This window comes from Myzus persicae, unplaced genomic scaffold, assembly GCF_001856785.1.
Source record: "Myzus persicae strain clone G006 unplaced genomic scaffold, MPER_G0061.0, whole genome shotgun sequence".
NCBI lineage: Eukaryota > Metazoa > Arthropoda > Insecta > Hemiptera > Aphididae > Myzus > Myzus persicae.
The window spans coordinates 365,560-506,244 of record NW_019100493.1 but is presented as its reverse complement, the minus strand read 5'-3'; the positions used below and the strand labels follow the sequence as shown (position 1 = coordinate 506,244).

General features: G+C 29.1%; 3 protein-coding genes across 6 annotated transcripts; 2 read left to right on the top strand and 1 right to left on the bottom strand.

Annotated features, from left to right (window-relative positions):
• Positions 1–54,923: 54,923 nt before the first annotated feature.
• LOC111027834 (protein kibra) lies at positions 54,924–79,778 on the bottom strand. 2 transcript variants are annotated; one of them, XM_022306291.1, is made up of 17 exons: positions 79,238–79,778; positions 72,856–72,965; positions 72,662–72,756; positions 60,680–60,788; positions 60,333–60,492; positions 59,182–59,455; positions 58,040–58,353; positions 57,672–57,938; positions 57,320–57,592; positions 57,161–57,247; positions 56,913–57,105; positions 56,639–56,834; positions 56,367–56,557; positions 55,939–56,085; positions 55,462–55,857; positions 55,268–55,389; positions 54,924–55,151 (listed from the first exon to the last, which is right to left on the bottom strand). In XM_022306291.1, the coding sequence occupies exons 1-17, from the start codon at positions 79,363–79,365 to the stop codon at positions 55,019–55,021; spliced, it is 3,195 nt and encodes a 1,064-aa protein (XP_022161983.1). In that variant the 5' UTR covers positions 79,366–79,778; the 3' UTR covers positions 54,924–55,018. The 2 variants fall into 2 exon arrangements, with proteins under 2 accessions (XP_022161983.1, XP_022161991.1); XM_022306299.1 differs by lacking the exons at positions 72,662–72,756; positions 72,856–72,965; positions 79,238–79,778 and adding an exon at positions 63,527–63,987.
• A 12,560-nt stretch (positions 79,779–92,338) lies between these two features.
• On the top strand, positions 92,339–105,223 carry LOC111027895 (SH3 domain-containing RING finger protein 3). 3 transcript variants are annotated; one of them, XM_022306394.1, is made up of 17 exons: positions 92,339–92,584; positions 92,850–93,200; positions 94,270–94,331; positions 94,451–94,565; positions 95,654–95,755; positions 96,024–96,160; positions 96,219–96,605; positions 97,613–97,694; positions 98,615–98,730; positions 100,617–100,784; positions 100,853–100,947; positions 101,133–101,318; positions 101,388–101,521; positions 101,590–101,765; positions 101,891–101,989; positions 104,163–104,300; positions 104,734–105,223. In XM_022306394.1, the coding sequence occupies exons 2-17, from the start codon at positions 92,886–92,888 to the stop codon at positions 104,900–104,902; spliced, it is 2,481 nt and encodes an 826-aa protein (XP_022162086.1). In that variant the 5' UTR covers positions 92,339–92,584; positions 92,850–92,885; the 3' UTR covers positions 104,903–105,223. The 3 variants fall into 3 exon arrangements, with proteins under 3 accessions (XP_022162086.1, XP_022162100.1, XP_022162091.1); XM_022306399.1 differs by lacking the exon at positions 92,339–92,584 and adding an exon at positions 92,596–92,748; XM_022306408.1 differs by lacking the exon at positions 101,891–101,989.
• Positions 105,224–109,716: 4,493 nt separating this feature from the next.
• Positions 109,717–139,790, top strand: LOC111027960 (vitellogenin receptor). Its single transcript, XM_022306481.1, has 30 exons — positions 109,717–109,723; positions 109,780–109,965; positions 122,957–123,073; positions 123,155–123,288; positions 123,374–123,514; positions 123,611–123,719; positions 123,787–123,942; positions 129,352–129,471; positions 129,542–129,664; positions 129,841–130,056; positions 130,163–130,334; positions 130,419–130,620; positions 130,846–131,043; positions 131,105–131,390; positions 131,457–131,718; positions 131,833–132,032; positions 132,146–132,295; positions 132,360–132,487; positions 132,565–132,895; positions 132,979–133,200; positions 133,269–133,808; positions 133,919–134,161; positions 134,247–134,399; positions 136,429–136,660; positions 136,727–136,967; positions 137,044–137,227; positions 137,877–137,989; positions 138,083–138,246; positions 138,322–138,421; positions 139,465–139,790. Exons 1-30 carry the CDS (start codon positions 109,717–109,719, stop codon positions 139,615–139,617), a joined length of 5,583 nt encoding a protein of 1,860 aa, XP_022162173.1. The 3' UTR covers positions 139,618–139,790.
• The last annotated feature ends 895 nt before the right edge of the window (positions 139,791–140,685 follow it).

The window sequence follows — 140,685 nt, the reverse complement described above, 5'->3', positions numbered from 1 at the left end:
GGAGTGGCCAAGCCCTAAGTGATCCTAACACACACTAGGACTCGATTCTACATTTATATACAATATATAATTTATACATAAAAGTTCCTGTTGGCTGGTATCACTGCCGTATACGAATTTTAATTCCAAAATTATTGAGTATTGTATTATGTACTTTATTTTGTGTAGGTAACCAAAAATAATTGTGTAAAACCTCACAAACTTGTCATGTAAAAACGATTTTCCTGTGTCCGTTTCATGGTAACGTTACCCCGGCGGCCAGCACTCCCTATGGCCTATAAATTATTCTAATCCAGTTTTAACTCGTAAATACAGTATTTTTTACTTAATTTTGTACAACTAGAAAAAAATGGTGTGCACTCTCAAAAACACGATAAAAATCCCATTTTAAAATACGCGTGCTCTGTAGTGAACTTTCCGGGGGTAAGACAAATTAACTATGTGTCTCCGGGTACCGAAAATTAATAAAAGCAATAGTAGTACGCATTTATTTTGTTAGCGAAAATAGATTATGATCTATCTTATTATTTATTTATTCCAAAGAGTCGGTCCCGATATACAAAGCAGTAATTATTATAACAATCTACGCTTAATTTAATAACACCCAAGTATAATTATTATAAGAATAAATAATAAAAAGTGATTATTACAACAGTATTTTGATATTTGTAAGACAATTACATTTGTGTGGATTACTGTTTAACATTGATGAACGAATATCACATAAAAAAATAATAAATAATAATATTGAAAAGTAGTGACGATAAGTGTCGTAAGTGACGATATAGCAACTACAATAGTCGATGACTCTCCAGCCTGTCTTATTCATACTATCATACAATTTAAATATAACATAGTTTCAGTTTAAAAACAATAATACAAAATTATGTACTTACATTTATTACCGAACCAGCAATACGCCGTCGACGTATAATAATAATACATCGTTTCAATACTCAATCGAACGATACATACATACAACTTTATAGGTAGGTACTAGTGTCAACAAAAATGAATATTTACAAGTTCTATGGGATGATGGGATTTGTTACAATTTGTGCATTACCTTTTTTTTTAATCCCAAGTCCAACTCGAACATTTTGGTTTAAGTATAAGGAGTGCAGTACTGCAGTTCGACAATACCCTTTTTAAAACCGATTAAAAAATGTGCTTTTAGAGTGGTATTGTAATTTTTTTCAACGAACTTGGAAGTTTGATTTTTTCACCTAACTTTGAGAATACTTTTAATTATATTTGCTATATTATATAGAAATATAGGTATTTTATTTTAATGGCAAAAATTGTTGCGAACAGATATTACCTTCATCGGTTCTTTCTGTATACTTACAAACATAGCTAAGGCATTCTTTTATCAAGAACCGCTCATTATTTCAAAAAGTATTAATGTTTTTGAAAATAATTTTTTTACATGATTTCTAGTGAAAAAGAAAAACATTTTTAAAAAATATTTCAAAAAAATAGTTCGTGATAAAAAAAATTACCTGGTATAATATTATTAATATTTGATTTAAAATCAAAATTTACAAATTTCCACGTCATCCTCGGTTAAAATATTTTGAATAAAATTAGCTCAGTTACTATTTACATGTTATTTTTATGGCCGCCTTCAGTCATGCACACCTCACACTACCTATAATAACATCGTCGGACTGACGTATATTATATATTATAGGTAGGTACGATGCACAATGGCGTCAATGCCCCGACGTGAAAAATGATTACACAATATCATAACCCTACATCGCGAGCACATAACGTACGACGACGTTGACGTATTTTTTTTTTTCCATCAAATTTCCTCCAGTCGAACTTTATTCTCCACGAAGGGGTCAATGGTAGAAGTAAACATAATATTATATTATATAATATACATATAGGTAATACGTATACTATATATAATCGCACATATCACAATATAATATTGTATACACTTTTTTTCTTCTATTTGTTCGCATAAAAATATGTTTTTCGCGATTGTCCGGCAGTTCAAATACGACACATAATAAAATATAATAGTATACTATTCGCCAGTGCGTGTACACGTCAAATTATGTGAGTTTTGTCCACACACACACACACACACACACACACACACACACACACACACACACACACACATGCGCAGACGACGATTCGAAGAAAATACGATATTGGTAGGTATATACTATATATACATCGTATATAATATAATACGACATGATGATGGACTTCATATATATTATAATAATATACACACACACACACACACACATGCGCAGACGACGATTCGAAGAAAATACGATATTGGTAGGAATATACTATATATACATCGTATATAATATAATACGACATGATGATGGACTTCATATATATTATAATAATATACATACAATTGAATGTATACAACGAGAGCTATATATTATGTTCTTGGCGTGTATATGTATGCATTATTATAAAATTCATCTGTATACAACTGCAGCTGCAAGTTGCAGTAGCCAGTAGCTATACTCAATAATGTACGTTTCTCTCGTGTGTGGCGTGCACAATTGTAAAAGCTCATGTTTAGAGTGGTGCCATTTCGTATAGGTATTATTATTATTATATTATGTTTTTATTGTTATTGACTTGCAGAGGTGGTTTGAAAATGAAATGTTTTTTAAGAACGTGATTCACTTTACACTTTATAAGGGGGGGGGGCACAAGTGAATTTTTATTTAAGTTCAAACAATTTATTCCTCCTCCTCTTTTTACAGAAATCTGCTTATATATATGTATATTTTAATGATATATTATGATCTGTAAGGATAAGATAAGGTTCGAAAAAATTAATTTAAATTATATACTACCTGAGCTGTACGCGATATTAAATAAATTACACTCTTTCTGCAATAAATATGTATGTATAAACAGCCATACAAGGTGATCGGCGGTTCACTATTATATTAATTGCAATAACTTTTGACACAAGTCCATTTTGTTGCATTCATATCAAAACATTTGTACCAGAAAATCTAATGTTATATAATAATATGCTACTATAATATATTGTATATTAGACTTAAGTAGTATATATTTGCCGATCCTAGGACCTCCTCCTCCTCCAACTCTTCCGCCGCCACCGCCACCAGGGTTAGGTTAGAAGGAGGAAGAGGAGGTCGTCCTAGGATTGGCAAAAATATATACTTTTTGATTTCGCATAATAATTAAAAGCAGAATACTTTTTAAACAAATTGTGTGTATTGTGAATTCTCCTAAAATCATTAGTAGGGTACAGATTGTTTTATCTATCAAATTATTTTAGCTTGAGTCTTGAATTTATTTTTTCAGTGTGCGCTTTATTCGTGATAACTAATGTTTCGTTAAAATATATATTTTGTAATATGTACACTTAAGCGGTTTTGCTCCATCATTAGGCGACGTGTCGTGTAAAGTAAATATATATTATTGCGATACCTGCAGTGTCGAATACATTTTAAAATTAATAGTAGTATTGTGTGTCGAGTGTTTGTATTATAAATAATCATATTATATTATAGATATTGACTCAGCTAGACATTGTACAATAATAATATTATAATAACATAGTGCCAAATGATGAACATACGACCCACGCATGGTCGTGGTGGGGAGTGGTAGCTAAAAATCGATTTAGAAGTTGATCCCACCAGTATGATTTATTAGATCTGTTTGTATACATTTATGCTGTAGGTGATCATAATACCTGATCATAATATAATATGTTGGTAATTGTTACGACAGACTTTATCATCCAACCGTCATAGTTTTGCTTAAACGGACTATAATATTGTTATGGCAGCGGTTTGTATTCTTAAATTATTTTTCAATTCGATCGCCTGAATGTGATGATGAAAATATAATATTGAACATCGATCTTCGCTGAAAATACAAGTATGGCAACTCCGTTTATGACATATATTATTGCACACCTGCTGTTTGATTGAGACGTCGATTAATCATTGTACCTACCTACACTTTACTCAATACCAATAACACCATGTTAATTGACAAGCTAAGTCGGCTACAATTTTTAGTAAGATAATATAGATTATAGATAATAATATAGATAATATAGCTACATATTTCTATGGACGGAGTCATGAACATCTCGCCTGTTTAAGCAATTTGAAGCAAGTCGTATAGGCGATTATGAGTATTTGACGGAAATGCTCGATGTGCGCATGCGTGAGGTGAACCACAATCTCGTATTTAACTGTTAGCTTATATATCGTAGAACATTGAACTGTTATCAAATTTAAAGACAAGAATATTCTCCAGAGCCCCCATTTACACTTTTTTTTTGATATTTTACATTTTTAGCTAGTCATGATACTTTTAAATTGTACATTTTTGATAATTTGCAAATGCTCATAACTCGCTTCAAAATTGAAATATTGTTAAAATATAATTAATACACAATTTGATAAGATTAAATTTTGCATTTAAGTGTTTATTTTCATCATATTGTTATTGTAAATTGCAATAAATTGCACGTAATCGTCTATTTCTTTAAAAGAAACACTGCTGTAAGGTATTTTACCTATACAAAGACGACCAAATGCACACTATCGTTACTGGATTTGAGAATTGCCTAAGTGTACATCATGTTCATCTCCTAAATCTATAATTTAATAAAAAAAATATATTGAACACCGATCTTTGCCGAAAATAAAAGTTTGCCATCCGCCGATATGTATTATTGGTGCACACCGGCTGTTTGATTGAGACGTCGATTAATCATACTCTTTACTGAATACTATGTAAATTCGTTAACATAAATACATAAACAGGGCGAATAACAAAGCATACTCACCCCTATTTTTTCTTTACGATTTAATAATGGATTAATTCAAATTATGATTTTTAAAAAAATTTCCAATTCATAAGATTTTTTGAACTACTTAATGAGTGTCTAGCGGTGATATGAACTTTTTTGTTAAACGAGAACCGTTTGTTTACTGTAAATTATTTAACAGATAATTCTCTGAAAATGTCAACATATGAAAATTAAAATTCGAACGAGTAGTTTTTGTGTTATTTAATAAATTGTATATGCTAAGGATATAATATTGTCACGAAAATTGGTTTGGAAGATATGAGGGCAATGGTAATTAAAGAAAAAAAAATAGTTTATATTAATTTATCAATACTGATCATTTATAAAAAATGATCCAAGCATAGTAAATACTTGATCCGATGATACGTCTATTTTATCCTGCCTACTGTAAAATCATTTTTAAGGACTACCTGTTATCCTTAATATAAAAAAATGTTAATAAGTGAAAACTATTTATTCGAATTTTAAACTAGATCAGCATCTTCAAAAACATTGCTCACCAAATAATTGACAGTAAAAAAAAGGCGGGGTGTTCTCAGTTGAAAAACAGAAGATTTTATTTCTCTGTTACACTTTGTAGCACAAACAAATCTTAAGAATATGAAAATATGGTTTTTAGGGTAGGTGTATTTGAAAAATCCAAAAAATCAGAATTTGAACAAATTAATTATAAAAATGAAAAAGAGGCCAGAGGGTGAGCATGTTTGGTGAATCACCCTGTATAAATTGTATAATATTTTGTCTTGACGTACGCACACACAAACTGCTTTTTGATTTTTGACTTTCGATTGTCGTCTAAACGTGAGTGAGATGCCAATAAAATATTGTAACATATAATATCTGCGGCGACACAAGTTGCGGCGACAGTCTCCAATTGTTTCATAACTCATATTGTTTGAATTTGTTATGGTTGTTCGTCTCATACATTTCAAGTTTATAATAATTGATGTACCATTCCTTACATAAATAATATCATATTTTGTTTAAGCAATTACGCGGTACTTAAATATTATTTAACTAATGCACGTGCGATGCATATGATGTTATGCAAGTACCTAAAACTAACTGATGGGCTGTTAATATGTTCCCAATTAAATTTATTTGGATGACGAAGCACGAATAATATTATAATAATGTTACTAATTCATCAAAATATGTAATAATGTTGTTTATTCATGATTATTATTAAAATTGTATAGTTACTTAATAACATACAAATACTCATTATAATATTGTTGTTATAATAATTTAGTGAGTATGTGGTAGGGGCGGTTCTATACCTAAATTATATCAAATAATTGTTATTAATAATAAATAGGTAGTTCATGTTTTGATGAATATTAAGGTTACTACGAATTTAAACATTCGTTTAAAACACAGGGCTAATGTGAAGGGTACCCACCCATCAACCCCCTCATATAACCACCACTGATGTGTTATGTACTATGACTCATGTTTATGATATGTGGGTACAGCATAGGGTTGGAAAATTTTAGGGATTTTCATATGATGGAAATTCCAGGATATACTCGGGAATATCCAGGTTTATCGACAAATTAACGAGAATCAATTAATATCAAATTTTATTAATCATTACGTTAATAATGAAGTATTTCAATTTTCAATATCGAATATTCAATTTGTTTGATCCACAAGTGCCTATTTATTGTTAAATTATAAGAGAAAAACAAATTTAACTCTAAATTTCTTTTAATTAATCAAAACTGAATAATACAACACTCATAAAAATAAAAATAATTATGTGCATTGTGTGTTTGTGGGCGTTTTCATTGGAATCAAATAATCGTAGGTATTAATGGTAAAAAAAAATATATATATTTATACATAAATAATTAAATTAAAATTGAATAATGTTAAATCAACTGGCTGAAAGTGAAAATGTGTGTATATATATACCCTGCGGCGGCCTGCACTAGAAATGCGCACACTTGTGAGTAGATATTTATTTTAATTATTTAATATGTCTACTTTAATTAGTTATGTAGGCAGTAGGCGAAATACTAAGAACCACATTGGCTATAGGTAATTTTAAAATCAAAACCCTTTGCAGCGATAGCGGTGTTCTATAAAGATGTATTTTTATTAAATATTTGGTAGTTATAGTAATATTTATGTGGGTAGTTTACTGCGTTGTGCACCTATATAATCCAATCATCCACAAAATTGGAAATTATATTGAATTTCGTTATAGAGCTATTATTTATATCAAAATATTCAACAATGCTATTAAACATCGTTGTACATGAATAAATGAGCTGATGTATCGTGCATGCCATCTTGTAATTTAAAGTTAAAATGTAACAAAAATTCGAAGTTAATTGATGATAAATGCAGGTAAATGTTGACATATAGGTCACTTATACCTCAGAATAATAGTTATTTTGTGATAGTGTTGTAGCTGCATCATAATATTGTACAAATTAAACAGGATCATCATTCATTAATCATAATACCGGTGAAAAATTGATTATTTAAGCTATTCAAAATATTGAAACAATTCACATTTAAGTAGATTGGCCTACCAATAAAGTATTTACTGATTAATATATTTTATTTCGGTTTGGATACCATGTTGCTCTATATTATAATAATAATATAATTTTTAAAAACATTAAGTATATGCTTACCACTTATTAGAAACGACAGAAAATAACATAAAAATGTGAAATATACTTTTAAATTGTTTGTATCCGGTGGAATTTCCGGGAGTGCCAAGCTAACCCAAGTCAGCGTATACTTGGGTGCAAGCAGGAGTACCGTCTACGATCTACCTAGGTATATCTAGAGAGAATTAATAATATTAAGGTTCTCTAGGTATACCTAAACGCATCTGATATTAGTCTGATAACATTTTGAATACCGTGTTAAGCTCCATGTTAATCCTAATTCCCAAACAATAAAACCAGTATTTGTTTATTCCTAGATGAGATTATAACATTTTTTTTTTTTTAATGCATGCATCTGTGCAATTTGTATTTGATAGTACAATACCTAAGCATAAGTGATTTGACAACAATTTAACCCCCCCCCCTACAATCCGACGTAATGAAAAATGACCCGATAATAATTTGACTTTGAAAAATACTGCAGTCAGGATGTGACGAAGTAGAACGAGTCTTTGGTTGAGAGGTAGTCCGTCCATACATGGTATGTGTTTTTCCCTGCCGCTTATAATAATAATAATTAGTTAAAATAAAATAATTATGAACTTTTGGACATGAGCGATCGCCATATAATATTATTCAAAATGAAAATGATATACACAAGCTCTTATACACGGCCACTTGTATACTTGTATATTTTATACCACACACGTGTGCACGCGTTCTAAACTTCTAACGTATACATAATAATATGTATATATTATAATATTAGGTATACATTTGACCCTTATTATACTTTTGCACCCAAAAGTTATACTTGACATTTTGTTCTGAGCGTATAATTGAAAATTATGGATAATTCGATAATAACTATACGACGTAGTATTCATAATAAAATACCTAATACGTACAATATTATATACTACATAGGAGTATACGTGTTATCTATACGTACAACAATGTATACATATAAGCATATTGATACACCCCCAAGTAGTATTGCACCCCATCAATCATAATTTAAAAAGTTGTTGTCCACGAGCCCAACATATTATAATAACCATAATGGTCTCTCCACAGTTTGTATATATTTTACGTATGGTAGTGTCATATACGAGTATAATATAATATAGTGATGATTGTACATGCTCCATTCCAACACGCATTACATTTTCCTATATTTACCATTCGCTGCCATTTAGGAATATGACTCAGGTTTATTTTGATTATTGTTTATTTTCGTTTAAACGATTTTTCGACTTACGATTGTGCGATGGGTTTGCGTAAACGCCGTAAACAAACACGAAATAATCTTGACAAAAAAAATAGTATAACATTATCGTGATGTTATGATTGACAGCTATACGCCCTAAAAATTTATAAAATATTAGTTCAAGTTATACCCTAGAAATTAAAAATATATGCATTTAAAATAATATGCTGCTTTAAAATAAAATAATGTTATTATAAGCAATATTCTATTTTTAATTAAATGATTAATTTTTTTGTATAATATTATACTATAAATGTATACTATAATACAATTAATGGCAATAGTTTACATGTGTGGTATAAAAATAATAAAAATTAAAAAATAATAAGTTAAACAAAAACATTAATCAAATGATAAACATTTTAATTTTTACCCAATGTCATTGCGTCGAACAATTAATGACTTTGATAAGTTATCAAACAGCATTAAGAGTCGATTGCCCATTGACAAATTTTTGTAGCCCGAAGAAGAACGTTCCACATTAACATATGTAATATATGCATATTTATAATAAAACAAATCGTTGCTTGTCAAATATTCTTGGATAACGATTCTAACGTAGATACATCAAAGGATAATACTTTAAAATATTTTGTAAGAATATGAAAACCATTATTTTTTTCAAAAACATCTTCACATTTTTTTGTTAATTATAGCAGTGCCATTTTTACTAGTAACTTCACATATTTTACTCCGCGCAGTTCCTATTAGTTTGATTGAGTCTGCTAGGTAGTAAAACATCATTCTAGCTTTCTAAAGATGTTATGGTATTCCGTAAAAATCCAGTTTGAACGAATAAAAGTTAAATTTGTTCTGACTTGATCTTTAGAAATGAATTTTTGAACTTGATACATTGAAACCGTGTCTACGGGGTTCAATTTCTGTATTATATTTCGAATAACTAGTATATATATATATTCACAATAATACATTGAAGCAGAAATCTATGTACACCTTCTTGTTAATACAGGCGTTGGAGGCAATGGAATACCTGAAACATCAGTTTATAACAAATAAATACGACCTGGTGCTTTTAAAAATATTTTTTTTGTGTTTGAGACAAATTCGTACATTTTTGAAAACTGATCACGAATTTTTTCTGCCCCCCCCCCCCCGGCTAAGCCCATGGGCCACACAAGTGACTCGGACCATTCCTGGATGAAAAGCTTGTAAGCAATGTAAGCAATTAGCTACCTCTTCGGTAGTAAACATACACTTAGATTTAATCTACAATTTTTAGGAGAGTTATATGATTCCAGATTTCAAATTATATTTATGGCTGAATTCCGTTACAATACGCCTAATTGAGCTTGAGACAGAAAAGCTATAGTTGATATTGGTTCTTCCGTATTATTATTTTATCTACGTCATTAATTACTAACGATATAAAATAAGTACGATGGTAAGAAGGAACAGTAATAACAATAATAGTACTTACTCGAGATAGCGATGTTTGACAATTAAAATAATAACAAATAAAATAAGGTCAATTGCAATAAAATACACATTGTGTATTAATAAGTATACTAACTGTTTATCATTTTTTGGTATTCTTATATCTTCTATCATTTAAATTTGCTGGCATAATATTGTTTAGTCTGTCAGTCCTGAGTAAGTCAGTAAAATGAAAAGGATTATTTTATTGGACTCAATATACTTATTCATTTATAGACATAATTTGGTGTAAATTCGGGTCCACAAGACTCAACTGTAATACATTATTATTTTATGACCTAATAAGAATTTGATTAATTTTTCATTCAATTGGTTCTTATTTATATGCCGTATACTCGAAGTTAAGATTAGAATCAATGTTATATTGTTATTACTAATTGATTAAAAATACTTTAATACATTACGCTGTAGTATATAATAGTCAGAATAAGTATTTGGGTCGTTTCCATCTTAAACTAATAATATATTTATTTTGTATCCTTGTAATATTTATTTTTTTTACCCGATATATTAAAATGTCGCAAAGAAATAAAAAAATCCCCATGGGGCTAAATAATAGGAAAAGTGCAGTTACTTCTGCTGGAGTGCTCCTCCTGTATCCTGCGACCTGCAGTATATATTCGATTTCCCGCACTATTTCTTTTTTAAACAACCAATCCATCTGGATAAGAATTTTCTCAAGAAACATCTTAAGCCCAGAAAAATCAATATTTCTCAATTTAATATTATTGGTATATTTTGTGGTTTTGGAAAATAAGGGTTGTATATCCGAGATGAATTTCAATTAGAACGCGCTCCGGTGCCTTAGACGGAGCTCCGTCTTATACATACACGTTCACATCTATTCGAAATAAAAGTAACTCCAGATCAAGCATGGACAAGTTAGTGATACATTTATAATCAGGCCAAGTAATTATGTTAAAAAAAAACTTACTTGTTGTGTACTTAAGACGTGGACAGCCACGCCGATTTGAGTGTGTTATCCAATGCGCCAAGTCTTTTTTTAAAAACAATTGATAATTAGTCACCTTAAGAAGTATAGTTACATACTTACACAGTTAGATTATAAGTTTGTCTATTAAAACTTAAAACAGAATCTAAGTTATCTAAAGGTTAAAAAAAAAGTTATGTACCTACTACAAAAAAACATTTTAATTTATATAATATAATAACAAAGTCAAAATTAAATTATAATAAATATGATGCAATGATAAAATATTTTAAATTTGTATGATATCATCGAATTAATATTAATATTAAATATATGTTATTTTGAACTTTCAGAATTTGACAAATGTTGTACATAATTTTAAGAAAATAGTTTACTAAGCAAAAACACTTTCGAATAACGTTATGATATTTTAAAAAATAACTAGTTACGTTTCTAAATATTTACAACAAAAATACAACTAGTTAAGGTTACCGAATCAAACAAGCTAATACGGGAAGTAATTAGTTAAGTTAAAAGTTATTAACTGAAAGTAACTTCTAACTAATTAATGCCGAGCATTTCTCCAGATGATATTTTTTAGTATAATATTTGATCCTATCTCCATGGTATCTATAAACAGTCAGTTGTTTTCTGTGCGCCTTAATAACAGTGGATATGAAGTTCATATATAGTGCCTCATACACATACAATATAAGGTATATATTGCAAGCTATTTTTGTACGATTCTGGGCTTCAACAAATAACTATTAAGGAGTGATGAGGGGGAGATGGCTTTATATTATATAAATAAATAGGCTGCCACTGTACTTGGAAATTTAATATTTTGTTTGTAAAAAAATAACTATCTCCCCCCAGAACAAATTCCTAATCACGCCACTGTAACTATTTACTAGGAAATTCAAGTAAGTACACATTTTACATTTTATCATTGATATATGTATAATTTTGAAACAGTGGCCTTCGAATAACGATAGGTAGATACTGAGTAGAACTCGATTGAAACCGGTACCTTGCTTGGATGTCTTAATTTCTTCAACACTTTTCTGAAAGCCCTCCTCGAGAAAACCACACTAACAAATCAGGAAGTTTAATTTTCAGAGAACTTAACAATTATAGTCTTAATTTGACCTTTCGATGCAGTCATCCATAAATGTGTTCACAGAAATATAAAATAATAAATTAGAAAAAAAACACTATTACAATACAGATGGATTGTTAGCTTATCGGAGAATCTAATATTATAAAATATTTAGTTGTTGAGATTAAAAACGAACTATTTATATTGGTATTATTGTAGTGTAATAATATGTAAATGGCTATTCTTAAATGTAAAATTAAAGTCATCATTTATAAATACATTTTAGCCTTTAGGTAAACTTCTTAATTATTATTTGCTTTTATAAACAAATAACCGTTTCCGAGTAAATATATGGTAGAAAAAGATTTAGTAAGTTTAATTTAATTAGTCCCTGAAGAATTCGTAAATCATTTTCGAAAAGAAATGTAAAGTTATTTTATGAATTATTTCAATACTAATTATTTGGAATAATTTTACAAAAATATATTTTGCAAATTTGCATTCATTTAAATAATTATTGAATCAAATAGCGTTTTTAAAACGAATACATTTTTAGTTCTATCGTAATACTATAATTATATTTAATTTTGAACACAATTGCATGATATTGTTTGTGCGTTTACATTACCATTATAATTACCATCAAACTTTTTTCCAGGCACAAGGTATTTTTTTATTTAATCGTTCACAGATGAAATCAAACGAATAGTAATATTTAATAAATTATTGCATTTTATCAAGGGGACCGCTCAGCAGAGTATATTGGTCTGATATTATATTATATAATATGGCAAGCATGCTCACTTTGATAATGAATTTATTAAAATATTCTAATTTTTCTAAATTCTAAATAATAAACTTATAAAAATCATATTTTTAAATTCTCAAGATTTTTTGTTCTACTAAAGGATTTTTCTATTATAAATCGTTAAATCGTAATGAATCTAATTCAAAATTTGATTTAGTAGTTTCTTAGTTACTAAAAGTTTTTACTAAGGATAATTTATCCTTACAAATAGTTTTACTTAAATGTACACAAGATTACCTAATCTACTGTTTGGACCATTTTTACAAATTATAAAGTTTGATAGATTAATATTATAATTACTAATATTTTCAAATCATTGGTCTCTTCCAAACCCAATATCATGGACCTATAACATATTATCCTTATACATATAGAGGGTTATTATTTAAAAAAGAGAAGTTTATGTCTCCACGGGACACTCCTTAAGTAATACTAAATACCTCAAATATTTAAAAATATTATAATATTTAGGTTTATTTGAAAGTTCCAAAATCAGTTTTTGAATAACAGCATTATTAAAGAAAAAAGCTTGAATCATCATACATATATTATATAGGCATCGGTATAATTAAATTATGCGTTTATAATAAGTGATTTGAATGTATTTTTTTTCTTTGATAAATATTAAAAGAGGTAATAATATAGTGTCATCATTTATATTTTTATCAAAATTTAAAATTAAAAAAAATTAAAATAACTTATTTAATCTTTTTAGTTACTTAAAGAATAGCGAGGTACTTATAAAAAAAAATGTGTACTTGTAAATATTTTTAAATGTTTTAGAATTTTTAGTACGTAACAATAAGACATACTTACCATAATAATGGCCATACAGAGGTGTTCTTTGCATTTCATTTCAAATATAGTGAATATTGGTAATACACTTTTTGTAGGCGCTTGTACCATAATAATCATTAACTATTGATAAAGTGTATTATGCAATTCCTTTTATTACATCGTAGGTACCTATTATGAAACATTTAAGTGTATTTTCATTAAATATGATAGTATTATTAGTTATTACCAAGCACAAACGCGGTGGAAAAACGAGAAACTTTTTATTCGATTTGTGCAAAGAAAAACGATGGTTGAATAATCTCGAATAGAATATATTATACGAATGTTCAAACAACCTGTTTTATTCTATTCGGTATCACTGCAGTTATTATATTGAAAATAAATCCGAACTCTTTGTGAATATTTGTACTGCGTAAAAATGCATAAAAGAAAAAAAATCAAACAACCTCAGACAGCATACCTAGTATTATATGTACAGTTTCATGTTTTCTACTCATATTATTATTTTTACTTGCAGATTACAATTTAATAATATTACTTACAAACACATAAGTTATGATATTCATTGAAAACTTGAAAAATATATTTTAATTTTATCACCACACGCGTGCGATATTTACAATGTATAGTAATGTAAGTACTGGTACTAAGTATTAGTATTTCACCATATTTTATAGTTATAAAACTATAAAATATGGTGAAAATCTACTGCAGGAATGCAAGTATAGAGTGGAGCTGGCTGCTCAGCTGCAGGTCATTGGACGAAACCCAAATGCAACTTTACAATAGACAGACAGGGCTGAAAGCAGTTAAAGCTATTTAAAATAGTGACTAAGACACTGAATTTTATCACAAAACTAACCTATGCAATCATATTTCCTAGCAAATATTTTTCTTTGAATCTCTAAATATAATCTAATTGATTCTTACTTAACATTATTCTTGTAAAAATTACAAAAACTAATGATTATACGAGTAATAAATTCGAATATTTATTCTCATGGACTTTTGTTCGAAACATGGAACAAAAGACAAGTCGGAACAAAATTTCTTAAACAGTATAAAATTAGGCTCGTTTATTTATGAACACATACTAACAAATAATAATTTTGTATTTTTGTTACATATTTTTTAATTTTACAATAGACACAATAAATGGAGGAATACATAAGAGGGCTTGGTTGGCTTGAACGAAGAAACTACTCAATAATAGTAGGTACTTCATGACGTTGGCAGTAGTGGTTAGTCAACTAGCAACAACGTTTTTAACACCGGTCAGGGTCACCTGGAATTATTCGGGAAGAGAGGTTTTGGATGAGGTGGTTTCGGTGATTTTCTATCAACAATTAATAATGAATTATAATGAATTATTAAAAAAATAGATCACTCTTAATATCCAAATTTGCCTAGTCTAGGCAAATTGACCTGATCTATTTTTTTAATAACTGGCTAAAAGCTACTTCATTTCAAAAAATTTACTTTTAATTTTAAAAAATGAGGGTATTACTTCCAGCCCTGTAGACACCCCTATACGACCGGATCGAGAGTTCTAACTTGTACAGGAAAGGCTACTTCGCATCTACAGTCGTCGGATATGGTGTTCGTTTATAATGTCAAAAATATCAGCTTGAACAATTTCTTCTGCAACCACTATTGGCTATCGTGCCGGTCAACTTAATACATTACACCTCGTTTATATGTACGTGAGATCGGCCGAAATCTCGCAGATAATACTTCGGCCGACTAGGCTTAACAAATGATTTTTACATCCTTAACGGCCGTCGTTACCTGTTCAGCATAAAACGTCTAACAACATATTATTACTATTCAAAATATAATATGGCCTAATTACCGCGTATATGTGATATATAAGTTAGTACGTTAATTTATTAATTTTATTCACAATAATGGGTTTGAGTTCAGTTTAACATGTAGGTACGTTTCAACTGATTTACATTAGTACCTATGTTATAATAATAGGTTGACATTGATATATCATGCTGATAGATATTGTGAAAAAAGATTATGTTTAGAAAGAGAAGGAGAGGTCTTGCAGAGGTGGATTGAGAAGATATTGTAAATAGATCGGTACAAAGTCGTCGTGAAAATATCCTAGTCTATAAAAAATGGTTTTAAAAAATGTATGAATTGAACCAAACCGTTAATGTAAAATGTTTACACAGGTAAATTTGGAGCAAATGGACTGTCGGAAAAAACATACCTTTTATATTTTGGCTCAAATAGGCGATAGCCGTCTTTGTAATCAACGATTATTTTTACTTTGTTTTCTCATCTGAAGACCTGATAAAATGTTCCTATGGCCTCCATTAAGTGACCCCTAGCTGGTGTACACTATATTTACTATACTGTGCATACTATATAGGTACACTTATATCCAGAATTATATAATAATTAGTAGTTAGTTGAGTCCAACAATTAAAATGCTCTCAAGTTTCTTCTTTTTTACTTTCTATTTCTTTATCGAAAATCTTATTTATGACTTATGAGTGATTAAATAAATTTTACAATAATTTTTTTTAATAATTTTAAATAGTTTATTACATACGACGCACTCTATCGGGAAAACTCCCAAATTTCCGGTGGGCCAATCCTACGCTGAAGAGTCTTCCTATCGCTGGTTCGTCTGCTAGACAGTTAGTCGGAAAGTGTGTGGAATCAAAAATTGTGCGTTTTACGAGCTTCAGACGTGCGTGATGGGTACTTATATGAAATCGCAGATGAGTGAGAGGTAAGTAGACTCAATATTTTTAGAAGTGATGAGGTTTTTCAGAAAAGTTAATAGTTACGATAGCGGATAGAGAAGTGGCGACGGTCACATAGTGAGGACTAGGTTCAATATATTTTTAAGTACCTACATAGTGGAATACATATATATTATATTCTACCAACGACACGAGTCACAAATAATAATGGCATGCAGCCTTTCTCTCCGGAATATTTACATGCATAATAATATATGTATATGCCTACGGTTGGTCGAGAAAAAAAACTGGACTCCAGCCAAGCGGCAATAACTAACTATATCTGGACGTTAAGTAGATACGTACTTTGGATGTCGCTGCTCGTATATATATTACATTATACTAGATAGCTAGAACCGAGCTGGTTAATTGGTAAAAATCATAATGGCCGCAAATTTATTGATCGACATTATTGTGTTATTTTTACTAATTTTCTCTAGTGAATTTACACTTTATTATTTAATAATATCTATTAATATTGTCACCGCTGCTGCTGTACAGGTGTCTCATTTAAAAGTGAATACGGTGCATCATTATATATCAAAACTATACAATCTTTATCTTTAAACTTTAAAAAAGGTAAACTATTGTTTATATAGTCGCTGTATACACGTCCAAAATTCTGTTTTTAGATCTTCGATGGCAAAAATATTGATTCTTTCCAAAAGTAAAAAAAGAAATAGTTTAAAAATGATGTAAAAAAGATTTAGTATTTTCAAAAACGTCAAAATTTAATAATTTTTTCCATAATAAAGAGTGCAGTTTAATATTCTACAACCATTCGTTGTATCTCGGATTACCATAATGATATTATATACTTAGATAATATTATATTGTCCACCATCCAGGATCGTATACATCGGATGACCTATTTAACGTGGGACACTTAGTATTTCAAAAATTATTAACATAAAGATTTTTTCGCATAATTTCAAGTCATCGATGAACGATATTTTTCAAAAATAAGTCATACTTTTTACTATTTTTTATCGTTATAATCTTATAATATTATTGTTTCTCGTCTACACTTTGAATACTTATAAGTTATTTCTATTACAACTAATAAACTGGTACTTGTCCGAAATGGTTATCGGATGCATTTGATGAATTAATACTCCGAATAATATTCCGCTTCGAAAAAATATGAAATTAAAAATGTATTTTGTCATTGAGTTATAGTAAAGAAACTTTAAAAACATATTTACAAAAACGTTAGTGTTTCCTGAAATGATAATGAGCGTCTGACATTAAACGAATCATCAGCTAATCCACCGTTCATTCTATATGTATATTTTACTATCGCATATTTTGTGTTATTAGACATGCGCGTGTACAGCAGACCGATGATCTATGAGTTATTACAATATGTTCGTGTTACCGCCACTTAATGGTTATATTATTATGAGGCTCATCTGAACTGCACGCAGCGGCATACACACGACACATTATTTGACATCGTATTCCAACCGTTCTTTTGACGTCTCGTAATCACTGCAGTGGCAAACGTGCGCAGTAAATTACATTATGGAAATAAAACATAAAACATAATAATAATAATAATAATAATAATATTGTACGATGCATTGCTCCGCGGTAGGTATATTAACGTAAAAATGCGCACGTGTTCGGTGATTATGGAGAAGAACTGTCCGCCATCTATTACAAGCCAGCCGGGCTTAACTGCAACACTAATGCGGTCGATCGTTTTAATTTACCATCGTATATTAACTATAAATACTGTATGATATAACGATATTATCCTGTAGCGAGCTGGTATAAAAAAAGCACGTCTCACGCATACACGCACTATTAAAAAATACGTAGACACACATGTACATTGTACACTTATTATTATATACTATAGCTCGGACGTATAGGAATAGGTACTTTGCGAGACAGGACGCAGAAGCAGGACTATATACAGCATGTTAATTAATTGAAAAGTCAGTATCTCTAATTCGAAATAATTTATAACGTAGATAACCCAGGACATTTTTTTTTAAATGTAATATATGACTATAATGGCCTCCATTTTACCATCGTCTAAATAAAAAATCAAACAAAAATAGCTATTTGTAGTGTAATTTATTTATAATATGGATAACAAATAATTTTGAAATCGATTGAATTTCAAATGAACGAAAGCAACTCGTATTTTCAAAAATACAGCATGATAATGTAAAGTTGCATGTTTAGATAAGTAGACGAGTAGATAGATTATGCATCAACGTTTTCGGAAAAATGTTCACTAAATAATTTACAGTAGCCCCCTTGTCTCTTATGGAAAAAATAACAGAAGTGTAGATACCTTAATATATCAACAGGACACTCCCTATAATGGGTACAAAAACTTTCAACAACTTGAAAATATTATTTGTATTTAAATGTTGCAAACATCAGCAATTATTGAACAATTTTTCATTATTGAAGAAAAACAGGCGGCTAGGGCGATTGGTGAATTATCATAAACATATGTATTTGTTATTCAATTTTACATTATTTTCTATACAGATCATTATAACGATGTAATAATGTAATATCGCCGATACAGTATAAATATTAAATTATATAACTGTGTAATACATTCATAGTACCTACTTGAATGCTCTAAAATATAGGCTCAACAGTTAGACTTAGAATATTTGCATAATGTAGTGGGTACGAAAAATTTCAAGAATTTTAAAATATCACATGGTATAAGTGTATTTAAAAATGTCAAAAATCAGATTTTGAATAATATTGCATTATTGGAGAAAAACAGTTGATGGCTAGCATGATTGGTGATCACCCTGTATACTTAATAACTGTTGAGTGTTCTATCTTACATATTATATTGCTGCACCGATCATTAACGATATAATACAGGTAATATTACATGCCCGTTAAACATAAATTTCATAGGTATTGTAATTTCATATTGATTGCATTTAGATGCACACGATAATATCGACTTAATAGTTATTTGCCTAATGGATTAGATCGTATCTCGTATAAATAATACCTACTTATAGAATAGCAATTAAAACGAACGGTCGGTCGGTTAATGTAAAAAATAATAAACTGAGATTTAAACGAAACAGACTTCACGGTATCCAACTAGACGTTTTTTTTTTTAATAAACCACTATCTGCGTTTCGATAATAATATAAGGCATAATATAGTATTATTATTATAATATATATACCTACATACTATAGGGAGGTACAAACAATTTCAAGAATTTGATGATATTATTATTATTTAAGTGTATTTAAAAATTCCAAAGATCATATTTTGAACTACTGCGTTATATTGAAGAAAAAAAGAGGATATAAGCATATTTGGCGAATCACATTGTATATACACGGCGTAACAGCAGAAACACCAGACAAATAAATATAAAAAAACTTCTAATCAATATTTGAACAATTTTACCTAGAAAAAATTATAGTTTATAAAGACACCTGCGTTACAAGTACGGTATAAAATGTTTTATTTTTTAATATTCAAAATAAAATATTTAATTTAATGGAAAAGTCCAAAATAAATTTGTAAATCTAATTTGTAGACAAATTTTGATGGTAAAAAGCTTATTTATTACAATGTTTTAAAACATCAATGGTTTTTTGGAGTAAACGTAGATATGTTGGTAATATCTTTTTCAAAATATTCTTTTTGGGAATTTACTGACATAAACATATTGTTTTAATAACTGGTCAATATAATTGTAATGATATAGTGTATTTATTGTCATTAGATGTGCACGATAATATCGTCTAAATAATTAATTACCTAATGGATTAGATCGTATCTTGTAAATATTACGAAACTATAACTGTTCAGTCGGCCGATGTAAGAAAATAAAAAACTAAATTAAATCGAGATTTAAACAAAAACAGACTTCAAGACATTTAGACATCCAACTGGCAACTTCACGATTTTAATAAACAACTATCTACGTTTCGATCATATTATAATATTATTATTCACAATAGGATCCGTCATAATAATAATAACAACATTATTCGATTCCGGAGAGCGTTGACAAAATATAATATTATAATATAACGAGTCGGATTTCCTGTGATTACGATTATGATAAAATAAACGCTTAAAGATATCGCAATAATAATAATCTAATGACGTCTCTCGTCGTTAAAATTAATTTTTAATAGTCAAACTTTTCGAAGTACTCGATAAACTTTTCGTACGGTTTTAATTAATAAACAATCACGAAGTATAATATTATATAAATATATGAGTACACAAAGAGTCGAAGATGTATAAATAATAATAGCACTCCTCTTGAGCACTCCTTATTTATTATTAATAAACAATATGAAGATGATTGCAAAAATTCATTTTTATTTTTATTGTTGTTTTTTTTTCAACTTTTTACAATCGTTGTGCAAATCCAAATCAAAGAGATGAAGTCCATACAAACTATAACGGAAGTCTTCCCAGATTTCACTGCAGGCTGTTTCCCTTTCGTCGATAGTTTTTTTATTTTATGAAATCACGATTTCTTTACAGTGTAATATACTAACATCGCATTTCACGAATCGATTAATGGAATATTTCATATTGTTTAATTGAATCAAAAATTATATTGTTATAATTACATGATATCAACAGCTAACTATAATTTACGCAGCTTTACTATAGCTGGTTATAAGCAGTGATGAATATTTAGAGTCAGACAATATAGGAAATTGCTTAGGGTGGCACATTTTTAAGGGTACCCATTTTGAATCAATATTTTAATAAAAATACTAGTTTTTTCAGAATTTGTTAAATAATAATCACATTCTTTAAATATTTAAAAATGTATATATTTTAGTCATACATTTTCATAAACTAGAACATGATTTTATTTTATAAAATATGTTTGCCAAATGTTCCGATTTAGTAATATGTAATACTATATTTACCATTGTTTTTATTTATTCAACACGAAAAATATTATTTGTATTGGTTAAAATAAAAAAAGTTAAAATATTAAAACCAAATTTACCAAATCCACTTAGCCACTGCGAATCTTTTAATACAATTAGGGTGAAACACCAGGGAATCATAATAACAGTTTACAATGGTCAATGATAATATAAGAGTGAAAATAAGCTGGTCAAAAAATTATGAGTAAAATATTATAATAATTATTCGTAGTCAAATATTTTTGGAAAATCTGGTGCTTTATACATAGATAATAAAAATTTCAGCGTCGTTAGATTTTTTTTATCATCTAGTCGTGACTGAAATTCAATGTTTCATTAATTGTCGCTATCGCTATAGTTTTTAGTAGGGTAATCCTCTCACCACTGCAACTTCATCAGACAAAATATACGCCTAAAAGTCGCTCCATGATGTCTACTTTAGTTTAAAAAAGCCCCGCATGAAAATTGGCCTTTTTTAAGTTTTAAATGATGTAACTAACCCGACTTTGTTTTATTTATTTAAATAGATAAACAAAATATTTTTCAGGATGATACGAAAATGCAGAGTTAAGAGTTAGACTTAATTGGAATATTAAAAATAATATAAGTTGATTTTAAGTTACTAAAATGCAAAGAAGTTAAAGTTAAAGTTAATTAAATTAAAACTGCGTACTAGTAAATTAATTTTTTTAAATTATTAACTCATTGATGCTTTGTAAATAAGAACTTCGACCTTGTGGCTCAACAATAATAATAATACAGCCTTTATTCTGGACCACCAATACAATACTACAATATAATAATATATTTTTTCGTAAATCCGAGTACATATTTTTTTACAAAAACGTATCTAACCAGAGGAATATAAATATTGCAGATACTCCTGTATGAATCAACAACACACAGTTCATACGCTTGCCATAATGGTTTGGTCTTGTCAGTTTAGGTATATTGTATTATAAGAGCTTTTTTTTTTATTATTAAATAACCATTATAACTTACATAAGACACAAACTAAGTTAGTTAACATGATTTTATTTATCTACCTCTTGTAAGCTAAGAACATGAGTAGGAGACATAATATATTATATTATTCCTTATTGAAAAACATTTTATGTTATTTAAAAAGAACAAATATTTACAAATGACATGAAATATAAGAAATTAATAAAAAGTATACAATTGAAAAATAGATTATTATAAGAATGTAGAAAAATTTTAAAATTAAAACATATGAAGGACTCAAGCTAATTGTGAAAGTAACCAATTAATTAAACATATACAATTTTTTAACATTATTTTTAGAATATTTTACATTTTTTTTTTATAGATATAGTATAGAGTTAAAATACACATTTCAAGTGATTGATCAAAAAATTTACAAGATTATTTAAATTAAATGTTATAACGTGTTAATTTCTCTTTTTCCCATAAAAAATTTACAATCCTTAATTTTTAATGGACTCAACAAAAAATGACAATTTTTGAAGCCATTCATCAATAAGTTACCTCGTATTATATTTCAAATTTAACAAGACATTCAAAGATACGCCTTGTTAAATTTGATGAGACAGAAAACCTTTTATCACAAATATCACATCTAAACGGCCTTCCCCGGTATGTTTCCTGAGATATATGTTTTAATTTTATTCGCGAATATTTTCTTTATCACAGAAATCCTACATTAGATATCACATTTATATGATGTTTTCTCAACATTTGTTCTCGTATCCTTTTCGAGAATAAAATATTTTTTTATAATTTGGATTACCTTCAGTGTGAATCAATAAGTGGGATTTCAATTGTAGTTTGCTATAATATGATTCATTACATATGTCACAAATTAATGACTTTTCTCTTTTAGTGGTATGAATCTTTCATTCTTTCCATGCCCTGTGAAAAGTGCTTTTTAGTTCAATAATTTCTTTTTCCTTAAGTTTGATTTGATATCCGAATTTATGGGGGCAATGAATTCTGAACTATGGTTTTCGTAACTAATAGTTAATACAAATACACTATCTTCAATAACATGTATTTCAATTTTTATCTCAGTATCTTTGGTTTTTACTATGTCTTGAGTCTTACACATAGTTCTAAAACATAAAATAATTTTATAAATTAATATTATATACAATTTGAGGATTATTTTATTTTATTTGTATTATAAATGTATATACATATTTTGGATTAAACAGACCTGTAAAGATTTCATGTAAATGTCGTTAGAGTTGGTGGGAGGAAAGCTCCCCCGGCTTATATTGACATCAAAAGGTTTGGAATTCTCTGGAAGTGTCCCTGGAGGAGTTGGAAGTTTGAAAATGATGTGCAAGGATATACTTTTTGTTGCCTACACACATTTATATTAAATTTAATCATGTATTCAACAATGAGTTTAATTAGTTCTGAGCAAAGAATATAAAATTGTGTTTTCATTAATGGCAGACAACATTTTAGCATACCTACTATTACACTGCGAAAAATTGAGATCAATAACTAGAATTATAAAAGTTACAGATTAAAATATAATGTGACGATACAATAATTAGGTATTGTTGTAATTGTGTAAAGCATTTAATGATAAACTTAATGATTAATGATAATTTTTTTACTAATTTAAATTAAATAAACTGTAATCCTTAAAAAAAAAAATTATTTGATACCTAATAATAGTACATATTAATAAATGTCATAATATTACGCTTTATGATGTAATTACAATTCTTACCCTATTTGTAATATACCATTATCATTATAGCCTGATTTTTCTTCTTGATTTTTCTATTGAACATCATCGCACTGCTAGAACTAAAATAAAATAATACAAAATATTATAAACTCCTAGATTTAGAAAATAAAATTCTTTGCAAATGTTGCTTAAAATTACATATATTTGTAATTTAACACTAATAGGTTATTTACTCACTTGGAATTTATCACCGAATCATCAATAATATTTATCGATGGTTCCAAACTGAACTATGAAGTACATTCTTTGTGTTTTTTTTTTTTGATTACCGTGAACACGAATCGTTTATGTTATGAACCTTTTATGTGAAATCAGTTTTTTGGTAGCAGTAGAGGTTGCAGGCTGTACAATGTACACCGAACATTTAGTAAAACATCTTGTTCGCACAAACCATTAAAAATTTTAAATTATGCATCTGCCACATTTTATTTAAAATAACTTAAATAAACAAATATAACACACAAGTTGTTATAATACCTAAATATTAAATTATATAATTATGTAATTTTTAATAATATTATTCGGCGGATTGTCTCTGCTCTAGTGTTATACAAGATTGTGTACAATTAACAGTGTGTAAATAAAATATATAATTATATGGAACACATAAAAATGAGTTATTTTTATACATACACTCGCAGATGTGACAAAGACATCCAGGCAGCTCTGGATCCTTCACCGCAGGCCCTAATTATTAAAAAATAAATACCCCCAGTGGATTGGTTAGTTATCAATAGATATCATGTATTTATCACATATTTATTTAATATATATCTTTGTAGTCTATCTAGTATCTAAATAATATCTGATTACACTTTAGGTTACACTTACCTACCTTAATATTACCAAAGAATTAGATCTCCTATATAACATTTAATTAAATAATATTTATTTACACGCGGACACATGGTACACAAATTGGGCGAGTACCTCCTCATATGTATTATTATTACATGACAAAATAAGTTAGATGATAATAATACACGAATAATGGAATTAATTGAATTATTTATTTTCATTTATTGTTCCAATCGCATAATATGCCATGTGGTATAACAACTCAAATTATATACGTCATTGTGTAATACTATAAAATATAAAATACAATATATTATACATATTATTTTATTTACCCAAACACATCGATTACTTTTACTGTTGTATATTAGTTTTTAAAAAACATATACTTACATCATCTACAATAAATATTATGGTCTTGTTATGCTGGGTCACTGTGATTCACGCAGCCCCTTTTTCACAATCACTGCCATTATCGCGGCAATGTTTAAATACATATCGTCAAATGTTTAACATTGTCGAATGCATCGTCGCTCCAGAAAATCATACCAAATTAAGTATTACTTCTTAGTCAACATAGTATAATAAATATTATTGTCTAATCGAGATTTATCTCAGAACCAAACTATACTCCCATACAAAGCTGTGATCATACCTGAAATTTTGTCATATGGTATACAAATTTGGAGCCCTGCCAAAGCACATAACATCCGCCCAATCCAAACATTCCAAAATATATAGTCGCACTGGTGCCCCATTGTATTTAACTAACACAACATTACACAGAGATCTACGAACGATGATGACTGTAATAATGACCTAGCTAAACTCCATTACAAACTTTGATCAATATTTCATTCCAAATATTGATCTCCGACATTAACCCTTTGATAAAAAAAATCTTCTAATTCTAATTATACTCTTCGCCAGCTATTGGCGGAGGCTAAGATTCAACTCGAATTTTATTATTTTTAATAAATAAATAATTAAATGAGTTATACCAATGGCCAATGAGTAACTATTACGTTCACGCCACACACGACTCTTTCAAAATATCATCATGAACATCATAGTAGTACAGAATATTTTGTCTTAAACCACATTTAAAAAAAATAAAATTCTATTAGCCTAATTTAATCGTAAATATCGTTATTTGCTAATGGATAGGCATACACTAATGCCTTATATGCTTATGCCTCATATAGATATATTAGATAGCCATATAGGTACGTTAATAATTATTCCTTAATTTATGTCTTTGATGGTAACCGGTTAGGTTAGGTAACACATTCATTTAAAAATATGTACAACTGCATTGTTAGTTTAAACAATATTGATTAATTTTGTTGAATCATCTATGTTACTGTTTTAGGTGTATTATATAATACCTTACATTTTATTTTTATATCACAGGTACAGCAATTCTCGGTTTTATGATTTGAGGTATTTAAAGTGATATTTATATTAAAAATGCAATAGTTTCTGTGTTTTAAAATGTATTTTTAATTTGTAATTATATGTCTCATAAAAATTAACCATAATTATAAACAGATTAAAAACAATAAAAATCCTACCAAAAATTAAATAAAATAATCAATAGGAAAACATTTTTTGGCATTTTTGCTGCATTTTCAAGATATCGCTGAAATTCGAAATAAATACGAAATAAAATGGCTTGAATACCGTATAATTAATAACTATCATACTATACAGTACACGTTAATATTCGTATTTGTAAATTAAAGGTCCGTTTTTAAAACAGACTTAATAAAAAAATAGCACCAGTGCGCCAACAATTTTGAATTCTTACCTATGTTTCTGCAGTGTAAACGCACATTAGAAGATTGCTAAGAAAAATAAAAACTAATAAAACATAATGTATTGAGAAATTAGAAAACTAGACTTGAATATTATTTATTAAAAAATATATACAAATATAATATGATAAATATAAAAACGGATGTTGAGGTCTGTCTATCTGTAATTAATAGACTCAAAACTACTGAACTGTTTAAAAAAAATTATATCATTAGATTCATTGAGACTTGGAGGGTGAACCCTAAAGGTAATCTCATACATGAATTATTTTTCAGCTCAAGAAAAAAGATTATAAAATATTATATCTATCCTTGTAAAATTAAAAAAAATATTTTGCATACATTTTTTTACAATAAATTCGTAAAAAAATTGTTATTCTATTGAACGACCAAAATCCAAGTATTGAATGACTGCAGTTGTAGGTATTTACGGAAAAAATAGTGGTATCATATACATCCATTAACTAAGTAATTTATCTCGTTTTAATAAATGTGTGTTAATGGTATAAGGTGGGCAACTTAATAGAAGCGATTAACTCAAGTTAAGTTAAATGAAGTGAACACTATACCGTTAAGTTAGAAGTTATAATAGTCAACAATTAACAAATAATAAATTTGACTCACTAAAACTATGCGTTCAAAGTTCGTATGGAAAACGATATTAACTCAACTCAGTAAAACATTTTTCCTAATCAATTTTTTTTAAGCTTGGTATACTATACCACCTACGTGGATCACATAAATATCATTTTATGCCCATCTATACTATTTATAATATAATTTCTTATTTTCATAAAGAAACATAACAGAAATTATAGTATTAGATTATTTGTTTTTTTAAATCTTGCTTATTGTAATCATTGTAAAACCATTAAAAACCAAAAATGTCAAAAACATTTTTCATTTGAACTTGATTATTATTAACTGAAAAATCTAAGTTATTTCAATAGTCATATTAACTGGCTATATGACCTTAAGTTTATAAGAAAACTAACGAACTAGTTAAGTTTAAAAAATATAACTTTTCAACTAGGTAGGTAGTCCGCCTTTGCTATACTATATTATGCGTTTATGACTAAAAATTCCGACCAAAAATATTTTTTAGACATGGATTGATAGAACGATTTTTAAGTCAACATTTTGAACACATTTATTTCACAAAAATGTATTGCTTTTTAAAATGTAGTTTTTTGACCTTTACAGTCATAATTTATTTATAAGTACCTACCTATTGTTATATTATACTTTTCGTAATCGACAATCGTTTTTGAACGTTTGATTTCTGTTTAATGATGTATTTTTTGACATTTAAATGTCATTTTTCACAGATTTTACAATTCATTTCATGAAACACGAGTACACGACAATAAACTTAAATGGGGATACGAATACGAATGCGATATAATACAATTATAATTAGGGCCCGGATGTTGGTGACTTTTGCATCTATTTTTGTAACATCATAGACGATGTTTTTCAAGCTTAGAATGTGTTTCAATAGCATACAAATCCATATAATATTATATAATCTTTGATTTTAATTTTGTGCATTTTTTATGTCATAAATGTATATTTTTTCGGGCATTTTTATTGGTTTTTAATTGCATCAACAATCCCTAATTAAAAAAAATAATATGAACAAAACAGGTATGTAGCACACATTTTATTTTGATTAACAATATTATTAGTGTACTCGGAGTCTTTTGACGGACTCGTTTCGTGTTTTTATTAAAAAAAATCAATCGATTTTGTTAATGTGCGTATGTATTGTGTATGATATTAAATAATCGATTTACTTATTTACGCGCACATTGATTAATTTCAGAGTGCTTTAAAACGACGTTTGGTTCCAACCCCGAAGTCGTTGACGTATTTTGGAAAAAGTAATAAGTAGGTACTCGAGTATTTGATCTATGTCAATACGGCGGCACTAAAGAAGTCTATACAGAACTCGATTCGAGTGCCTCTAAATTTTCGTATTTCGTCGAGAAATTTCATAGACGGGATGTAGGCACTTAGGTACAAGTTACAACGCATACAATAATATATTGACTGAAAGTGGGCCGGCGGGACGAGGAGACGGAAGAAAGTGGTAGGTACTTACTCTCCTTCTGCCATTAAATCGTAAAATGTTAATCTTATGTGTATCGCATGACTCGAATGCATATTATTATTATTATTATTATCATTATTGTGGAATCGAGTCACGAATCACGATTACATCTTTCTCCGGCATCCTTACGACGAGATTGCATCACATTATTTGCCATTGATTTTTTATTTTTAATACAAGTTTAGACAAAGTCAAAGGGGTTTTGAAATAAAGTTGAACGATGTAAGGTTTTATAATTTTGACGATATTGTAGTCAAACGATACATATATATATATCGTGTATGTATATGTATATAAAAAAATACCAATTACCAATAAATTTAAATTGGTAGCTATTTATATGTGATAATAGTCTAGGGCATGTGTTGATGCCCTGAAAAACTTAAAAAAATACATTGGCCCAAAAATGCCCTAAAATTGTTTTTATGTTTATTACCCTTAAATACTTTAGAAACGCTCATAAAACTACTAAAGTTAATAAAATGATATATTGATTTTAAAATTAAAAATTATTACGATAATTTAAAAAGTATAAACATTTAGGTAAAGTTGTTATTTTTTTTTTTTTGATTTATGGGAAATGAAAAATTAAATTAGTTGTATAGATCCCGTGTGTTATTGAAACACATTTTAAGAAAGGAAAGCAGCGTTATTTGATGTTCCAAATAAAAGTTAGGAAAAGCTCAACTCTGCAAGCATGATATATATTCCCGGTCTCTAATCATATTTAATACATTTGTATTTAACTATAATTCCATATATACTTACAATTTAAAAATAATTTGGTACGTTGAATATGCTTTGTATATAGAAACCTAAATAAATTAAATATCTTATTTTGTAAATAAAGTATCTATATTTTGGGGCTGATTTTTAATTGTTGCATGCTAGTATAAATCTATATTAACAACTCGTATTAATATGATACGTATTTTTTAATGATGGCTAGTATGAATTTACTTTTAATAGAATCGTTATAACATTTTTTTTTAATACAAAAATAATATCTTAATGTTAATAATATCAACAATCGTAACTAACTACTGGCAACTAACGAATTGGCGGAAAAGGCAGAGGTATAAATTGATCTAAACTTGTGTTTATAGAAACCTAAAAATGTAGTATGCTACTAGACATTTTTCTTCTGCTAGGAAATTGAGGAGCCACAGATATGTTTGTATTGTTGTTTTGCGTTTCTATGGCAATAAGCAAATCTTTAATTAAGATTGGTTAGGAAAAGTAGATTATAAGAGCTAAATTTCTGTGGCAACAAATTAAGCGTTACCCAAAAATGGTTAGAGTAAGAAAATCCAAATATTTGTACCCATCCTTAAAACGTGTTAAAAAAAAGTTGTATCAAGCCCAAAAACATAGGTACCTATGATAAAAAGATGCAAACGTCATCAATATCCCCAGTTAGTAAAACCCCCTCCTTTTTTATCTTTAGATTCCACCCACAAGTTTTTCAATCATATTTTAATTTAAAATATCAGTTATCAGAGTCTGTGCTGCTGATACAATTTTCGCCCCCCCCCCCCCCCCCAGAAAAATGTTCTAGTTGGGCTTATACCTATTATAGCCATTGTTATAATATACCTCTAGTAATAACTAAAATAGCAGCAATAAATTGAATACGACTGTCAAGTCAATCACAGTTAATATAATAATAGGTATATACATTTTACTTATAATAATTTAACACCATTAGTCTGTTGATTATTTTTTCATTCCATTATGAGGATATTAAACTTCATCGCAGAACTACGAATTAAAAGTTTTTGAATTTCAGCTAGATGGGCTCAGCGCGATTGCTATATTTCTTTAAATATACCGACTTGTCGTATTTCTTGATAATTTGACCAATTATACCGTAAAAGTTTGAATTTTATTTAATGAATATCGAACGTTATTTCTTAGTAAACATGTAGTAAGTTAAACGCTTCAACGAAGGTACGCCGGATAAACAATTATTACAGCAATAATATCTTATAAAACTGTTAGGTAAACACCATGAAAATGTATTTTAGCATTTTGTATTATTGTGCTACTGTTGATGTACATTATACCATAATATTCGGCTTGCCGTTTGGAAATTATTATTAAACAAAACTATAATTTAATTATTTCGCAGTGAATATCGTATAATATGAATGCGCTCCCCAACGCGTAATAATAATGTCCACATTCCGTTAACGATGATTTCAAGGAGTACGTCGTACGTAATATATTATAGTGTATTATATTAACATAGGTAGGTACACAACTACACTGGCGTTGGCCAGATTTTAACAGCAAATTAAAGGGTACCTATAATACCTATACACCACACTCGACAGCATACGATATTGTTAAATAATATAACCGGCACGATCTAACGACTTACTTAACCCTAACTGTTCGACCTGACTAATGGTACACACACACACCACACACACACACACACACACACACACACACACACACACACACACAAACACACATTCATGCACCAAGGGTAGAGGTTAAGGCAGAGGTAATGACACGGACTACGATTATTTATCCGACATAGTTGTCGACGTGATTACAGGAGAACCCGTCGTAAAACCCGTCATTCGTCTGCCTGTTTATTATACATTATATTATTTATATTATATAGAATGCTGCAAGTTACAAGCAGGTGATCTACCTAAATAATCAACGAAACGACTTACCCTCGAAATGGACCACTCAGTATCAGAGTGTATAATAGAATGATCTGACGGATTTAATGATTTTTATTCTAATCAATATTTAAGCATTTTTTTTTTTTAATAATAATTTATAGACTCATACATAATACAACAATTTTTAATTTTGAACACCGAAACTAGAAACTTTGATTTTATCAAATGTTTCTTTAGAAAAATTAAAAACTGCTAATTTTTAAGTCTGATTTTTAGACAAATTTCAATGGTAAGAACGTATATTTAAGTCATGTAGTTTAATAAATTTTATTTTTTTAAACATCAACATCTTTTGGGATAAATTAATTTGAAAAGTAGTCATACCTCACACATTTTCCAAAATATTCTTCTGGGAAATTTCTCGGCATAAGTATAATATTTCTTAAATTATTTACTATCCATATAATTTTCGTTATTTTTATCATAATCATTAACTAGCACCTTTCAATTTTTTATTCAGGTCTTTCTGTTAAACCCTGTATATAGTGTTCTGCCAATTTATATTTCATGTACCGATTTAGTAAGATATTAAAAGTACACTTGTCGTTATAGCTAGACTCCGTGTAAATGTAATTCCAACCTTCGAGAGCATAGTATACATAATAACGTGCACAGTTCGCTAGAAACGTCTCGTACGCGATATACGACGCATTGCATCGTGATGATCGACATCGCAGATGTGTGTTAAGTACGTGCTGCAGGACGATAAGAGGCTTTTATTTATTTGCCACTGACGGTTTCAGTGCCAATTATACAGGAGTACAGGACGATCCACAGAGCACGCTCAACCCTTCCATACTGTAAATAATAATTTATTCAAATTCTGAAATTCGGTATTTTTAAATAGGTCGGTAAACCATTTTCAAATAAGAATATACTATTCCCTTTTATCTAATGTCGGTAATATTGTTAATTTAATGATTTCATTGATTTCCGTTAAATGTCGATGCACTTAAATTTAAATTCAAACGAATGTGTTGAGGATAATAATTTATAATCCTGTTTAATGGTTTTACATATTCTACATAATTTTTGATATTTATTTATATATTGTGTAGTACCTATTTAGTCTATAATTGTCCATTCATCGTGTCCGCGTATCATGTAAACCTATTAGTTTTAAAATATTTTACAAGGAATTTAAAAATTCAGAAAACAATAATTCAAATTGTGATCTATTGTATAGGTAGTGTAAATCATAACGTTAGAAAAGAGTCATCTACAATAAACTATTTATAATAATACATTTACAGAATAAAGAGTGGTTCTCTGCTATATTGAAATGGACATTTTTTTTTGCCGCAGAATGGAGTTTAAAAAATCTAAGTGCATATTTTTAAAGATATTATGGTGTTTAAGTAAACCCAAAAATTCCACGAATCAGAAATTGAACAGACGTACGATCAAAGAAAAAATGGAGTTGCAAAGCATGCTCGGCGATTCACCTTAATGTAAAATTATAATATAGTAAGTGTAGAGCCGTTTCGTTATTATATAATGTTATATTATTTACCACACATAAAAGTACGTCGGTAGTATTATTTCAGTAGTACGGCGTTATTAAGTCCAAACGATGTTTGTTTATGGTAAGTGCGGTAACACACAACCATTATATTATTGTGATGGACACGGCGTATCTATATCCACACTGCAGAACTGAATATAGTTGGTGGGAGGAGGGGATATTTTATTTGATGTTAAAAAAATAACAACATATTTACACAAAGCTGTGTAATAATATCATAATGCATAAAAATCAAAATTCTAATGATTAGTTTTCGAGTTAACTTTGTATGCTACAAGGAGAATACTAGGTCCACGATTTGATGATTTAAACATTTTAGTTACATATTAATGTTCTATCAACAATAATGATTTGTAAAAATGGCATGTAAAATAGTATAGTAAATACTAGATCCAATATTACATCGGCTATTTTATATTTTTTTTTAAACTTTTTTGAGGACTATTATGCTTCGTACTTACTTAGAGTATAAACTAATATAACTATAAACATTTTACCAACTCAGAATCTACTGTGGTTTAAATCTAGTTTTAGGTATAATCAAATTAAAAATCAACCACTAAATAATTAACAATACCTAACTGTATTTGTACTTGGGCGGAGAAAAATATCAATAATATTTGAATATGTTATGGTCTTTAAGAATAATATTTAAATATTCCAGATCAGAATTTGAAATGCATTCATGGTAGGTATATAATATTGTATACATACCATCATATCATCGAATTCAAGCTGCAGCTCCCAGCTATTACCACTAGTCACTACCAAAGTTATTGAATTATGACGCGGTTAAATCGACGGACACGGATACTCGACGCGGTGATGTATTATAATAATAATATAATGACGTCGTAAACGTATAAATAATTTGATTACGTGACTACGAATCGCTTCAAACGTTTCGGAAATTCGATTGTAATTCGAATAAACCTTGTGGTGTATATTATTTTATACATAGATATAATATGCGTATCAGTATAGGCGGATATATGGATAGGTTAGTACCATAACGCTATTATAATATAATAATATGTAGGGCAGCTTTTGATGTTAAACGTGTATAATATTGGTATCGATTAGGCATAGGCGGAAGAGTTACAGCCTTTAAATATAACGAGGTATATAACTAATGAATTAATTCATAGGCGCGTGCAGAATTTAATCGCAGATTCAACATACTTATAAGGTTCTGAATATGAAATATTTCAATATTGAAAATTTCGCTCTACTTCAAATATTTCAATGAAATTATGAAAAATAATTTTATTTTTGTTTATCGATAATGAATGGCTTACCAACCAACTATAACCAAAGTTTATGAATTACTATATTAATGGTTGTAAATTATGCGTAAATGGTATCTTATTTTTGGTTAATATTTATCATATTTTATTAATCAGATTCCTGTTGGTTATATGAGGATTTCAGCTCATTTTTTTCTCTCTGACCCACGCACAATATCGGTCAGTATGAACCAAAATACACGAAATCAATTTTTTTTCAAGATTCAATTTAAATTAACAAAAACTAAAAATATTTATAAACAGTTGTATATGAATCACGGGGCCCTCAGAAAGTGTCCTAAAGGCACTGCAGTCCACAGTTTGGGAACCGTTGACCCAAATAATCGAATCGTAGGAAGCTGCAGCACACATCACACACATCACAGTTGTGCGGCAGTATAGCAAATATAGTGATGCTTGGGAGAAGAACATGATCCCCAACAGCTCTGTCGTCATCGTGCACGTTTTTTTTAAATCATTTTTGTCCGAAATTATTTAGAAAATAAAGCCAAAATTAGTTTAAATATTTTTATCGAAAAGAAAATATATATATTTACTATATTTAACTACCTATACCAATCAAGCATTCTACACGATTCCCGGATTACGAAGAATGATAATTATATTATAAGCTATGAGGTATTGTAAACTGCCACTGTCTGTACCGGGGGCAACACCAATTTCGAACGAATATCGCTATCAAAGAATTTTTTTTTTAGCCGAAAAACAAACGATTGCATAAAACCGTTTTTTAAGCTACGTTTCCAAGTTAAGTGAATATTTTTCTGAATATGTTTTTTGTTTCATTTAGTAATTTAATAAAAAATTGTTTTTAAAATAAAAACTATTCGATGTTAATAATAATATTACATTATAACTATTTACATTACAAACTAAAATAAGATACAAAATAATAGTGTTTAATTGACTAATTTGAATTTTTGTCTTGGTATACATACTAATAATTCTGTTACATAGGTAATGCGTTACAAACTGAAATAATAGTTTTGAAAAAAAAATTTCAAAATTTTTCTTTTTTAAAATATTTTCCTTGGAACGAATTTCCAATTTTTTGTAAATATAAAATTTAATTCTTGTGTATTTTAAAATTATTGCAATTTTTTACCGCTGATTCAAATTTAGATTTATCTTTTTTGGCCATAGGATTATGTACATTATTTTTGATAGAATTTATTACTGTCAAAGTTTGTTTTAAAACTGAAATCATTTCATGTGTTGGAGAGTGGAGGTTGTGAAACTAACCATTATATGTCCTATGAAAGCTTTCTGGAAATTTTAAAATCATACCTTGAATTTGCCGAGAACGTTTTCTAACAAAACAATATTTAATATTACCTAATTCCTCGGATTAACTATTTGCGTTTCTCGAACATAATTATTTCCATATCGAAAATAATGAAATTAACACGACATGAACAAATCATTAATAATCTATAAGACTATACGAATCAAGCTGTTTTTCATTATATTAATATAAAATTTAAGATAAATATTATGTTAGTATAATAGTATCTAGTCTACATCGTATATTCGTGTCTAATCGCCCAACGTAATAGCGGAAAAGTACTCTTGTTATCCTTATATTATGATTTAGTTATTAAATTTGAAAATAAAACAGTACTTGGGCAAATAATAGTAAATAATAAATATAAATATAATTGATAAATGCCAAATATGGCAAAGCCACACAAAATAAAAAGGTAAAAAGTTCACAACCGTGTTATGGGAAAAGGTCCATTTGCAATCCTAAATCAGCAGTATTTGTCAAGTACAAAATATACGGCGTTGTATAACTATAAGGCGGTTGGAAGCAGTGTATTTATTACTACGTATTTGTTTACGATTAAAATAATAAAACTTATAATAACTTTTTTATTTAAATTTAACTTAATACACACTTTTGAGAAATTTTATGCTGTACAACTAATAGCTATTGGTATAATTATAGGTATATATTTAGACAACAGTTAATACGAGATATATAGACAAAACATATCTAATCGTTTAACTCACTTGTTGAACTCTTCACTTGTTAAGACACGGGTCAGCATGGTGATAGCAAAATGTAATATTATAATATTATTATTCTTATACTAAATTGATAAAAAAGAAAAAAATGTTGTTAATATATATTATATTAAGTAACATTCCTACGCGAGGAAAATTAAGATATCGTAGATAAGTTTTGGGGTATAGTGCAGTGAAAAAATATCTATAGTAGCATGCCACATTTTGTTAGGAGTTTAATTAATTTGGTTTTTTATTATTGTTGATTTGCATTTCAATGACAATAAACAAAGAGTTACGAAACTCGGCCTCACGAAAATCGATTATAGATAAAAAAAAAGGTTGTGACCAGCCTAAAAACATATCTTAGTATGTCAAAAGAAAATTAAGTTATATATGATTGAATATTCTAGTAGGTACATTTTTCAAATAAAGTGAACCTTATATAATAAACCCATATAATACATAGGTATGCATGTACGTTTCATAATAAAAAAATTGGTAAATAAAACAAAATTTAAAAACTTAGTGTTATTTTTTTTTTTTTTTTGTAAGAATAAGGTACATCAATAAATTAAACCCCCTATGTGTTAAATTTTATAATGGTGTAAATATTTTTTAAAAACTAAAAAATTATGAAAATTATGTTTTCAATAGTTGCAACGTAACTTATTATTACTACTACTTGTTGTACGTAACTAGTTATTGTAGCCGACAAAATATTATATTGTGATCAATAAGTAATCTATTATTAGTATGTATGCTAAGCAATATTCATAATATTTTTTATGAATAAAAATATGTATTTTAATGTTATCAATTTATTTTTTAATTCAATAGTTAACTAGAGATTATGTCATTGGATAAACCGTGGTTATCTTTGGATATTTTAGAAAAACAATTAGGTATTTTCACATATACCTTCAAGATCTACCTGGTTTCCTTTTATCGACAACTTTTCCGCTTTTACACGTGTACTCTAAACCAAGTGCTTTATTATTATTGGCTTTATTCCTATTCCACAAACATATAGTCTTCAATTTTAGGACAAAAATATTAATTACAATTTTGTAATAAAATAACTTGATGATTTAAAAAAACAATATTTAGTATTTACCACGGTTGTGGATATTATATTATATTATAATACTGTTACAGCAGACTACGGTCGGCCGTTGCTATCGTTACCTACTCGTGCTTTACATTGTATCATCGCTTATTATTAATTACGTAGTGTTTAACGTTGCAGGATTTATTGTGTTCCGCAATTAAGGGGACTGATATATAATATACGTCATGTATATACAGACGAAATCGGGAACGGTTTACTTTTACGTTTTCACGCTGCTCACAATAATAATAATAATAATAATAATAATAATAATAATAATATAATAATGAAACGTTGATTTTCGAACTAGAAACGACGTCGGCGTCGGGGCGTCTATACCATAGGATTGTTTTTCCGATTCAATCACGTTGCAGCTGGCGCAGGAGCTCTTGTTAATCGTTTTTCTTTCGAGGTTCAGACGATGAGTCGACGGTGATTTGTTTCGTGACGGCCGATAATTATTTATCAATAGTTAACGATTTTTTTCCAGACTTCATTTCTCGTCGTCATTTTCTTGACCTATATAGGTGTGATTGCGATCGCGTTTCAAAACTCAACCAAGCAAAGCATGATCGCCCCTTATTTATATTTTCGATAATGAATCTAGTCAAATTCTGGTTTTTAGAGTTTTCCAATATACTTATAGATGATACTTTTAAAAACTTAATATTTTTGTATCACATCAGGGGCGTCCTGATGTGGAGATACATACTCCTGTGTTTTAAATGATTACCTTACTATTTTACAATGCATAGTTAATCAGATGACAACATTAAAAATGTCGATGTATTCTAATACAAATAGTAGGTTCTAAGTTATTAAAATGTTTATAATATAAGGAAAATGGTCATTAAAAATAGTTCTACAAAAATATAAAATAGATATAACATACAATCTAGTACTTACTAGTTACTAAATACTCTTACAATTTTTACCAATTATAAAATGTTAATATATTATCTAGTATTAATTACTAACATTTGCCAAAAAAACTCTATCTTTATATATTATTAACATATCCAATATTTATTATTTCCACAATATCATAGATTTTAAATTATCATTATAGTGCATAATGTTTAATAACTCGATAACTACTATCGCTCGAATTTCAATTTAAAGACATCAACATTTCCAAAAAAAATGATCTGCTAAATAATTTACAGTAAAAATATATAGCGGATAAAGGGGGATATATAATTCACAGTCTACAATAAATAGTTTCAGAATAGGTTTTTTGACAGAGTTTTCAACCTTTTTAACATATACAATATTATACGTGTATTGCTACAAGTGATTTAATTCTTGGGTCTTTCATGGTTATAAATCATAATCCCAGTTATCATTCAAATGTTTAAGCATTTTACGGAGACTTGATACTAAATTATTCCTTATAACTACAACCCCCTCCCCTCTCCCTTCGCCATCAAAAAATACATTCCCTAATATGTCAATGTAATATAATTTAAGTGCTGAACTAATAATCCAATTAAAAACATAAATGTTTCTCAAGAGATCAGGATCGAGAATATGAGATGTAGTTCTGCTCGTATTAATACAATATATATTTATTGAAGCGAATCTAAAATTCCAGAATTCGTTTTCCGTGACCGTCCAACCGAATATTTATTTTAGCTATCATCATTGCAAAACCAACGTCTTTTCAAACATCGAATCATTCAGCAATAATAAATAATAATTGTTCATAAATCATTGTATGTAATCTATTCTGTCATATTATGTGAGTGGACATCCACTTCGTGAAAAGACTGAAAAGTATCCATATCGTGAATTATGCATTTTTTTCGAGATACATGGATGATCGTTTTTTCCTTTTGTCTACATCACGAAACAGATTGTATGAAAAACATATTTTTATATTTTACACAATTTAATGCTATCATATAACTTTTCATGAAATGGATAGTTTTTTTTCAACGACAAAAAATTGTTTTCGAAATAATTCTGATTTCAGTGTTAGTGAGCTATTAGGTATTTGTATTTAATTTATCACGATTATTATTATTAAAATAAATTACTTTAACATAATAATATATCTTATTCAAATTGTATAAATAATTTGTGTCATGCAATGTATAAGTATTATAATATGCCAATATATCATATTATCTCATAATTTTAATTTAAATTTGTATGTTATTATGCAACTATGTAAGTCATCTCAGTGGAGCCCAATTTTCATGTGAAACTAAATTAAAAACATTAATGTATAAAAGTGCGTGATTTGCACGAAAAAAAGTAAAAATATGCTCATCCAACAGAAATCTGAGGACCCAGATTTTGCTGTGGGATGTCTAAATTTAGGCAGTCAAAAAAAAAAAATTAAAAACAATATATTGTGTACACCTAGTTAATAGTATAAGGTAATGTTATGTACGTTAGTAAAACTTATTGCAATAATAATATATATTTTATTTATATCCATCACGCCGTGAGAAGGACTTCATTGTTGTCCAAATTAATGCTTAGTACTATCATCGTATCGTCGAAACTAACAATAGAAGGTGTGTTTAAGTTTTACTAAATTTTTTTTCAGGCACAAAATAATACAAGCATTATATACAAGTGAATTAATATTTTTTGATATTTTACTAGACCCATATATTTCTACGCTTTCGTGTTCCTTATTCTTAAACTTCCTTACTGAGTTTCTCCTATATTTTTTTCTCTAGTACCTACTTATGTGAGAAACTAATTTAAAACAAATTTGGTCATTATCATACTCAAGACTCAACCCCTTCCCGTGCCATAGGACAGTAATTTTAATGTTTATCAGGTTTAATTCAAAAGCTAGGTATCAGCGTATTAAAAATTAAAACATCTATGACCTTAAATTATAGAAAACAATACATTGTAATCGATAAATGTTAAGCATATAAAATGTTTAGTTAGCTCATTATTCCCCCCAAAAAAAAAAAAAATACAAAATATTTCATATATATTTGGTAAAATTGAATTAGTATATGATTATTTAAATATATATGAGGAATGATCAGTTTATTATATAATTCCGATTCTCATGAAACACGAGCATAGAATGTTATGCATCATTTGCAGTGAACATATTATGGAAATATGCGACAAGTATGCAAAAAAATTGCTTAAATAATATAAAATAAATCATCAGTTTAATTAGGTGCATAATGACTAATGCAAAACAAATATTCTTTTTATGTTATTGCTTAGCAAGACATAAAAATTATGAAAAAATGAATGTCCACGTAAAAACGATAAAATTAATTGATATTAGTTTGCCAAAAACTGATTGGTTCGTAGTTGACAGAATTTTCTACTCGTTAATATATTATTTTACGATTTTCTCAGTATATTTTGAAAACAGTAAACACACAATTTAATTTTACTTTACTATGCAATAATGATATTCAATTTCGTCAAATATATGGAAATATGCAATTATCATTATATTATGCGGGAATATTTAAAAAAAAATTATTTGTTTCATTATCTCGAAAGCATAGTCATAGTACATGATTCGTACAAATTATTGACTAAAATCCAAATAAAATATATTATGCATTTAAATATTTAATGTATGATAAAATAACTTATTAGTTATTTCACATAAATGAGCAAAAAAAAATACAATTTTATTATGAAGTTTTAGAGTTCGTATTATAAAAATTATTGGTAATTATTGATTTTCGAACACTTGAAAGAGTGACTCATTATTTTTAATCCTCGTTTTCTGTAAGTCTATTACTGTTCTATAATTTTTAATTAGGGCCATATGACCCTAAACGGATCCCTGTGCAAGAATCAGACAGCTCCATTTTTTATAACTTTTCAAAAAACAAAAAATACTCAGGAGCAATCTTTTTTTTCAACGGAGAAAAACCAGAGAGCTCTCTGTTATATTATATTTCTTAAACGGGTGATCGGATTTGTCTCGTTCTTGTACAGATAAACTCGTAATTTTTTGTTTTATCAAATTCAATTAAAAACTGATTTTGGAGCTGTCTAGTTGTTGTACAGACCCCTTCATATTTATGGCTATTGTCATATCTTTTTTATTTTGATTGTTTTAAAAATACAATAACAATCACATTTTTTCATGAGTAACCAAATTAATATAAAAATATTAAATATTAAATACTAATGAATACCAACTGTTAATTTTCACGAATAGCATATATAGCGGTACTTGTTTAATAATTAAGGATTTTTTACTAAAATAATCACGTAGCAAAATATCTAAGTCCTAAAAAAGTATCACTCAGATTTATAACGACAATTTCATAAAATTTTTTTTATTAGGTAACGTTTATGGTTTATGATTTTAAATTCAAAATCAAAATTTTGAAACAACTCAAATCCACGCTTCCATGAGAAACACAACAACATCATTCATTAGGTGTATACTTATTCAACTTAAATTCAAATTACAACGTAAATATTATCTTAAGCAGATGGATTCGGTAAAACAAAATTTAAATACTGTAAACAATTGCATATTTTATATGCTCAACTATGTCTGCTTTTATGTTGAGTTTGATCATTATAATTCATAATCATTACAGCAGTACCTATATAGCTCACAATGTATATGCAGCATATAATTTTCCAGAATTTACTGAACGCGCAATACGATTGTTATTGAACCATTGTAAATATGGAATCGTAAATAATTTCTAAACGCAGAGGTTGAGAGGTATACTAAATGATAAATATTACTTGATGTCTTGATGGCTTATGTATAGGTAGATATCTAAAAAATATATAATAGGTTTTGATTAGTGATAACAGATTTTCAATAAATAGTCGTCACTCGTCACACAACTGCAATTTCAAAAGGTGAGCGCATTAACCAGTTAAAAATTTAAAGCTCAGTCTAAAAGTTATTTTTTCAAAACTTTTTTAATTATTTAGTTAGCTAATCTTCTAATTGATTTAATAACTTAACTATAGTAGGCTTAAAAGTTAAAGTATCCACACTACTGTATATTTTATTAGTTATGATAACATATTCCAATTAATTTTAAGAAATAATGCCTGCCTAAAATCAAGTTTTTACTTTTTACATACCTATAACCTGCATTGCAGTTAAAACAATTAATTTATTAATTGAGCTGCATGATTATATTTTAAATAAAAATAACCAAATAAATATTTATTAATATGTATCTAATAGTTGAGTAATTTAAGGAAATATTGTTACTTTTTTCAGATATTACAATTACAATAATTTTAATTACAATATTTAATAAAAAATTGTATTTTTTAAACGTAACAAACAAATATAAATTAACTATTCTTAGTAAAATAGAATTATACTATTCAGTTTGGTATTTTCCGTATTTTATTTTTTAAGCTGTAAATATTTGATTTATAAAATTAATTTATAAAAATATTATTTATCTTTGTTTTTTTATGGTTCTAAAATTTTTTAAAGGGAATTTTTACTCTTTTTCCTATGTCAAATTCGGGTCTTTTAGGTCATTATTTAATGTTGTTGTTAGTTCATCAATTTCCAAAATCTAGTGATTTTTTTAAATAAATATTTTAATTAAATGATTTATACAAATACAATAACATTCTTTGTCGGACAACTAACAGTAAACATACATAAAAAAAAACTATTTTTTATTTTAATCAAAAGAGTGGGAAAATAAAACATTTATTTAATCATATTATTATACGAACAAAATTGTTTTATACTTATAAATCATGAATAAAATATTTTATGTGCTATATCCGGGAAAACCGTTCTTGTTTAAATTATCCAATAGAAACATTAAAGCAATATAATATTTTTTTGTAATTTTATAAGAAACAACGTTGACTACTCAGCTCAATTGGTATTATGATGAGTTCTTGGATCGGTATGCAATCTACCACGTGACTTATAATGTAATATTATATATTTATATGAGTATATGACATAGGTATGTGATCTGCCTTGAACCTACTACATATGCTTTGCAAATTGCGGTTAATTTTATTCCACGGACGGGGCTTATAGTTTGGATATACCACAACGATGGGATTTATCGAAACAATATTTTATATTACACGCCATTCACGAGTACGTATATCTCATGATATGTACATATATATAATACGAATTGCAGATGATTATGAAACTGGACGTGTTGACCGAAATGTCACATGGGCGTACTTGAGGATGTGGTTTGTAATATAGCTAGGCTAAGATTTTATCTAAAGTTTTTTTTAGGCACAAAAAAGGCCTATTTCACATTCAATTTGGCCAAAAAAGACTATCTCTAAAGTCTGTTCTGAAAACTAGTTCGTAATTAAAACAAAAAAAAAGTTTTTAGCATATATATATATTTTTTTTTTTTTCATTTATTTAATTTAAAAATGTTTCAGCACACTGGGTGCTATTACAAGTAGCATATATATTAAAATAAGCTAATTAAATATTATGCTAAAATAATAATGTAGATTATTGTGTGTGTGTAAGTATTGAGCATATTTTTACAGTCAATGGCGTAAACAAACTAAATAAAAAAGATTAAATTTAAAAAAAAATAACAATATTTCCACTATACAAGTAAGTCACTTCAAAAATAGATAGCTGAAAAGCTGACCATATAAAATATAGATAATACTAAAAGTGATCAAAAAAAGGTTGTTCGGTGAATCATGAAAGTTCAAATATTGTGTATTTATATGTATATATTAATAATATTTTTATTTCGTTTTAAAGTCGATTAAATCGTGTCTTATAAACATACATGTTGAAAACGGTTTGAAAAAAACAATTGGGAAAATCTCGTTTTGAATAAAATATTATGTGTTATCAACTCCGATATCAAAACACGAGTCAATTAATGTTAGTGATATACTATGTCTATATATTATATCGTCGTTAGCGATAACCGTTGACTAAGTTTACTAAGTAAAAACCGTGCAAGGTATTTGTTTTCGCTGTACAAATACAAACAGACGGTGTGTAAAATAATGTAATTGCTATTTCTATTATAAACTCACTGCAGCAGACGACTTTAATGCGCCCAAAGAGTGTCTCCATGTTATTGAAAATCGTCAGCACTTACGCATTGTATTATATTTATTATATATGTACACGTCCTTCGTTACAATTATTTATATCGACATCGAATCCGGTACTTACGCGTTTATCGGGGAAGTGTGAGTAGTGTGAATTGTGTGCTTAACAATACATAAACAGTCGGTACTGAGAAGCCGCGTTTGCATAAACACTAGGCTAAAGGAACCTTTGCCTACTGTAAATGTAATAAGGAAGACGAGCATCATAGAAATGTGAAGTTCATTATATAATTTATAACGGTATCGTGAATAGCGATCGTCTAGAATAATTATTAAGCTATTACCTATAACAAAGAAGATGAAAGTCAATGTATAATTATATAATGTAAGAGCTATTATACTAACAATACCTAGGTATACACATAGATTATAATTTTAAGATGACAACTGAGGTATCCAATAAGGTAGGTACCGATATCTATTTACTCCGCTTGAATGAGCCTAAAGGAGGGGCGCCTCCTTCGTGCTCCATGTCGTGTCCATAGACTACAAAATAATACACTAAAACAATAAACATCAGAATATTGGGAGGTAGGGCATAGTGTCAGAAACCATCTCTCATCAGCAGGGCTGTGAATTTAATGCATTTGCATGTTTTTTTTGCTACACTTTATAAAAAAAATGGATTCGGCCAAAATTTATTTTGACTTATTTGTAGTTCAAATACCAAATTTTATTTTGCATATTTTTGCATATTTCACGGGTTAGGGAATATAAATGCATGTTTTAATAATTTTTTTTTTTAAATGCTTTTTTTTCGTAATATTTACATTTTTTCGGTCAATCTTATAGTATAAACTAAAATTTTTATAGTTTTATCGAAATTATTCTATTTTTACAAACAGAACTCAACCAAAACAAAGGGTTTCAAATTACGTGTAATATTTCAAAAATATTAACTGGCGAAAAAAATTACGCGTAGATTTAGATATACCAGAAGATTTAACCAGTAGCGACATGACGTATTTCAAGTTTGCCCCAATAACTTCGTCAGACGTAGAATGCTAATTTTCTTTATATAAAACTTTGTTGGCACCAAACAGGAGGTCTTTCAAGTTCGAAAACCTGAAGAAATCATTGGTTGTTCAATGCAATAACTACTTTAAAGGTAAAATATATAATTTGAATTATATTTAATTATATTACTTATATAATTTATATTTCTTTTATAGATCTTGTATACGACGAACACCACGTCGGCTAGTTAAGATCAATAACTCATATACTTATACATTTATACCAAGAAGTAAAAATACTAATATTTAAACTAAAATTAATAAAAAAATTATATTAATGAAAAAAATAAAAATAAAAGTTTGATTTTTGTAGTTTTTTTTTGTATATTTTAAGAATTATTAGAGCATATTTTGTCAGATTTTAGTGCATATATGCATGCATATGCATATTTAATAGTTTTTATGTACATTAAATTCACAGCCCTGCTCATTAGCCTTACAAAGTTCACAATTTTCGGTGTTTTTTGTATGCAGACAAAATAAAAAAAACTACTTTAAAGCCTAGGGCTCCTTGCTCGAGACACAGTTCACGTTACCTAATAATTCATGTTGACTGAGTTCGTGTTAACGGGGGAGTACTATAGAAAGTAATCACTAATCAATCACTTACAGTTATAATTCCGGTTATAATCATTAAATTAACAATGACTAACTAGCGACAGCGATGATGACAATATGACGTCAAACACACGTCAAAATATAAAATACATAATTGTCACTGGCCAGTCACCGCGCTAGGTGCAATAATTGTCCCTGTGTTCTAAAAATGTTATGTGTGGAATGTCCAATATCAATAAAAACTGTTTGGTATCAAATTTCTCGGGTGTCAAAAGTCCGAATACCACGATGCATACCTCAAGGGACTACTCTATTATCCGGTCTCTTTGATATACTGCAGAGTGCAGGATGTAACAGGAGGAATTGACAGATGAAACTAACTATAAGACGAGTAACAACTTTCATTCTTATCGATTTTTATCTAGATGTTATATTATAGGACCTGATTGTTAGTTATATATACATATATTTTTTTTTAAACAACTTAATATTGACTGGAAAAAAATGTATTACACACACTGCAGAATGATTCAAGCATCACCACCAAATTTCCCTTTAATGAGATATGTGTTCGAATTCTGATTTTGACATTTTTAAATATACTTAGTCAGACTATATTTTCAAATTCTTGATTTTTTTTTATTATTATTAAGGAGTGTTATGGTGATATAAACCTCTATTTATAAAATCAGAGCCCCCCCCCCCCTTTCTAAGTTATTTAGCGCATATTTCTTTGAAAATGTTTTTATAGGGTCCTACCTAAAACCTAATTCAAAAAATTTGAATGAGTAGTTTCTCAGGTATTAAAATATATGTAAACACTAAGGACAATACTAATTAGTCATTCAAAGTGTTTTAGAAGAATAGAATTTAGATGTAATAGGTATCAAATCTAGTAATTATTAAACTTGTGCCACTTTCACATCATATGTTTTCATATGATAATAAAGATTTAATTAATCACTAAAATGTTCAAATCACCATACCGATATAAGTAGGCAGGTAGCCCCCGTATCTTCTAAGCCCAACAAGGAGCAACTCTCTTTAGTAGACAATGTTAAATTTCCTAGTAACTAAGGGTTTGAATTTTGATTCTGAACCGTCAACATTTTAAGAAAAATTTTAGGCTAAATAATATTTACAATAGAAAAGAGAGCTTCTCATTCAAAAAAACAGAAGATTGTATCTCCACAATTCACTCCAAAAGTAGTACAAAGAAATAGCAACAATTTTCTTAAAATGGTCTCTGAGTATATTTAAAAATTTCAAAAATCAGATTTCAAATAACTGCGTTATTAAGAAAACGAAGGGTAAACATACTTTGTGAATCATCCTGTACCAATCTCCTTACGTTCGTCAAATATTTTTGATACCTAGGTATACATAAGTGAGTAAAATCCCACCTGGAGCAAAATCAAAATCCAATGCAAAATTAATTTAATATTTAGTTTAGTAACTTGTATAAACCTTGTATATATCTCTATATTCTAACATAATATATCAGTAACATAAATTATATGGTAATTTACTATAATTGTATTACATATTATTATAATATTGCAATTTTGTTTATTCAAAATATTATACTTGATATGTCATTACTAATTATATAAATACGATTACGCTTGGAATTATATTTACGGTTAAGAAAATCTTCAGGGGATGGTGGGGAGGCGATGGGACAGTCTACTAATTTTACTTATTTAAAAAAACACCGATTACTATACTATATTCAGTTCTAGAGAGAACTTATTGAGTGGGTATATGAATTATAATGATTTAAAGTTTAGATTCCTCACTCGAAGAAAAAGGTCTAAATGACACAGGCCTATGTGCACAGGATCGTATTGTGTAGCTTATTAATTTGCATACTAACAGTTTTATAAAAATACGCCAGAAAGTTTCAAACACTTTTATATTTACCGAAGGACGCGTCAGGAATTTCAAGTCGACGCACGTCAGAAACACTGTTTACTTAATAAAAAGTTTGATCGCCCGCTCAAAGTTATAAAATATTAGCTACCTATATATTATAACATCGTTTGTGCTTTGTCGGTGCGTATTTTTTTTGCAAACATTTTATTTACGCGAACATTCAATATTCATAATATTATGCAAGCTTCCACAAAAATTGACCCCACGATTTACATACCATGTGGTACTTATATAAAGAAAAAAATTAATGTCGTTAACAAACATATTCCTATAGGAAATATAAAAAAATGTATGATACACATATATTTTAATATGGTTGCTAAGGAGACTTAGTGGTAGATATTGTTTATATACATGTCATAATGGATGGTATATGTACTCGTAATTCGTATGTATAAGCATATAGGCTTAAACTTTGAAAAGGATATACTTGCAGGGAATTTTTTTGAAAAACATATAGATAATATAAGACTTTTCGCGAAATATACGTAAAAAACTTCAACTACATGAACACCTTTGTGTATAGTATAAATTATATACACACAGTGGGTCCCGTGTTTCTTAACGATGAATGCCGGCGATAGCTTTTTCCTAACTCATTATTATATTTTAAATTACTCTGTTTTTACGTTCATTATTTTTATCTATTGTGTACTTAAATTTAATTTTTCGTGTAATCGTATACATTAAGAAAGCATTATAATATAGTTAAGTAATAAGTTATTGCAGCAATCATTCAAAACCATAGGTACTCACTACTCAGTAATAATTTTTGTTTAAAAACAACAAAATTAAAATATGTCAAATTTCACATTTGTATTTTTGTTTTACAACTAAAAAAAAATCGAGTAGTGTTCTATTGCTGAATAGTTTCCCTCATTTCTGTCAAATCGGATAAGAAAAACAAAATGTTATCAAATCCATTAGTTTATAATATTTCTGACAGTACCTGTGAATATGGGTGTAGGTGTCCTTGTAACTCGTAAGACACCCTGTGGCCTGTAGGTACATGAGCATAAACCTATATTCGTTCCAACAGTTTTAAAAATGCAAAAAAACATAACAAGAAAATATATGCCATAAAGATTTGAAAAGATCAAAAGAAGAAAAAGATTTTAACGAAAACACCCTTACATACATTAACAATACAAATGGGAAGATATTATCCGGCTTAGTAAAAGTATCTCAAAGAAAGCTCGGAGGGAAAACTTTGTAATGGTTTTTTTTCTTTTTTTCTTATTATTTTCTGTTTGTTAGAACTTTTTATTTATTCGTATTTATTTTCACTCTAATTTGTCCTTAAGAGTCATATTAAGCAGCTATTGTGTCTTAGCTCAAAACTCGAATGGAACGAAATGAAAACAATAATAATACATATATATATATATGGTATTTTATCGTGTGCACTGATCCGTATTTACAATAACAAATAACAATAGTAAATATTAATTTTTTTGAACATGTCCAGTGTTTCCCCCCCCCCCCCCCCCCCAATCGTACTCCTAAAAATATTTAAAGTCTCTTCTTCGGGATGCTATCCAGACTATAAAATACTAATTTTACAAAAATTTCAGAGATTTCAAGACTTAACAAAACATTTCTTTTTCTGATTTTGTTTTGGATACCATTAGAGCATGCAATTTTCAATAAACGAGCGAAAATTAAACTCTATATACTTTCCGTAATAGTCATTTTATAATAACTCCGTGGCATATTTCAATTAATAATAGAGTTTATTATATAATTATATTCAAAGTATTTAGTATTTATGGAAATATTTTTGGAAGTACGGTGAACTGGACAAAGCCCCTATGGTCCACTCTATCTATAGCATAGATTCTTAACCTTTTCTGAGCCATGGACTCCTTTAAAGTATAAAATATAATCACGCACCTCCCCTCCAAAAAAAAAAAATTATATTAATTTAATAATAATACTAAGAATTTATACAATATTAAATTGTTGTGATTAATCACTTTTTATAATAGTTAAAAAGAAGTTTTAATGTGACATTTGCTGTTTTTTTTTATTGCAATATTTCCTTGAAATTTAGGACCGCATTGGACAGAGCAATTCGCATATCGTCCTTAATGTCCAATCGATTTCTTGCTTTAGTTTTAATTGTGACCATTGTAGAATTTCCAGACTCTCAGAACTATGTAGCAAATATAATCAGACCTCGTGGATAAGCCTTCGTCAACGAACACCAAAATTCGATTACATTTTTTGTTTGAAAACCGGGGCGTACCATTTCTTTTGATCTCAAATCAATTAATTAATATTATCAAGGTCTGCATCATTAATATTGCATTTAAGTCTACTAGAAAAGAACTGTGCGTAACCATATTTCTGCTTTTGAATATGTAAAATAAAAATAATTGCCAAATATATTTTCAAGCACATCAAGATTTGCATAAATTTGAGTTAATATGGAACTTTATAAGGTAATATTATTTTTTGAAAGCTCGTATTGGAAAGTCTGCTAAGTTTTCCGATTTAAGTCTTCTTTTTCAAAGGGAAATTTTATTTACAAATGAGTTTATTTTTTTGGACGCTATGGATGTGTGTCACAGCTCGCCCTTGAATTTATATAGTTACTATATCTATATATAGTAGATACTATACTTTATCTCTATTCATATTTATTATAAATTTACAGTTTCTACTTTATAGGTTCATCAAATAATATTATGAATTAATTTAAAACAAATTTATTTTTGGGTTGTTTACAAAAAACTCACAGCCGACCCGTGGACCCTCGAGTAACCATCTACGAACTCTCGGTTAAGAACCTATTTCTGGGTTCACCAAGTACAGACTAGCTCTTGTTTTAAGTCTGTTTAAAAATGTCTCGACTTCTTATGAACAAAACACATTTTTATAGTACATATTCTTGGCCACACATGACGGACACTGGAAGTAAAATCGACTGTTGAAAGCAGAACGGAATTCGTTTTAGAATTGAGAGTTATAAGGTTATATTACCATATTATTTACCAAATTACTTGTTTTTAAATAGTAAAAAAACAAAATTTTGCAAATCGGGTAAATTTGCTGCAGTTTACCATGTTCCTGCTATATTTGTTGAATTTTTATGTTTCTATCAAACACATGTATTTTGGTTATTTGGTAATAAATTATGACATTTTGAGATGGAAAATATGAGTTATAAGTCACAACTATATAATTTGAATTTTTGTTTACGCATAGCACATTTATAATACATTGTATGTTTTAATAAAATATGCAAAAACGAGTGTTTACTATTTTTAATATTTCATTTTCTATTTGTTTATTGTGTAATTAAAGGAGGAAAGTTAATAATTTTAACTATTTTATTACCTGGAACAATTATAAGCAATGTAAATATTTTATATTTTAGATCAGAGATTCTCAACCGGGGGGTCGCCAACAATTATTTTAGGGTCGTCAATCCATGTGGGAAAAAAATTGTTTCACTTAGTATCCTATAATTAATAGTAAGTGTTATAATATATATATATATTTTTGGATAGTCCGGTAGTCGATAAAAACGTTCATTGAAGTGTACATAATATACCTTTTTTTGTGAAATATATATACACAAATAAATACAATAATAACAGTTTTTTCAATTTTTTAATGCTTACATTATAAAAGGGTTGTCGGACATCTTGGTGACAATATAGGGGGTCGCGAACTCAACAAGGTCGAGAATCGCTGTTTTAGATGACTGAATATGTTATATTATACTTCTAGAATAGTTTATTTTTTTAGTTATTTTTTACTTATTACCTGCATAATGCTTATTTAGACACTGATACAAAAGTAAATTCAATATCAATAACCAAATTTTTGGACGGACTGCTCCAAAAATATTTGACACCAAGTTGTTAGTTTAAAATGATTAAAAAGCAGATTGTTGGTTCTTAAAAGTTTAAAATATGATTCTAATATTCTTAAAAAAAAACCATACAATATTCTCGTAATAATCCTCAAACTTGTCAAATATTATTTTTTTAATTCAAAATAATTTAAAAACCTGTGTATTTTATATAAAATATATAGTATAAGACAATAAACTTTATACATTTATAATGCTTACATTTACCTTCCATTAATTGCACACAGTGAAATAATATGCTTAAACTTGAAAATATAATTATTGCATACCTTTTTTGGGTAAATCATTTAAATTCAGTCACACTTAAAACAATCAAACAAATTAAAAAATGTTCAATCCAATTAAAAACAAACTAAAGTAAATTTTCTATAATTTTTCATTTTTAAATTAAAAACATTTTTTTTTTCGTATGACAAAATATTTCGACTTGAAAAATGAACAGCATTTGGTTAACTAATAATAATTTATGATTAATACTCGAGGTGATTTAATAAAAATTATGTTAAATGTTTAGGTATCTAATTTGAAATATAACAATTTACAAATACGTACATTAAAATATTATTAATAAGTTAAGATGATTTTAAAAGTAGAATGTGTAGGTACATAAATATTCTGTATATTCCACAATATTATGTAATTTACATTTTTACAATAAGCAAAAATAATGACGCGTTAAATAGATATCTTATGTGAAGAATCTAGCCATTGATTGAAATCCATTCATAGCACGCATGGGTGTATTTATTCAATATTATGACTTGGGAGGTCGCGGTATATTATAGTATTTTTAATGCAATAACAATTCAATCATCACTAATTATACTAATTAACGTCGTAAGAAACGTAAAACGTCGTGTGTGCCTTTATATTATTGCTATATAGATCAACTGCATATCAATATTTTAATTAGATCACTTTTACATACCTACTAAACAGTTCACATTATTTGCATATTATAATTAGATGGCGTATTGAAACGTGTATTAGTTCTATTGAAATATTCATGTACCGACGCAATAACTGACATTTAACTTTAGTAAATACAGATTAATAAAATTGCACTCTTTCAAATATCGATATTGGTGTCTTACGTCAATCAAATTCCTCCATTAATTATATCTGAAAATAGCACGCAATAATAATATATAGTTTTACATTATAAGAAATTACGCACTATTTTTATGAATATATAATATAAAATATTTTTCAACCATAAAAAAATATTTACCACGCCAAGCATTGAGACAAATCTATACAGAGCAGACGGTTAGATTTTTTAAACATCCGAAAACGTAGAAGTACATTATTTCTAACGATTATGAGGTATGTTCCTTTGGATTAAAATTATTGAGGATAACCGATGACTACGTTTGACGGGTCCGATTGGAATTTTTAAATTAATTTCACATGAGTCATCGTTTGTATAACAATAAAAAGTGCATTCATTAATATGCTCGTCGCTCGTGTAATGATAATGTTATATATTAATATTATATTACATTAACAATATGATTTCGCCAAACGATTAAAAATTATAGCCATATCGTTTTCATTATCTCCGAACATACAATGTCAGCGTACGGCGTTATGCGTTTGAACAGTAGTTGTAGGCAGGTACCTACTTATAGCAGTATATGATTAATAATAATTATGTATTATACACCTTTATGAATTATTGTGCACACTCCAAAGAGACTATGCTTGAGTCTGAGTGACGGTTTGCGTTGGTTAAACGCATAGCACGCATTTTAGTACTGTAAAAATAATTATTATTCTTTCCTAACCCATTTATTAGGTCATATACATATGGTTTTTCGTTCAAGCGACACTATTACGATAATAAATTCTAGTATATTAACATAATTTACAACGAGTTTGTTAGGTTTTAGGTAATTGTTTATGTATATAATATATAGTATAATATGTACACTATGCACAACAAAAAAAATAGATAAAGAAAAAAAATTACCTCAACAAAACAATCATTATAAATAGAAAAAAAAATGTACAAAAAACTAACACGGCGTACAATAACAATAATAATTATTATAAACGTGGGCATATAATATTAAATATATATTATTATTATTATTAATTTTATTTTAAAAACATTTTGTTTCGAAAAATAAAAATAAACATATAATTAATATTATACAATTCATACTAACTAAAAACGTGTTACCCTGATTCGTTTTACAAAGGACAATAAAATATAATATTGTGTTCTGATATAAGTTCGCGAGTCTAACTGGCATACATATACAATTTTTATCAAACCGAATTATAGCACCCATAAAAAATTAACAATTATTATTACGAAGGCGTGATTCATTCAGCATAATATGAAACCTTAATTCGGTTAATGTTCTATAACTTTTAGTCACAGCCAAAAATGTAAAATATTGAATTCCTATTTCTCCATAATAGTAATAGAAAATGGGTTCTTTGTACATAAAATTAAAAAGTAATTTTAAACCACCTTGGTGGTTAGAACAAAAAAAATTATAAAATTAATTATCAGATCTAAAATTGGTTTGTTTTATACACAATATTATCATTAATAATAAATTATGGCAAATCGCAATATTTAAATACTTACGCTTAAACTACTTACCTAAAATCTATAAATTAAGGCACATACAAAATATTATTCTTTGTTCATTTTTAAAACTTTCAACAATAATAATAATAATAATAATATAATAAGAAAATAACAATAAATAAAATTTATCTAAAAAAATAAAAACAATAATGTAACATTGATTATATTACAACAATATGTAATAAATCAAAAACATTTTCCACTTCTTTTCTTTATTTATTTATTATATATATGTACAAATCATAGTCTTTGAATAACGGCAGGTGGGATTTTTTTTGTGTTAGTTTACTAATAACAAAAATAGAACTAAACTTCTACTCCGTATACCCTGTCCACAGTGTATTGATACCGTGTTTCTGTAAACTTTGGGTCTTGGGAAGATTTGGTAGGGGGAACAGGTACTGAAACGCCAGGCCGAGTAAAGAAAGCCATTTTTTCTCTACAAAACAAAAGTTAGAAAAAATTTAGTTAATAAGGTGTAATAAACAAAAATATTATAGTCAACACTCAAATTTACTAAGAGAATTTTTTTATAAAATTAAATTTTTTTCTCACTTGAATGAAATAATGTCAGGTTTTCCTTGGCCGGCTTTACTTTTTCTTAAATTGTATAATTTTTGTGAAGCCCTCTTCAACCGTCGTTCTACTTTCTTTTCGTCAAGAGTCTTGTCTCCAGCCTTTTAAAAATCAAACAATTATTAGCAACATGTCCACAGTTAAAATATTATCAGAAAAACAATATTAAGTACCTCTTTTACAAGATTTTGGAATTCTTCATCTTCTAAAACCCAAGCAGCCACGTCGGTGTCACCTGTTTCTTTGGCTATTTCCAGCGTATTTTTCAGTTGTCTAAGCCTAGATATTTCGTCATTTAGAGATAACAACCTAGCATGCTGTGCTTGTCTATCAAGCTCTAGATCGATAGACGTCCTTGGTGGGCGACACCAAGAAGTACCATTCACAGCTGGGATACATCTATTAGGCGATGTGCCAGGTGCTCGTCCTAGTCGCAATGAACGACGTTCCAAACAGTTACGACGGAATGCTATATCAGCATTACTGCCACCAATGCCTTTCATACTGGCACTAGATGATATGTGTCGTCTATACAGGTTCATGGCACTATCACTATCACTTCGATTTAGCTATAAAATAATAAATTTAACATTATACAATGGACTTATATTTCATAGTGTCAAAGTCTTGATGAGTAGCATTTAACTTACTTTACAGATATACTGGTTTTTGGCTGTCGGTGAAAATGTTTGTGACCTTTTGATGACTATCGTAGGTACTCTGGTATTTTGCCCATTACTTCCACTAAAGGCACATTCTGTATTGGTTTCTTTATCTTCCGTGTCATTTTCCTTGTTCTGTATAAATTATAAATAATTTATTTAGAATTAGAATAAATATCATTAAGAATTTATCAAATATACTTTTGCAACATTCAAATTAAAAAATTGACATTATTTATGAAACAAATCTGTTAAGTATTGTTTATTTGTCTCCTGAAATTGGAGAAAAAGCAATAATAAAAATATTCTAATATTCTATTTTCCTCAAACTAAGAAATTTTAAGTATAATTTCATTGAATTTTCAATTTAGATAAAATAAAAAGAATATGAAAAAAAGGTAATATTTAATACTTACAGGAATTTCCAATACTTGTTCTAATTCTTTCTTTTCATTAACAAGCTGATATACTTCAATATCGTCATCTTCTTCATCGTCATCATCATCGTCACTCACACTGTCATCTGAATCACCATCATCATATTCAACTTCGTTTTCGTTTAAATTATCTACATTAATAAATTTTGCTTCGTTTTCTTCACAACAACCTAATACATACATAATCACATTAGACATTTCTTTAGTAAATAAAACATAGTTAAAGAGTAGGTTTGAAAAACAAAATTTACCTTGGTTGCGTGTAAGTGTTGAAGTTTGAGATGATATTATAGTAGAATCGTCAGAACCACCACCATCATCCTTGAGCAAGATGGAAGGTAATGAACCACCGTTTTGCATGCATTTCAGACTCAACAGGTTATACCATTTGCACCAAGAGCTGTTCTCAGTCTCATTAAATTCAGCCAAACTCACTTGAGCACATGCCTATGAATTAAGACAATTATTACTTGATGTCCAATCAATAAACCAACGGGAAATGAGGTTAAACACAATAAAACTTACCAAACACTCAGTTATATCATCAGGACCTAATCCCCAGACATTGACCTGCAGAGTTTTTGTACACAACTTGTTGGATGGCAAATTAAAAGCAAAACTATCACCAAATCTGGGTTTTGCCAGATCCGATATAGGCTTTGTACAACCACTTAGCGAAGGATTTGAACCGCTCGGCAATAGTACAATTTTAATGTATCTAAACAAAAATGACATTGTAGGAAACGAAACAAAACTTATGTAATAATATTTACAATTGCCATGATTCCGCTATAGACAGTGCTACTACATTACGCAATCTCTCGATACAAACATGTAACACTTGCTCAGCAATCGAGTACCTGCAAGAAACCAAATAAACAGTGAGGATTAAAATCTGTTAACATGTTTCGAATAAAATTGATTAAAAGTACCTCAGCCTGATTTGAACTTGGGAAGTTTCTGCACTGAAATTAGATTTGTGACTGGCTTCGAACACGCCTGAATCACCGGCGACTGACTCATCACTGACCGCGGCCGACACACTCCTGGGTGGCGTCTCAGATATGGGTGAGAGCGGAGGGCTTGCTGGTCGGCAGCTCCTGGAGTAAGTCATACTACCCCCGATGTTGGGCACAGAACCAGACGATTCACCCGGGTTCTCATAAGCCGGCGGTTGAATGTCGTTTTGCAAAAGCCTCTCGACTCTATAAAATCGTCAATGTTTAAAAATATTGATAATTTTGGGAAGGGGTGTGGTACTGAGGTGTTGATCTGGCTTTTTACCTTTTGTGCAAGTCAGCCATGTCGATGGGCCGGTCGTACGTAGCCGGAGCCAGACATTGTGGCCCACCATAGATGTCGGTGAAACTGAGACCACTGCTCAGCGAACCCTTGCTGCTAGTCGTGGATAACGAGCCCAGACTCGAGCTTGAACTCACCGACAGGGTGGATGCCGACAGCGTTTTCAGTTGCGATTCTAGTTGCGTCATCGACCGCAACGCTTCCTTCAGCTGTTGCAACAACAGTTGTTTTTCCTCGTGCAATCTCAATCTACAATAAGCATGCAACGCGGATGTAATTAGTAATTATTGTAATTGCATATTCACGATCATCCGTGGTGTAAACACGTGGGATAAAGTCAGCCTCCTTACCTGTCGGTGATCGCTCTGTTGGACATTTCCAACGCGTTGTTCAGGTCCTGTTCGAGTTTCTTGATCTCACCCTGAATGTCGTCCATCTCCCTATGACTTCTGGAACGGGGCGTTATGCTTCTGAGTTCCCTCAGCAGCTGTTCCTTCTCCTGGAACAGCAGCAATCGGTCCTTGTCCGACTCCTCTTGGCCGGGCATCACTTTTTCTTCGAGGTCGGCCAACTGTTGCTGTATGTTTTGTATGCGCTTTCGCGCCTCATCGTACTCAAGGCGCATGCGCGCCATTTCAGCAAGTCTCGTGCCCATGGGCATCAACTGTATACATAAGTACAACAATATTAGCACACTCGTGATACAAAAATATAATCAATAAAACAAATTAAGCATCAATACTCGATGTCACCTATGATCGATTTACCCACATAATATGTTTACTACATTCACATAATTATCATAACCAATAATTGAAATCCGGTTCGAAAAATAAGCAGTGCCGACATTATAATACCATTATTAATAAAATAATCTCTAACCGTTGGTTGTTGGCCCGTTACAACAACAACAACAACAATAATAATAATAACATTGGCCTCTAACCCCCTGCGATCTATGACGTAAATCACCGGTTCTAGATCGTTAACCACGCGAACTCGATCTATTACATACATATAATAGAATAGAATAATACTTGGTTTTAGGTAATACGTTTATTGCCAGTTGCCACCAGCGTGGAAATAATATAACGAAACTCTACGAAATTTAGATTGGTTTTAAATACATAATCACAACGAGAATTCAATACAATTCAATAAACACGCCTATAAAACACAATGTAAAAGGCGTGTTTATTAGTTTACGTCGATCAATAATTTTCAAGAGCAACCTCGGCATGCATACAATATTTCTGCAGAAGTGTTGATAGCTATACAGCCCATAGCTAAATCTTGGAGTGCTGATATACATACGAGGGCCACAGAATAGAAAATAAATTGAGCACGAGGAGAGTGTGGTGACTCAAAATAATACAATATTATACCTCTATCTCGATCAACCCCAACCACGTAACCGAGTCACCGGGCTGGTATATTATATAATATGCGTATAGGTAAATAATAATATTGTGTTTGTGGAATGCACACATACCTCGCCGGACAAGTCCGTCTGCGAAGCCGTGCTGAGCTTGTCGCTGAGCTGCGTGGACGACGAATGCTGCGTCTGCAAATCGGGATCATCGGTGGCGGAACACAGCTGCAGTCGCGTCAGATCGTCTTTCAACTTGGCCAGCGAATGCATCAGGCCGGTGCGCTCGCGTTGTCCGGAACTCAGCGAATGTTGGATCTCTCGCAGTTCGGTGACGATCGCTTGAGCCTCGACCACGTTGTAACGGCTTCCGTCGTTCGACAGTTTTTGTTCCACGCTGCAAAAATCAAAAAACGGACGTCAAAATATCATAATAATACTACACATCGATGATATGATGTCATCGCTTTAGCGATGACTGATGACACCTGTTGGCTCGAAACCAACATTTAGTTTGCATATTATAGAGGAACCGCGAAACCCGACTCCTATAACGGAACCCGTTTATTTTAATATAACCGACACCTCCACAAAGTCTAATGATAAAGTTCCGGCAAAAAAAATATAGGTATACCTATTCCTCTTCCATCCGTATTTCAACCCGCCTATAATAAGACTTTTTCTATATTATACTCCAGGCACGGACAGTAATATTTCTCCACTATACCTTCCAATAGTGGACAATAATCTTTGTTCAAACTCAAATTTAATTGAATACGTAATAATATATACTAGCATCGCCGGTCGCGACGTCAAAGCACGGATCACGACCGATCACATTACTCCTATAATACACCGTCGATAACAATATAGTTAATTGCGTACATTTAAAATGTTATAAAATGTTATTTAATATGAGTTAATATTTACCATCGGCTTTTATTCTATATAAAAGTACAATATTTTCATTAAATAAATAAGCGTATGTCACTGAGTTTGACTAAAATAATTCTAAAGCCTACACCTACAAAGGACACTCTTAGTAGTCCCGTGACTGTCCGTTATACACAAGTTTCGTTATATTATAAATACCTATTATTATTTCTATAAATATATTAGGACGCGAAAAACGTCTTTCACAAGACAAGCTTCTTGACGGCGCATTTCGATGACGGACAAATCGGAACTCTCGGCTGTTTATATTTATATATTTATCGTACGTGTATATTATCGTCAAACTAGTTTGAATAATGTTATAAATTATAGATACGCACTTTGAGAGGGTCTCGACTCCGCGTCGCGTGCACGACATCTCGACGCCGATCTGTTCCAATTCGCGTTTCAACCTGGTAACTCTTTCCCGGGCGTGAGCGACGTCTGACTTGAGCAAATCGGGATCATATTTTGTACTTATATTACTGGTGCTCGAACAGACTAAAATACAGCCAATGCATAAGAAACGATAGTTAGAACTTAAAATCATAATTTCCGTCCGGTAGGTAGCTATATATTACACGAATACCTATAGCTGGTATCGTATATTACAATATATAGATACGCAATTGGAAAATATAATTTAATTATAAACATATATATATTATCTAGAAGGTATAATACTCACGACTAGTTCTAGACGTGTTTAATGTCGACAGAGCATTGTTGAGATGATTGTATTCGTCTTGAGCTAAATACAACCGTTGCTGTTTTATGTCGTAAATTTCTTTTTTCGCCTGAAAAAGCACAATTAATCACGAATTAGAATTAATTTTTTATTTCACTAGTCAAAATACACAATATCGATCTATATAACATGATATTATGTTGATATTTATTTCTTAATTCGTATAATATTCATTTTTAGTTCGTAAGCAGTTTTTTTTTAAACTCAAATTTTTAATTATTCAGAAGTAATATAATTAGTAATTACTATCTTACACGGGTTTACAGAGAGCATAATTAGGTCATGCGTATACTATAATATTTAGCCAGTGAATACATTTTTATACGAGCATAGTTGTAATAATTAAGTTTTATTAAACAAGTAACAAGAATCGATGTCGATTATTTTAGTTAAAAATTATATAATATAATAACCGAAAACCAATGCCGTATTAAACATTGTGCAGTACGAAGACGAGATAAAGGATTAGACGAGGAACGTAGACATGCAACGTCTAACACGTTGGTAAGTATCGCAAACGGAGCGAAAACTTTGAACCGAAAAACATTTGGACCACTCAATAAATAATAACTATGAAATGAATTGGTTCAGATCAGTTCGTTCATGTACGGAGCTCGAAATAGGAACTTGAGCTTTATATAAAATGTATTTCATAAAATATAATAAGCGACTGAAGTTTATGAATTATATTCTATCTATAATAATAAATGAATATGTTTATTTTGAAAAATCAGAATTAAGTGCATCGCAATTATCGAAATAAAATATCGTCTAGACGCGGGTCAGCGGATGGCAGATAGAAAGGAGTACATATTCAATTATTTAATCGTTTAAATATAAATGTTTGGCCATTTATGGAGGTAAAAAGTATATTATAATATATTAAATAGAATGATATCGTGATTTGTCAAACGGTCGAATTTATTTACATATTGTAATTTATTATTTATGTGCATCGTATATTTGTTTAGACTTTGTATACATAGACACGCGCAATATATCGTAAACAACGAAGTACAATCGTATAATATTAATTATAATAATAATATTGTAATCCGGATAATATAATGGCAACAGTTCAGTGATATCCATAAAATAAATAGGTAATATCGTTCACACCACGCTGTATGAACGTATATTATTATATAACAAATAGTAAACGATAACAGTTATTGTTATTAGGACAATATTCAAGCGTGTATAAAAAAAAAATGTTATATTATATGAGACAAACGGTCGTCTGAGGCGTGTGTACGCGATTGAATTTTATAAATGTGTATTTTGTATAATATTATATTTTATAGGAACTTGTATGTACATTGTACGTTTTAAAAAAAATGCGGAGAAAATGCGGGGCAGTTACAGAGTAGTAGTAAAAAAAAAAAAATGTTTTCCTTCGAAATAATTATAAATTATAAAATATAAGTATCAACCATTAAATTAGGCGATTTTTAGTAGGTTGTGCCCGCCTCTCTCGAGGCGCCGTACACGTCATTGCACAGACGCGCACATTATAACGATTGTGTGTGTTAGAAGTTATATACAACTTGTATATTACATTTTATTTTTTGTTTTATACTGTCGTCATTTGTTAATGATGTTTTTCGTTTCTTTCTAGGTCGCCTGCAGTGAATATTTTTAAGGGCATTTTTATATGGGTAATTTTTTAGGGCGTCGATGACAGAAAGCCCTAATTACAAACATATATTTGGCAATTCTTTCAAAACCCAACTCTCGTCGCAGATGCATCCTGCGCTGCTGCAACACTAAATTAATATAACCGAGGTTCGCCCACCTGCAGCAACCGCTTCTACAACAACCGCTTTTACATCACCCAGAACGATATATAAGTTTGTATAAATTTGTCTAATTCTAATAGTATAGTACGCGATACACACGCGGTTGGAGGAGTGCATAATATACATCGTTATAAAAATGTCCGTTTTCGTAGACCTGCTGCTGCAGTTTCGTGTCATAATATCGTGTACTCGATGCATCTATATATATAATATTATTAGGTTTCTATAAATGCATTGCACGAGCGTAATAATGTGGACCAAAAGTACGATATATAGTATTGCATATTATGGTAATCGCAAACCGCGGGAAAGCCGAGTCACAGCTACGTCGTCTGTCGCATGTGCCTCATGTTCCGATTTGCCGCTGTACCTGCAGTCTACCGGAAAATGTCCAGAGTTAGGGCGAGATCAGCTTTTGTACATGACACGACACCACGACAGACGTGCATAGCAGCCAGCCAGACTTCAATAGAGACAGTCAAAGCGATACTGCATGAGTGGTGAATAGTTATATCACCCGGAAGCTACGACCGACGAACGGTGGACGGAACACTGCGAATCGTTTGGACACCAATAATAATATTATTATAACGATATTATCGTCGTTGCGACAGCAATAATAATTTAACGACATAATATCACCAGTCATCACTGCGACGATAACCAAAACACGAAGGAAAGGCATAGGACGTGAAAAGTAATACAGCGAAATGTCCATATTTCAAAGCCCCGTGGGCACCAAGAATTTCGAATTATAGAGAACTTTGTTATAAACAGAATTAAATAAATGTGGTTCCAATTTGATACTTGGTTCTTAAAAATATTTCGTTAGACAAATAATGTTGCTGATTGTAAGTTCGTTATAATATGAAAGTTTCACTGTGTTACTGTTTCACTAGCGCGTATGCAGTATATATTATACAACTGCCGAAGTGCTGCTAAAGTAAACTGTTATATCCGAGGTTATATCTTTGGTGGTATGGCTTACATAGACGCAATAGATGCGACCGTCGGTATCCCGGTACAGCTGCACGTCAAGCAGTTGATCGTAAGGCGTGTAGTCGCAGCGCGGCGGCCAAGTGTCGCAACAATAATGCGAGAACATCGTCGTGCACTCGGCGGCCGAGGCGGCGGCGCACATCACAACCCGCTGACACGCGCGGGCGGGGACGAGACGCGACAACAAAACGAAGTCGTAACGAAATATTAAATCGCAATCGTTAAGCACGCGTAAAAAACTCGGTCACTGCTCGCGGTATATTAAACGCGGTAAACGCGGTAACGAAAGCGGGCGGACAGACGCGGAAACGAGCGACCGCTGTACAGATAAATAATACAATTATTGTAAATATTATATTATATCAATGTCCGGCGGACGGGACACACCGCGGCGGCGGCGGCAATGTTTAATAAGCAAACGCACACGCACGACGACGACGACGCGGGACTCGCGAGCCGCAGGAAGAGACTGAGGTCATACGCGCGCACAGAATCCCGGGACCGGAATTTGACCCAAGGGGTTAGTTTTTCGGTTGCCCATCCGCCGGAGCCGGCGGCGGCGGCGTCCGACTGTTAGTGGTGGGGGGCACACTGATGGGACGGGTGCGCGGAGGAGGACGCGAGGACGAGGAGGAGGAGGACGACGACGACGAGGCGACGCGAGGACGGGTGTCTACCTTGGAGGAATTCGGCCTTGCGCGCTCAGGAATCCCAACTATTCGGTACATACGTGAGGCGGTGGGCCGCGGGTGAGGGAACGTCGGCGAGCCGAGCGCGCGCTGCTGCAGCAGCACAGCGGGACCGTCGTAAATATCACACACACACACACACACCATATTATAGGTACAATAATATAATATACCTATTTATACATTATTATTATTATTATTATTATTATTATTATTATTATTATACCCGTGCGTGTGTGCATGGGCGTACCTATTATTGTACGAATAAGATACATTTTTGTGCTTATATATAATATATTATTATATTTTTACAATATATATTAAGGTACGCATTTGAAATACGCGTTTCGCAGCCATTCCGCAGCTCCGAATCCCGCGGTTTTCGTTATTTGAGAGATTAGGTACAAAAAATATTTTTAATTTGTTCTCCGGCATCGATGCTTTACCATTTCAAAGGTTCCCCTGCGGAGCGGTTGAAAACTCGGTTGTTGTAGAGCTGCACCTTGGGCGCAGAGGAGGCTCGCTATAGTCGATCGTTGCTTTTATCGCCCCCCTTCCCTATCCCATTATACGAGTTATACCGACCGATTAAAAAATATAAGTATACAATTCAATTTTTTTATCTCTTAAAATTAAATATCGCACCTACCCACCCTCTCCTCCCACACACCATCCGTTTGAATACCCTAATCACACCGCTTAAAACGCGCTCGGTGCAATATATTACATAAAACACTGCAGCAACGTTTGCATATCGTAGATATTATACGCTCCATATCGTTTGCCAACAGATACGAAAATGCCGCTTTCCGTGAGAATGTACACCGAGAGATGTTTCTATAGATATTAGATATATATCACACATGGTACTATATCCGGGTGTCAGATCGGAACTTACTCGTTGTCTTCACCCACATAATATTTAACTTCCTTGTACCAAACGCACTGTGAAACATTGTTGCAGACTCGTTTTCTATGAGGGTTGCCAAATTTTTTTTACTTGAAGTTCTGTATAACACTGATAAGTGATAACATATTGAATATTCATAATACATCAAGTTATAAGTTCGTCTCATATAGTGAATAATACTACAATACCAGTTCTACAATTACCACCCCCACCACCGTTGTTGGGCTAACCTAACCTAACTCTTCGTGCTCCGCTACTGCAAAGCGTTTAAAATTTGAGGAACTAATAATTTAATATACCAATAATATTTCGAAAAATGTAAACAGTCCCGTAGTTCTTTTTGAAATTTGCTGAAGTTGCAAACTACATACATGCTATACAAAGTTCAGACCGATTTTATAATAAGAACGCGATAATAATGGCTGCGGGAAAACGAATGATTTAAAAATGTGCGCCATAAGCACTTTATGTTGCGCGTCTACATTTACATACAAAAGTAATTTACGAACAAATCGGGCGGCTGAACTGCGCGCTTAACTAAGCGGGTAAGTGTTGAACGTTTGAATAAGTACACCTACGAAAACATAAACTAGAGTTATAAGTGTTAATAACGAATGCAATTTTTAAAACACCAGAGAATTGTGACTATCATTGATTTTAACTTTTAATTGTACATGATTATTATTATAAAAGTGCAGTTGGTGAAAATAATTCTCTATATGCGGTTAACCGAAGGTTAAATTACAACTACATAATATAAAAATTGATAAATTCCAATATGCAGATAAATCCGTTGAATTTGTCAACACCAAAGAATTGAAACGATGATATTAAAAAAAACATAAAAAAGGAAAATTACAAAAAAAACTAGTTGTTTAAATTAATCATGCCATAATTTAAAATGCAAACACTGTCCGTCATTAATACCTTTATTGTTTTAATTAACTATGCGAGATATATTTTCAATTATTAAAATATTATAATGACCCATATTGCATTTTAAATTACAAACGTATAATATACTTATTAAATTTAAATACTTAATCATTGGTTAATCACCGAGTTTTTTGCTCAACGCTTTATATTCAACCTACGTGAAAATTGTAGGTATATTATGATACGAATTCCTAGAACGCGCTGTTATATAATATTATTATGACACATTTATAACTTGTTTTTCACCAATTATATTATTATATTATTTAAACACTCGCAATAATTGTTTATACGGTTTCGTTTGCGGTTTTTTGTTTTATAGCTACGAAATTCCTTAGCGAAACGATGATATCCACCGAGTAAGCACATTTTTATCTCTACCAGATTTAATCTAACAACATATCATACATGAACACCTATATGAATGTTATCTGGGAATAAGTCATAATCCACAACAAATTTATTTTTTTTACAGATGTTATTATTATTCAGTAGGTAGGTACCAACGTGGCGACGTACTGTCACGTCGACGCATTATATTATATTATAAAGTGTCACGTGGTGATGAGATCGGCACATCAGAATAGTGTGATAAATGATAATAATTAATGTCAGCATATCATATTTTGTTATATCAAACCGCACAAGAAACCTTGACACGAGAAAATGATCGATAGAAATAAGTAATAAACTAATAACTATTTTAAAATTTGGCGTCCAATTTACCAGGATAAACCTGTCTATATAGTGTTCTCTCGACTAAATCAACAATCGCGAGTTTATAAACTACAATGTGTGTGTGTCATAATCATGTATGACAAGACTCTGCAATAATTATGCTGATTTTCTTAACAATACGTGGGAGTACGTCGTGTATTATATCTGTTGTGTGTTACAAGTTACAATCAACGGTCCACTTTATCAATAGGTAAAGTATATAAGAGAAAAAATGTTTGATAAAAAAATTGTCTTTACAAAACACACTAACACAAAAATAAAATAAAGTAACGAAATAATATCGTTAACATAATAATTATAACATGATCCAAGACAGATTAAGTAGGTACTTTGAAAAATAAAACGCACTTATATCCACGTAATCGCAATTTCTGAAACGGCTTAAATTTTTTTTGTGCGTGCACAATTCACATAACAAAATAATATGTTGTAGATATGCACGCGCATACGCTCAACGTACTAAGTGTTTTGTAAAATAATAATATTGTAATAAATTATTCGGCCAATTTTCAGAGATAAATTTTAGTAAACAAACATATTATATACTTGGTAAAATGGCGGCCTATGTTGGTGTTGCATATCAAGTGAACAATTTAGAAATGTAGCTATACACAATATATGTATACATAAGTACATATATTCGTGTATTGACGTATTCTGTACGCATTTGCATGTGGTATATGTAATAGGCCAATACCCAAACTAGAAAAACTATTTCCGGTTGATCGTGTGGTTTTCATAATATTACACAATCGCCACACGGCCTTTTATTATTTATGAGCGTAAAATGTAAATCGTAAATACGTAAAACGTCAATATAATATAATATGTATACAAATGGAGGATAAATAGCTACATTAATTTTAAGTTACCCGATTAAAAAATATTTATAATAATATCCTCTTCATAATATTACCATAGTTGCCGCGGTTATTTACAACTCAGAAACGTCAAACATTTTATGGATTTAAAACAATTATTATTATTATTACAATATACTACGGCATGAATTTTGACATTGATTTGTCTCGGGAAAAAAAATACGATTTAGATCAAATGAATACTCGTTTTTGTAACTAGTCATCGTCTTAACCCTTTGTTGTTTATGAATATAGTAAAACGATCGCTTCATATATAATTACAATAGAAACAACATTGACTTTCTGTTATAATATATTATTATAAAATATTGGATAAGCAACCCACGAAAACCGCCAGCTGATGATTTGTACAATGCAATACTAACCACTTTCGGTAGGGTAGGTTGGTGAGAGGGTGTAATATTATATTATTACTGTTAGATCGATATGGACGATAATAAAAATATCCACGAGCGCACCCGATAATGGGTAAAATAATAATAATAATATTATTATGCGCTCAGACGAAAAACACGAAAATGTTTAATCTCTGCTGTTGAATCTGACGGGAAACCGGTCGAACGCGGTTGGCTAATCGACGACGTACGGAATTTTTTTGTTTTGAAACCGACACATTCCTCGAAATCCTTTTTGGGTTATACTTATTTTTATTATAATACGCGCGTACCTAAAACATAATTTATATCATATAACGCAAAGTGTCGAAAATCCCGAATCGTGACGATTCCCCTCCCCTCCCACAAACAAACACACCCAAACACAATTTGCAGCAAACCCGGAGACAGGCTCGACGGACGAAATTAATCCAAATTTTCATCGGCGAAAGTACCTCTTCAAACACAAGTATAATATTATTATAAGTGCCACTAAACTAATGTAAAATAATAAGTGTAATAATAATAAAGATATTTATTATATTATTATACATATTATATAAAGCGCGAGCTCGCGTGTGTCCGCGTACACATACCAATATATAATATATATATACGCATTCCGAACGGTACAAATCATTTCACCGCGGCGGCGAGCAGATGGTTCATTGTCTTCGATCGTTTTTATTTTATTTTATATATGTGTGTGTGTGTGTTATTTTTTTCAGTTTAGAAAACAATCCGATCGTGTTGTGCTCGTAACACTAGTAGCCGCCGTCGGTTGCGGCGTTGCCGCGGCGTTTTTTTCCTTCTCTCATTTGTTTTACTTTTATTTTGTTTTATTATATATACGTATATATACATTTTTTTTTATTATTATTATTTTCTTCTTCTCTTCCTTCGCTCTTCAATCGTTTTACAACGAGCCACCGCCGCCGCCAAGACCCGGCGAGTGTAACACTGGTAGCACACAAAGTGTGGAACCGGTGGAACCACCGCCACCACGCTGCCGCCGAAGCCGATGCCGCCGCAGAGGATTTTTATTTATTTATTATTATTATTATTTTTACGTCCACGCTACAATAGCTCTTGTATATATAAATACAATAACATAATATATTGTACGATCGACTGTCGCGGGATGGTCTGCAATAACATAATAATAATAATAATAATTGACAATGACAATTTCATTTGGTATCGTATATAGATCGTTGTACAAAACGTTCCGACCAGTTCGAATTCCGAAGTTTTCTTTATAGTTTCATCGTCGGTTTTGTAAAATTGTGTATAAAGATATAATCATCCCGGAAACGTGGGTACCTATATTATATAAATATAATACAAATCCAATGGATATTCCTTACCGTGGAAGCCTGCGCGGTTGGGTTTTTAAATACATCGCGAGCGCGGAAACAAAAACTTCCCCGTGTGTTTTAAATGGTTTGAACAACGAAAAAAACTGGACGATTTCTAAACGTCAGGCAGACTTGAACGGCAAACCGCGCTGACGAAAAACATCGCGACTAAAATATCTCGAGATAACGATCGCGCGCGGAATTTTATATATATATATTATTTTTATCGAGTAAAACACAATATCGCCGACGACGACGTCTGACCCAATTATTATGGTCGTACCGGCGGCATAACATAATAATAATATTCTACATAATATGTTTAATTCTATAATATTTATAATTTTATATACGGCGTACGGTTTTGAAACCAAACAATTTTTTCAAGATACTCATGTGTGGGTTTCTAGGAACACGTATTATATTATTATAATAATGATAATGACGATTTCGATCATAATATTATATTTTAAGAATAGGTACCTACTATACATAATAGTGTAGTGGTCATCTCAAATCGCATATCAATCATATAATGATATTGTCGCTATATCAATTACAAGCGTCGTCGGAGATGTCGATAACAAAGTGTTGATCTTCATAAAATTTGACTCGTCATTATAATATGGTATTCTGCAGTTTTCAATCTGAGGAGTAAAGATCGGTTTCCATGTCTCTGCATTGTTGGAATTCCTCTTCAATTCTTCATTTCCTAGTATGAATTGCATTCTTGATCTTTCATAATCTGACTTAATGGGTTAAGTATGGCACTTGCGGTCGTTGTCTGTGATTTTTTCCTTCAACCACTCCTTCCAAGATTAGTCCAATAGCAACCCTCTACGTCCGATATTATTATGACTTATCCATTCGTTTTACGCTGGTTTTTATACTTCTCTTCTACAACGATTTTCTTCCCAAAACTTTGTCCTAGGAGACCCTATTGGCTAGCAGTCCAGCTAATCTATTGCTTCGTTTCGAACGCTACTATTCACATCTCCTCTTTTATTATTTTAATAATAAAATATATTAACATAATAAATATACAGAAGTATATATTAAATGATTATGGTGGGCAGGGGTGTTTAGACCGATATTCAACAATAACGAATTATCATTATAATATGATATTGTTGCGATTGTGTTCCGCGTTTCCAGATAAGACGAGGTGGAAGTTGCCTTCCATTTCACGCGCTCCTATGACGCCCGACCAGCAAAAAAATTCATGAAAAAAAAAATGATACTAAAACGCGCAATGAATGGAATTGAGCAATCAAAATGTATAATACGGGAGAGAGAGAAAGAAAAAAATAATGTGTTATAATGAGATATATATTCCGTCGGGCGGTGGCGAGTAGGTACGTGTTGGTAACAGTGCGCGGAGAGCGCGCGCGAGTTGTACATTTCACATTCCACATTCTAAGGCGCACGGCCGGCGGCCGACGACTCGGCAACGTCGCAGAGGGACCGCATTCTTTTCGTATCAAACAACGTCGTCGTCGTCGTCGTCGCCGCCGTAGTAGTAGTAGTAGTCGCAGTCGTCGTCGCTGCCGCCGTCGATCGGATGCGAGAGCCCCGCAGCGCCCACAGAACACGTTGTGCCCTGGGCGAAATATCTCTCCCCCTTCACCACCGCCATCGCCACGGTCGCCGCCACCGCAGCCCGTCACATACCAATCACCATCAATCACCCGCCCACCCTCGGGCGGTACACGGCGTCGTCACGGAGAACCGGCTCCAGTGGGGCGGAGGGTGGGATAAAAAATATAAGATACCGAGCCACGCGACTGCGTTGCGCGAGTACGCATTACGCACCACACGCGGACTCCACGGCGTTCGAGTTCGATGAGTGGCGGAAGGGTGGGATAAGATTTTTTTAAATAAAAAATGTATAAGACGATAATATTATTTTTTTTCTCTTACAAGTGCGTGTACCCCAGGGTAGGGTTTATATTATTATGAACAAAAACCGATAACATTCGTGTGTACAGTGCAGCGCCTACGATATACACATGTACACACGTACCTACCTACGCTTCTCGTAATAATATATTATAGGTATCAAGGTATATTCGTAAAAATGTAATTATTATTGTTGTTGTTATTGTTGTTCTTGTAACGTCGATTCAAATCTCGTGGTGATCTGTAACGAGTGCACTAGTAATATAAAATACTTACAGGCGATATAAATATTAATAATAAGATATTATTGTGCAGTGGTGATGTGCGCGGGGTACAACGCCGCGTGCATAGGTAGTTTTCGTAAAATCTAATTATTATATCGTCCGATCTGGACGAATTACGGGGGGGGGGGGGTCGATAAGTCGATTTATCATTGGTTCGGATATAATTTTTTTCTTCTTCAGACACACTCCGCGGTTGTGCATGAAAAAAATGCACCGTCGAAGTTCGAAACAGCAGCTGAAAACTATTCCGACATTATTTCTACGTCATTCCAAACGCCCAACCACCACCGAATCTGTGTCCAGCCACGTTATTATTACTATATATTGCTTACAGCCGTTGTGTTATATTATTATCATCAAAGGAACTTCGATGATTTCGTAGCGCACGACAAATGTCATACAATCATCATGATAATAATATGCAGCGAGATGAATACAATATCATTCGGCAGAAAGACGGTGCCGCTATCACCCTGTATATACGATTGTTGTGGAATTCGAAAAATTACGTATAGGTAACGCGGCTGCGGTGTTAACGTTTTATGACTAGTCAGGTTAGTCCGATGGAATTTGTCATTGAACTAAAAGTGGGGCAGAACTATCACTAAATAATGAATAGGCCACTATATAATGTTATGTGTACGCGAAAAGTAACTGCATACCATATCCATAAAATATATATTATTTTTATTTTCCTCTCACGATATCAATAAATTACTGTCATCCGTCATTCTAATTTTAATTTTCATACTCGCAAAATTCCTTTAACAATAATAATAATATCATGACATATTATTATAAATGTACCTTTAGTGTATATATTATTTTTTTCTTTTCAATAAAAATTAATTAATTAATTCGCGCTAATGAATGATTTGAAATTTAAGATTGTTTGTTGTCTCTCGATATTACATCGACATTGTCATTTTGTTATACAAAAATATTAGTACGATCAAAATATATTTTAACTCCGTGACACAATATTTTTAGTGTATCCTTATAACAAACAACCATGAGTATATTGGCGCCGTAAACAACAATGTCGAGCTACTTACTTCTAAGACGTCTTGGGCTGTATGAAGGTAATCTCTCAACATAGCTTCCTGGATAGCTCTCCATTCCAACCTTGGGTCTTCCAATTGGGTGCATTCTAGAACAAGAGAAGTGCATATTAGAAACTGTGAGGTCGTGTTATTGTGTTAAATAATACTGATAACAACGCGTTGTCTTATGTTATAAATATACATACGGTTGAAATGGTTGATGTAATAGACTCCGATAACTGGATCGATGGCCTCTTCCCATCCAAGAGGCAATTCATTACCAATACAATCAGCAAACGATTGTGGTTTGGTGTACCTAATTAAAAAAAAAATAGATAATTAAAAATAGTTTCAACGTGCATAATATAGTCTAAAATGTAAAGTAAAAAATTATGATATTAGATATACCTAATAATAATGTGTAATTAAAAACGATCTCATTAATTTAAAATATTGTAAACCGTCATAAATGAATTATAATCATTAATCTAATGCATCCACTGTTCAATTTGATATGTTGAATATGATAAATACGTACTATACACGTACCTTATACGTTTTGTTACGTATCAGTATGTATATACAATATCGAATACATAATACACTATTACAATATATGTTTCAATATTTGATAAATGGTATGGTATATAAAAAAAATGTTACACAACGGCGTATAATCGAACAAAAATGTCAACAAATATTACCGACATAAATCGAATATATCATTATTTTTAATCAAATAATAAACAGAATTATAGAACAAATGGTATTATATAATTAAACCAAAATATTTTCAGTAGAGTAATATATTATAATGAATTAATTAATAGTCATGCGCAAAATATTTATGGTGCATAACTTCATTGTTTAGACAATTAAAAATTCCCAATAGTTTTCAAAACTGAGATTTTTACACAAAATCGATTTGAGTTTTTGGTGTAACTCTAAAAAATAATACCGTAGATACATTAAATTTTCACTGAATGTTTATATTGTCATTTTTTTACTCAGCATAAAATTTTATAAAATTCTTTGACTCTTGTTGAACTACCTATATATAGGGGAAGGTATGAAATTTTCGATGTTAATTTTTTAAGAGAGTTTGAAGTTAAACATTTGGATATTCACCCGTAAATTAAACAAACTATCAAACAACCTTATTTTGTCATTTTCTTTATACGATAAAATTTTCCAAATATTTTGAGTCGTTTCTTTCTAGTTATTTATAGACATTTAACATTTTTAATTCCTTTAGTTTTTTATCCTATTAAGGTCTATAAAATGTTATGCGTTGGATTTGATGATAATTTTAAATAATAAATAAATGCATTATAAAAATGATAATGTTACAAATAGTAGTCATGTGTATGTTATAATGGACATAAAATGTACTGTACACTACCTACACTGTAGATTTATGTTGCATACCAAGTAAGATCCCTATAAAAAATATATTTTTTCTATATTACATACTTAATTACCAAGTGATTACTATTAATAATTATAATTAGTGGTATTCCCATATAATACATAATAAAAATGTTAAAAATTCCTCAACACACGTACGCAAAGTGTTCTTTCCCTTGTTCTTTCCTTTCCTCCTTCCTTCTTTCTTCTTTCCTCCTTTCATCTTAGATAGAATCAGGAATTTCCTGTCCACAATACACATACTTAGATGAGATTCACCTATAACTTCTACAACTATTATAATAATATGATTTATGAATTACGCTTATTGCTTATGACTAATGCTCAATTAACAAATTGTCAATAATCGATTTAACATTAGACACATTATAATAACATTGACAATTAAAATCATAGATAACATATGGCTGACAAATGTATAAAAGTCAATGTCTACACCACGGTTACCTACTAGTGGATTACCGTGGTCTACACTGATCAGATAAATTCATTGGAATTCCATGTACCTACATACTATAACTTTTAGTGTAATTCGATGTGCTGAATCACGGAATTGACATTTAAATTGTTTATTAAGTAATTTTCAAACCACCAGACATAACAAAATATTGAGTATATAAAAATTTCAAAAAATTTTACACAGCAATATTATAAACTCGTAAAATAACTCTTTTTGTAGGTACCTACTTTAATTTTCACATGACAACTAAGAACATTGAAAGGTCAACACTAAAATCAATAACTTTTGTTAGGTTATTAATGTTTTCATAAAATTACATAACCAATTTTAGTTACTTATAGAATTTTATGCTTAATTAGTTAAAAATTTAATTCGTAATACATACCTATTCATGATTAAAAATGTTTGTTACTTATAAGTTATAAGTTATAACTAGGTGTTAGGAGTATATGTATACATGCTTATTAAAATTTCTATGTACAATGACAATTAATTAATTAATAATTGATTAAATAAAATAATCATAAAATCGTATGTTATTAGGTACTGAACATATCAGTTTTATAAACGTTTTTAGATAATATAGACTCACTAAATATTATATGAATTTAAATATTTATTGTACCTATGTATTTTCATAAATTAATTAAAAATGGAATCTTAAACAATTATTGTAAATATATAAAAACAGAAAAAATATTAATCAATTCAATTATTAATAAAAAAACCTCAATACCAGAATTCAAAGCACCATCAAACATTCATGTTGCGATAAGAATAAGTAAATCAAGAAACAAGTTACGGATATCTGTCGCATGACATTATTATACTGTTATACAATTTACAAGCTAATTATACTATAAAACCTCTAGCAAGTATTTGATATTTTATGTATCAATTACCAAATCAATTGCCAGTATAAACACAAATATATTATACTGCAAATTGCAGTCAATAATAGAATTAAACAATTATTTTTTAAAGACTTTAAACAATAAAATAACAACCGTACTATATAGTTTTATAGCTCATGCCTACTCTGTAACAAATTGTTTCACAGTTAAATTGTTACAATAAGATTGAAATAAAACTTTATACCATTTTACCCAACTAACATTATAGGTGGCCAAAATTGTTAAAAAACCAAATAATTACATAATTCTAAATAATGTTAAATAACCGAGTACCTATACCCATTGGCTATTATGTATGTATCAACAAAGTTTTCGTTTGATAACCTCGAAGAAAATTAGAACATTTCAAACTACACAAAAAATTACTTTCGGTTACGGATATTATTAAGATCCATCACCTAGGTGAGAGAAAAATAATAATACACTCACTGCAGTATAATGTATTCATATGTAAAGTTCATTCGCAAGAATAGATTGTACTGAGATCATCATCACAACATCATTTTGGGAGTAATTCAGAAATAAAATAAAAATGATCAAGACATAAGAAATTCAGATCTCGGCGCGGTTTTGTAGACAGCATGGCGACACAACTTGGAGAGGGTGTGGCTACTGGGATGTTTATTTTTAACACAACATTACAATATTATGTCAACATACACTCGTGTGACATTTATTATGTGAACATGCTAAGTTAATATCTCTGGAAAAAATTCAATATAAAAACCATTTATTAAAGGTATTTTCAATAAATGTAAAAACTAAAAAGTAACCACTAAATGGGATCAAAGCATTATTAGTTACATAATTATAAATTAACCGAAAATTGAACATCATATCAATAATAAAATACAACATGTATCATATTTAATTACTAATAAGTATAAAACTTAAAACGCAGAACATTCAAACATTAGGTATATTTTGTATACTGGCAAATACGGGGCAATTAAAGTACTTTTTTGAGACAAGAACCTATTTTTAGGTAAGTGAGAAAGTATATATCGTATATATATATTATATTTTCGATTTTCTATGTACCTTGGAAATCTTTAAATATTACTTAGGTATATACAAATAAATTAAAATCAATTATAAACACAAACTCCCTACTTTTTTTTAATTGCAATCTCATATCAGAAGATTATCAGCTGCAGTCTACAGATTTATAGTACAACGTAGTAACGTGTTAATAATATAATATAGTCATTTATCATGTAGTGGTTATTTTGAAACTAAGTGTTAAATTAGCACTGTTAATCTTCGGAACATAAAATATAACTAAAATTCAAGGATCAAATTAATTAGTATAATTCCTGGTTGAATTGGATCTGTAATCGCACGTTGTTTATGATTAAATTATAAAATAATATAACAAATAGCAATCTCCCAATACAGGTACATAATATCGCAAGTAATCTCAAAGGTAGTATAATTTTAAGTCTTATCAATTATCAAAATATCTTTGCGTGCATTTTTAATTTGTATTCTAGTTAGGTGTTAAAGTATAGATTAAAACAGCGGTTCCAAAACTTTTACGACCACGGCACCCTTAAAAATTTGTTTGTGTTTCGTAGAACCCTAATGTCTAATCCAACTCAACTACAATTTTTCTAAATAAAAAAAGGAAAATCAATTCTCTAAACTCTCAAGTCTAAATGATATTTTAATGATACTGTTAATGACTTTTCATTATTAAACTTAGTTAAAAAAAAAATTTTCTCAATAATCTCATACATCTGGCGGAACCCTTGATATAGTCCCACGGAACCCTAAGGTTCCGCGGAACACACTTTAGGAAACGTTGGATTAAAACATTGTAAACACAATATACCTATAACACCTAATTAAAAATTGAACAAATTATAGATTTCTACGATCTCCAGGATATCATAACAAACTAAGTGCTGCAATAAAATCAAGCCACGGAAATACTAAAAATAAATTTTATTGAACCAATTATTAACTATGATTTATGACGTACCTACATTCATAAAAAGGCTAGGTAAAAAGGGTTAACTTGGAAGCTATACCTACCCTATATTTCTCATTATATTAGGTATTACAATAGTACCTGATAACACGAATAAAACAAAGCAGTAGGTAACATGAAAAAAGTAATTTATCTTTTTAATGATTTATATACTTATTAGATACCTATTCAATATTATGATAAAATAAAGCACAACTGTTGCAGAGATGTCAGGGCCCTATTTTTCGCAGTCCTCTCGACTGTCGCGTCCCAAGAACTTCATGAGAATACATTAGATTATAATGTATAGGTATTCTAATAATTAGAATACTTACACTCAAATAAGTACCTATCTAGTATCTATATATATATATTAAGCTATTATATATTATTATAATTTATAATGTCCTTAAATGTTTGTAATCAATCTAGAACTTGTAATTCAATTTAAATGATAATTTATACCTAAGCAATATTACTAATGACAAGTATCTTAAAGAAAATTAAAAAATCGGAATAATTTCATAGCAAAGCCTATAATAATGATAGTCTGGAGAGAATTTTTTCAAAAATTGACATAAATTGAGTGGAATTCAGTGATAAAATAATTGTACGTCCCAACCATCGTACAAAACATAATATTATTATTACTGTCAATGAAAATCTATTATAGTAAGTACGGTACACAAAAAGCAAATAAAATAGGCGATGTATAAACCGAACCGTAAATCATTTCATCGTGAATATCATTTGAAAAACAAATACTTTGTTTTGTGGGTCGATTTCGTACCCAGCTTGTTGTTTTTGTTATTATTATTAATTGTTGTTGAAGTTAAAAATCGGGTGATCGTCTGTGATGAACGTTTCCATTTTTAAGTCTATGAATTAAATGCTCCTAATTTTATATTCGGTATAATATACTAAATAGATATCCTTATTGAGGGACGTGTTTATTATTTAAAGACCGTTAAAATATATTGTATAAGTAAAACGACAGAGTAGAAAAAACGCAATCGAACGTCTAATTAGTTACTAAATAACATTTTAAAAAAAGTCGAAAAAAGTTTCCATCGTACGGGATTTGTACCTATCATTTTGGTTGTTGTTGTTGTTGTTGTTATTATTATCATTACTACATTATTTAGGTACCTATAACCGTTGCTATTTAGTCAAATACATTAACTTATTATCATTATTACAACGGTCCGGTGTACATAATAATAATAATATAGTTGTAAGACAACACACACGCCACACGGTTGTTTGGATAAATTTCGTGTATATTCACTGAACTCGGAATGCGGTGCTACACGGGAGGAAGGGGGAAGCAGGGGGCGTGCGGAGGAGGGGAGCGGCGGATAGGAGTAGTTGGTTTGGCATATTTCAATATAGATGGCACTGACGACGGTTCGGGAAAAAGGAAAAAAAATAATAATAAAAACCGTGATGTTCCAGCCGGATTTCTGTCGAAGGAATGTGAGTGTGTGTGCACATTTCACAATTTCGACGAAGAGTCGAACACGCGCGCACGCATTAAAGACACGCATTTGGGGATCGAATTGGGAACTACACAACATTTTAATATTAATAATTATTATGATAACAAAAAGAAACCAACAATAATAAAATACATCCCAAATGGTTTTGGTACTTTTATTATTCGACATAATATCATGCGCTCTACCTACATTATTATTATCATTATCAATCTAACGATGGTCCACGACGATATCGTTCATTATCATTACCTAGCCTTGGTGCATCTATGCCTGTGATTATAATAAGTAATAATATTATCAATATCGATGCTATACCTGTCTCTGGGGTCGATCCAAGTGGTCTTTTTGGAGTTGTGGTCGATGAAATACACTTTGCCGTCGTAGTCTCTCGCGAAATCCCAACCGTCGGGCAACGGTATCTCTCCGTTCCGTCGTCTCGGCATCGTGTCTGAGGTATTGTATCCATCAAAGTCAGACTCACGAAATCGAATCCATCACATCGGCCAACCACCGCGTATGTACGACGACGATAGTAATAATAATAATAATAATAACGATAACGATAACAGCGTTTGTAGCGGCGGCAGCGATAGATATTATTATTATTATTACACACTGCGGAGAACGGCGGCGAGACAATCAAATACAATATATTATAATATAATACTATAATGTGTAAAATAAAAAAACTAATCGTAAAAATTAAAAATCGGAGGAAAACATTTTTTGGATAACCTACGACACAAGAGTGGAGAGTAAAAAAATCACGTTCGTTCGCTACGTACGACGACTGCAGCGGGGACCGACCGACGACCGTAGATGTCACGCGCGCTTCGCCATCTTGGAAATGGTCGGACAGAGTAACGTTGCAGCGTTGCCCCCCCGTCATAAAGAAAAACGACCGTGCGCGCGCGTATATACAGAGCGTTCGCGGTGAAGCCCGCGCGCCCGCCGGCCGATCGGGCCAGCCAGCCAGCCTGCCCTCGCGCGCGCCAGCGGCCGGTTCTATTATCAATCGCATGACATCACCGAAACGGTAGCCAATCAGGCCGCGGATCCTCTGGAATGCGGCTATTACCATAACACGGACCGAGTTTTGTGTATGAGCGAGGCGCGCGCGCGTGTGTGTGTGTGTGTGTGTGTGTATGCATGTGTGTGTGTGTGTGTATGTGTGTGCGCGCATGCCGGTTTACGCGTTTTGCCTCGTCTAGTTTATTTTTTTCACCTCTCATTTCTCCTCCGCCGTTTCCTTTTTCCACTATTATTACTACTATTCTTACTTACTATTATTATTACTTATTATTATTTTTATTATTATTAATATTATTATTATTATTATCATCATCTTCTGTATCTACTTCTTTACTTGTTTTCTTCTCCTTCTCTCCGTCCTCTCTTTTCATTTCCGACGACGAACGGCTATACGGAATTCCTGCCTTAGATTTGTAGACCGCCGTCGTCCGTCGCCACTCGCCGTTTTTTAAAACAATGAATACGGCGCGCGCGCTACAGGTTTAATACTACACAACATGCCTACAAGTGCCCATCACGGCATCACCGTCACGGCTGGTACCGAATTGGTTCCTGAGCCCCAACCACAAATGCCGAATTGATTCCAGTTTAATTACGCACATTTTCCTTCTCAATTATACAGACTTAGGATTGTCAACTTTAAAGTATGGACTTGGTTGAAAATGTGCTGTTATGTGTGTTGAAAAAATAAAAAAATAATACATAACATTTCAAATCGTTGATTTGCAAAATTTGAAGCAAACTTTCTTCAAATATTCAATTCGTGTAAGTTTCTCATAAATGTATAGGTTATTTCTTTCCTTTTTGCTGGTAAGTTTCTAAGTTTCCTTGCATTATTACCTCAAAATTGAATATAACGCCAATAAAACAATGTATTGGCATTTAGATTTAATTGTTTATAGATACTTAAGAGTGCAGGCACATTTATATTTTATATACTATCTAATTTATATTTTATACCAGTTATACAAACATGTGATTTACTATTTCAAAAGAATGCTTAAAAATGAAAATTGTAACTATTTGACCCGAACACAAATGGGAACCAATTCGGCTCAACTTAATAAAATACATTTTTAAACGGAAAATAATTTGGCCAAATGAGAACATATTTGGTTACTCCCACCGTCACATCGCTATAATAATACTATTATAAGCTGCCGCCTGCCTAGTGCCTACCCGCACGACGTTTTGTTTATTATTATTATTCGTTTGTTTGTTTGTTTTTGTTTATTGTATTAGGTACTGGTCTGTTATCGTCCCGCAACGGTTACAATCATCGTTAGTAAATACCGTTCATGTAATTTATTAATTTTTTATTAATCATTAAAAATTACAAAAAATAGTAAATCAAAAAAAAATTATACAAAATATTAAATTATAAAAAGTTACATTAAAAGAAAGTATATTTCCTATAGAGTCTATTATAGCTTATAGATATTAGATATACTTATTTGGACACATCACTTTAACTGATTGGGTGGTGTTTTACATTTTATAATATCAAACAAATAACTAAAATGGTCAATGGTTTATCTTTATTTCCAAAAAACAACTATGAACGAAATTAAACTTAGGTGCATTATTATTGAAAAAGTGAAGACTATAAATTCTAAATTTAAATTTTCACACTTATTGAAATATTGAAAAATATAGGTATTTTTTAAAGTAGTAACTAATCAGTAACCTGATTAGTGATTATCATGATATTAATAAGGAGGCTTGCTCCCTCCCCACAGTAATAACGCTACCGCTAACAGCATTATAAGTGGTTGACATTTTGGCATACATAAATAATATAATAAAATAGAGGAATCAAAATGTCAATAATTTTTGTACGTGTCACAATTCTACAAATTTAATTTTTGTGCACACGATTCCACAATCCACATGGTTATAAATGCAACGTTGGCATACTGAAAACATGTACATATAATAATTGTTCATACATACAATACCGTTATGTGCAATAAAAGACTAGTGTTTTGAAAACCAAGTGTGCGCACTTTTTGGAAAACATGATTTTATTTTACTTTTAAATAACATACATTCTTGAACTGGTCGTATTTGATATTCTGACTTAAACTTGTGATTTATCATTTTAATTCCTTATGCTATACGATGTATTTTGGAATTATAACAGATTTTGTAGAAAATTTCAAAAGCTTTAATTCCATACAAAACATCGAGTTGTCTCGTACGACAAATCGGGATTTCATCAAGTATCAACTGTCGAAAGTTCATAATCGTTCAATAAGTTTAATATACATTCTAAATTCATATTTTTCTAAAAAAAAAATTGCACATTTAAATCATATCACGGCAGTCGTCGTAGATTTCATAACAATAATAATTTAAAAAAATACTTTATGCCTCAATTATAATTAATTAATGAACAACTTAAAATATTTATCTATTATTATTTTAATTGTATGTATATTTTATACTATAAATACACATATACTCGACGTGGGTTCTCATGTTTTTTAGTACTTTTTATAATTATTATACTTTTTATACTTTTATAACATATTATAAATTATAATTTATAATAATGAGAGCAAACAAAAGTAATGGTAACATTGTATGAAAATCATACCGAATCGGGCGAATCGTATGTATATGTATAAATGTATAACATTTTTTGAATTGTGTATGTATATTCACAGTTGATAAAATCACAAGGATTCCGCAAATTTCCGGAATCGTTCTAAACCGACAATGTACAGGTCCTTTCATTTTACCGCTGATGCAGTTCAGCAGTTGCATAATTATAGCAAATTTTTAAAAAATGACTCGTCGCAAACGAATACCTATGATATAATATGTGCATTGTGTATGTACTCAAGTGGACTGTAAGTAGACTGTATTCAGTATATATTTTATATAGGTACAGGCGTGACTTCGTCCATAGCGACAGCCTGCATGGCTAATGATTGGCGCTACCTATAAATGAACCAAAAAAAGCACCATACACCCATGTTCGAATTTTCTTGAAGCACCAACACGTGTGTCTCTATAATGTAATCAATATTCAATAATATTAAGGACAATAATTATTAATTAACCTCTTACTATTAATAGTACCTACCAACTATATTATATTATGTATAATGGACAAATCTGACCTGTATTGTATTACAACTTGTAGCAAGTACCTAGAATATAATAATATGCCTATTCCTATAGTGATTAGATAATTTAATTCATTTATGCATTTACATAGCTTTAGCTGGTTATTCTTGATACAAATGTGTGAATGTATAATGTACAAATATAAAATACTTATACTTTATTACTATAAATATCTAAAAATAAGCAATAGAATACCAAGACAATATATAACGATTAAATGGCTATGATATTTTATTTAAAATATATTATTTATGAAATTATGTTTAACAATAAAATGTAGCAGCATATTTTTATATTTTGTGATTATAACGATCAAAGTTCACTAATATAGGTAAATTATAATATTACCTGTATAAAAACATTATTCAGTAGGAGATAATATATATACAGTATATGTACAGGACGATTCTGCAAGCATGGACGCACTCTCATTTTTTCATTTCATAAAATTCTTAAGTATACTTGAGAAATAAGGGCAAAATTTAAAAAAAATAGATTGTTTAGTTTTAGTACCTTTACTAGAATAAATAACACATCTATAATTTTTTTTCAAACCTGCACCTAACATTATTAATTATTATTCTTAGTACTTAATACTTATAAAACGATTTTGAAACATAGAAAAGACTAGTTCTCATATTTTTAAATACTAAGTTTGTATCATCTAAGTAATATATAGAATCTAAGTCGGTATTCGAAAACATAACAGTCTTTAAGTCTACATAAAAATACAAATGAAAAATTAGGACTTGAACAAGTGCAAATAATAGAAAAATATAGGTGGGCATGCTTGCCAATTTCTTGGCGAATTATTCTGCAGAATTTAGTTTATATAGTATAATAATATAATACTACTGCACCTCACTTGAATTTTAAACAAAAATCTACATTAAGTAATGTAATAGGTATACTATGAAGTATGTAGGAATACCACATAAGACAAATAACCGTTACCTATTATACTATGAAAACGATAATAGTGATATGATAACACACGCGAAATTAGCTAATCTAATTAAAAACAATGTCCAAGTCTTATATAGCTCTAGGTATTCAAAGAATCAAGTGAATACAGTATTCAAATGAGAAACGAATTGATATGCCTTATAAGGCTACACTCAATTATTTTAATAATGTTTCAACGTTCACAGTTTCACACATAGATATGCATAGAACCATAAAATATATATCTAATAATAATTTAACAATTATTACCACATTTATTTTTTTTATCAAAAAATAAACTTTAATAATTGTGCAAATTGTATGTACAATACAATGCATCGCGATAACTGCAGCATGTGCTAATATTTTTACTGCTAATTGTTTTATATTTTCAAATGAAAATATGCTTCATGTTATATTTTTAGTTATTAAAAAAATGTGGTACCAAAGTTTTGGTTTAGGTATTGTATGTATTCTACATATTATTTCGAATAATATTATATTATCAATAAAAAAACAAACGGGATAACCAATATTTATATATACATACAATATATACGTATATACACATTTTGTTTCTACAGAAATAACATGTAGGTATATTTTATTTGAATAATCAATTAGTATTTAATATATTTAATATACATAATATAATTATTTATTTAAGAAATTTTAATAATTTTACCACCATTTACTTAAAATTATTATTTATATTAATCTATTATTTATTTTCAATGTCTGCAGTATAGATTTACATAGTGCCCAAGGTTGTATCTGAGGGATGATCCTGAGACGATGATTTATGCACCTTGAAATTTTGGTAACCCTCTATAAAAGTTTTAAGTATCATGTTTGTTTTTAGAAATGTCCTAAAAATTAAAAACGTTAAGGCTAATGACAGCGATAAATGTTGAATAATATCTCATAAATGTTATAGGTACACAAAAATAAAGTTTAATTAATTTAATAATTCTCGTTAGAATTAAAGCACAACCCCATAATAAATTTCAAAACCCCATTGATTCTTCAAGATATAATATTACAATAATTATTACTGTATTTGTCCAATATATTTATGTAACCACGCAGATTAATTTAAATTTCAGAAAATAAAAATACGTAGTAATTCGATAAATTGTGTGCCCCTGTAACATTAAGGCCGGCAACATAATATACACTGCTATCAAAAGCTTCGTGGTGGATTAGTTAAAATTCATCATTAAGATTACAGACTGACAGAAAGACAGTAACGTATATATTATTAACCTATTACCTACTAATGTTTTATTTACGAGTAGATAATCGTGTTTAACTGAAATTAAAATTCTTATTCATTGAAAACCAATATATTATAATACAGATTATAATACAGATATTGGTTATATATAGTTTTATTATAACTTATATTACCTACTTAGTATCATGTTTAGAATATCTATACACACTGAAGACTGAAATATTGAGTCATACATACTCTCATTCAGAAATTACTGCAGTGATGAATTGAAAAACGTATATTACCAAAAATAATTGAAACAGCTTTAATAATATATTAAATATTAATATGTTATACAATTAATTTAAATAAATGCATACGTATTTTGATTTATTTGCCATGTAGGGTAATACAACATAATATTATTGTGTGACTAGTTTCACATTTCTATAATATTAATAAAAAACTTTATTTTGGGTAGGTGTACTTATAACAATTAACCATCAGGAATCTATTATTTCTTAAATTAACTGGAAATAGTTAATTTGTTCCAATGGATTCGTAGTTGAGTTATTGAGTTGATTGACAAATTAACTAACCAGTAAAGTTAAACATTTTTTAGAGGATATACTTTTAACTTAGCTTTAATTTTTAAACTAGTTAATGCTCACTTTTGCTTTTTAATAGGTATACTATACACGTGAACATAGGCGTGTTTACGGGTATGGCAAGGCCTACAATATGGCTATGGCCGTTACTGCGAAATCAGATTCTAGTAGAACTTTGAGTTAATGACAATGTTAATAACATAAATATCTCACGTATGTTCGGCAAAGATAGAAAATCATGGGATCAAATCTACAGTTATTTTTTTGGTGAGAGTTATTATATACATGTACGACATAAAATATTTAGGCAACAATTCCTAAAAAAATATTTAAAGTTTTTCTGCAGGGACTGGCTTGTAGGTGACTATGGAATTATTATTGGCCACATCTGTGATACATTTTAGACACGTCCATGCACATTCGAAAAAAACACTATAGTTACCTTATACCTCCAATATTTTTTGTTCGAACATGTGAAAAATAGTTCCCACCCCATTGTATGTATTTAAAATATGCATCCCGTGCGCTGAAAAATCGCACAGTGTTTTACTGTTGCTAGCGTTTGCAGTGGACGTTCGTAAAATAAGGTTTGTTACTTCGTAGAAAGAGAAAATATGCGTATACACTTGTATATCTAAGTGAGACCTACATGAAATCATATTTTTGCCACTTAATTGTTTACAGAGGGGCTGGGGGGAAACAGCCCTCGCTGTCCCCTTTATTTTGTCACTACTGGACACATTACATATTATAGATATCATTTAATCATGGATATGAATTGATAATAGGTATAGCACGTCAAATAAATCATATTTAATGTGTTACTGTATGAGCTATTGTATTTTATCTAATAAAAATATTGTATTAGTAAAAAAAATATCTTATATTTGAAAAGTATTGAATACCTCTTGAAATATTTGAATGTATATTATTATTATTATTATTATTTTGATTATTTATAATTTTTAATCCAATACCCGAGGATATGCACCTCGAAGACAATTTTTTTAAATTTTACTTTTTAAGAGGACGTGATACCTGCATGTGTTGTCTTTGTCTTACAAGTGCGTATAACATAGCAAATTTTAGCAGCAGAACTGCACGTGTAGCTCTGTTAGTTTAAAAATTAGTGCGAATTGACCTCTTATAAAATCTAAAGGTAAGATTATTATCTAGGCAACCTCATAGGTTTTTTATTATATTTTAATTTTAACGCGAGTTATGAGTATTTTAAAATTGTAAATAAATTGTATTATAAAAATATAATAAAAAGTCTATGAGGTTGCCTAGATAATAATCTTTCCTTTAGATTTTATAAGAGGTCAATTCACTTTAATTTTTAAAGCTACGTTCTGCTGAGTGTACAATTTGCTATGTTACGCACTTGTAAGACGGAGACAACACATGCGGGTATTACGTCCTCTTAAAGATTGGTTCACACAGGGATTTCTTGACTCACGAAAAATGAATATTTTTTGGTTTTATAGGGTAGTCATTGGTTACAAAAAATAAAATTGAGAATTATTATAATTTTAGATATAGTTTTAGATTTATAATTTATACTTGGTTAAATCCACCCAAATGTATATGTTGAAAATATGTGCAGCTTACATCTAACGTAGTTTAAGAATACAAATCCATGGCCATTAAATTTGTCACAGACAACGCAGGATCATGGATCACTGATTAGCTAGTAGGTATAAAATATTTTAAATTATAAAAATATGGAAGTTATTCGAGACTTAATGTAACTCATCAAAAATATTATAATCCCGACCAATAGTTGAGGAACTTCTGATTAGTGATGGTATATATTTATATTATTTATGCACTTATGAGTTATGACTTATATATACCTATAATATCAATGGGCAATGATGGAAAAACTACATAAAGCGTATATATAGCGTACTCGACAGTAGTGCTGTATATTATAATATTAGTTTCATCTTGGCGAGATTAATGAGTAATGACTATATATTATATATAGTATTAATGGTGTAGAGTCTATTTTTCAATGCCAAGATTGGGTAATAAATAATAAATATTATAAACGCAATATTAAACGTACTTCACCAACAATAATATACTCAAATGAGTCAAATGTCATCGAATAATTTATTTTGCAATACAATATTTGGCATTTGATAAGACGTATTATCAACAGTTATAACCATTTCCGGGTTATTACCACAAATATTTTCTTGCGAACTGTATAATACCGATGTCCGCCACGGTGAGTGGTGACATAGATATATAAATATATAATCTATTATACTATACTTTTACATCCATAGATATATGTCCCGAACATAATTCAATTACCTAATACTAGTAATACTGAGTAATACAAAACAAAATTAATTCACAAATTCAAAATGCATCATGTTTTATTAAAGGTGCACAATATTATTCATTCATTATTTGGATATTTGAACAAAGCAGGAGCATATTTAGTCTTTCTACTAGGGTTTAGTGGGGGCTCAATTTTTCTTTACTACTTACCCAAAGATATTCAGAATATTAAAGATTTTCAGAATATTTGAGCTATAATATAAACAGTAAACGCACGTTATATTGTGTAGTGTTTAGGTTAGACTATTCTATTTACTACCTATATAACATAATGATATATAGTATAGTCTAACCTTATCTGTAACATCCATATGACCATAATATGCATTACATACTTTATAAAATGTTAGAATTTTTTTATTTTTATGGTATAAATATTGAAAAATATTTTTGATTTATGATAAACAGATAAATCATACTTGTAGGTTTTCGTATGATATAATAATCAGCCAAAATGCAAATCCATGGAAGAAAGTGATTGCTCCCATCAATGTTCCCTTAGGTAACCTTTTTAAATATGTCCATTGTCCATACACACTAATATTTATGTTACAATATTGCTTAAATATAATATACACAATATGCTATAGAGTATAGATAATAATACAGTAAAACCTCAATAATCAGGAGTCCGGACCTCATTAGTCCGGACTTCGTTTAATCCGGACAGCCGTTTATAATACGTAAATTACGCAAGTTTATGCCGTAGATTAGAATAAACACGAAAACGAAGTACAAAAAGATGATGTAAGAAAATTTGTTTTGAAATTTAATGTAGAAAAAGAAACAAGCGTTGTAAAAAGAAAGCGGTTGCCACTAGATCAATCCCTTGATGATGCATTTTATCCAATAACATTTTTTTTGAATTTATAATTAACGATTTTTGATTATTTTGTTTAATCCGAACTTTCATTATTTCGGACAAACTAGAGCCGCAATTAGCCCGAATGAATGAGGTTCTACTGTATACCATCACGTCTTTTATTAGATTGAATATCACAAAGTATTACTGTGCATGGTGATTGGTGAATAAGAAAAGTGTTTTAGATATCTATCAAATTATATTAAATTTTCGTACAAAGTGGAATATCGCACTCTAGGCAATTGTATTTTGTTGATTTTGTGAGTGATATTGTAGTACCTATGTGTTTATGAGGATTTTGTTCGTGACTCAACTAGTCAACTGCTTACTAATAGCGTGCCGTACTTCTCATATGGCTCATACTGCGTACTAATAAGTGCTTATAATACACCTGCCGTTGTTCATATATATATATATATACATATATATATTATGTATAATTATTGTGTTTATGCTGTTTATAATTCGGTATGACGTGGTGAATCAACTTAATTTATACTTTTTCACTTGCACCGTCTGACGACCAACGACCGGTGGCGGCAGACTACATAATATAGCCAATTGCCAATAGATATATCATTTATAATATTATAAAACTGCAGCAGTTCGCAACATAATAGCGGCTGAGAGACAATGTGCAGGTATAACCGCATAATTGCAATTTATTAAATTTAGTATTATATTATTATAGTAGCTTCCTATATACTTATTCTCGTTTCTGTAACGAACATTGGTAAACATTTTGTGTTTAATTTTTTTAATAATAGCGACAATATAGAAATAATAATTACTTACATGTAAATATGTAATTACTAATTACCTACCTATATAATATTATTAACTACGCTTATAGGTACTAAAAAATAAAAAAAACAATTTTATTTCGACACTAACTGTTTTTAAATATCACAATATTTTATTATTATTACATCAATAGTCTTTTATAGTATTAATGTGTAATACATAATTACACATGAAGATAGAAAAAATATAGAAAAAAATTAAAACAATTGAATCCTCTAGTAAATTCAAGTGTAGCGTACCTTCAGTTTTCATAATTTTATTTTAAGATTTAAAACGACTTCCATGAAGTAAAAAATTTACTTGTATTTAATTTGCATAGTATAATGGGTTATAGATAAAATAATTATTATGAGTGAAGCGATAAAATGTTTTTTGATCATTGTCACCTATCTATACGTGAAAAAGATTTCGATAGCATAGAATAAATTGATTGTACATATAGTTGTATTCCGGATACCTACGAATTTTTAAGCAATACGTCATTGACTGTACACAGTACCTACTTTAGGTATTTATAGAATAATATAGTTTTATTACTCATTAATCATTATTCATTAATGCTAAATTCTAGTCACCGATAGATGATAATATAATATACAGTGTAAACTCGTATATTTATACTGTATTTTCTTACGTTGTGCCTCAGATGATTTAACTTTATTACTATTGACGTATATTAGATCATATTAAGTTTTTTTCCCCTTATTTTTGTCATTTATTGCGGAAATAAGGTATAACAATAGCAACAGGTTTGGTCGAGGTCCATTACAGGTTTAATCCATATTGAGGATTAAACCTCGGGCATAATCAGTGGCATAGCTGATGGGTGGACGCCCCCATCCCCCTTCGAATTTTTGTATTGGTGATGTCTTAATCACGGTTATAGTATATATGGGTGTTAAAATAGTATAGCTTAAATTACTTCTGCAGCTGACTTGTGCCTAGTGTGTAATAAGAAGGAATAGCCTACCAGCCACTAGGTAGGTACTATAGGATAAATTTTCAACAAAATAGTTATTATTTGAGAAATCGAATGTTGTGCAATCACTAGCTTAATGTGACCCAGTTATGGCCCACCCTTTTACAGTAATAATTATAAAAATAATTAAGAGGATGTCAGTACACTATTTGTTTTCTCTCTCTCTAAACCACTAGTTTAATTTATAATTTTATTAGAGTGAATTCATTTATCATCAAACTTTAAGTTAGTAAGTAGTGTTCTTATCTAAGTTCATTGTACTCTTTATTAAGTTAGATATTTTAGAGAGTTTATATCTATTATTTTTATTTTTCAAAATTGTTAACTATAATTATTTGATATTTTCTTGACGTTAACTTAACAACACTATAGTTAATTTCTTCATACATTTTTGCAGCAAAATTCCTATGGCTAGGTAAACACATTTGGATATGAATATATGATCATAATTCATAGGTGGTGTTTTATAAATCTTCATGTTATAAGTACCTATCATTTTGATTATTAATTAAACAGTAACAATAATAAATAAGTGAAAAAAACATCGTAATTAGCGCTTCTTACAAAATACTAACCGTTACGAGTACCATAATTTGTTGTTAACGTAATATGTTGTCGTTGTGTACAAACTAATTTTATTTTTATCACAGTACAAATATTTAATAATTCACGCCGTAAAGATATTTTCAGATTATTCCGTTGCTGGCAGGGCTTTTAAATCTCAAACGTCACAGACAGTCATAAAGGAAAACACATTTAAAGCTTTTAAAATACATAATAAAATAATGGTAGGCGAAAATAAGTCAACTTAAAAAAAGCACAAATAAATACACCAAGAAAAAAACATTAGGTGTATAACAAGTAACTATATAACATCTTAGGTGTATATATACTACATTTATACAAAATTAACACATGATAATAATTTATGACATTATTTTCATTATAATATATTATATTTTGTTATTGGTACACGCCACACGGCAATTACCAATTAGGAGTAGAGTATACATGTGTATTATACACTATACATTTTTTATATGGGCTTTTTTTTCAGCGATTCTAGAATAATACACCCATTACCCATCAGCGGAGCTTACACGGTTTAGGGGGGGAGGCTCTTGAGGAGGGTACAGCCTCATCCGAAAAATTTTTAATTTAGCTTTTTTAAACACTTACCAATTTTGCAGTCGTCAATTCGTCATGGTTTATTTTTGTGATGTATAATTGATCAGCCTCCCCCCCTCAAAAAAAAAATCCTGGATACACCACTGTAGGCACTGATATACATTACCAATATCCCATATCATAGTAATAGCATTTTTATATTAATAATAATATATTCTGCGGCAATAGCAAGTGCACTGCCGAACATAATATTATTGTACCGCACATTTATTGAGTAGATTCCGATTCACACGTATGTCGTATTGGCTGCACTGATCAAAAAGATGATGGATTTTATGGCAACTAGTTAAGGTGGGGATAAAAGATAGAACCGATAGATGTGCGAAATTGTTTTTTTTTTGTGGATTCGTTCCTCAAATGATTTGGCGATATAATCTGCAAATTATTTTTCATAATATTATCATGTTGAGCGTTAATGTTTTTAATTAAACCGATCCGAGTAGTCGTCGATGACGGAATATTGCAATACAGAGTGAATTACGTTGGTCGTGGCATTTTAATGCCAAATTTTATGATGACACAAAAGCTTGTGATAATGGTAAGACGTTTCGAGCGAACTTGAGTCAATTACATCGTTAATGTTATAATGTAATATTGAGTGGGCATTCCTCGACTAAACTGATGTTTTTTTAGCAGTAAATTAATTAACAATCAATTACGTTACATCATCCTATGGGTTAGATTTTGTATCACAGATGAAATGTATTATTTTATTTTTTATTGTTAAACAAAAATAAATAAATGAATATGTATGTATGTTATGTATTTGTTTTATTTATTAAAATTATTATTTTTCTGTGTAGGATGTTCTCTGCTAGAATAAATAGTTGTGCTCAATAATGGACGAGAAGTTATTAAATGATTTGCTCGAGTGTTCAGTATGCTTGGAACGGTTGGATACATCAAGTAAAGTGCTATCTTGTCAGCATACATTTTGTAAAAAATGCCTGGATGAAATTGTAGCTACTCATAAAGAGCTACGATGTCCAGAATGTCGAACACTTGTCGAGTGTCGGGTGGATGAACTGCCACCCAATGTATTACTCATGAGAATATTGGAAGGTATGAAGAGTAAAAATGCCATGATATCACCGCCTAAAAAACCTTCAGCTGTTGCATGTTCTGATCAAAGACCACCAAAAACATCAAAACAAGTTAATATTATTATAATTATTTTTGTTATTTTATTTATTTATTTATTCTTTCCTAACCTTCAACTTTCAACCTATAACAATAAATAATTGTATAATTTCCTTCTTATTGTACATTTATTTTTCTATTTAAATGATAATAAAATTAATCAATCTCATAAATGTGGAAAAGTAAAATACTTGAGTAAACATTTCCCTTTTTAAACTTTATTATAATTAAATCATGAAGTTCAATCATTGGATGGATTCTTCCTTCAAGAGTACAGTCCAATTACTACCCCTACATCATTTATACTTACTGTAAAAAACATTTGTAGATTGTATGATAAATATTTTAACTACAAAAAAAAAAGTTTAATTATAATTTAATTTCCTGGGTATATCAACTTTTATAATATAATCTTGTCTAGATACATGAATATTTTCTTTTCAAAATTAAATAGTGAAACAGTTTATTCACCTCAAAAATTATCAAATTATCTTTTAGACTTTGAAGTTACACAAATAAAAAAAAAATATTGCTTATAAGAAAGAAAATAATTAATTTAAATTCTAGTATAGGTATTTCTATAACTTTCTTCTTTAATTTCAAGATTTAAAATTACACTGCATCTGTATTTGTAGTCTATATCTTACAAACACATAGCCCACTATAACATACAAAATTTCAGCTCTTTAGAAAACTTTAAGATGTGCCAGCTTACATATATAGAAAAATAGATCTGTTATCAAATTGTAGGATAAAACTGTTGTTTTATTGATGATTTTTTTAATTTACACTCTAATTTTAAACTAAGTATGTAAACAATTACGAGAGAACACAGATAATATTTTTACCTTTTTCTTAGATTTACTTAAATTGTACGATAGGTCAATTTACTATAGTATTAAAATGAACAAAATATCAGGTTTAGCTGCAAGTATTTTTTCTGGTTGTGTGTTTGGAAGATTGAGGCAGCAAATAAAGGCTAATAATGTCTCAATTATGCTTCAAATATATGTATTTTTTTAAATTGTGTATCAAAATTATTTTAAATATCTACATATGTATAATATTTTATTTAACTTGAAGGTGCCATATCAACGTAATATGTTTGCAAGAGCATTATACGATTATTCTTCCAAAGAACCTGGGTAAATATTAAAAGTTTATTGGTTGTAAAATTATTAAACTTTATAAATAATTCATGCGATTTAATTGTATACTTCAAACAAATAATTGGGGAAAACTAAAATATTAATACTTATTTCAGGGATTTAAGTTTCAAAAAAGGAGACATGATTATATTACGTCAAAAAGTTGATTCCAATTGGTATCAAGGTGAAGCTAATGGAGTAATTGGTATATTTCCCCTATCATATGTACAGGTTGGTTTTATTTAAAGAACCTATAGCTGTGTTCTTAGATTATAACAAAAATTAGTATTAATTTTATGAAGTATACTACATTATTACTTGATGCAATTATATATTTACCCATTTTAACCAGCAGCATATTGTTGTGCAATAATTATTTGACCTCTTTTCATAAAAGTTTTTATTCATTTTATAGTTTCAAATAAAATTCATAGCAAAACTTAGTTGTTATCTTTAAAAAAAATCCTTACTATTGTGTATTAAATATAAAAAATATTACATTCATATTAATATTTAATATTCAATTATACTAATTATTGATTTATTTATTGAATATTGAGTAACATTTTCATTATAATATACTCTGTAGTATTTAATATGTATGTGCATACCAATATATAGACTGTCAAATTACCTACAATCAGTTATTTTTATGGGTATGAAATGCGGTTGGTAACAAAGGCAATGAGGCAATATTAATGATCTTAGAAAGTAAAGGATGTAATAGAGAATACCAAACAATACCAAATTAGGTCCATATTAAATGCTTAATATAAAAACATACTTAAGGGGTACAAACCAGTAAAGTTAATTTTTTTAAATTGTGTAGTTCTCTAAAAACTAATGTATTTTGTCCCACACCAATAGAAACGGTCTAGAGGTTGCCTCCAAGCATAGATCAATGCAAACAGCTAAAATAGACTGGGTATGTGCTCTACGAACAAGACAGGAAGGAAGTAAAGGATGTTTGTAGAAGTAAAGTCTTAAATGGACCGTAAAATCTAGTGAAAAAGACTTACCAAAATGTTATTTTAATGATTTTATTGAGATTCTTTAGCTATGCATATTAAGAGACAGAACTGTTATGATCGGACATTAGACCCATGTCATTTCACCATTCAAATTCATATCTCCCTTATTGGTGTGTTTAAACACATCATTCTGAGAGGCTTAGCCTAGATTTAGCACCCAGTTTTATTTTCATATAGCCATACATACCATGTATTATAGTATGTAATAGGTATACTAAATGTTGATAAATTTATTTTAACATTATTAATCGATTAATTATTGTGCTTTTATTTGTTTATTAAAATTAGGTATTTCCAACATCACTTCCTAGTCATATACCACAATGTAAAGCATTGTATGATTTTAAAATGAATAAAGAAGACGATGAAGGATGTTTATCATTTTCAAAAGTAATTTTTAATAATTTATTAATTTAATGATTGCATTGTAGCAATACAATAAATATTTATAATTATGTTTAAAAAAATATAAGTTCTAGTGCTTAAGATTTATAATATTTAATAATAATTACAATAATTGACTAGCTATCATTGTATTCAAAAGGCTAATAAAAAATAAATAAATTTTTAATAATAAAGATTCTAGAATTGTTTTAATTAATTTTTATACTGTATTATTGTTACAAGATAATGTTAATTAGAATTGTTTCCTTATTAGGGTGATATAATCACAGTTTTAAGACGGATTGATCAAAATTGGGCCGAGGGAAAAATTTCCAATCGCATTGGAATATTTCCTTTATCTTTTGTTGACTTAAATCAAATAGCTCGTGCATTAATGAAACTATCAGTTAGGTACGTATTTCAAAATTTATAAAATAGGATAAAATATTATTTACCATTTTATTTCCAGTTCACAACCTACTCAAAGTAGAATGGCTCCTCCTACTCCCGAAGAAGCTGCTCCTTTATTGCCAATTGAACTATCTGCTGCTTGCCAATCAACAAATACCAAACACAATGCAACTGATGAAGCAAAACATGTATTAGATAATACAAAGGTTACCAATGAAAATACTTCATCATCATCTTCTTCTACAACTACCACGTCTCCAAATACTACTTCTCCGTCTGATACCACATCTAGCTCTCCTAGCCGGTCACCATCACACGCTCCTTTTGTTGATAATTCAATAAATCGTTCTTTACCAACATCAAATCCAGATCCACCAAAACGACATAGTTTCACAAATGGGGTTGGGCCTCTTTCATTAGGCCCGCATACATCAGAAAACAAGCGGTTAGTTTTAAAATAATAAACTATTTTGAACCATACAGATTCTTTATCAACTAAAATAATTTATAGTATGAATATTATATTTTCTCTATAGTATTAATACTTTATTTGTTTTCATAGTAAATATTTTATTTGGACAAATAACAAATAATAGAAAATGAAATATATTCTTGGAAACTAAATTAATATAAGCCTACATTTGTTCAATTTTAAAATGTTAAGTCTAATTTACTGATCTAAACAAATTACAGTTCTATTCTGTGTACTAAAAATTTGGAATTTAAAACGTACTCTTATTTGAATGAATATATGTTTTGCAAACAATAAGATTGTTTAATTGTAATTACCTATAATATTATTTTCATTTATTTGTGATCAATACATTTTTATCATTCCTTTTTTATTTATTACTACTTAATCCATTGTTGGTACACATGTGAGCACGCCGTTCACACAGATAATATTTTGAGCATTATTTGTATAAATATTATTGAATTAACCTGTGATAATAAATTTAATAATTTCTACATATACATTTAATATTTATTTTAATGAGTTTTTAATTAATTTATATTACTTAGTATGTACAAATAATTTTTTTCAAATAAAATTGCTGTTTTTTATTTAATAAATTGTTAGTAGTTCGCAAAAAGTATATTTTAGTATTTTACCTTTCAGTAAAGGATAAAATTATACATAGGTGTATGTACGATTCAATTTTTTAAGTTAATTGAGCAATTAATAATGCTTTAAAAAGTAAAGTGTGAGCAGTGCTCACAGTGCTCACACTTTAGTAATCACATTATAAGTTATAATTATTTGACTGATATAAAATAAATTGTTTAGAATAAAAGTATGGTAAATACTCCATTCTAAGATTAATTTTATGGTTATATTTAAAAGTAACTGATTATAATAACAACCCAGATATATTAGATGTTTTTCAATAAAGTATTTTAAAATTAAAAATAATATAATTCATTAAATTAATAAACCTATATGTGTTTTAGATATTCGGCTGAGATTTTGTCACAAGATGATATTGCTGTTTTTTCCAGTCCAAATACTAATTTAGAAATTCAATCCACTCAGGTAAATAAATAGCACTGATTTACACAAAATTTATTAGAAGATGAAAGCTTTTCTGGCCGTCATAGAACAGATTAGTAAAATAAAAAATAATTGCTTTTAAAATATAAAGAAATATTTTTTTTTGTCACACCTGCAGCGTAAGTTAAATTTTTGATGCCAGTTAAAGCATTCCCCTTAGCAGACAGTTAAATATAGTTTTATTCTGCCTGTTATAGCAGTTCACATATTTTTGGAAAAAATTACAATATTATTAATGTAAATATTAACTGTATAAATAAGACTTTCTCGCTGTCTTTACTGGGAACTGTTTTTATTTTATTTTTTATTGATTTATCATAGAATTTATATTTAACTAAATTATTGTCTTACTCTCAAAGACAACATACTTTCATGACACCTCCTCTATAGTAGAGCGTCTTCCCCAATTTTTTTAATTTATATAACATACATTTTTCTTTCTTTGTCATCTAAATTAATAATTATTTATTTGATATCATAGTAGACTCCTCTTTATTAAACACATTGATTTTGTGTTATTTCGTCCCAATAATTTATAATGGATAAAAGAAACAAAAATTTGTTAGTGGTTAGATAATGATTTAATAATTTACATAGGTATAAGGATATTTTTATAACATTATAAATATAGAATAAATGTTTCATTTAAATATAAGATAATAATTATTTTTATACAAAAATAAATACATAGGTACCTATTATTTATGGAAAAAGTGATTAATAGAACTTTGTTAATTACTTGACAAATGTAGTCCGAACCGAAAAAGAAAATTTTTATTGAGTTACTATTGGTTACATATTATATTTCTATTATAATAAATTACCATTGACATTTTTATAAAATGTAATATAATATATTGAAGGAACATTAATAATATGTATAAATATATTTTTTTTTGTAGCCAGTGAATGGAGTGAAAGATTCTAAACTTCATCGTCATGGAAGTCTTAGAAGTCATTCCAAACCAATAGTTACCCAGAATGTTAGGTCTAAAATACCTATCCAACTGCCAGCAAAGTGAGTTTTTAACTATCATAATTATTAATTATAGTTTATAATGAATTGTCGGTAGTGACCATAGACCTACAACCTAATGAAGTATGAACAATAACTAACATTTATAGATTCCTAAGCAATGCAGGCTTCTTATTAAAAATTGAACACCCCCAACATTCATACCAACCTGTCATGGGCGCGCTTAATCTCCTCTCCCTCTAGGACAGGCGACTAATTGCGGATCGTAACTTCCTTTTAAAATTAATCCAGGGTAAAATTGATGCTCCACGTCTCCTTGAGCGTATTAGCTTAAGAGTTCCTATCGCCAATACCACATCAACCGATTCCTTTCACATCCCAACTTCCCGTTCAAACTTTTTATCTAATGATCCTTTGGTTAGAGCTATGCGCAATTTAAATAATAATAATTTTGATGTATGGCCTTAAATTTTGTATTCACCCAACGTGTGTAATTTTCCTATTATAATTATTATTATTCTTATTTCTTACTATATTGTTTAACATTATCATTTATGTATTTTATTCTTATCACTAACGTTAATTTATGTAATATCGTTATTGCTGTATGTAAAAAGCCATTTGGCATTTATACATATAAATAAATAAATAAATAAATAAATAAATAGGTTATAATCAGGGCTCTGGACTTATATAATTTGCTTGTTTTTATAGACTGACATAAAATGAGTACTATGGAAGTGTATGTCATATTACAATCCGTTCAATCATGAAATTTAAAAGCCCTTTTTTTTTGCTTTTATTCAACAGTTTAAAACAACTGCTGTTGTCCTGATTATTGTTGCTTTTATACACATCTCTGCTTAATTATGATTTATGATAACACATGCCACTGACAAAACCCTAGAAATTGTAGTTAATTTTTTTTTTTATTTATTTACGGTGATGGTAGAACTAAAAAATGTTTTCTTCTTTGTATCATATTTCTTACTAATAAACGTTGGAACTCGTTTTTCCTCGCTTATCTACTAATAGGTCAAATTAATTAAGTATTTTTGGTTATTAGTAAAATTTTCAGAAAATCTACGAGAAGTACAATTAAGAAGTTGAAATGTTTCAAAAAACTTAAGGAAGCTAAAAGTTTTTGAATTTTTTAAATATGAATTTTTTCCGTTTCTCAGTATAAAAATTAAATTATTACATAAGAAAAAAAAATTGACCATTAATAGGTTTTTACCATACCTGTTCTAAGGGAATGAAGCACTCTCTCTCTCTCTCTCTCTCTCTCTCTCTCTCTCTCTCTCTCTCTCTCTCCAGACACTTCAACTGCCCTGATAAAATTGCCACCCACAACCAAATTAAAATTGAGCAGTGTGCATCTTAACTGCCTCTTTGAAGTACGGTTTTTAAGCTGCTACTAACCTTTATGGCCAGCTGCAACATACTACTAGTGAACCCATACTCCGTTCCATATAAGAGCTCACTGCCTTGGCGCATCCAAATGAATCTGGGTGCGACGTTTGGACCCCCCGGCTGAGTATTTTCTCTGTTATTGGTTGTTGTTAATCTGCTATAATCGTCGCCACCAATGGTGCTGAACGATCGGTGACATTTCCAAGTGTAGTGGGGATAAATGCACGAGCTTCTACCAGTTTTTGTTAACTTTGTGGTGCGCTCTTATTTGGAACAGAGTGTAGTTTGGTCTTTGGCCGCAACAATTATAAGGCAATTCCATAACAGAATAGTCACTGCGACAAGCCACAATAACTATTCACAGCTGAAAACCATTCCTTTAAACTATGACATTGTGTTCTAGATTTTTGTTATTTATTGAAATTATTGTCTTCTGCTTTTACTCTTACAAAAACTTATAGAATGGATCTTATTGTAGATTTTGTGTGTATATCTAATTTTTATTTTGTTTTAAGGCATGTCTCATTATACCCTTATAAACCTCAAAAATCCGATGAACTTGAGTTAAAACGTGGACAATTATATATGGTAACTGAATGCTGCAAGGATGGATGGTATAAAGGAACTTCATTGAAAACTAATTGTTCTGGTGTATTTCCAGGAAACTATGTAACACCTGCAAAGTAATATTTGAAAAATAATATTAATTTTCTTTAAATATTAATTTTGACTATTGATAAATTATTATTAGAATATCTGTTCGTCTACTTGGAAAATCTAGCAATAATTCATCTTCAGTACAAGAACAAAAAGATGATAATTTGTCATTTAGTGGTCAATTAAACGGTAAAATTATTATTATTGAAATTTTCCTTAATTCATTTCATTTTCATAATTAATAATATAATAATATATAGGTGATAACTATTATAACTCTTTGTTAACTTAAAAAATAAATTAAATTTATAAAAAAAAAATTACCATGAATTTGTACATTACATTTATATAATATATATAATATATTTTTATAGATTGTAGTTTTCAAAGTGATATAGATGAAAATTTACCTTTATATCCACCACCTGAACTACCACCTCGTAGCAGTAGTCCTTCTGTACATAGTCGTGTATCAAGTTGGTTATCCGAAATGCCATCAACATCTTCTCGAGTACGATCAGCACCTACACACAATGTTAAATCTATGTGTTGCAATACAGGTATTATAAAATAAATTAATTTTAGTTGTACAGTTGATTTTAATTTGAATGTTCATTTTCCTTCACTAGGTTTGCCCAATTCATCTAAACCTACATCAGCATTAACTGACAAAGATTCAATTGCTGCATGTGTGAATACTGTTGCTGGCGCTGTAGCTCCTTGTACTGCTGCATCACCATCACATTCCGTGAGCCCTGAAAATGTAATATAAGATGGCTATTTACTTCCAATGAATTAAACAATAATATAAGTTAAATTTTATTATTTCAGATGGCTCAAAAACGTGGAAGGAAAAAATGCTTTCTTACAAATTCAGTGATGCGTAGTTTTTCTAACATAAAAATTAGAAAATCCCCTCCCCCTGTGTATTCAATGGATAATCCAGTATTTGATGATAATACTTCTACCAACACTATGGTCCCACCACCACAACCAGTTCACTCTAGGTAATTAGAGAATGTAATTTGAGTGTAATTTTGTGTTTGGTCACCAATCACGCTTTTTTGTTGTTTCATGTAGCAATTATTTGTGGTTATCTTTTTGTTTTTTGCTTTTGCATGTTTCATTAAAGATCCGATTCTTGTCCTTCAAAATTACTGAATGTAGATGCCATACAAAGAATTCCTGAGCAACTTTCATTAAAAGTCAGAGGAAATCATAACCTTAAAAGGTGAGAAAACTAAAAAAACAGTAGCTTATTGATAAGTCTGTATAACTTTTAAATAGTCATGACATTAGCATATTAGAGTTTAAATATACTAATGAGTTAGGCCTGGAAGTTTATGCACTAAAAACTAACGAAATATGTATGCACTTATGCGCTTAAAAATCCTGATTTATGCACTTCAATATGCCCTTATTTTTTTTTTTTACTTATAAATATGAGAAAAAAAAATTATTAATTATGAATTTATGAGATACTACTCACAATATGTATTTCAATTTCTCTGACTAGTAATTAAAAACATTATTTCATTAATTAATATATATTTTTCAACATTACAATTCACAATCAACGGTTTTGATAAATTCTCAAATTTGAACAACCGCTTGTTATCTGCCAACATATTTTTGTACACCAAAAAGCTTCGCTCCACATCAACCGAAGAAATTGGTGCGTATTTACGTATTTAAAATATAGTAAACTATCACAAGAAAAATATTCAGGTAAATTATCCATTGTCATTTCTTTTCCCAGCATAATTTTTGAAATGTTGGATAGTGTTTTAAAACCCAGATTCTTTACAATAACTTGTTCAAATTTAACAAAAGTATCGTTATCGTAATGAAAAATATTAAAACTTTTCTAAAAATAAACATATTATCCATTAGCTGCTATCGGGCCACCACCGCCGTGGGGTTGTAATAGGTTTTTTAGAAGTAATTTATTTTGTCAATTACATAATATTTGACTCAAATATGTAGTTAATAACAAACAAATTGTAAAATATGCACATACATAAAAAAAAAACCCAAAATATGCAATTATATGCAAAATAAAATGTTGTATTTGGATTTGTATAAGTATAATTCAAATTTGTAGCTGATCTAGCAATTGTTTAGTCCATTCAGTAAAAACATGCAAATCCATGAACTTCCGGTTCCTACTAATGAGAGAAGTTATATTTTATTTAAATCTCCAATACAATTTGCTTAAAACAGAACTTAAGTTTTATAACATTTTTTTTATGTATGTGAATGTGAGTGTTTTAAATTTTTGCATGTTTTTTTCATATTATTTGATTTAAAATATTCAAAGTGAAAATAAAATTGAGTTTGTCTTGCTTTTGTCAAAAATACTAAGTCTTAGCTATATTTATGTACAATAACTAGCTTATCTGGTAAACGTTGTATTGTTTAAATGTTTGAAATAACTAACCAAAGTAAACCTTGAAAGTAAACCAATACAATTTTCAATCTCCCAAGTTTTTTGGTGGGAAATGTGTGAAAAAAGTGTATGATAATTATTGAAATTGAACATTATAAAATCAAATAATCAGGATGTATCCATATCAGGTCCATACCTGGGTCCACAAAATAAAAATTAAAAATTAATATTTTGTATTTAAAATTTCCATTGCTATTTTAACAGTCTTGAAATATTGTAAATTATTAAAATTTCTGCACACATAATTATGCAATATTAATTTAGGTTTTTGGTATGATTCTTAAAAAAATAATCGTAAATACATGAAATTTTCACTAAATGTTTATATTAGTATTTTCTATACCCACACAATTTTCAAAATAGTTAACTGTTATAAACATTAATTTTAATAATGTTTATTTAACATTTAATATTCAAATTTTAACAAAATGAATCAAATTGATAATTGTACAAATTATTTTGTAGATAGTTAAAAATTGATAACATTTTCAATTTGTGTAGCTAAGGATTGACGTTTAAAATAAAGTTCCATGTAAGTAGTTCACACTGTAACAACTGTACCGTTTTTTTTTTTCATAAGCATTTGAAGTTCGAATTTGGCGAAATTAGATATTTAAGTGAAGAATAACAAGATTTGTTGTAATTTAAAAAATATTATTCTTGGGTGCTTGAAACTTATTTACCGGGAATTAGGAACAAATAGACTTAGGTAACGCCGTCTAGATTACCGTGTTCTCGGTTTATCAGAAGACTATCGAGGCTCTATTGTACTTAGTAATGTAATAGACTGACAATCTTTGCTCAGAATCGTTTTTCGTATGCAAAACCTTGTTAAAACCTAATTTTAACAATAATATCTTAAGTGAAGAGTTGAAGGATAGTTTGTTAATGTGATATGCTCTTAGTAATTGATGAAGCCTTTTAAATTTTGTAATAAAATGTTCTTTAATTTTAGTGAACAGCAACCAAATGGATCATCGGTTTTAATACATCATCGTAAATCACATAGTTTAGATACAAATAATGGTGTTTCAGTAGACATTAAACCGCAAGATCGAAAACTTAAACAAAGTTCACGTACTCAGCAAAATATGTAAGTTCAATATGAAGTAATGTATAATAATTAAAATAGAGTCCAGATGTAGTATGTACTTGTGAAAGTTATTTCATAAATTTATTTTATTTCATATTTTTATAAACATTTTCCATGCAATATCAAATTTTCAAAATATTTTGACTTTTTGAATTATTTATAAAAATGAGACATTTTTTATCTTATTTTTGATTATTTTTTTAGCTTATTTTTGACTATTGTTTATAAATAATTTTTTTCTTGGTGAAAAAATTTAAAAGTTTAATACATGATTGCTCATAAGTTTTTCTACCAATAATAAATAAATACATTTTCTAAAAAGCCATAAACATTTTTAATGAGCGTTTAAATTTCTAATTTCTATTTGCTTACCTTTTTATGCTTAATATTATTACCACCTAATATATTTAACTATTATGCATTTCATTTTTAGGTGCAGGTGTATTGTTGCATATCCACCAAATAGTGAGTACGAATTAGAACTCCGAGTAGGAGATATTTTGTATGTACATAAGATTAGGCAAGACGGGTGGTATAGAGGAACATTATTGAGAACCGGTAAAAGTGGTTTGTTTCCATCAAGCTTTGTTGAGAAAATTTAATAATATTTTCTGCCTAATTTATCGTAAATAGTTTTATTTAGGAATATTAGTCATCGTTAATTTAATTTAACTTAACTATTAGACTACCTAATTATTTATTGGTAAAATAATAAATATATCTCATAAAATTTATGTACCAGAGTTGCATCTAGGGTGTAGTAAACATTTAGACTCTTAAAATATTTAATCCATCTTGTGTAATAATTTGACTGCTTCGGTTAAGTGTATTTTTATTTATATTAAAAACTCAATAAATTTAACAATATTTATTAATTAAAAGTTAAAACATTTTGTATCTTATGTGATATTATATATTTTAGAAACAGAAGTCAACTATATTAGGTATAGATTTTATTATAAGTTTTACTAGAAATCAATACAATATTCAGATTTCATATTTGTATAATTTAAAATTTGTTGTAATATAATTCAAAGACGAATTATATTTTATTTATTTTAATATTGGATATTAAATACACCCATAATTACAGCGTATCCAAAATATTGTTAATTTGTTGTTATTAAAGCTATGTTTTTGTAGGTATACTAAAAATTGTCATTGAGAGGTTTTTAAAAACAAAATTTATATATATATATATATAATATATAATTAAGGTCAACTGATAATTTTTTACTTCATTTTATTTAAGATCCCAGACTTAACTACTAGATAAAAGATACAATTATTCTTTTTATTACATAACTATGTTTATTTTGTCTTCAAATACATTTTTTTAATTAACATTTGCTCTGAGTTGTGACATTTGCATTTTTTGTAAAAATTTAACTATCTTTATTAATATTATATAATTTAATAATGCTGAATTAGAATTATGGATTAATGTTTAATAATACTTGAATAAAATGTTAGGTACCTATTATATTTTCTTTTGTCAAATGTAGAAAAAATAAACCAAGTGACCAAGCCCATATAATCAAAAAATAAATAAATTATAAAAATGTAGTGTGTTTTAGATTTTTATTTAATTGTCCTAACTAAATTTTATTAAAAACTAAACAGAATTTAGTTGTTTCAAATGGTTGTAATTATATTATTAAATTACATAGAGTGATAAATGATCAATGTTGTTTTTTTTAAATTTAAATGCATGTTTACATTTTCTTTTTATCTTATATTCAATACTTTTTGAGTGTTGAATATGTAAAATAAAGATATAGATACTTTTCTTGTGATATTTACATTGACTTTTATTATTTTTTATAAATGTAATCATAAATATTAATACATGTTTTGTTATAAATTGTATGTATCATGTAATTATATTAATTACAATTTTAATCATTAATATGTTTTGATATGTATAATATATACCTATAACCGTTCGGAGTAACTTCGGAATCAAATATAACATCATAATTTTATTACAAACTAAGATTATTAATATTTTAAACTCAGAAAAATCTATTTGTTTGTGAAATAAAACACAATTCTATATATTTAAATATTTTTTAAATTATAAAAGTATATTAATTATTTTGATAATAATAAAAAAAACTGCTGTATCCAGGGTTGTTACTATTATAAACTATTTACCTCTAGAATTCCTATTTATTTATTTTTACTTTGAAAACATTAATAATATAATTTAGATATTTTAACAAAATCATATTATACTTTAGTAAATAATAATAATAAATAATTCATTAATTGGTATTGGAACAAATCATTTGCTATTTTTTATAAATTAGTGACAACCCTGATTTTATTTAATTGATTAAAAAAAAGTTTGTGTGCTTTTAATAATATACTTAAATTAAATTATTAATATTGTTTGCAAAGCAATAATAAACAACTAATTGCTACATTAATCAATTTTCTAGTTTCAGAATATTTGTATTAGATTAAAAATACTAGTGTATTAGACAAATATCAATAAGTCCCGTTTCATTAATCAGTGTTGCTTATAATTATTTATCTACCTATATATATATATATATATATATGTATAAATTAACATAAGTAAGATATTAGGCTCAGAATCTACTTAACTATTTTCAATAAAAGTGATATTAATAGATTCCTTTAGACTTGGAGGGTGTTTATATCTTATTTTTTCAACCCATATGTAACTCGCACATAAATGTTTTTTTCAACCATCACGAAAAAATTATTTGCCAATGGTTGCCATTGATTACATATTATATTACTATTATAATTTGTATGTCATTTACATTTTTACAAATTTATATATTTTAAATAAAAAACTAATCCTTAGCAAAAACCAATTTTAGTTATCTTTGGTGAAGTTTGGCACAACAGATGAGTTGCTGCGTATAAAACCAATTTTTTTGAAGTAGTAGGTCATGTATATTGTATGGTATTCTGCAACTGGTTTCCAGTCAAACCTACTTATTTAGTATGTTGCACATAAATAAATACATACATTAAAAAAATAAAAATATGTGTCTTCAAAGGAAATGTGGAAAATATGATTTGATACTTTCTACATCTTCATTAACTAGGTAATATTTCAATTATTATTATTTTAAATATGATTAGAAGAAATAATTGGTTTCGTATCAAAAGGAATTATTTGACCGACTATTTATTTACTTTTTTAAATTAGTTTAATTATAATAATGATTATTTTCAGATCCAATGCATTGATATCTATGTTGAATTTCAACACTTATCCCTGCAATCCAATGACAATATTAATTATACTATAAATCATTAAAGAAATTAAAGAATTTTGTTAAATCGATTTAAAAAATTTGGTTCTCAAAAATATTACAGTTAATAGAAAATGTGTGATAAATGGTGGTTTTATTATATAAATAGCTGTCTCGCCCAGTATTTCACATACCAAAATTATGATTGTATTTTTATGATCTTTAACCAATGGTGGCAACCTTATAAATTAAAAAATAAAATATTCTTTTTTCGTCAGCTGAAAAAAATTTATTTGCAGGCTACTACTAGAGTTAAAAAATAAGCTATAAACATATACTCCAAGTTTCAAGGAATCTATTGATATAACTTTATATTGAAAACATTCTAGTAATTGATGAGTCTATTAATTACAGGCAGACCGATATGCCAACATCCAATTTTATGTATAAAGATAAAGGTTTGTGATATATGATGTATCATAGATTATTAGATTATTATAGCTTTACCCACTATAATACTATACCAATAAAATATGCTGATCAAAATTATTATGTATTTCAATATGTACAAATTAATTTAAGAGTTAAATTTTTCCCTTAACACTATTTCCAACTTTTTTTCTGATCTGTTATTTATTTATTTTTATTTTTTGATGTAATACAGAAAGTATCTTTCTTTGAATTGTTTTTGTAATTTATTTTGTACCTGTTTTTATTTATTAATTATTTTTATGAAGCTTAAATTATAATTTTAGTATTTTATTAATACTTATGATAGTTTTTTTTCCAAGATAACCTTATTACCTACTATTTAAAAATATGTGCCTGTTCAGACTTCATCTTTCCCAGGGCTTACCCAGAATCTATTTTTGGCCAATCACATAAGACAAATAGGTAACTTAAGTTCTTGTTTTTGTTAACACTAATATCAAAAACCAAAGACTGAAATATAAAATCTTCTGGCTTGTTATAATTATTTATTTATTTGAGCATTTTTCTTATCGAAATAATATTTATACTGACTACTAGATAAGGTTTTTTAAATTAACAGCTTGAGTGTAACTTTACTTATAGTGGTATTTTCTGTATTTTCTGTGGCAGAAACATTTTTTCCAAGCAAAATTTCCTAACTCTAAATACATTAAAACAAGAATAAGAAATAAGGGCTGAGTACACGGTGGAGGGGGTTAGGTGGTTCGAAGCCCCCTTTATAAAATGGAAAGTATGTAAATATATCTAATCTAGTATCTATAAACATTTAAAACGACTATAATTTCTATAATATTATAATATGTCATTTTTATGATGACCATCCCTCCCTTCCATATTTTAAATTTCTGTCTACTGCAGTGTAAGGAGTGTAGTACACAATAATTGTAATGTGTGTTTATAAATTATATGTTATGTTAATAAATAATAATAAATATTTGGAGTTGTCGATGCATATAATGATCAATTAAAAAATAATATAAGTATATATAATTAATAATAATAAAACAATGATTGTCGAGTCCTTGTCACTGTGATTAGTATATTATTTTATTGAAACTAAGGAAAACCTATGTGACGCACGTTCTGTTTAAAGCAACGGTATTAGTGTATAAGCAATACTATAACGATATTAAAATCTTACAATTTAAACGAGAAATAATGATATAAATTATAAAAACCGGCCAAGTGTGAGTCGGACTAGCCCACGAAGGGTTCCGGTACCATTATCTATCTATATTCTATAAGAACGGCAACAAAATCACGTTTGTTGTATGGGAGCCCTCTTAAATATTTATTTTATTAATAAGTATTTGTTGTAGTGGCAATAGAAATACGTCATCTGTAGAAATTTGAACCTTCTAAGTATCACGGTTCATGAGATTGGAGCTATTGAATTGGCTCCTTAACTCAGGTAATCGTCATTTTTACGTATTTAATTGGCTCCCAAGATTTATGCATTGAGTTAGCTCCCTACACATTTATGTTATAAATCAATTGGTTATCAAAATTGTGTGCAAATAAATTCAACTATAGGTACGTTTATACGTTGAAAATATAAAAGTTGAAAAAGTACGCGACTGTAATATTTTTAGTAATCGCAGTATTCGCAGTTCGTATCTGTCGCAGTTCGTTGCATTTTTTCGTAATTCGTACCTATACATAGAATATAAAATGAATTGTGTAGAAAAATGACAAGTGAAAAGGGAGAATTAATTTTAATAGTTAATGAGTTTAAACTTAACTACCATAAGCTTCTCCAAATGCATTTAAACGATTCAAATGTACTAAAGGAGGATGCAAAGCTTATTTAAGAATTTGTAACCAAGAAAATGTTGTATGGGAATCGTCCAATCTTAACCATAACCACGATCCTGATGAAGAAAACAAACTTGAACGCCAAATTATTAGTAACGGACTGAAAAGAAAAGCTGTTGAAAGTTTATGTGAACGCCCTCCAAATTGTTGCATTCATACTTAAGGGAAAATTCAACAAATTCAATAACAACGCAAGATGCCAAATTCATAAATATGACAAAGGTATAATATCCAAATTTGAATGTATAATAATTCTCGCACACAAATTTAAGCCTACTAAATAATATTAAAACAGTGCAGGTCAGTTAATATTTTTGATGGAATATTTGTATTTTAATTATTTTAATATATAACTGAATTTATTTCGCGTACTTTTTGAACTTTTATATTTTGGGAACCACTTGTTGTAAAATTATATTGAGAGAAAATTCAATATTGCCTGTCTTGGGAGCCAATTCAAGTCTTGACCAGGTACCTAACCTAATATTGGAAGCCAATTCAATGGTCACCCATGAAATACAGCCTGGTGACAGACGGACGGACAGCGAAGTATTAATAATAGGGTCCCGTTTACCCTTTGGGCGCGGAACCCTAAAAACCGACCGTCATCGTCGGCTATCAACGTCACAACTTTTTGGCGATAATAAGTTATAAATATAACTTTTAAGGTATGTACCGATAACATTTTAACTATTCAATATATTCAATAATGTAAGTTTGGGTACCTATGGCCTATGCCTACGGTTTAATCGTTACGACCAACATCGTCGAACCAAATATATGTATAGGCTTAGCAGCACATTACATGAAAAACTTGAAACTAATTATTTCTTAACACAATATTATTGAACTTCTACGATTTACAACTCAGTAGATACAGATACATATACAAAAAACAAATCCTGAAATTTCAGGTTAAATCCTACCCTAATGGCTAATACCTATACCTAATAATAGTAGATAGTAATAATAATACAATATTGCAATTTGTATAAAGGTTACCTCTTGAAAAAGTCTAAAAATTATACTATAGATACTCACGAGTCAGGACATCAGCATATCAAACTTCTGATTGTGAGAATAAGCATCCAATATTATAATTAGGCTGTGGATGTATCACAATACCGCGTTATTATTATTTCCAAGTTCGATTTTATGTTCGACTTGAGATTTTTGGGTATTGTGATCAGGCGTTGGATTTAGGATTATAACCTAGGTATAGGTTAACATTTGATCAGTCGATAACGTTATCGTGACTCGAGTATAATTTATACCCCCGTGGTCGTTATTATTTCTGCCTATCAATAGGAACCAATAATGCAGCTAAGCCGCTAAGGTTGGTATAGGTGCCTATGCCCAGTGGTATAGCCTATTTTTTCCAGTTCAATTCGTCTTTTAAGTTGTAAAGTATCTGAGTAAATGTAAGTATCTTATAAATGTGTACTGAAGTATGAAGTACGTATTTTACTTATACCTACTATACATGTAAAAAAATACTTTTTTTTGTTTATTTATTTTGTAGTTTTAATTCAACAACGTAAGATAAAAATAAAAAATTGAGAATATAAAGTACTACACCAATATTTTTTATGTGACATACGTACCCAGGCTACAACACGATTGCACAAATTTTCCTTTTTTGACCCGACTAATTACACCACGATTGCGCCCCGATCCCTTTTTACCTGTTAAAATCACGACACCATTGCGCAACAAATGATATGTGTATATACTATAAATAATAATTTATATACAATATAAAATAATGTATACATACAATGTACATACTTTCTATAACTTGCATATACATATTACATGCACTCTAACTATAAATTCACAAAATGTACTTTTTCAAAATGAAAATATATAGTATTATAAATTATATTAAAGTCAATATACTCAATATTATTTGTTTGTTTATATTATATACATATACAAAATTGAACGAGTGAGCATTGGTATTTATATTTATTTTTATAATTTTATCTGATCGTCGACTTGGTGTAAAGCAATAAATTAAAATAATAAAGATAACATTTTCTTAATAAGCGATATCATCATATCGGTGTTGGATGTTGGTAGGTATTTATGTTTCATTCGCAATTTGTATCGCGTATAGAGTGAACGTATGTAGTGTAACGTGTATAGCGTTAAATAGTGTGTCAATTATTAAAATTGATCTAAAAATTAAAAAAGAAAAATTAAATTATTATATATAGTATATTGGTACAATTTCAAAAATGTTTTTATTTTGGCAGGATGCAAATTTGGCAACCAAACAATAACAAAAATTAAATAAATGTTATGAGTTATAACGTTGTAACTTAATAAATTACGTTTTTTTAACGACCCATTTCGCGGAACAGAATCTAGGTTGTCCCTATAGTAACCGATTGAATGATATATGTATGATTAAGTTACCAACCATAATAACAACCAAAAAAAATTAAAATAAATGTACTCAAAAAATCTGAGCACAACTTTTTTTCGCAATCGGATGTTGTGCGAGGTTGCTCCTAGCAACCGACACCTATAATTAAAAAATTAAGTAACCATGGCAACCTAAGTGATTAATTTATTTTCAATCATAATTTTAAAAACATATATAGATTATAGGTGTTGAAAAAATACAGGTATAGTAATATAAAATTCAATGTTTTTCCATGTTGCGAGAAAATCCCAAGTAGCACGCTACGTTTTGAGAATACTAATGATTTTTTTTATTTTGCTTCGTCATAGCTGGGAGGTACAATTTTTTTTAAAGTTGTACCGACTGCAGTCATTTAAAGTTGTTGATTTTCACCAATTGAAATTTCGTCGTTTACATAATATTATGTAGAGTATTAAGTGTTAAATCTATTTTAGTATTTTTACAAAGTATACCAGTGGTCGGCAGCCGGCTGTCGGCGCGACTCCATACAGCCTAAAATAAAAAAGAAAGATTTTAATTTTTGTGCGACGTTCCACGAAATTTTTTAAATTTTTGAATGCGACCTTAGAGTTTAAAAAGATTGCTGACCACTGAAAATATGTTTATCGATTATAAAATTTATCTAAAGATACTTTTAGCTACTTCCACAGAAAAGAAGAAATTTCGTCTACTCTAGTAAGTATATCACTTAGTACCTACTATATTTTATAAATAAAAAATAGGTAAGTAAGTATTAAAATATTCTAGGATGTTCAAATTTATACCAAACAGTCACATTGGCCTTACAAAAAATAGGTATTATATTATTAATCGACTATTGCATTCACACAAATGCTTGTTATAAACATGATACCATGAAAAACAAGGCGCTTGACTTTGGACAGAGTTTAGAAATTAATTAATAGACCATTACCAAATATCAGACTGTGCGAGAGTTGTTACTGTGACCCACATTTACTTATTGACAAGTACCGAGTGAAGTATGTGTGAAGTATACTCATTATAATATCATTTTTAATAAAAATAAAATAATCATATTAGTAAAATGGTTTCAATATGAATAATAATTATATTATGTTTGTGATTACAATATAATTGTTTTCAAATTAGGTATTCCAAATAAAAAATTGATCTAATTTAAGTACTCCTGTAATTGTATGTACCTTATAAAATAATAATAATACATAGTTAGTCAATAATAATAATAATAATAATAATAACAACAATAATACACCACTATATTATATTATTATATTTTGTATCCATATAGGTGGATATATTTTAAAGTTAGTACTTTCTTTGGAGTTTGGAATTTATTTTTCTAGAGTTAAGTTTTTCGAAAAAATAACATGATAACGAATTATTCACAGTAATTTTTTTAATGAAACGTGAATCAATAGCTAGTCATGGTTAAAAAATTGTTTGCAAGACAAAAATTATAAAAATTAGGTTTACCTTCAATAATAATAAATTATAAAAAAAATCATATACTTATACTTTAGGGCATACATTTATCCAATTAGATCCAAGGGCGCCCTCAGAAATACAAACCGAGGGGGGGGAGGTCAAAAGTCTGATAATATAGCAGATACTATTTATTTTTTACAATTGTTAAAACAATTAATATTAAATAAAATAACGAGAAGGGGCCAATATGTCTCTATGCATCTCATTGTGGTTGCTTTTCATTAGATCTAATTTATTTGAAAGTCTTAATTTCAAAATATTATAAAACTTGAAATCGAATAATTCTGAATAAACAACGATGTAAGAACTAAGAATATTAGAAGGGTAGTACTACAAATTACAATGGTGACATTATTTTTTGTAACTAGAAAGTAGGAAGGCATAGTGAACTAGATTGTGTTTATTTATCAGTTATAAGAATATTGTAAAAATGATTTTGGTTATTTAGCTATTGTGCTCTATGAATGGACTGCGAATTTTCCTACGTACAATATTAATCTATAACTGCTAAACTACGACTAAAATACTGTGTTGACGGTGCCGTCGCTCACTAATTTATGAAACAAACCATATTCGTAAAATCAATACATTTTTCTCTTTGCTCAGCACCCTAAATAATTATTTAATTACCTAGTATTTTTAGCTCCTTCTCGATTTCTTCCAGTGTGGTTTGTCGAATTTGATGGTTCAAAATAATCGGAGGAACCGCGCCGTGGTTGTACCTTGTACATGACTAACTTCATGTTCACAGACTTTTTTGATTAAAAGTTCTTGCATTATTAAATGATACAAATGTACGCTTATTTGTACAAACTCAAACCACTACCACTATTCTATTTTTCTAACTTACGACAAAATTTGTGGGGCTACTAGTGTCGAAAATGTTGAAATGTGTTTGATATTAGAAAATTTTAAAACGTGGTGTCACGCGTGAGGTCGGAAATGTCATTTGCTACGTGGGAGGTGACATTTAATTTAGTGTCAGGAAAGTAAGAAATAAGCTCATTGAAGAACTGAGTACTAAAAAATATAGATATAAAATAAATACAAATACAAAAACTACAAACACGTGTACGCTAACTACTTGCAAATCTACTACGATAAAAAATTATAAATCAATTGTATTTTAATCAATTTAAAAAAAAATTGACTTGCCTTCAAATCAGCAAAATTGTCAATTATTTTTTCAATATCTATATTCAATGTTTTATTCTTCTTTACATTTAAAATAATAAAATTGCTAGGTAGGTATATTGGTCAATCTTTATTCTTGAGATATTGAGTTCTTTAGGTTTAATTTTTAATTTTGAAAAAGATTGTTAGCTCTTAGCTACAGCATTACAGCAACATACACGACAAGATATTCTACTAGTTATATTGTATTATAATATATTATAGCTACTCACCCTAGGCTTCGGACAACTCGAATTTTGGTGTTTAGTGAAACAATGTTTCTTCCAGGAAAATTTGAAACCACGTAGGTATTTATAAAAATTATAACTACCTATGTATTATGGCGATAACTGATAAAACCATTAATATTATTTATAAAAACAAAAAATGGAGTTATCCTGCAGTTTATCTCAGCACGGCAGCATACAACATAGGTAGTATGATTTATTTTGTCAAACGTAGTTATATGTAACTGATTATAATAACAATGCAGATACATTTGATGTGTATCAATAAAGTATTATAAAATAATTCATTAAATTAATGAACTTAAATGTGTTATAGATATTCGGCTGAGCTTTTATCACAAAACGACACAACTGTTCTTACCACTCCCAACAATAATTTAGAAATTAAATTCACTGAAGTAAATAAATATAGCTTTAATTTAAACAAAATGTATTGGTAGCTATTAGCTTTCAAAATAGAATGAAAAATATTTTCCGTCACACCTGCATCGTAGGTAATCCTAATTTTCGATTCCGATTTTTTCCACTCTAGCAATGTTTAAGTATTTTAGTGTTCATATATCTGTTGATATTATTATTAATATAATAGCTTAAGCTAAAGCCTCAGTTAAAATAAAATATTTTAAAATTTATTAAAATTATTTAAAATATAATATATTGAAGTTATATTAACTACATAATATTATTAATTATTGTGTTGCCAGTAAATGGAGTTAAATATTCTTAACTTCATCTTCATGGTAGTCTTAGAAGTCATTCTAAAGTCTAAACCAATAGTTACCTATACTTTATCCCATGCAAGTACGATAGTCGGAGGCCGACTTGTGTGCAATGGAGTGACATTACTGCAAGAATATTTCGCTAGGTGTGGGTACAGAATAAATAAAATTAATGTTTTTGAGGGACAAGCGAGTATCGCCTGATTGATTCCCGAAGAAAACCGGTTGTCACCTGCTACGCTTCTTATTTGGGATAAACTGCAGTTTCCCAAAATGGCGGTCGTGAACCCCTAAATGGGGAGTCACATTGATCAGAAATTATTAACGCTGATGTAGATAAACAATCTTTTATTTTTGCATTAAAAATAAAAAATAACACATGACCACAATTATAAAAATGAAAAAGTTAGTTTTTATTATAATCTATGAAGAATAAAGCAAAAATATAAGTTAATGTGATATTTGTGATTGATGTATAAGTATTAAAAAATTTTTTGACATTAAAAACACATAAAAGTAAATTATTTTCTAATGATAACAAACGATATCTGTATTTCCAACATATCTTTAACCTTTTTAGATAGTCCTAAGGCTATATGAAGTGGGAAGGAATTTGTACTGTCAAAAATGGGAGCCAAGAGTCGTTTGGGAATTTACCTTTTTGCAAAACGATAGACTATAAGTACCTACCTAGAATTTTAAGTCTAAAATATATATCAATTTGACAGAAAAGTAAGTTTTTAAATTTTAACTTATCTATAGACTTTATACTATCATAGACAGAGCGGCTATAGCCCAGTCAGCTCCCATTTTACAAAAAGGTAAATTCTCAAACAGCTTTCGTTTTTGACAACTCAAATTTCTTCCCATTTCATACAGGCATAGGACTCTGTCAAATATGGACCGATCTAGAATGGGGGCCTAGGGCCCTAGTCAAGGCCCCAGCTAGGAAAATATTTAGGGGGTTTAAAGTATAAATATGTTATATTATATAATAAAATATGAAAATATAAAAATATAATTTAAATTAAATTAATCTTTATTTAAAAAATAATGAAATCTTATTTCAAAAAAAAATTCGGGTGAACCCTGAACCCCCCTGGCTACGACCTTGGGCCCAGCCCCCCCCCCTTCAGACGTATTATATCCCAAATTGTTTTAATAATTCTATAGATCCTGATAGGTATTACTATATTTCAAATTACATGTATATCTGATAATATAATATATTATTATACGTATCATTCTGGGATGCACAAACTAAGATAGTACTATCTTAGTGGACAGTGATTCCAATATTGTAATTTTATATTTACAGACAAATGTCCCCCCCCCAGGTCTTTGTTCTGGATCCATGCTTGATCTCAAAAGGTTAAAAGTATGTTGATATTATTTTATATTGTAAGTAAACTATAATAATGTATTAAGTACATGATTTCTCATACATATTTTGTTAACCTTTATCAAATTAAATTTTAAATTAAACACAATTTTTACTATAGTTGTGTTTATCATTATTTACATATTAAATATTATATTAAAAGTTAGAAATCACATATTAAAACCAAGGATAACAATTCTAATTATTTTGTTGTAATTTAAAAATATTATTCGTGGTTACTTGAAACTTTTAGATTTTTAGAATAAGTACATTTTTATATTTTATACATACACATGACATTTTCAAATGCAATTTTTTCGACAAAAATGAATCTAACCTACTGTAGTATTAATGGGTAATAGTAAAATGAATTACTTTAGTTACAATAATATCATAAAATATATCAATTTGGTGATATTATGGGCTGACAGACTGTCTTCGCTTAGAATCTTTTTTCGTATAAAATGATTTTATATCACCGAATTCAAATTAACACATCCATTACACTATTACAGTGAATCCTTAGAGCCTAATGTACAGCAGAGCGTTACCTGGCTTTTTATGATTGAAAAATGTTTTTATAAAATATTTATGCATACTCAGATATATTATGTTTGAATTTAAAGTTTAAATATTATTTTGTAAAAATTCATATTAGTCGAAGAACTGAAGAAAAAATGGAGAAACAATCTCATTATAGGTAAATAACTACTCAATAGTAGTTAATGAAACGAAACAAATTGCAAGTGGTTCAGAAGCTAAAAACTCTGCAAAAAATAAATGAATACTTTGATGTACTATCTTCCTGCAGCCTGTCGTTAAAAAAAAAGGAAGTATGTATTTTATAATTTAAATTGTATGGTTTATACATTTAAAGTTTATGTTAAATAATAGTCATTTAAAATTACATGTTTCTTTTTAAAAGGTTAGGGATGCATTTAATCTTACAAAAATAAATTAAAACTTTTTCAAAACCAGATAACTTACCTAGTATTTTAAAGTTAAGATTGTTTTTTCATTAACCCTTTCACTGCCAGACGTTTTTTACTCTGTAACATGCTCCTGCCACATAAATTTGACTTTTTTATAAATTTTTTTTTTCCTACTTTTAATATTCTAATAGGTGTAGCAAACTAACCTACAAAATTCAAAAAATTCAAAAATCATTATTGACTCAGTTATTCAAATTTCAAAAAATATATGCCAGGGTTTCCCAAAATACGGCAATTACCGCCTACCGTCTATTAGAAATTAAATAACATAAAACACTATATTATCAAACAAATTTATTAATATTTATTAGATTATGTTATACAGTTTTATAAACACAATATAATAACAATAACGACGAAGAATTGTTTATAATATTTCCATAAATTTAAATGATATGTGACTGTTGATAGTGTGTCACACGTGCGCGCAATAATATTTTATCACATTTTGGGATGCACTACTTTCAATACAAATTGAAATTAATCATAACAAAAGGGTTAATATACTATAATATAATACTGCATAATCAAAAATCAAGTAGCTTATGAACACTACTTTTAAAATGTATTATTAAACTGTAAGTCTGTACCTGTACATTTGTTTCGAAGATTGATTTAAATACCATAAGAAATCAATAATAAGCTACAAGTTGGGTATTTGGTATTTAGTATTTACATTACTAACGACACTCGATTTGAAATATAACTTTCATGTCTTTAACAATAAACATAATGCATTGCATGATAACTGCACATGGAACATAAATAATAATAATAATAATAATATAAATGGTTACCTATAAAAGGTAAATAGCCAATAGGTATAGTTAAATACTTAAATTAATTAATTATGCAGATCAAAATATAATTTGATATTGTTTTCTTTGATTTAAGTTAATATAGCCGATACCTGCAGTTCATTATGTAATCTACTCTGTCAAGTTCGTATAACATAATGGTATAATTACTGGAGTGACATACCATACGATTTCCCCTACTTTCGATATTGAGATAATTCGATAATATTCCACAACTATTGAAGTCGGATATTCATTTCAGAATTGAACTCAGAATTCTATTGTTCTATTAACCACTAAAGTGGCCAATAACTTTTTTTCTAGTCTTAAATGTGTTAAATTATTTTTCTTGTATTATAGGTGTATGTAAATTATTATTTTAAAAAAACATAATTTTTGTGTGTAATAAGTATCGGTTTGGAGTCAATTATTTTTGTGAGTGTATTATTTTATTTTTGTTCGCCAATATCACTGCAATATCAACAGAAAATTTTATAGACAGCTAACCAAGTACGTATTTTACAAATTACAATATTATGATATTTTAATTAATTAATTTACGTCACACAATATTATGTAGGTGCCGATGGATAGATACAGTATAAGAAATATTAGAAAATCTCGATGAATTCATTGATTTTATTTTCATTAATTTTAACTTATTTTAATCATAGCATGGACATAAACGGATCCAGTTTCGTTTAAGTGTTTTGCAAATTTATTATATAGAACGTAAATATTTAAATAATTTGTAACTTCACTTAATTTTGATTAAATATTTTTCTAAGAAGGTTTAGGCGTTTTAATAGTTATGGCCTATAGGTTCTAGGAGCCGATTACAATAAAATATAATTCAAAGTGTACAGTATTTTTAATAGTTATTAATAACAATGTTATTAAAAAAAACTAATGTTCTGCACGGATATGTATTTTTTTGGTTAACTAATGCATTGTCATTTTAGTTTAACGTGAAATTATAGCAATTTGGTGAAAACGAAATTAAAGAACTTAACTGAAAAAAATGTATAATATGTTTGAATGCATAATATTCTGATATTCGTATAGAATATAAAATATAAAATTTAACTAACAAGTGGGTATTGGAACACTAGTTTAAATTAAATAATTAATATTTTTCAAACACAATTTTTTTTAAATTTATGTTAATAAAAAAATATAAATTTAGATTTAATGGAAATACCTATTGTTGTTATCTGATTATGTAATATTATTTGAATTATACAATCTCAATTTAATTTCCTTGGCAAATTATCACATTTCTATAATACCTAAATATAAATATTCTAATTTCTGAACCAACCTGAATCCAATTAAATCACTTTAAAATGAGAGTACCTACTAGTAGTACTAGTAGGTTCCAACAGCTGTTTTCTTATTAAATTATTAAATTAATATTATATTGTAGATTTGTAGATTGAAAACAATAAAAACGGTATTATACAATAATAAATAGGTATACCTCCACAGTCTACGTGCACCAAACTTCTTATATATAAAAGTCTACTCAAACCAATGTGGACGTACGGTCTGCAGCTATGGGGTAGTGCAAAAAAAACAAACGTTAATAAAACCCAAGCATTCCAAAACATTGCCCTGGGGAAATTAACAAATGCACCTCCTTACGTCTCAAATTTTTCCCTCCATTCAGACCTAAAACTAAAAACAATAGCTGAGGAATCCAAATGTTACTACAAAAGATTCCACAACCACCTAAGTACTCATTCCAATCCACTCATCAAAAACCATACCATACCAGGTAATCCCCTAAGACGTTTAAAGCGTAAGTGGTGTCGTTATTTGTTACAGTAAAAAACCAAAAAAAAAAAATCATAATAATTATTAAGTAAATAATTAATAACCATAGAAAGTGTCATCAATGGGTGGCTCAATTTATCAAATTATTTCCTGTGAATGTACTCTTAGTATATATTCTTATTGTATTAATGATACAGATTGTATATTACTTGTAAAAAATTTTTTAAAAAAAGATTTGTAGATACCTACTCAGTTTAAATGAAATTAAATAGGTATTGAAAATGTTTAAAACTTGACGGTCTAACGTTTTTTACCTCTCGGTATATTAACTATTAGGTATCGAAGAACTAATAAGTTTCACTTTATTTTAGTCAATGTACCTATATTAAGTAGAAGTAAAATAGGCAATAATTCTGAATGGGGTTTGAATTTAACAAACACCCTCAAGCTTCAAAAAATTCGAACAGTTCGAACATTAATACTCTAAAGTATAGACCTTCGCTTATAGGGGTGCTGCAATATTCAACTCATATTTTTTGTAAATAATGTATACATTCTGTTGTTGCAATAAACATTATTATTATTATTAAAAAGTCTAAATCGAATACCTACTTCGGATGTTATTTTGAACAGTTCGAGACTAATCAAGTTCGATATCGATACTATTTTGACCAGTGGTTCTTAATCGGTGTCCCGCGGAACACAGGTGTTTCGTGGACTTGGTTTAAGTGTTCCGTCAAAAAAATGTTTTATGTTATACATGCATTGTTCAATATATTAAAAATTAAAAAATGTATAAATTATTACTATTTTATTTTACTGCTGTTCCGCGAAAACCTTATAAAATGTTAAGTGCTCCGTCATTCGAAAAAGGTTAAGGACTACTGATTTAGACAATAGTAATATAACTACTATATAATAGTATACGTATACCTACTACAGACAATTTAAATAAGTAATTTAAAATTATTACTTCAGGTTGAATGGAAAACAATGTGGGAGAATTCTAGAATGTTGATACTTTTTTTGATCTTATCATTAATCGTCTGCTGCACATTTTCAGAATTTACTGGTAAGTAATTTTGTGTAAAATGTATATATCAAATTGTTGTATTATCATTTTAAATAATATGTACATTCACGGCTCTTGAGAGCAAGTTAAATTGAGTACCTAAATAAAATAAATAATAATACAATTTAAAATTAAATTCTTAGGCAAATATAAACCTGATGAGTACTTATACGATTCGATATTAACCCGTTTCTTTGAAAGTTTAAAAATTATTTTGATAAACTAATATTATTGTAATAAACTAATAACTAATAATAAATTAATATACTAAGTTTTTAGTGTTACCTCGGCCCATAATGTATACAGTTAGACCTGCCTGATTTTTATTTATTGCATTTTAAATACCTACACTTAAAAAAGTATAAATATGCGCACTTTTTTTATTCACCATTTTCAAAAATACAAATATTTTTATATTTTATAATTTTTACTTAACATTTTCTAAAAAAACGGGAAATTTTAATTCAACTAGTGATTTTAAAAACAGAATACCTAGTGAAAACTATAGTTTAAATATACGAGGTTATTGCACATAGGCATGTATATATTGTTATAAAACAAAATAAAATGGCAGCGTATAAGAGTACAGTCCATGACTCAAAGATAGGTCATCCCTTATGCTGGCATTTGAATTTATTAAGGTGATAAAAATATAAAATTATCTAGAGGGGGTTCTATTGCAAAAACCTAGTTTACTTTGGCCATGGTAAAAACACTCAAAATAACATTATAGGTAATGTATTTATTTTTTTTTATTGCCAAATAAATGTGTTATAAACTTATCACTGATTATCAAATTCAAATGTACTTTAAAAAAAATAGTGAAATTAATTAATGAGCTATTAAAACTACAAAATCACTAAATATGCAAAAATATGCACTTATAATTCATAAAAGTTTATAACTTTTAATATTTTTTCGAAGTGTCATGAAAATTATTTCAAGCGTACTTGAAAATAAAACAAATGGCCCAAAAAAACATGCAAATCCCCACGAGCGCTGGGCCATATTACCTATATTAAATTAATTAAGTGTACTTATGTATTAGTTATTTCAGAAATAGAATGTAGCAAAAACGAATTCAACTGTGGGAACAATACTTGTATAAACAAGACAAAACGTTGTGACGGCGTTGTTGACTGTAGGGACAATGGTGCTGACGAAATTGATTGTGGTACGTTAAAGATAATATAGTTTATATATACTGTTGCATTGCATATTTAAGAACATGATATAATTACAAATATAAATATAGGTTTTGGAAAAAATTCTTGCCAGGCGCCCGAATACTTTGAATGCGATGGTAACAAAAAATGCATTCCTAAAGAATTTCTGTGTGATAAGTCTGATGATTGCACCGACAAGTCTGACGAAAGTAACTGTAAAGAGGTATGTATATAGATATTATATTATATATTATATTGAATTCAAAGCTAAGAAAAATAGTCGTTCATATTGTTACATTATTTTATAGACGTCATCTCTAACGCAGTCATGTCGGGAAGGAAAATTCAAATGCTCCGATGGCACTTGCATTCCAATGGCTTGGCATTGTGACCGGGAGATTGATTGCCAAGATGGTAGCGACGAAGACATGGAAAAATGTAGACACACGGTAAGAACATTTTCCTTTTTGGAAGACCTATTTTCACATAATAACTTCAACTTATTGTTTTATTCGTACTCGATATATTTTCTGTACCTACCTTAGGCATTGTGTACTTCTGGTTATCTGTGCAAAAATTTAAATTGTGTTTCGAAGACGTGGAGATGTGATGGAAACGACGATTGTGGAGATGGTTCTGACGAAACCCATTGCGGTATAAAATGTTACCATCTTAATTATTATCTATTTTTATTATTTTTCTATTTTTTTTTTTATTTCAGATATTCAACTGATTGAGCCAGAAAAATGTTTAATTGAAAATCGTAAATTTCTATGTCACGATCATAAAAAATGTATCGATGTCAAAAATGTCTGTGATTACAACAACGACTGTCTTGATGCATCGGACGAAGGAGGCCTTTGCAATAATAAAACTGGTATTTATATTTTCAACACAATGAGTGAAACTACTCAACTAACTTTTTTTATAAAATTATTAACATATTATAATATATTGTATACAAACTATGTACTATATAAAAATATACTTCTGCGCTGCCTAGACTACGCCTATATCTGTCAGATTTTGACTACAATTTTAAACTTTGAGCTTATTTGTTTTTTTAAGAGAATAATGTACAAACAATTGACCATTTTAAAATGCTTATAATTCGTTTTAGAATTTAAATATATTATCATATTAAAACCTATGCGAAATTCAATAGATAATATTCTAACTTTTAAATTAGATAATAGGTAAATTATTCTAATATGAACATATAACTACAAGAGTTAAGTGGGTTATTCAGAACGTACAATTTTCCATGTTTATTCCATTGCATATGCGTTGTGGTTTTATGAGGATAAAATAATGTTAAAAAAAATATGATATAGATATGTAAATTATTAGGTCCGAAAATAAATTGTTAAAAAATAATGCCACCCAAACGTTTTTATCCAAAAAGCAATCCAACCTTCGGCTAAATATTTTAGTTAGTAAAATAATTATTGAATAAAATACGTTTCGGATGAACAATTTTCTATTGTTTGACTTTTGGTGTAGGTACCTACCTCTGTGTTATGCGGTGTGTTTATTTTATTCGGACGAAATGCGGTTCTGATATACGTACCTATTATTTTTTAAACTTAATAGAATGTTTGAACTTCTAATTCTGATGTAAAATGTGTAAATATAATTTAAGGATTTTATTCCAAAATATCATAGTAAGTTACTTATGGCTTATCTTATCTTAACTACATCCAGCTAAAAAAAAAATCATGTAATTAATTGGTGCGAATTGGGGATCATATAGAAATTATAAATTAATTAAACCACGTACCATGCATTGTACTGTTAACTAGTAGACTTTTGTTGATTTTCAGTTATTTCTTATTGTTTAAAACTTTAGAATAAAACTAGTATTAATTATTTACCACTAATTTTGTTGTAGGTATTTCGAAGTATATTGTTAAAATTAAAGTTATGAATCTATAAGCTATCAAATTTTAACTACTTACCTTCATTTAAATGATTCATTGTGTGAATAAAGAAAAAACTCTTAAAACTGTACATTTGTGATTGCGAACCCAATAATAATCGTCAAAAGCTTAGTAGCACATAACAACTCGCGTTGTAACACATTTTAGGCAATATTTTATTAATTTTTCACTCTTAATCAAACATTGGTTGTGTTAATGTGTTAATCATAGACCTCATTCTACTTAGACAAGCAACGAGTGTATGGAAAGCGTAACAACATAGAGGGCGCTTTTTGATTACCCGATTAGGTACTCGTACGAATGGTAGTGCGGGGTAGCAGGGTAGTAACTAATAAGATATAAGGATTATTGTATTTTATCGTAAAAATAGCCCACTGCCGCCCGTAATGCGCTATTGTTATACACAGTTCTTATCTATACTCTTTTCAAAATAAGATGATGACCGGGCGGCGACCAGTTCTCGTTCTGCGACGGTCAGACGTCGTTCACACTACGACGGCATGTCGGGCGCTGCCACGGAACAAATCCACGCCCATGCGCCCAACTCAGCCGCCTGGTCAATGGTCATCATCTTATTTTGAACAGAGCATAGTAGTATAACTGTTTAAGGTCTATATGGTGTTAATACTTAATGACGGCGTTTATCTCCAGAAAATTAGCTTGTCGTCTTACATGAGTTTTCCCCTGTGGCGAAGCGTCATAATAGCATTGAGACAACGTCTCCCCACTTAGAAATTAGAACAAGGGCCAAACAAAAATAATTTTGCTTTATAAAATATTTACAAATTTGAATTTATATTTTATATTATAAGTATGATGTATGTTTCAATATATTTTATTAAAATCGTTTTTCGTCGCACAGTCATTGAATTCTTAAAATTGATTAGATGAGCTCGATACGGCTGGTCAGCTCACGAACTGACAATGAGGGTCATTCCAAATATGGTATTATATCAAATAGACTTCTCGAATATGGGAGCGCGGGTACAGGGGATATTTAATGTGAGTGGGGTTCACTATCTACGCTATGAGACGCGTTTCGCCGTTCGTAATAATACCTGATGATTGATGAATGATACACTGATACTATAGGCGTGCGCTGACTTTGTTCGCAGAGTATACGGTTGATAAAATGTCCCCCCCCCCCACAGATATAAATGCCTCTAAAATTAATGTTCATGACTTTGTACTATAAACTTATGGTCATTACTTTATATTAGAAAAAAATAAGTTTTTCATCTTTTTTTAATTAAAAGTATTTTTTTTTACAAAAATGTTTATATAAACAATTCTAAACATTATACATAATTGTTGTAGTTCAAGCATTCTCTCCAATGGGTAGGATAGGCAATTTGATTACAAACGCGCGGTGAAGATATTTTTATCAAATTTGACTGTTGCGTCATTATATTCTATAGTATCAACTACTCAACTATTATAAACATAATATTATATTACATTATATTAATATTATATTAATATTATCAGTATTTAGCACGGTGAAAGATGTATTAAAGCTAGGTATATCTTAAATCGTTGTACTTAGACATCCGTAAGTAACGTAAGTTAAATAATAGATGTCACGATAGAAATAATCATCGTCATTTCTAGGAAAATATAAAAACTAAATACCTACCTACACTAAAAATAAAACCCATATTTCCTATTATTGTGAACCGTCCAAAATGACTATAAAAACAAGTCCATACTCCATATCGATATCGCATTACCATTTTAAAACCCCGTCAAAATTATGAACTGAGACATTGTTCATGTGCCCCCGTGTCTGGCCGCAGTGTATGCGAGGGTATACCCTGCATACCCCGTGCGCACGCCTATGAGTCTGATACCTTGGTCCTCAATTATCGACGTAGTCACGCCATTGTGATTGGTACATCGTACGTGTTTCTTAATATTGTAATTTGAAATGTGTCCTCATGGCTGATGATGTTACCATTTTGATCGATGAAGTTATTAACTAGGTACTCATACAAAAAAAAATTTGAATTAAAAAATAAAAGACCATGTCCCTTATTGAATTTAATGTCATTGAATTATTTTCTAAGACAAACATAGAAAAATAGATTTAACGGAAACTTGTTTTTTAAACTTCATCTTAATGTGAGTTGCATGTATAAAGTATATTATATTACATTTTATTTTGTTTGTTATAATCATTGATTTAATTTAAATATATTAAATTATTATTTTAAGGAAGTTGTTACGTTTTAAATAAAATATTTAATTTTGTTTTTAAACATTTATTTCTTATTGTATACATAAAATAGAAAAAGGGGGAGTCCAGACGTATTAGTACTATTTTTTTTTCAGTATCTCCCCGACCAAAAACCTCACGCCTCACTACTGGTTTTCCCTATACTAAAAACCCAAATATTTTTTGCTGTCATCAAAAATTGAATTACGATAAGCTACAATTTATTTTCAGACCACTGTGCGCCACCCAGGTTTGTTGTCTCAACGCCATGCATAATAATAAAAAATATTGGAAAAAAACTTACCAAGAAATAAATCATAATAATAATAACAAATAGTATATAAGTGATAGTAATTCATTTTTAAATTTGTATGATAATGATATATTTTTAAAAAAGTAGGTGTTTACGGTTTACCTATTATAATGATACGTAATATTTAATATAAAGTTTCCAGAATATGAAATAATATAATTTATAATACAATTATATTTTAATACCTATTAAATTTTTGATATCATTAAAACATCATGAATTATACCCTGATTAATAATACACATTTTTTTTAATTTTCAAAAGCTATTTTTAGGACTTAGAAATGGAAATGTCAAAAATCGGGATTCTTACCGAACCAGATATAACCCTCCTCTACAATTTTGTTCATAGATGTTTTTACGATAAAACTACTCAGCAGCCCATGTTATTGGAACATGCAACATGCTTAAAGGAATTTTTCGAATGATTTTTTTCAGTGACACGTTCTCTAAATATAAATCTGTAAACCGAATAACGACAAACAAAAATGTTCTAAGAGCCACTGTAATTATTATTAAACCAATTGATGTCGTTTCGGTTTGATTATTGGTTTCTACATAGCCTTTACATGGGCACCAGGTAGGACCTGTAATTCCTAATACCACATTTTTACCAAGAAGAGTCGATTTATTTACGGGGCATATTAAATATTTATGTCGTGACTAAATATATTTATTTAAATAAATTTGTCATGATTTGTTTATTATTATGGATGGCAGCGAGATGTAAGCAAACCTGAATGACGGTCCCATAACAAACCAGAATCGGTAAATGTTGTAAGCTCCTAAAACACAACTACAGAGTGCTCGTCAAGGCAGTTCGAGCTATGCACTGTGCAGCGGCACAGAGCCCGGCGACCTGTTGCCAAAATAAATTATTAGGTCCATAAATCATAATTCATATATTTATTTAATGATTCACTGATTCAAATTTATCGACAGGTACGTTTACAATCCTACCTACTGTCTCTGAGTTTCAAAAATAATATCGAACTCCCACTAAATAGGCCCCGCAAAAGCATTTCACACAGCACTGATATTCTCCCTGATACTCGCCTGGTGACTAGTAGTGTAGTAGTGTAGTGTAAAATAAATAGCAGAGCGCTCTCAAACGGCGCACGTTCAAGTCACCAGTCACGACTTCACGTGTACTCATCACTCATCAGTCTCCTCCTTGGCGTTAAGCAGTTGCCCGTGTGGATGCTGGTCCGTAAATACTAAATAATTTAATATTCATGCTCATTTGTGCTTTGACTTACTTAAACGTAATTAATCCCACCTACGGACCTGATAATGCGATAAGACTTCTGAAAACTAATTTGAACTCTTTATTAATATTATTACGTCTAAGTAGTAAGGCACTAAATAATTACGTCATAGTACTCTATTTGAGATCGATCGGACCACATTTTAAGATAGTATTTAATTTTAAGTTATCAATTAAATAAAACTAATTTAATAATCAACATTTATACTAGGATTTAGAATCAAAATTTAAAAAAATACCCGATCGATCTTAAGCACACATAATACTAAATTAAATTCGCTTTTCAAAAGTATAATCGCAATTCTCGGTCCATCGGCATTTATGATAAAAGATTTTTTCATTTTAGTTTAAATAACTTACTCTTCAATCTCCTTAATTAAATTATTGACGCCCTGAAAATGATGCATCGATGGTGGCAGAGCTCATTGTTCACTCGTGAGTTTTTACTCAAGTGTTAATGTTAGTGAGAGTGCCAAGTGCCACAATATATTATTTTCAACCATCGAGTTGACATACTTATATTATAATATACATTAATTATTAATATTTCAGATATCAAAAGTGAATGTGATTCAATGAATTGTTCTGTCGCATTTGAATGTTTAAGGAAACCACATGGCGTCATGTGTGTGTGTCCAAAAGGAATGCATTATTTAAATAATAAATGTTCTGGTAAACATAAACTTAATATTCAATAAAATTACTTTATTAAACCTACATTTTATATTTACCTTATTAACAGACATCAATGAATGTGAACAATATGGCATTTGTGACCAAGTGTGTCTTAATTCAGAAGGTTCATATACGTGCTCCTGTGATCCACATTACGAACTAGTAGATAATCATAAGTGTATAATAAAAGGTAACATTGTTAAATTATTGGTATGTATTTCAATAATTTATTAAAATATAAAATTGGTAGTTTGTTGATTTTGTAAAATTTTATTATAAGCCTTAAATTTTTTCATCGTTATTTGATAAATGATAATATGTCCCTACTTCACTTATTTAATAATAATATTAACTTTATTTATATAGGCCTAAATCCAGAATTAATATATTCATCACTCCGGCAAATAAAAGTTTTTAACTTGAAGTTACTTCATACTTCTATTTTGATTGACGATTTGCAACATGTCACTGGATTAGCTGTAGACAGATTAACTGTTTACTGGACACTTTATTTGGATGGGAATTCAGCTATAGTTAGAGCAAACAAGTCTGAGCCTAATCCCGAAATTATTGTTGACTCTGGTAAATATGTTAAATTACAATACAACTTTTTTAATTAATTAATTATTGTTAATTAATTGTTATAATACGTTTAATACTTATCTATGACTATGTGTGATGATCTTAGGTCTTGCATCACCCGAGAATCTAGTAATAGATATTATCACACATAATTTGTACTTCACCGATGCAAAAAAGAAACGTATCGGGGTGTGCAATAATGACGGTTCAGTATGTACAGTTCTTCATAATAAGAACATAGACAAACCAAGGGCAGTAGCTGTTTCACCACTGGATGGGTATAATATATTGTGTTGTTAATATTTAAAAATATAATTTATTTGATAATTAGCATAAATCATTGATTTACATCATTTTTTCAGTCTCATGTACTGGACAGATTGGGGTGAAAATCCTATGATTGGTCGTTCAGGTATGGACGGGTCAAGACCACAACCGTTTGTTACACAAAATATTCACTGGCCAAATGGTGTTCATGTTGACTATGTCGGGAAAAGAATTTACTGGGTGGATGCTAAGATGAAATTGATTGAATCCATTAACTTAGACGCAACTGACCGAAGGGTAAGTGTATATATATATATTTGATATTATACAATTATACATATAATATAGGTTCCTACTTAAAATATTAAGTAATATATTAATATTTTAATGTGATTGTTTTCAATAAATGCCTATTTAATATTTTAAATACATTATTTATTTAATAATATAATATACTATATTATATTAATTTTTAATATTTATATTATTTTATGTGGTTAATGGTTGTTAATATTATTCTAGGTAGTTGTAACAGAATATGTAAATCATCCATATTCGGTTACCGTGTTCGAGGATAAATTGTATTGGAGTGATTGGGAAAATAAAGAAATAAAAGTGTGCAACAAGTTTACGGGTAAAGATAGCAAGATATTGATACGTGAAAATAAAAACAAAGTGTATGGTATGCAAATTAACCATCCGTCTCTATTCGAGTCTCAAGTATTGTATAGTTTTCAATATAAAACTATAAGTTTTCTATACGGTTATTAATTATTTTCAGATGCCAAATCCTTGTGAACAAGGAAAGTGCAGTGATATATGTTTATTAGCACCAAAAACAGAAATCAATTCTAAAGGATACACTTGCGCTTGCCCCGATGATAAACTACTATCAGAAGATGGAATCTTTTGTATCACCATTGCCATACCTCCAACACTTATTGTGGGTACACCAACAAGTATTATAGAAATTGAACAAGGACATTTAGGCCGCCTAAAAGCAAAGAAAATATCGTTGAAAAATGATGTGTCTAGCATATCCGCACTGACTTATAATTCTTTATCTGGTATGTTACTAATACACATTTGAAGTAGTCAAATTAAAGCTAAAATTATTGTTTAATTATTATAAGGTGACATCATAATCTATGACTCAAGGTCTAAGAAACTATTCACTTTCGATTTCATTAAGATGAAATTATCAGATTTAGATGTACCAGAAATTAGTTCTATTCATTCACTTGAATTTGACAATCATGGAAATAACTTATATTGGTGTGATAGGACTAGAAAAACATTAGATGTGTTAAGTCTTTCTACAAAAACACACACTACAATTTTCAAAGAAATTGAAGGTCATATCCCATTTGCAGTTACTTTAGTTCCAGATAAAAGGTAAGTACAGATATTAATGTACAATATTTATAAATTTATAATGTATTGATATTATTATTTATTATGCCGGTGAATTAATTTTATTAAACATTTGTGATATGTATGTGCTTTTAGTTATATGTTTGTAGCTATGAAGGAAGATTCTCATATACATATTGATCGTATTGACATGGATGGAAGTATTCAGTCTCTAGTTCATACAGTGGAATATGGATTGAGAGGAGATGAAATTGCTTTACATTTTGATATGATTACAAGACTATTATATTTTACTGACTATACAAATGGCATTATTGATAGTGTCAGCGAAGATGGTGAATATAATATAAAATATAAATCATAATTTATACAAATTATTTAAGTGTTAACAATTGTTTATGAGATGAAAAAAAATTTTTTTATTCATTAGTCACATTTATTATGTTAGGAACGGATAGAAAAATTATAAAAAAAACTGGAAGTGTGAACGATATTGTTTCAATTGGTTATGAAATTGTTTGGGCATCTGAAGGTTCGAACATTATAAACTGGTTTGATGGCGTTAACGAAGACCGAGCATCGAGAACTCTTGATATAGGTAATTGATTTTATAACTCATTTTATTAGCATAAAAGTAGCTTAAAATTGTATGTATGTAACAGATAATTGGATAAGTGATTCAAATTTATACTTAACCGTAGCAAAAGGAATTCGCAAAAACATCCAACACCCATGTCAACAAAATAATGGTGGTTGTAGTCACATATGCCTTTTATCTAACAAAGGAAAGGTACAATATTTCTTTATGGCAATTTATTATAAATAGGTAATGATATTTAACATTTTTAATTTTATGGTAAATCAAAGGTTTGTGGTTGTCCACCTGGATTAGTTTTATCAAACGATAGCCAAAATTGTACATTACTAGGAGAGTGTAAATTTGATGAATATCGTTGTTTTACTGGTGAATGTATTTCATCTCATTTCCGTTGTGATTCTAAAAAAGATTGTCCTCGTGGTGACGACGAAGATGCCGTTAAATGTTTGCATTATACACCAAACTCGTGTCCAAAATCTCAATTTTTATGTCATGATAAAACAAAGTGCTTGGATAAAAAGCATATGTGTGATAGTGTTAAAGACTGTAGTGATGGTTCAGATGAAATGGATTGCTTACACAAGCACACTTGTAATTCAAGTAATACATTTTGGTATTTTACCATTAATCTAGTAGAAATATAAGTCATACCAATAAACCAACACATTTTATGATACTTTTAGCTACAGAATATTTGTGTACAACTGGAGAGTGTATTCAGCGCATATTTTTATGTGATGGCAATATGGACTGTGTTAATGGTCAAGACGAGTTAAATTGTCCTAGCCAAAGTTGTAATAATATTACACAATTTAGATGTAATTCTGGACGCTGTATATTTGCAACATGGGAATGCGATGGTGATATCGATTGTCCTGATAGTTCAGATGAACACAAATCATGTGGTGAGCCTTTTTTGATTAAAGAAAAATATTTAAATCTATTCAACTAATGTATTAATAAATATTTATAGCTACAAAAAAATGTAAAGATGATCAATTTTCTTGCACCAATGGCCGATGTATATCACATGAATTCACTTGTAATGGTAAAGATGACTGTGGTGATAGTTCCGATGAAAATGGTTGTTCGTTAAATCATGCATACATGACAAAAAGAGTATCAAAATTATGTAATGAAAAAACAGAATTTGAATGTGAAAACACAATGGGACATTGTATACCAATCAAGGCTAGGTGCAATGGCACCTCTGAGTGCAAACATTTAGAGGACGAATTGAATTGTGGATGTCAAAAATCTAATGTTTTTGAATGTCACAATAAGCGTTGTGTACTAAAAGATTGGTTATGTGATAAACATGATGATTGTGGCGATGGGTCAGATGAAAGTAAAGTGGCATGTTCTATACTTTCTGAACATTTATCGAATTCAGTAATTTCATCAAAAGACTGTGATGGATATTTATGTAAGAACCAAGAATGCATTCCTCTAGATCAAGCTTGTAATAAGAAAATTAATTGTAAAGATGGTTCAGACGAAGGAGATCTTTGTGGTAATACATATATGTTATACTACATTGAGTGAACAACTCATTATTTACACTTAATCAATGACCATTAGCTATGAATTATAATATTTATTTTTTATTTTATTTTATAAAAGGTTTATTTTGTTTGCACATGGGTTGTAGTCATAAATGTCAAGAAACGCCAAAAAGTGGGAAATGTACCTGTTATCATGGCTATAGACTTGCACAAGATGGTATAACTTGCATAGATATTAATGAATGTGAAAACGACAATATATGTACTCAATATTGTACAAATTTGGATGGTTCATATAGCTGTAATTGTTTAAATTCTGATTACATTTTGCGTGCAGATAAAAGTTCCTGTAAAGCAATTGGCAAGTATTTGGTTCTATTATAGTGAATTATATAAACATAATATAATCTGTAGTCCAATAATAATATTTTCAATTGTTTTTTTAGGACCCACAATGAATTTAGTTTATTCGAGTGTTAATGAAATAAGTAGTACTTCAGGAGATATTAAAGAATCAAAATTACTTTTTTCGATGCCAGGAATGACTATATCGAGCCTTGATGTAGATATTAGAAGGAATCTTATTTATTGGACATCAGGTGATTAAGACATATTTTAAAATGTTTAATTTAATTTATATTGAATGTATTATCTATTACATGGTGACTCTTTCAACAGTAAACCAATATGTAATAAATGTATTAAAAGTTCATTTTCTGATTGAAAAACTTAAAAAACACACGTATCTTATATTTTTTGATTACAAATTGTAATTTAAAATATCAATTAAAAAAATTCTACTTATACATCATGTATTAAATACATAAATGTTCAATCCTTATCTTTAAAAATTGTTTCATACATTTTTAACTAAAAAATAATTAACAACTAACAACTGTTCATTCATTTGATAAGTGTTGTCAATATTAAAAATTAAAATATTTGTAAAGAAATTTTAATATTTTTTTTAATTTGAATACGAACAACTTACGAGAAACCCTTGTATGAAATGTTCAAGGTTTTTGACTCAATATTCATCCAAATTTATAAAAAAAAATTGTAAATGTCAAATTTTTATATATTATATCTCAAAGAGTCAAAATATTTTTAAACATATTTGGAAAATACTGCGTGCATTTCAAATTTTTTATAATAATTTAAAATTTAATATTTATTATTTATTTATTAAATCATTTTTAACCATAATTACAAAGGTTATAAATTGAAAATACATTTTCAGTCTATAAAATATTTTTATGATACAGTTAACATGATCAATTATAAATGATTTAAAATAAAACCAAACTATTTAAATTTACTTAAGTTACATAGTAAAAAATGTTTTTTTATGGTGAAAAGTTGATACATCAATACATATTCATCTCAAGAGATGTTAATATAAGTACTAAAAATTATTTTCTCACCAAACAATTTTTTTATTTACCTGTTTATTACCCATAAGCCGCATTTTAAGGTCACACGATGATAGAAAAACACGATAGTTGCTATTGTGAAAGAACTATCATCAATGCATGTCAGTGTGTAGTAGATAGTGTGATTGTAACTATTGTGGAGTTTGTACTGTGATAGTATATGCTGTCACGAAAGTAACTATTCTGTCTTACTATCATTATGTGACCGCAACTAAAATTCACTCCATGCTTTAGTCTGGAATGATTATGATGTTTAGGTTTTACAATATTTCTACTAGAACAGTACGGTAAAACATTACAATTATAAAGACATACTATATTTTTAATGTTTAAATTATTATATAAACCCGCAATATGACTTTATTATGGGTTTCTCTATATAAATCTCAAAAATTAATTTATTATGATATTAAGTTTATGTCTGCAGAGTTATCCCATACTACTAAACCATAGTATAGATTACACTATAGCTATATATACTAATCTTAAATTATTAAAAATGTCTCTTAATACTTTAAATCTGTAAAATTGTTCTAACTGTATTAATTACATATTCAATCTAAAGATCCCTTCTTAATTGTTGATTTAAAATAATTCCTTATTTTTATCGAACTCACATTAATAATTTTATCGCATACACAATTATCTCTATTATAGCTTATATAGTATATAATATATATGCAATATGCATAATTAATGGCTCTACATTTGTAAGTGTTTTATATATTTGAAAAAAAATGTAATTGTATTTACCGGAATTTAGCTCTAAAAATTATTATCATACCAATTGTTTACGATTTTTAGCCCATAATTATCAGAATGATATAAATTAGCAATTGTTTTATAACTGACCAAAATAACTTTATTGTCATCAAAACTAATGGTTTTAGGTGTTTTAGCACATAAATATAATTTTAGCAGATCATTAGAATGAATAATGAAAAGTAAAGGTCCTATAATATCAATGCATTTATCAGAATTTAAATTAATGTACTGAATGTAATATAAATTAATGTTAAAATATGTGTTCAATTGTGTCACAGATTTCATTTTTATACATTAAATTGATGAAAAATTAATATACTTAAACTGCCATGTATGTTACTATCTATATTAAATAAAAATTTAAAATTAATATTATTTTTCAAAAATTTAAATCGTGAATTAATAGATGTTTTTTTTTATTTATTTTTAGAACAAGCTGGTGTCCTTATTTGTATGGATATGCAGCAACAGCAAAAAGTTTATATGACAGATTTGTTGCAGCCTACTTTAGTTCGTATTGATTGGTTAACAGAAAACGTTTACTTTGTACAAAATTTTAGAGATATTGTTGTATGTTATTTAAATGCTAAACGTTGTGCCACTATCTACAGTGCAAACGTCCATACAACAATTATGGCTTTCGAAATTGATCCTCGTTCAGGGTAATTTGTTAATAACAAAAATCAAATATAATAAAAAAATAATTCACCTATAATTTAAATGTATAGAGTGATGTTTTGGTCGGAAACCATATGGACTGTATTTTCAATACCAACAACCATTATTAGAAAATCCGATTGCAGTGGATACAACGTAAAGACAATAATCCATCAAGGGTTACAGTATGTTACTGATTTAGCTATAGATCCAATTAAACATATGGTCTATTGGGTCGATCAAGTTAATTCAACTATTGAAAGGGCTGATTATGATGGAACTAAAATAACCGTGGTGTTCGATTCGATAAAAGTAATAAAGTTACCTACACGCATTAATTATTTTTGTATACAGCGAGTTCTAAACATTTAAATAATTTTTAAATTAGCATTTGCCAAAGAAAATATCATTGTATGAAGACAAACTGTTTTGGACCAACGGTGAAACCGGGTTCCCTATATTTAAATGTAAAATTTTCGGTACTGAAAGCGTCAATTGCGAATCCGTTCCTATCCAAGTGTTTGCTGCCATCGAGACATTCATGATAAGTCAACAGGCCAAACAAAGGAATGGTAAATTTATATCAATAACTATTTGTTCAATACTAGTTTAAGGTAGTGTGGTTATACTTAAAAACAATACAAGAATAGTTAGTACTCTAAAAATGTGTTTTTGGGATGGAAAATGATCATTTTAACCATCTTCAAGAAAAACTAAAATAAAACATTCCAACATTTATTAATATTATAAAAGTGTGAAACATTAAAAACTAAATAAAACTATTGAATAGAATATGAAAATAAAATTCACCAAACTACTATATTATACCGAAATACACATTCAGTTATAAATCATAATAATAATATGCTTGTATTAAAATCAACACCTTGGCTAAACAGTTAATTTGGATCTTTTCTGTAAGACTGCTTGTATCCTCTCAATTGTGAGGTATATCGCGGATCACAGCCGGTCCAAGAAGAATAACTTTTTATATTGTCTATATTGTTCATTAATGTATTTATTTTATCGTTTTTGACAAATGTTATAATATATATCATATTTTATATCATAGAGAATCCAATGTATCATAATAGTTAAAGTTGCGTTTGTTATCATTACTAATGAAAATTAAATTCAAAAAGAGACGTCTATGCCAACAACAAATAAAAATCTATAATTTTCATAATTTAAACTATTGTACTCATATAATTAATTTTTTAGGACCAAATGTTTGTATTGATGTTGATTGTGATTTTATTTGTACTTCTGGATCAAAAGGACCTATGTGTGTTTGTGGAGATGGATCCCAAGTCGAGCCAGGCAATAATTGTGATGTAATACTATATTTAAATATTTTGTGCTATATAGATATACATATAATGTTATATGCAACTTAAAATAATTTTTTCATAATTTAAATTTTTCAGGATGGTGGCCATAGAAAATTGCCTGTTTTTAAAGACTTAGACTACAAGAAAAATATGATTTCAATCTATATTTCTATATTTTTAATTGTAATGTTGTTATTAGCTATGTTATATTATTTTCTATTTTATTCCAAAAATAAATCTTTGAATCATTTAATATCTAGGTAAAAATAGTTCATAATATTTTACTCCTTAAGTATCTAAAATATATAAAGTTACAATAATTTATTATTTTATAGATTATTTCATCAGCCGATTGCAACTGTCATCCAAGTAATCGACCAGAAAGAGGATGAAATAAATTCAAGATATAATGCTTATGAGAATCCTATGAACGAAGTAATTATTAACAAGTATTATATAAATGTAAAACTATTGATTACAATTTAATATGGGGTGAACAATAAGTACATTTTATTTGATAGAGAAAGTAACAAAAGAAAAGGAGCTAGAAAAATTTTGAGTAAACAATTCTTAAATCTGAATTTGTAACATTCCTATTTTTCACTATTATAGATTAATACATTTAAGATTACACTTTGTTCGTTCAATTAATGCACACGAACATTTTTTAATGTACTGATATATTACAAAAACTTTTAAATCAGATTTATAAATTATAATCCTTAGAGCAAGATCTAATTAATTTTTAATAATTTATATACATACATATATATTATTTAAAATAAATAATAGTAGAGGTATTATTATTTTTGTTCCACTCAATTGTATTTTAGAATGGTGTATGCAAGATGGAATAAATATTCTCCAATATTAGGTAAAACTCTAGCCTACTTAGTACATTTAAGAGGACACTACAAGAACATTTGCTGTCTACGTCTTACAAGTGCGTAACATAGCAAATGTTGCTATCAACAGATCATGTTTAGGTTGGTTAGTTTGAAAATTAGAGTGGATTGTCCTGTTATAAAATTTAAAGATAAAATTATTGTCTAAGGAATCTCATAGGTTTTGTATTATATTTTAATTTTAAAGCGAATTTTGAGTATTTTAAGATGTTCAAACAATTTATAATTTTAAAATTTTTATAATTCGTTTTAAAATTAAAATATAATAAAAAACCTATTAGATTCCCCAGACAATAACTTATTTGTAGCTTCCTCTTAAGATCTAACTATAAATTCCATGAAAATGCATATGATTGTAAAAACTTCTCTGTTTCTAGTAATTTATCTCTAAAAATTCACTTTCTAAAATATTACAATTTTTAAATAAGTTTTATTAGTGTTAAATATTGTGTTTTTTTTATAAGAGTACATATTATAATGCATGTTTACTAAAAAGTAAAAAGTCATCAAAATGACAATATAATTTTACTATATTTGAGATAAAAAATGTTATTTAATTATTCTTTATTTCAGGATGGGTTAATAAAAGACCATGCTTGTGGTAGTGAAATTGTCTTGAACTATGATAGTGCACGTTACGTTAATGCTAATGTCTCAGGATGTCGACTTAATTCGTTTACAGAATACAGCGAGAACGAGAAAAAAAAACTGATTATGGTTTTATAAGCATAATGAAACTATAAGCTTTGTTAAGGATGAATACTTATTTGTAATTTTTATTTTTATTAAAATTATTCTATTTTATTTTTATAATACCCATGGCTGTGATATTTACACAATAAATGTAATTTAAATTATTATTAAAACTAGAAAAACTTAAACAGAAATTTAACAATTGATGTAAGTATAGTATAATATGCACATAGATATGAATTATTATTGAAATTTATAATTCTGTGTACCTAAATGTTTAAATATTTTAGGTTTAACTTTCACAATAGTTCCTTATTTTTGATTTGTTTAATTCAAAGTTACGCAGTACATAATATTATATATTATTATAATAATAAATAAAAGATACATTAAAATAGTGTGATTGTGTTAATATACCAAAAGCTAATACTTAATATAGTTCTATGTATTTTCAAAATAAATTAATGTGTATTGAAATGAAATATTTTGTAGATGTATTCATATACCTACATAATATATTTATCGTTCTATATTACTCTCTATCTAGTTCTTATATAGGCATCCTTAGGCATTAATAGGTTCATCCATTTTGACGTTTTTAGATTTGAGTTAGCGGCAATAGTACCTTAGCTGTGTAAAATGGTCAACTCGGCTCAAATTTTCTTGCGGCAAAAATTTGATCAGTAAATTTGGCAACAAATTTTTTTTAATTAGCTCGGTAAATAAATACCTATGCCCACATAAATATTTATGCATACAAGCCATATTATGTAAACTGGATCTAAATCATTATTATGTTTGAGATTTAATCTTAATTATTTTGATATCACTCTTCACTCTTCAGAGGTATCACTATAAATTCTAAATGACAAAATATTTAATTTAATTTTTATTGAATCATTTATAAATACTAAGCTGTCATGTATGTATAATTGTATAAATTATGTTATTATTAGGTTGTGTATATATACAACTTATTTCTATTTTTATTTTAAAGTCCCGTTTGTGAAATTATCAAATAGATTTTTTTTTAAATAGGATTAATTAATTGACAATACCTTGGCTACAGTAGGTATTCTGCATAATAATGTGCTTTATATT

Coding starts and splice junctions, on each gene's coding strand:
- LOC111027960 (XM_022306481.1), top strand. Junction 131,044..131,104: donor CGTCTCTATTCGAGTCTCAA/GTATTGTATAGT, acceptor AATTATTTTCAG/ATGCCAAATCCTTGTGAACA. Junction 132,896..132,978: donor CAAGCACACTTGTAATTCAA/GTAATACATTTT, acceptor TGATACTTTTAG/CTACAGAATATTTGTGTACA.
- LOC111027834 (XM_022306291.1), bottom strand. CDS start 79,365: ATGCCGAGACGACGGAACGGAGAGATACCGTTGCCCGACGGTTGGGAT. Junction 60,493..60,679: donor AAACACGTCTAGAACTAGTC/GTGAGTATTATA, acceptor GCTGTATTTTAG/TCTGTTCGAGCACCAGTAAT. Junction 55,390..55,461: donor TCCAAAATCTTGTAAAAGAG/GTACTTAATATT, acceptor GATTTTTAAAAG/GCTGGAGACAAGACTCTTGA.
- LOC111027895 (XM_022306394.1), top strand. CDS start 92,886: ATGGACGAGAAGTTATTAAATGATTTGCTCGAGTGTTCAGTATGCTTG. Junction 94,332..94,450: donor TATTCTTCCAAAGAACCTGG/GTAAATATTAAA, acceptor TACTTATTTCAG/GGATTTAAGTTTCAAAAAAG. Junction 98,731..100,616: donor CCTATCCAACTGCCAGCAAA/GTGAGTTTTTAA, acceptor TTTTGTTTTAAG/GCATGTCTCATTATACCCTT.